General features: G+C 37.5%; 4 protein-coding genes, 1 long non-coding RNA gene and 1 other non-coding gene across 9 annotated transcripts; 3 read left to right on the top strand and 3 right to left on the bottom strand.

The window, feature by feature from the left end:
• Positions 1 to 2,808: 2,808 nt before the first annotated feature.
• On the bottom strand, positions 2,809 to 13,372 carry LOC103716424 (coatomer subunit epsilon-1-like). Its single transcript, XM_039132827.1, has 7 exons — positions 13,064 to 13,372; positions 12,909 to 12,992; positions 8,774 to 8,925; positions 5,224 to 5,359; positions 4,963 to 5,118; positions 4,744 to 4,823; positions 2,809 to 3,190 (listed from the first exon to the last, which is right to left on the bottom strand). Exons 1-7 carry the CDS (start codon positions 13,229 to 13,231, stop codon positions 3,097 to 3,099), a joined length of 870 nt encoding a protein of 289 aa, XP_038988755.1. The 5' UTR covers positions 13,232 to 13,372; the 3' UTR covers positions 2,809 to 3,096.
• A 3,928-nt stretch (positions 13,373 to 17,300) lies between these two features.
• Positions 17,301 to 44,656, top strand: LOC103716426 (T-complex protein 1 subunit epsilon). Its single transcript, XM_008804408.4, has 9 exons — positions 17,301 to 17,694; positions 18,810 to 19,128; positions 22,937 to 23,285; positions 23,701 to 23,833; positions 23,923 to 23,975; positions 38,544 to 38,646; positions 41,616 to 41,782; positions 41,862 to 41,975; positions 44,178 to 44,656. Exons 1-9 carry the CDS (start codon positions 17,496 to 17,498, stop codon positions 44,346 to 44,348), a joined length of 1,608 nt encoding a protein of 535 aa, XP_008802630.1. The 5' UTR covers positions 17,301 to 17,495; the 3' UTR covers positions 44,349 to 44,656.
• On the top strand, positions 19,140 to 22,292 carry LOC113463346. Its single transcript, XR_003387445.2, has 2 exons — positions 19,140 to 21,358; positions 21,588 to 22,292. It is a non-coding gene; the product is annotated as an uncharacterized LOC113463346 (long non-coding RNA).
• A 1,492-nt stretch (positions 44,657 to 46,148) lies between the features above and the next one.
• On the top strand, positions 46,149 to 55,205 carry LOC103716427 (AP2-like ethylene-responsive transcription factor SMOS1). 2 transcript variants are annotated; one of them, XM_008804410.3, is made up of 9 exons: positions 46,149 to 46,701; positions 47,523 to 47,599; positions 47,815 to 47,823; positions 47,932 to 48,020; positions 49,179 to 49,252; positions 49,331 to 49,381; positions 54,004 to 54,080; positions 54,185 to 54,753; positions 54,874 to 55,205. In XM_008804410.3, the coding sequence occupies exons 1-9, from the start codon at positions 46,460 to 46,462 to the stop codon at positions 54,922 to 54,924; spliced, it is 1,239 nt and encodes a 412-aa protein (XP_008802632.1). In that variant the 5' UTR covers positions 46,149 to 46,459; the 3' UTR covers positions 54,925 to 55,205. The 2 variants fall into 2 exon arrangements, with proteins under 2 accessions (XP_008802632.1, XP_008802631.1); XM_008804409.3 differs by having other exon boundaries at positions 46,151 to 46,701; positions 47,517 to 47,599.
• A 6,227-nt stretch (positions 55,206 to 61,432) lies between these two features.
• Positions 61,433 to 61,630, bottom strand: LOC113463348. The gene has a single exon (XR_003387449.2). It is a non-coding gene; the product is annotated as a U2 spliceosomal RNA (small nuclear RNA).
• Positions 61,631 to 80,956: 19,326 nt separating this feature from the next.
• Positions 80,957 to 112,653, bottom strand: LOC103716428 (villin-2). Of its 3 annotated transcripts, none has more exons than XM_039132829.1 (23): positions 112,508 to 112,653; positions 108,948 to 109,057; positions 108,690 to 108,789; positions 106,157 to 106,225; positions 105,833 to 106,069; positions 105,561 to 105,738; positions 105,337 to 105,469; positions 102,394 to 102,553; positions 102,159 to 102,315; positions 101,979 to 102,079; positions 101,713 to 101,871; positions 98,146 to 98,214; positions 98,001 to 98,069; positions 97,701 to 97,838; positions 94,594 to 94,722; positions 88,645 to 88,792; positions 88,473 to 88,510; positions 88,245 to 88,385; positions 88,045 to 88,170; positions 85,576 to 85,641; positions 82,553 to 82,817; positions 81,691 to 81,923; positions 80,957 to 81,505 (listed from the first exon to the last, which is right to left on the bottom strand). In XM_039132829.1, exons 2-23 carry the CDS (start codon positions 109,001 to 109,003, stop codon positions 81,392 to 81,394), a joined length of 2,886 nt encoding a protein of 961 aa, XP_038988757.1. In that variant the 5' UTR covers positions 109,004 to 109,057; positions 112,508 to 112,653; the 3' UTR covers positions 80,957 to 81,391. The 3 variants fall into 3 exon arrangements, with proteins under 3 accessions (XP_038988757.1, XP_008802634.2, XP_038988756.1); XM_008804412.4 differs by having other exon boundaries at positions 88,500 to 88,510; positions 108,948 to 109,115; XM_039132828.1 differs by having other exon boundaries at positions 108,948 to 109,115.
• Positions 112,654 to 118,898: the final 6,245 nt, after the last annotated feature.

Consider the following 118,898-nt stretch of genomic DNA (forward strand, 5'->3'; position numbering starts at 1 on the left):
AGGGCCCCTTTCTGGCGCGCCATTGTTCAGGTCGAGGTTTCCCCGACCTCAAACCTTAGCCCCCACCGAACTGGAACAGGAAAAGAAGACTGCATCTCCATAGAAGGTATTGTCCGCTTTGGAAAAGTGCGTACGTATCGCGTGACGCGTGTCGTGGGCAGCTTACTCCCCTCACGATTTTGCCCTTTAAAAGGCGCCTCCTGAGGGAAGGGTAATCGAGCCCTCCATTTAAGACACAGATCTTTTCGCTATTCAGTCGATGTGGGACTAAGTCCGAGACCCTTTATTCCCACAACAATAACTATTTTAGATAATCAACTTGGATTTGTACTTGAAAGTTTAACAATAGAGGTTATCCTTTTACTTAGATAATTGATGTAAAAATAGTAAAAAAAAAGAAGTCTATACATGTTCCTCATTGACTTCAAAAAAAAAAAAAAATTGATAAGGTACCAAGAAAAGTAATTTAGCAGACTTTAAATAGGAGAGTGTATGGAAACAATATATTAAAATAGCTAAGGACATGTACATTAGGGTATTAAAAATATTAGAAGTAGTATAAGAAGGGGAAGATCTAACATGACATGGATGAAGACTCAGAAAGGACATAAAGAAATTGGCAAATCAGGATCCATAAAGATGACCTAAATAGTTATAGGTTCGGGATCAAGCTATACCTAGTATAACTCTTGTAGAGCTATGACTTTTCCAAATTGGATTATGAAGGTCCCGAATCAACAATCCAAGCTATTGGATATGATTTAATAACTCTAATCCACTTATACGTGAAAAGTTATATGATTTGGAGACTACTAGCTGATGCATTAAGTGGCCCAAAAATTAGATAGTTTAAATAATATAAAATAATATATATTTTTGACCACTTGATGCCGTAGGCTAGGAGTCTCTAGATCATATAATTTTTGATATGTAAGCATTTTAAAAATAGTAGATCATGTTCAACAACTTAGATTTGATGTGACAATCTCATCGACCGATCTAAAAATACGAAAAAGTGCAACTCTGTAAGAGTTGCATTTTGTGTAACTCTTATAGAGTAACAACTTACAGCTTTCTAAATTGGAAGATGGAAGTTCCATATCGATAATCCAACCTGTTAGATAGAATCTACTAACTATAATATGTTTATACACCTAAAAATCATGACTTGAAGATATCTAGTTTATTCATCAAGTGGCTAAATATTTTTTGATTGACCACTTGAAGCAAAGCCAAGAGCCACTAAATCACATGATCTTTTGTATATAAGTAGATAGTGAATCACTTCCAACAACCCCGGACTACTAATTTGAGACTCATTGTCCAATCTAAAAATAAGGTGCAACCCTATATGAGTTGCACCAAATCAATAGGAAGAAGGGAGGCGGGTGGGGTTGGAAAGAGGCCGCAGGGGGAAGAGTTTCAAAAGTAATTGACTCTTCAAAGAAGGTTGGTTAGCTCGGTTCGGTTCGGATCAAGGAATGAATGATTCTCAGAAGCCATAGGAAAAGGCTAGGATCGGGCAAAGAATGATTTGATGAACCAGTAGCGAATCCAAGGGCTTTTGGTCTATAAATATCCAGAAGAGGATAAGGTAGTCTCAACTCCCAATTATGAAGCTGAGCTGGAATTGTTGAGAGATTTAGAACAAAGCAAGTTAGCAAGCTAGCTAGATAGCGCGAAGAACCAACGTTAGGCAAAAAAGCAAGCCTGCAGCCAATTCGAGAAAGGCTAGAGCAGAAGAGAAGATTTTTTACCTGTTGACCCTCTGATGCAGCTAACTATGACTCTATCCACACATGATACTTGAACCTGACCCTTATAAGTCAAGTTCAAGTTACACCTTAATTATAATAATAACATAATATACTATTAACTATATAATGTATTATTTTTTATATATGAATAATATTAAGATATATTATATATTATTTTGTAAATATAAATATTATTCAATATTATATTAAACACTAATTATTATATTATTTCAATCATATTGTTATATTTGAATATTATGATGAATTATTAGTTTCTGTTTTTACAGAATCTTTATTCAAATGAAAATAGCTTTCTAGCATGTCTTAAATAAAGTTTTTGCCCGAAAGCTTCGAACCGAAGCTTTTTCAGCAATAAACAACTTTGCCCCCAGCTTTTTCATCAGCTTTCCTGTACTGGATCACCAGAAGGATCATAGGGAATCTATGTTGAGTGCCCAAGGTTTCAAATGCCGATGACACCCAATTAGCATAAGCCCCAATAATCACCATAGTTGCTAAAAGAGTGGTAATATCCCCAGAGCTGATTTTGTTATTTCCAGAGCAATAAATATTAACTACCAAGGACATTCAAAGTGCTGCGTTGCTCTGTGTGTGTGTGTGTGTGTGTTGGGCGCCGTGTTCTGAAAACAAATAAATTAACTCTCGTAATATCTGACACTTCACAAACAATACGCAGTTCTAATGCCATGAGCTGAGATGGATAAAGATGGAATGAGGCAAAGTATTGTGCATAGAACCAACTGAAATTTAAGATGCCTTCACCAGATTCTTTCTCTAAATACGTTCGAGTATAAAATAACCTACCACTTCACAAACAATGGAGACCAAACCAACAACCAAACAGGACTTAAAGATGAAATTGCAGACCTTGCGCCTTAAACAACCAGCTGCTGTTAGCCTGTTTATAACTATGGTCATTATTGTTATATGGAGACACAACGAAGCTATTCCTCCCCATAAAAGTTCACATGGCAAGTGGTGTGCTTATCCATCTGGAGAGTTAACAACTGCGGCCAGCCTGCTGCCACAATGGAGAAAGAAATGCTGTTTATCCATTACCAGTGCAACTATTAGAGCATTATGATATCCGTATCATTGAACAAGAAGTTCTGATAACTAACAGGCTTTGGTTAGAGTATATTTCACCCAAATGGAGGAGCCAAAAGCGATGTTTTCAACAAATTCGTTGAGAAAATCATATTCCCCACACAAGACACTAACAAAAAAGTAACCCCTGAATCGTACACTGATATAGAATGATCAAAAAGAACAGAGATGAAATTATGTTCCACCAGCTAGAAACTGCAATATCAAGCGCTCATGCAATTGATTGAACAGCTCTCTCAAAGCTATCTTCAGCAGAAGAGGCACGCTGAACAAGCACATGATCAGGATGTGACAGCTTCAACTGGCTGCAGAAGCAAAAATAGCAACTAAATTCAGCAGCACTCAACTTCGGGTACATTAAGGTGGAGAATTTGCTTAAAATAAAAATATATAGTAAGAATGAGGATGTTACAGGCAATTATTCTTGGAGATCAGGCAAAGCAGTTAGGCCTCGCACTGGATGCCTAAAGGCGAAGCAGGCATTTAAAGCTACATGCAAACCATGGCAAATGCCCAAATGCCTATAGTGCATCTAGCATCATAGACAAGGCCAAAGAGAGCAACATCCGAAGCTCAGTTGAATGAGAGCTTTTCATATGTTCTGGTTTCATTGCAATATGATTTTCATTATTAATATTAGCATAAATATGAAAAATTTATCATTCTAAGCACTTACAGTACAATTACAACGGATTGGCAATTTGGTGTTGATTTGTATATAAATGGAAGTAACAGTAAGAAATTTAATCATGATGCTTTCTTGCAGCTCTTTTCCTGAACTATTCCTGTTTCCTAGAGCTTTATTTAATATCACAAAAAGAAGACCGGAGATTAGAGGTTAAAGATCAACAAAGTTACAAATTAGATGTAACATTATGGCTCTATTAAACAGGGAAAACATCTCATGTTCAAATCCAATTTATACAAAATTTGATCCACTGAAGGAGGCTATGGAAGAGATTCCTTGACATGACATAATATATCCTCTTGTTAGATACAATTCTTGGAAGATGTTTGGCAATTGCCCAGTTACAAGTACCTGGGTTCCACTAAATTCCAATGGTCTGCATATGCATGGGTAAAGTTCAAAGAAAAGGTTATGAAGTTCCGATCCTAAAGTAGACATCCACCAATGACAAGCAAGTCATGTTCAAACTTTAAAGATGGGAAGGAGAAAACTGAAAATATTTCCCATTCCAGATACCATACAACCAGTTTTTCATGGACATGATAACAAGAGTCAAATAAGAGTGCCTCAGAACGTGAAGGAAGAAGGTATAGTGACTCATGCATACAAGTAAAATCTCATCAATAAATACAAACATATGTATCAACATCTTATCAATTCATACAAAAATCATGCATGGCAAAGGCGCAAACTTTTTAGAATTTAACGAAAAGAAATTTCTTTTTGCTTGCTTTTGTTCTCATATCCATCATTTCTATGCTTTTTAGCATGTTTTAAGAGCTTGCCTTCTCCTTTACATTTCTATTTATTAAAAAATAAAATAAGCTTTGTGTATTCATTAGAGTCAGCAAACAAGGAGTGCCACAAATAAAAATAAAGGGTAAAAGCTCAAGAAGTTCTTAGATGAACATTTTTTCTGAAACCTGCAAGACTGGTTTGACTTCCCAAGTTTCATATCCAACTTAACACCTCAAGATTTCCAGTACAAGAGCAACATATGGTTGATTTCATGCTACTGAATGAAATTACGGTTCAGTAAAATCAAAGTAGGGATTCTTCCCAGCACATGACAATTTTGTACAATTATGTGTTTAGAAAAAGCAAACCGGAAATGCATGCCATTTTTAGATTTTTATATTCAATTTTTCATACAGCATTACACTCACGTACTTGAGGTATCGAGCTGCAGATTTGCCCAGGTGAAGACTGCATACAACTAGGTTGGCCAGTGTTTCTGCATCTTTGGCATCCTGCACAAACCATAGAACAGAATTTTTTGTTTCTAAGTCATAGTGCAGCATTGTCCTTTACAAGTCTCCGAAATAAAGACAATACATAAACAAAAGCAAGGATTGTATAAAAGCATAATATAGGATGTTAGAAGCTTACCTTGTTGAGTGATTCAAGCAATAGGGATTCAGCTTCGTCAAAGTGCCCCATGTGCATACAACAGACAGCCTTACCATTCAGAATCAAAGGAGTCATCTGGTTCTTCTCAGAGAAATCTTGGAAGATAAGATATGCCTCCTGCATCTTTGAACCACCCTGACATATCAAAGCAATAATATTAGGATCCATATTAAATAGCTAGGAATATCTCAACACAAACAGATATTCAAAAATAAATAAATAAAAATAAAGAAGGCTTACCACTGCCAGGTTTACCCATGCATTTGCAAGTTGTGTCAGTGTATGGTCTTCATCAATTTGTAGCATGATCTTCAGTTGTTTCTCTGCATAGTCTGACCTGTGCATCTTAAGGTATATTTGAACATTCAATGCATGCCTGGAACAAGAAGTTTGGTCAAATCATTATAGATTTAAGAGCTGTTTAGTGGCAGTCATTAGAATGCGTGGCATCGAAAAAATCAATAGTTGCCAGAGCCAATAATATCTTTTTTATGCTCTAGCACCTGTCAATATACTCATGGCATTTACATGCATTAGCATGCCTATTCGATATACATCATATTATTTCAAGTGCATCTATTGTTTGAAACATTTCTCACATCATGATCTGTACTTTTGTTTCTTCCACAAAAGCCAAGAGCATAACAGCATAGAAGTATTAGAAGTTAGAAAAGAAAACCACTTTGGAATATAAGTGTGAAGTTGCATACAGGACTAAAAGAAATAAATGAATGCACTAGGAAATAAGTGAAATTGTAGCATGAGCTGCCTCTCTATAAAATATGCAGAACTACTACTCTGTTTCCATTGATTTGAATGAGCTTGACAAAAATATAGAAACTAGAATCCAACAAACTGCTAATTCTTGGCAACATAAAAAATTAAGCAGCCCAAAAAAAAAGTTTGCAATCCATAAATTTGGGTATTGAAAGGAGGGGGAGGGGGTCTTAGCTAAACTGGTTTAACATGCTCAGGTGAATTCAGTCACAGAAATGGCGCTACTAATTGCAGAAAACATAGTTCTCCAAGGTTTCTAAGCAATGCTTCAAGGCAAATAATAAGTCAATGACTGGAGTTGCATGCAGGAAGCACTTGGATCTATCAAGTTTAGCTTAAAGGGCAAAGGCACATATTAGGTGATATATCATGCCTGGAACACAATGGCTTTGTTGGTTCTATCCTATCCATTATTCTTTTGTTTCATTCATTCATTAATTAACAAAAAGAATCAAATAATAAGGAAATCAATTAGATCAACCCACTGTTATCACTGTCAAAGAAACACATGAAGGATCAACTGTTACACAAGCACTGAGAATCAAATATTAGGTAAAAAAATTGGGACGTGAATTTCTTCATTTTATGACTACATATTCAATTATAACTTATCAAAGTTCAATATCTATGGTAATATCCAACATGGACCAGTATTGATCAATATGGACTCGTATATACCCTAAACAAGCCCTAGAACATCTAGCATAGTAGAGTACAGAATCCAGTCTGTTACCAACAGACAATAATCTTATTCCTTAGAATACATCATTCCATTCACATTATTGTTTGACCTAAGAACAAATCCCATGTTATTGCCTCCCACCAGTTGGTGAGCAAAGTAGGCAATCTAACAGTGTGAAGTTCCGGAACCTACATGTGATTGAAAATGAGTATATCTTTGGCAAGACCCAAGAAATGTATTGATTTGTCTTGACATGACTATTAGCTAAAACCCTGAAGTTGTGCCACCCAAGCCTAGGCCAGGAAATGGGCTCGGGCCGGGCTTCAGGCTAGGCCCGAAAGAGTTTAAACCAGGTTTGGGCTTCAATATAGAGCCTATTTGTTTTTTAGGCTAGGCTCGGGTTTGTCAATGGCCCAGCCCGAGCCCGAACAAGGCCCGAAATGGAGAACGAATTCAGGACCGAATCAATTTATTTTTGTATATTGTTATTTAAAAAGAATAATGAGAAAGTAAAGGACAAACTAAAATAGATTTAGCTAAGAATAATGTATCATGTATTATTTACTTATGTTATAGGAGAGAGCCCAATTTTTAACTAGCTCATTTACTTGTGAAGCAATATTATAAAATATTATATTTTAATTGAGTTTGGGCCGGACCTATTTTTGGCCCAAACGGGTAATTCAAGCCGGCCCAATCGGGTTCGGGCCGGGGCCAGGCTCGGGTCCGGCTCGGGCCTGAATTACCCAAAAATTTTCAAGCCTAAGCCCGGTCTGAAGCCTAAAAAAAAAATCGGGTCGGGTTCGGATAGGGGCATGGCTCGGCCCGGCCAGGCCTACTTTCAGCGCTACCCAAGCCCCACCAACAAAAGCAACAATAATTTAAGCTAACCACCATCATTTAAATGCATCGGCGGAAACATAATCTTAAAATATGTATATTTATTTAAATTAGTATCCTTGCTACATATCTTATACATAAAAGAGAATGTTAACTTGTTCTAGAATTACACAATGCATATTGATACTTAAAGTTATATTACATTAATGAAACAATTTGGTTATATTCATGTCTAGAAAAATTATTGAATCCACAATTATCCCTCTCTTTTCAATGGAAAATTAGTCCGATCACAAGATCTCAAATAGAGTTTTATCAGGTTTAGGATGGGCCTAAATCAGATTGCGCTTAGGCCAATCAAAGTTAGTTGTTGACCAAGATGGATTTGTATTTTTAGGCCCACAGTATATTCAGGGCGACATATGGAAAGTGATGACTTGCTCATTGTTTTTATGGTCTTATTATCGATTTAAAAAGAAAATAAAAAAGAAATGAGTAATCAGCTTCACCTGAACCCTACCTCGCAAGCCCTCCTCACAGTTCCCCTTCCCCTCCACTCTCCTCTCTTCCGTTCTCAATCTCCACTCAACTCCCTTCAACCTACCACCATCATGCTCAACCTTTCTGCTACATATGCTGGCCACAGGCATGGAGCACCATCTACCCTAACACATCTGCTACATGTCTAAATCCCCAACCCCAAGCTCTCAATTTGTCTCCCTGCTCCACCCTTAGTTTGTCTACTCACCTCGCCTATCTTCCCACTTCCACCACTACTTTATGCCCAATTTCCATATCCTGGATCCCAAGAAAATGTCATCCTTCTTTACTGTTGTGCACTGAATCTGACTGCATGCCTCTTGCACAGAATGTCCCCCTCTCCTCCCAACACACACCCAGAAAAAAAAAAAGAAGAAAGAGAGGTTGGGTCAAAATCTGGCCAAGACTGTCTTGGGCTTTGAGATTCAGGACAAAGCTTGGACAGTGCTCGAGCTACCTTTTCCTGACCAAACCCCTGCTTGTCATCAACCTTAACCTCAAGGTCGTACGATGCGTTCAAGATGTGTTAGTATGAAACCAAAAGACGTCCTTATGATCGTTATTTGTGAGGATCCAACAGTAATCCTAGTCTATTAAGGGCCTTTTTCAAGTGCTTTGTAAACCAATGGGGGTGTTGATTACTTAACATCCAAATAAAAGGTTGCACCAAATCAGATTGCGATGATAATAGTTATAAGTCCATCTTTCCTACATGAATAGTTTAATAAATAATATCTACTTTTCATGAATACAGTAATATTTAAAATTGTTAACAAAGAGATATCTAACTAGGATACTCAATAATTTTACCAGAATATAGCCAATAATTAATAATTCTCTTGCTGATAGGAATCATTGCAACTACATTGCCACATCCTAAATTTCAAAACTCCACTGCCATATATATCATATATAAGAAAATATCTTCTTGTAAAAGGGTTTGGGACTCACAATTCCATTGTTCCTCCAGAGTTGGTGTACTTAAGAGCCTCGATGTAGTTCTGTTCATGCATGTAAATGATCCCAGCAATCAGTCGAAGAGCATGGTTGTTTCCAATTGCTGCATCATTCAGCCACTCTTGGAGACTTGCAATTGCAGATTCCTTAAGAATAAAAGGCAACAAAAAAACCTTATGAGAATCAAAAATTGCCGAGAACAAGCACACAAGAAAGACCAAAAAGCAAAGGTGCGAACAAGCACACAAGCTATAATTCAAGTGTGTATAACTGTATATCATTATGCACATTAAATGCAATAAAGATACAAAGGTTAAAACCTTCAACAAAAATAAAGGAAAAAAAATGAAAAAAACAGCACAAAAATGTATGAATCACAAGACTGGACATTTACAAGCAGCAAAATTGTTTGCTTCCTGAGATCCCAAAAACATAAGAAATCAGCAAAAGCCTCCTACAAGCCTGTTGTCATGGTGTTTGCCATCAAATCTGCGCCCCCCCCCCCCCCCCCAAAAAAAAAAAAAAAAAAAAAAAATCCTAACGAAGTTAAATTGTTATTCCATTCTCTTAAAAAAGATTAAGAAGATTGATCCTCCTAGACACAGTGGATGTGTGTGTGTGAGAGAGAGAGCGAGAGAGAGAGAGAGAGAGAGAGATTGTGTTCATTAAAATAATTCTCACACTGACCCAATTTAGAGCACTCACCATTCCCCTCTCCAGATCTGAGTATTCCTATTTCCCTTAAGAAAGCCAATTTATCTCCCATCATATCAAATTACTTAAGTAACATTCAGAAGAGAAACTAAACATGCTTTAGATGTTCACCCACCTCGCATTTTTGCATTGTTTTTCAAAGGTAAACAGTTCATTAATAAAACAAATGAAAAGAAACCTACGATCTTGCTAGCAAAAATTGCCAAATAAATATCAATCAAAATTTAAATCTAGTACACAAGAAATCATGCAATCAGCATCATCCATGTCAAGCTAGATGAGCACATGAATGCAGACAAGCAAGGAAACTTTGATGAAAAGCCCTAAAATATAAACAAGATTTAGCACACATGGTAGAGTAAAACACAAGAAGAATGCCACCAATGTGGGCAAGAAACTAAACATGGGACATATGAAGATTGAAAAGTTTCCTAAAACTGAATTATTTATATGGACTACCAATCCTAGTTGATCAAGAAATCCACAGATAAACTAGAAGTAAATTCAGAACAATTAAAACCATCAACATAGGTTAGGACCTAGATAGTTGGGAGGCCTTGTCAACAAATCATTGAGCTGGTTTGCAAGCTTCTGCACAAGATGACAAGCAATTTCAGAATTCGTATTCTGAAAAATTGTTAGGTGGCATTGCAAGTCAAAAAAAGAACAATCACTATTATCTGCCTGCATAACATTCTTAAAATATCAAATTTTCAACCAAATAAAGTAGGGATGACAAATTACACCCTCTTATTGACAAACTGAGCAAATGGAAGAGATGCTAAAGTTGACTTACAGTATAGGCCTCCCAAGAGTTTCTAAGAAATCCTTATCCCATTATCTAGAAAATATCACAAGATGATAGTAAAATCAAAGGATTTTGAAATTCTTTAGTGATATTAGGTGGTGGATTTTGGTATCTGGTTGTTCATGCAGCTATAATTCAAATCATACTAGGGCAGCCTAGACCACCATACTTTGCAAAGCTGAAGAAAAAAATCTGCTAGATAAAGAAGGAGAAAAAACCCTTTTTGGATTTAGACCATTTTATTTTAGCTCTCAAGCCAAGAAAAATGATCAGAATTAAATGGATGATTAAATTGTTAAAGTCGAGAATAGACGAACAAATTTGGTGAAGATTGTTGTATTGTTGGTCAATGTGGTTTAGAAAGACAAGTTTTCATATGAGTTTCTCTATGAAGACCAGAATTTAAAGTTTTAACAAGAGTAAGAAATCAGTCTCTAAGTCTTTACAGGAGCCTAGTTCATTAATATGCCTTTTTTTTTTGGTTGGGGTGGGGGGGGGGGGGGGGGGGGGGGGGGGGGGGGGGGGGGGCATGAAATAAAAAACTAAGATCTATACATTTTAGCTAGAACCAATCAGAAACCATGGTCAATTTTGTAACTTACAGCCAAAACTAATTTAAGGGGTGGTCAAATATATATTAATCATGAGGGCACTGTTTATGATTCCTTCATTTCATTGAATACCATGAAGCATTTTTCTCAAGATTGCACTCAAATTTGGGAGTTTTATGAATATTTAAAAATATTGTCACTTTAGGTGAAAAAAATAAAACTTAGAGAAAAGTATGTCTTTTGGCACAAGTCTGGATACCCTAGATCTCAAATATCATAGGCATGTGATTCCTTATGTGCGAAATTTTCATCAAATGTTAAGAAGATATGCTACATATTAATTGATGTGGAACATGATTTTTTTTTTAGTTTTTTATTGAACGAACCCCTATTTGCATGAAACTACCAAACAATAAAACAAAATATACTCAGCAACAGAATATGTTCTAAAACAATATTCAATGGATTTTCTTGATCTGTTTTATAGTTTTCAGTTTATAAAATTAATTTGGAACTTTTTATATTTTTTAGCCAAAAACTGTCGCAATTAAAGCCAAAACTATAAATTAGACCCAAAAATCAAATCTTCTAAGGCCCATCCAAAACCAAAACCAAAAAAATCAAGTTATTAATCTTTGGCAACGTTTTACCAAAAAATATAACAATTGCCAGCACCACTTATTTTTTTCTTCTTATCTTTATTCAAAAGACAATATCAATCTATAACTAGTTCCTATGCTATATATGTTACATTTTTTCCATCTTATAAGTAAAAAGACCAACATTAATTAAGGAAACTGAGATTTTTAAAGATAAGGCATAAAAAGGGATATTCCACCTTTTTCCTGGCTAGAAAGAAATAAGATTTGATTGACGCATATTAACAAAAAGGGGAGTGGGAAAAGAAGTGACCACGTTTTTTAATAAGAATAAGGAATTTCTGCTATCATGTCCTAGTCTTCTGATTGTGTGTAGAGATAGAGAGAGAGTAGATTGATATTTCACCCTACCAAAAAACGTTAGATATTCATTTTCCAATAATATTAGAATTTGTTGAGATGATTTGCAGCTTCATTTTTGAACAAATATGCTATAAAGGCAATTCAATAATTTTAAGAAGCAAGCCCAAAATTTTTTTTTTTTTTTTTTGGTTTCAAGAATTGATGAAACCCCCCTGCTTAAGATTACTGTGACAGCATGCTCTTCAACAAGGACAAAGAAAGGAAAAGTAGAAACCTGGTGCTATTACATAAGAGGTAAGAAAATATATGTAAACTTAATGTTAGCTAAAGATAATCAAAAATCTGCCAAAGTTGGGCATTCTCTTCCTTGAGAGAGAAAGGGAAGTGACTTGAAACGTGTGGCAGGTGAATCCAAACCATTCTTTCCAGAATCAAGAGTGGGTATAGGAGTGATTCAGATGTAGGACTGGGGAAGCAGAGGACAACTCAGGAAATTTAGATTAGTGAAGAACTTGAAAAGCAGGTGCAAGAGCCAGGATCCAAAGAGCTTGAATAGTGAGTGTAGCACCATGGCAAAAGATTTCTGCCACTAAACTTGAAATAGGAGCAAGATACAGCTGAGAGATAATGCCTGAATAGATGAAGCCACAGATAATTTTGATAAGTGGGAAGCATCTAGGGAACTCTTGGGAGCCACTAGGTAATTTCTTAGTAGTGATTCTTTAATATTTTGCAATATTAATAAGTTTTCGTTAATCTCCCCAAGTCTTTATTTGTTCTCTTCAATTCTTTAATTCGCAACACATCTCACAAAGTGAGAAACAACCATTCTAATTGAAAGAACGAAATGCTGCAGTGAAACCTTCAACTGAAACATTCCCAAAAACTTTCCATCGTAATAATAATTCGACAGTGCCCCAGAAAAATATCTTGAACGAAAATTTCACATCAGATCACAAGAAAATACTAGAGATGAAGAAATCCATGAGAGATCAAAATAGTCATGGATTCAGACCTCCAGATCCGAACAAATTAAACCACGAGATCTGAAAAAAAAGTCCAACCAAATCGAGATCGGCTGCCAGGAAACCAACCTTGTCTCCGGCGAGGTAGAGGGCGAGAAGCTTGACGGCTTGGAGGGCAGTGGGGGCGGAGGAGTCGATCTCGTTGATGACGAGCTGCAGATGAAGGAGATCAGAGAGGGAAAGAGGAAGTGAGATCGAAGATCGGGAGGAGAGGGAGAGGGGACCTGGTAGGAGCCAAGGGCGATATAGGAGCGGTAGACGATGGAGTCGCGCTCGACGGCGTCGTCGGGGGAGAGGCCCGGGATGTCGCTCTTGTTGATGGCGTCCTGGTACGCCCCCAAGTAGAAGCTGTTCCGGAGATTGAAGAGGTGGTCGGGACCCGACGACGCCATTGCCGGCAATTCGAACCAACCAACGAACGAACAAACCACGGAGAGCGAGCGAGAGAGGGAGAGGAGGAAGAAGAAGAGGAGGGGGTCGAGAGATCTGGTTTTGGCGATCGCTTTCTGGGAACAAAACCCAAATTGGCGTTTTACCTGGCTTAGCCGACCGGATGTGCGTCTGATGAGAAAAAATAATATTAAAAAATTAGATATTTCTTATTTGTTTGTAATTCTTTTTAATTATTTCATATTTATATACTCCAGCAAATATAATAACTAAATATTTCCTTATCTGCATATAGTTGGTATTTCTAATTTTTTTCTAATTTATTTACTTTCACAAATTTGTTACTGTGGTATTTCCTCTTTGTTTACAACGTGAATTCTTTTTTTCTTGTTTCTTTATTATCATAAATGATGGTGAGAGAATAATATAGAGAGGATTTTTTTAGTATCATCTCGTTAAAAATGGCATGCTTGATTTTTTTTTCTTTATTTATTTGATTTTTTATTTCTATTATTTATTTTTATATTATATTTTCTTGGGTATGTCTTGTAACATTTTTTTTTTTTACTTTGCCTTATTCTTATGGAATCCAGGATTTATTTATTTATTTATTGCTATGGTTATAATTACATAAACTTTTCTTATTAGTCTAAAGTAAGAATTTTATGTTTTTCTTTATATATATATAATCATGATTCTCTAAATAATTTAGAAGAGTGGAAAGATATATTTTGCAAATAAAAAATGATAAACAAAATTTGCATGGAATATTCCTAGTATTGAAAATTCATATTTTTAGTATAGTAGAGATTGTTTAATGATAACTAGTATGCCTAAAAGATTTTACTAATAACTATTATTGTCCTGGTTACTTTGTTTAATAAGTTTGCCACATATATTCAAATTTTTATTTGGATGGGTGTATGATGCATTTCTTCTAGATTATTTTGATAAAATTTACACTAAGAAAATATCTAAACCTCAAAAAAAAAAAATCCATTGAAGTAAATATTGAAAGTAAACATGAAGTTGAGATAACAATGGTATGTTGTATTTTAGTTTGACTTTAATTCATATTTTAATTTGTTTATCTTATTTTATGTTAGATATTGTTGATAAATATGACTACTTACCATCATCTATATTTTGTTTTAAAGGACATATTATAAATCTACAATTAGGTTTAAAATACATTATTCTCCTAATGGTCTTTTACAAGCAGGTAAAGCTCTTTTTTGTAATTTGAAACAAAAATTCATGCTTGAACCATTCTAACAAATGGATCTATACTACTTGATTTTTGTAAATGAAAACTGTAAGTAATGCCTCGATGAAAAATAAGTCCAATATATAGATGATTTATTAGACAATGCTTTGGTATGTTTGTATGGAAAGGGGTTAATTAAAATATTTCAGAACTTTGGATTTTTAAATTCATATTAACCTTCTAGATCCTCACAAAAAAGTTAAAAGGTTCCTGCATTATGGTAGAAAAAAATAAAAACTTTCATGTTGTTATTTTTGGTGATTATGTAAATTATGAAACCAATATGACTAGAGATATAAACATAAGTGAGAAAGTAAATAAGTAAACAAAAAAGAGTAAGCAGTGGAGAAAGTAAACAAAAAGGTAGCAAGATAGTAAGGTTAGTAGATAAATTTAGAAATAAATAAAGAGAGTAATAATTTAATAAGGTTACTGAGTTAATAAACAAGGAAATTAGAAAAATATTAATAAAAAAGTAAATAAATAAACAATCAAATAAGTAGAAAGAATTGAGTAAGAAAGAAGAGTGAAAGAGAGAGAAAAAATATAAGGAATCTAGAAGATCTTGTAAATTGCTAGCACTAGAGAAGATTTTCCTTAGATTTGAAAAAAAACCAAAGCCCTAATAGTAAAGAGCCTCCCTCGTAGCTCTAATAAGGTAGATATTATTTTATTCATTTAATAGTGATTGTATAGAGTATTTGGATTTATAAGAGATGGGTGAGAGGATGGGTATCCAAAGGCTTTAGGGTTTGGAGACTTAGTTAAAGTTCTAATGTTACTAAAAACAAGGGTTAGGAAAGAGAAGAGAGCTAGAATTATTTTAAAAATTGGGATTTCAGCACATGAACCGTGTTTCTACAAATTATTTCAAATTTTATAAGTTCACAAATTCTTCCTTAACTTTAGAGTACCACCAACTATTATTTGTTGTCTTTTCTTTTTGCACGTTGAAATAATTTCAAATATTGAAACTCGTGGCTATGCTTAACACTGATTCTTCTTTTTTCTAAATAAATGAAGAAAAAAGAGTAAAAATATATTTTTGTTATCTTTTACTTAAAAACTTTATTTTTAAATAATTCTTTCACGAGAATATTGGCTTAAAAATCATCAAGGTACCAAAACCAAGATGGAAAGAAACCATCTTGAACAAGGAACATAAAACCTCATATAAAATAGATAGATATGAAAGTAATTGGCATGCAGTGGTGTTAAAATATATTCATCTAAAATATTCTTAAGGGAGCACTACTAGAGAAGTCAAGAAATAGAATTTTTAAAAATTTTATACTTAATCAGGTTAAAGGTGGAACTTGGTCGTAAGTCAAGCAATTGCACAAATTGATAATTCAAAAAATAAAAAATAGAAGTTCGAGTGCTATAGATTAGAGAGGGGCTCTTCCACATGCAAAATGTGGAAATAATTCTGCATCTTTAGAGACTTTAGTGGGAAGATTTATTTTGAAAAATATAATTTTTTTAATTAAAAAAGATAACAAAGCTTTAAGTTGGAGAAAGATGGTTCCATAACAAACTAGAGGATCGAAAAGTGCAAGAGGCAGTCTAGATGACTAGATGTTAGGATTTTCTATTATAATATATAAGCTAGCTCTGAAATATGACTCGCTTTCCATGTATGCATTGGAAAGTTGTTTTGGGTTAGAGTTTCAAACTCATAATGGAACATGAAAGATTACATGATAGCAAGTGAATCCAAAAGCTACAATTCTAACTTCCTTTAAAGATGGTATAAGACCATAAAATTATATAACCAATGAACAATTGGACTTAATTCTAATATCCAGGCAAGAAAAGTAATTTATACAAAGTATGCAACTATAAAAGAGTAAGATAAGCTATAAGTGGACTTCACATGTGATACACTCGATAGGATTGATTTTTCTTTTATTTTTTTCCAGGAGAGTCGGATTGAACATTTTAACTGGACCTAATTTCAATATTACCACTATATTATATTTGGTGTTTTAAATCTAATCGGAACTCATTAATGGATAGTTCAAAACCATAGATATATGGAGATTTAGGATAATCTAATTTCAATATGTTAGTGGCTTATGGGTAAAAATTTAAGCAGAGAGTGGTCATGCTAGCACTTTTAAAATTACAATATTGTTTACTAAAAAAAATAAATTGAAAATGGTGCAAGTCTAATTAGATCACATAACAATCATTGGATTATGATATATAGATCTTAGGTTCATGATAGTCACAAAGATAGAAGAGATTATTAAGTCGAGTATTTTTTATTTTTAGATAGTCTCATGAAACTGATCTAGAAATGTATTCCTTCCTGATAGTTTAGGTGAGCTTTAGATGCCAAGATTAATTAAATAAAAATTAAATATCACGATTTCTTTAGCATAAATATCTATGCTTCTATATATGGTGTGTGGGTATATATATACACACACTTAACTACATTTTGGAGGAACAAAATGTTGAAAATCCGGCAAAACAACAAAAGAGGTAAGGTCTTGCTCAGGTCTCTGGTACTAATCCAATAGATTTTACCAACTTGTGCAGTTGGCACTCTTTTATCTCTTCCCTATGAAATTTCATTCATCAAATAAAGAAATAACAATACTAAAAAACATAAAGGATATGAGCCAACCCCTTCATATGTTATCATATTTATTTGAAGTTTTGGAACAAAACCTTCAAGGCAGATGGAATTCGCAACCATCTCCTCCCGCGTGGATTGCACGTGCCGAACATGGTCCGCACGCTTGTTTGAGCCTGACTCCCAACGAGCCAGTCATCAAACCGAGTTCGACCCCGGTTCATTTGCTGCCCTAGATGGTATACAGTGGAAAGGCCCTGATAAAAGGTAGCAGCAACTCTCTCCTGTCTTCCGGAACCTACTAGTTCTTCTTGCTCGTTCGTCTTCCCCTTGCGGCGGTCGCGTGCTCCGCCTCGTGATCTGCTCTGCTGCTTCTTCGTTCTTCTGAGAAGGTTTAGGTTGAAGGAGGAGAAGAATGGCGTTGGCGTTCGACGAGTATGGGAGGCCTTTCATCATCATAAAGGACCAGGAGCAGAAGAGCCGGCTGAGAGGCTTGGAGGCCCAGAAGGCCAACATCTCGGCTGGGAAGGCTGTCGCTCGGATCCTCCGCACCTCCCTTGGCCCCAAGGGCATGGACAAGATGCTACAGAGCCCCGACGGCGATGTCACCATCAGTCAGTGCTCCGCCCGTTGCCTTCTCTCCGTTTGATTTCTTTTTGCATTTAGGGTTTGAAGAGTTTGGAAATAATGAAGGAAAGAAGTCGTTTTGTTTGTGTTTGATGCGTATCTAGCAGCAAAACGACTCTTTTTTCTTGTTTTTTTTTTATGTTGATGTGGATGGAGTTAGTGGGTTGTTAGTTAGGGTTTCAGGAGATTGGAGAGAATGAAGAAAATGCTTGTTCTTGTTGGTTTTTTATGGGTATTTAGTAGCAAAAAAGTTGTTCTTTTGAGGGTACTTTCAATCCCACCGTTCGTTATGGATGGATTCGGGGGTTGATGGAGGAGTTTGGAAAATAATAGTGGGTTTGATTGGTGCTGTCAAGAAGATATTGAGAGCGGGAGAGATGGCGGTTTTGGGTGTTTTGGACTGATCTGGTGTACGTGTAGGTTTCCAGCTCTAGTTAGGATTTGCATCGATGGTTAGTAAGGAGACGTGGTAATTGATAGATTTTGTGTGCCATTGATCTATACTTTTCTCCTGAAACATTTTTTTTTTTAAAGTTGAGATTCTGATATGAGGATTATTGGGATTTAAGGAAAACTTAGTGGATTTGGATGCTAATGTGGGGAAATGAGAGATGGAAATTGTGGGATGGGTGAGAAGATGGATTTCTGGTCATGGACTAATGTGACTTGCTAGGATTTTATCCATTTTTTTGGTATAAGATAGGATGGGAGATGTTGCAGTGCCTCTCTGAAACCTTCATGACATATGACAATCACGAAACTTGGAAAAAAATTTGGTTGGAATTCTATTTGTTCCTGTGAACTAGTGATGGACTTTCAAAAGTAATGTAATGCAGCCGGTGGTGGCTGTAATGATGATAACCTGTCATCTGAAGGTCGAGGGAGCAAATGATCACAAAGTAGGAGCGGCATTATAATTTGTATAGGAGAGTTCTTTCAAAACTTAAAACTAAACAGGACTAGATTGAAAGACCGTTTCATGATCCAATAGTTCCTTCCATTTAGATGGTTAATGGTTTTATGAGAAAATGATGTAATCCATAAATATCAGACTCATTCCAATTCCTGCACTTTGCTGAACGCTTTTTTGTTACGTGGACAGCAAATGATGGGGCAACAATCCTGGAGCAGATGGATGTTGATAACCAGATTGCAAAGTTGATGGTGGAATTGTCCCGGAGTCAGGACTACGAAATTGGTGATGGTACCACAGGGGTTGTTGTTATGGCTGGTGCGCTTTTAGAGCAGGCTGAGAAGCTTCTGGAACGTGGCATTCATCCTATTAGGATTGCAGAGGGCTATGAGATGGCCTCTAGGATAGCTGTGGAACATCTCGAGCATATATCCCAGAAATTTGAATTTAGTGCTAATAATATTGAGCCTTTGATGCAGACCTGCATGACCACATTGTCTTCGAAGATGTAAGCTCGATTAATTATTAGTTTTCTTTCATTTTTTTTAAGCTCAATTAGTTATTACTTTTTTTCTCTTTTTTTTAAGCAGAATGATTTACAGTTCTCTTCTTTTATTATGTTTTGTCTTGATTCTTTTCATATTCAATGAGTTTTGAGTTTACATTGTTGAATTTTGATACTTATGCATTGTATTGTACTATGAGTACCGTAAAATCTCTCTCTCTCTCTCTCTCTCTCTCTCTCTCTCTCTCTCTCTCTCTCTCTCTCTCTCTCTCTCGTGCACTGATTTTTGCTGCAGTCAGTCAGATGCTTATTGTTTGATTTGTTTTTCTTACTCAAGTTTCTCTCAGATCACAATGCCAAGGAAGTATATAATTGGGATAATGTGATCTTATGCCTGATGCATTTTCTGTGTTCTGCTTGTCCAGATCTTATATCTGATTCATTGATCATATAAAGAAATCATAGGGACTTGCAGTTATCTTCCTGTTCCACAAGTAGGATTTGATGACTAAAGCATGCATAGTGTCTTCGTAGAAAATAAAGAATTTGGGTCGTTATATTCTTATTATGGCAAACAATTTATATCTATTACAAAAAAGTATATGTTAAAGGAAGAAAAAGGGGCTTGACGATTCTTTCTATACCTTTTTTATACTGTAATGTGAAAAATGCAGTAGAGTAGTAGACTAGTACAAATAAATAAAAACAGGGGTAGTTTAGAGAAGATATAGATGTCTTAATTTAAGAGAATACAAAATTATTACATGGGTAGGGTAAGAGAGAAGTACAAAGGTGATGCATGGAAGAAAATTGAAAGGAGTGTTGGAGGGAATATTCCCTACCAAACTGAAATCCAATGCCATTCATAATCTTTTCTTATTCAAGTTAAAACACTAAACCAGGAATTCCTTTCACTGATGATTACAAGTCACATTATTATTATTATTATTTATTTATTTATTTATTTATTTTTTTGTGGGGGGGTAGATTTATCCACTTTGTGGTAGATATAAATTTGCACTCTGCATAATGATCTAATCATTGCTCATTTTTGAATATGATGAAAGCCAGAGATGAGCTTATTGCACTGACTTTGTGTCATGTATTATTACTAAACAGGATGAATGAATTTTAATTGCTTTTTATTTTGGAAACTCTGGGCATTGGCAAAGACGTATTTCCCTCGCTTCTGCCTACTAAGATTTCTCGTAGAAGTACAACCTATAAACATGAAATGAAGTAAAACTTGGTTGAAGATGTTAAAACTATATATGACGAGATCTGGACAACATACAACTTACATACACTAAAAATTAAGCGGGCAGATGCTTTGAATGTAATAATGCAAATGGCCTACATGGATATAGAAATGCTGAACCTAACTAATACGCCTGTCGTAAATTTAGATCTTAAATTTTGTTCGAACATACTCGGCACGGTTTAGCAGGCAAAAAACTGAAATAAATCAAAATTTTCGCATTGGCTTTGATGCAAATCAAGTTGCATTCATGTGGAGTTAAATCTATTCCTTCTGTATCAAAGTGAAACTGATTATATATTCGTATCATTAAATCCCATTCATATTTTGTACATTTCACAATATAGGTTCTTTATCCTAAATTCCTAATTATCATATTCTAATCCTTTCTATATAGGTGATTGAGTTTCAGTCTGGCTCTCTAGATAATTTTTTGTGCCTGAAGATGTGCATTCAGACACTTGAGCAATAGGCATGCAATTTTATGGTAGAATAATTTCAGTAGCACAGTATGTCCTTTGATTCCTCATTTAGTTGGCATGTAAATTTCAAAAGTTGGCTCAGAGTCTAAATACACTTGAACAACAGGCATCTATTCTACATCAGCACAATAATTTCAGTAGCTGAGTATGTATTTTGATTCCTTAGTTGACTTGGAAATTTATAAAGTTGGCTCAGAGTCTTAATATAGTTAGAAGCCAGTCTGCAATCTTAGTTGGTCAAGTGCAAGCAGCAATCAAAGATATGATTTTTCAAATATCATACATGATAATTGAGGTATAAAATAAGAACTATGAGTTAACTTAGTCGGCTCTTCAGTGCCTTTAGAACTATGCAAATCAGAATCTATTTGTGACTTTAACATTTTATTGAAGAGCTTTTAGAATTAAAAGAAAATTATGGTTCGTCATGTAGACCATATGATGATTCTGGCCAAGATTTATCTTGTTTATGGTTGTTTTTCTTATTTGTTTGGTATTCCAAAGGCCTCTAGGGTCCTAGGGTTACGTTGGAGTCCCAACATAGTTGAAATTTTAATTTTCAGTGCTCAGCTGGACTCAAGTTTCCAAGTTTTATCTTCTTTTTTTGTGGTGCAATGCCATTAAATTCCTTGGCATGACTCCAAAGTTGCCTTTCCAAGATACAATGCCTTGGGATCCTTGTGTGACTGGCATCCCAATTTCGAGCATAGGATGCCTAAGAGAAGACTTGTGAGATTCTAGTTTACTTGAGGGGAGGGACTTGTGTTACATATCTGGTTGCCCTTAGTCTAGTTATATACTCTTAAATTCGATAGATAAACCATGAAATAATAATTGGATTTTTGCATATATAAATATATCCTTGCAAATATAAGGTATTTTATAATTACCCCTCAAAAATCACTATTTGCATATATACCCCTCAATTCATACTGTTATATTTTTGGTTGAGAGTGTTAACATTGATTCTTTTTAAATATAAATTGACTCCATTACCTGTTTGCATTAATATCATTGAAAAAATTCAATATTCAACTTCCCTTTTGAAGAGTTGTTTTTACATGCATTTTTTAGGGTACTGATGCAAAATATAATGATTCTATGCTTGAAATAATTACGAATTAACACTGTCAGCCAAAAATATAATGATAAGTGACTGCTGCGAAAAACAGGATAAAATGAGGGTGTGTCTATATATATATAAATAGTAAATTTTAAGGGGTAAATGTGCAATATCCCATGCAGGGATATATATGCAAAAACCCCATTAGTGGATACGTTTTCTATCTCTTCAATTTTACTCTGCTGTATATAATTCATTTCTAGTGTGCTTCTGCAACAACCTTGAACATCACCAGTTGCATTTTCTTTAATCCAAAATTTGCATTCTTTTAGTGCTTATTGATTTTACTGGCAAACCTGGGCTTCACACTTTAAAAAACATGGACAGCATTTGCGAATCGTCAGCAGTGTGCTGCATCTCTTGATGTTGCTTTTGTCAAGTTGTTTAGTGGGAAAAATCTTTAGTCACTAGCAGTTTTGAGTCTCTACTTGCTTTTTTTCCTGCCATCCGATGCCTTCTCCGATCTGTTTTTCTCGGTGTTTTCTATTGAATTGAAATTGTCCTGTAGCATATTGTAAGTAAATGCATCTACTCATCCTCTACGCTCGAACACTGACATTTGAATATGGTACCTCTTCTTCACAGGTATTTTCAATCATATCTCTCATAGTTAGATTCAGTTTTATGATCTTTGGTATGCATTCACCTTAGGATATCTATGATATAAGGTTATCCTTGATGTAAGATTTCACAATTTTGGATTGAGATTTATCCATGTTTGTGAATTCACTGGTACTCTTAAAGCTTTTCCATTCTCAAAGCATATTGGATCTATAAAATTTGGGAGCATGTCATTTGCTTAAGGAGAAGGCCTCATTTTATATTAATATTTCAAAAGACAATTTCTACTTTGAGTAATAACATAATATGTAATTAATTGTTACAGTGCTTGTTCTGTCATTCTATGTTCATCTTGTGTGAGTAAAGTTCACTTTGGTCATGGTGCAGTGTTAATCGTTGCAAGCATATGCTGGCTGAGATTGCTATTAAGGCAGTTCTGGCAGTTGCAGATTTGGAAAGGAAAGATGTAAACCTTGATTTGATTAAGGTAGAAGGAAAGGTTGGAGGTAAATTGGAAGATACCGAGCTTGTCTATGGAATAACTGTTGACAAGGATATGAGCCATCCTCAGATGCCAAAGAGAATTGAAAATGCAAAAATTGCTATTCTTACTTGCCCGTTTGAGCCACCGAAGCCAAAGACAAAGCATAAGGTTGACATTGACACTGTGGAGAAATTTCAAACTTTACGTCAACAAGAGCAGAAGTACTTTGATGATATGGTTCAAAAATGCAAGGTAAATAAGCTGTATAGTATTTGCCCAATTTAATGTCTTGAACCAGCAGCTTTTGATTCTGGAATTGATCTAAGTAACCTTCAGAATCTTAATGTTGTGCCAGTAGTACAAGATTTGTCGTTCAAACTATATTGTTGTGTGGCCAATTGTAAGTATGATTACTTTATTCCACACTCAGTCAACCTGGTCTTGTGCCTTAATCTGTTAAGTTGTTTGCTTTTCCCCTTTCTACCTGCCTTCATTTTCGTTAAGAGATTTCAATTTTTTTTTAAATTTTAAATTCTTTCCATGGTCATTAATATGAGAAACAGTCTCTTAGCATCCTGACATATGAAAAGCTGAACCATTATGTATGTTTCTGCCCTTTAAAAGCAAAATCATTTTTATTCAGTTATTTTTGTTCTGACCCCTACAGGATGTTGGTGCAACCCTTGTTATTTGTCAATGGGGTTTTGATGATGAAGCAAACCATCTTTTGATGCATCGGAATTTGCCTGCTGTCAGATGGGTTGGTGGTGTTGAGTTGGAATTGATTGCCATTGCAACAGGTTTGCATTAATGTTTGGCTCTTCATCTGCAGTAAAGAGGTTGCAAAGACAGTATTTCAAGTTTACTAATGATCTAGCTGTTCCAACAGGTGGAAGAATAGTCCCTAGATTCCAAGAACTGACACCTGAAAAGCTAGGAAGGGTATGTTTTATTTTGAATTTTTGTTAGCATAAATGGTTTATAAATTTGCTTCTATCATATCTTGATCAGCTATAATTTGAAGCCCAAATTAACATTTTTTAAATAATCACGCTCTCTTGGTGTATGTGCCATTGATGAATGAAGTCATTGAAAGTGAATCCTATGTTCTTCGGTGTTAAGCATGCTGATTTTTTTTTTTTAAAAAACCATGGCTGAACCTGATCGGGTTGCCTACGTACCCCTTCATAAGGGGGATCAAGCCATACGTAGTTCTTTTTAAGTTTTAAAACGCAGCGGAAAAATCGAATCAAACAATTTAATTCATGCATGCTTACAAGATCAAATCTAGAAATCAGCACCTTAAGAACACATAGGATTATGCCGGAATCGTTTAAACAATTATGCTAAAACTTTCATGCATGATTAACTATCAGATCTGAAACTTAAGAACTCTATTCCGATTAATCTCCGAATATCCATTGAATGGATTTTGGAGATATCTCCGTGAGGAGCCCCAAAAGAGGGTAAAACCTCGGGGAATCAGATCTAGATCTTGACACCATAATAAAAGATTAATGTAGGATTAATACCTTTTATGATGGATGAAACTTGTGGATCTGATCCTCGACTTCGCAGCCACGCACACGAATGGCCTCTACGAGAAGTCCACGCGAAGTTCCTGAAGAGATCCAATCCTGCGGAAGTGCTAGCTTGCGCAGAATTTCTTGAGGCTGAAATTTGATCTTCCAAACGCTATCAACTTTTGATCCGCCTTCTTGGAAGAACTTGGAGGAAAGGTTTAAAGGGATTGAAGAGGACTTAGATCTGATCTAAAGACTCTTATCAGGGACCCCTAACACTAATGGCGCGATGGACTTAGAGGAGGAAGAAGTCAGCTAGATTGAATGCAGAATTTTTCCATGCATGAACTAGGGTTCCTCTCTTTTCTTTTTCCTTTTTTCTTCTTCTTTTTCTCTCTTTTTTCCTTCTTCTTTTTCTCTCTTTTTTCCTTGAATTCGACCACCAGATGATGGAGGTCCTTTTAATGTTGCTCTCCTACCTAACTTCATGCCAACCATCCCATATTTGTGGAGGATTTTGTGGGGTTTTGAATTTTGAATTCAAAATTCAAGTTCATGTGCCATTACATGATGAAGCTTGATCTAATCTAAACCATTCATCATGTTGCCACTTTTCTCTTTCAATTTCGAAATTCCCATGCCCCCAAACAGATTAGAGGGTCACGTGGTGATTTTGTGATGATTAAATTCGAAATTCAACCTTAATTAGAAGTGAGATAGAGATAAGGATGACATATGTCATGAAGAGAGAGAATTTGATCTTATCCAATTCTTTTCATGAATTTATCTCTCCATTTCGACCCATCTAATGATGAAAGAGGTCCCTGATGTTGCCAAGTGTCCCATGGCACCATTAAATAAATTAAATTAATTTTTAATCATATTAAAAATCAATTTATGGCGCCATGCATGGATATGTGACAAGTGGATTTCAAGATCCGAACAGTTTCAGATCAAACCCATTTAATTTAATTAAATCCTAACAATTAAAATGATCCAATTACCATGGGTTGAACCTAATCCAATTAGGTCAATCCCTAATTAAGCACAAATTTAATCTAATTTAATTTGGTCAACCTAAGTCCTCTTGATTCAGACCTAATCCAATCAGGTCAAAAATCCTGATTGAGCCCAGAATTGAATCTAATTCAATTTGGCTCATCCTTAGTCTAATTACTCAATCCAATTGAGTTCATTAGCAATCTAATTACTAATTAATCCTTCGATAATTATTTTAATTATTTTATAAGATAATTTGCCAATCGAATTGACCAAATTATCCCTGAATGATTCTTAATCATTCATCAGCCTTCTTGATCAATCAGGAATCTTCTATGCGTGTGACCTCATAGGTTCGAACCTAAGCCGGTAGTATAGGAACGACTTCCTACACTAATCGATGTGACCATCTAGCAATGGTACCCGACGTCCGAATAGGCCGAATATATGCGAAGCAAATATTCTGGAACCCTGAACTATGGTTACTGTATAATTCAATCCCTTTGACTCTTAATGCCAGGATGACTTAGAGCTCACTGTCAACCCTATAATTAGTACATCCATTATGTGATTAACTTTAGATATCCCGTGACTCCTCACTGGGATTACCCTGGCCAAGGTTTTGCTAAATTAATCACAAGACATTATTCCTGTTTCCAGGAGGGGTCAATTCCATCTTGACTCACAACTGACTATGCAAGTACTTGACTGCACCCAGTGACCTTCCGTCACTGAATTAGAAATTCAGGTAGTCCGGTACCAAAGTACAGTGAGTTGCTTGCTAGTCACAGGTTGCGGTCTCAGGTCAGAGGGCCAAACTTATACCCATATCCACTCGGAACATCTCTCGACAGTAGAGCGTTCCGAAATTGGTCACGTTCAGTGAAATGTACTTCTACACTTCACCTGTATGGCATACCAGTGTCTCCACACTCCTTGGTTAAGAGGACAACCAACGTATATGTCACACAACGACCTAATCTCGATAATGTTGTCGTCCTAGTAACAACATATTATTTGGTCGCGAACAAGTTTAAGGACTCAAAGATAAATCTTCCTTTATCATAACATAAGTCCTAAGGACTTCATCATATAAGAGTTCATTTGAAGATGAAATGATGAATAATGCCAAATAATACTTTATTAATTTGTCAATTTATTTACAAAATTCAATCATCAATATGCTGACGATTGACATTTAGGATACAATTCCCAACAACTCCCACTTAGCCTAAAGCCAATCGGCACAGTATCTAATACCCATCTTCGACTTGTGTTCGTTGAACTCTTTGATGCCGAGAACTTTGGTAAATGGGTCAGCCAGATTTTCTTTTGTGTCAATCTTCTGAAGATCAATATCACCTCGTTCTATAATCTCTCGAACCAGGTGATAGCGTCGCAGAATATGCTTGGTCCGCTGATGTGCTTTAGGTTCCTTTGCCTGAGCTATGGCTCCAGTGTTATCACAAAATATAGGAACTGGACCATCAATGGAAGGTGCCACTCCCAGCTCGGTGATGAACTTGCGCAACCATACGGCTTCCTTGGCTGCATCAGATGCTGCAATGTATTCTGCTTCACATGTAGAATCTGCCACTGTATGCTGCTTGGAACTCTTCCAGCAGATGGCCCCACCCTTAAGAGTGAAGATATATCCCGACACGCTCTTGCTATCATCTTGATCTGACTGAAAACTTGAATCGGTATATCCCTCAAGTTTTAAGTCAGAATCACCGTAGACAAGCCACTGATCTTTAGTATTTCTCAAATACTTAAGGATGGTTTTTACAACCTTCCAGTGGTTGCTACCTGGATCAGACTGGTATCTACTCACTACTCCTAATGAGTATGCCACGTCTGGTCTAGTACATGTCATGGCATACATTATAGATCCCACTGCCGAAGCATATGGAATTCTATCCATACTCTCTCTTTCTTGAGAGGTTGTCGGACAATCCCTTTTAGAGAGGTTAATTCCATGGCCCATTGGAAGATAGCCTTTCTTGGAATTAATCATACTGAACCTTTTCAGTAAGTATCAATGTATGTGGATTGGGATAATCTAAGCAATCTTCTAGATCTATCTCTATAGATCTTCATCCCTAGAATGTAAGATGCTTCTCCCAAATCCTTCATGGCAAATTGAGATGATAGCCAAACCTTTATTCCTTGTAATGCAGGAATGTCATTCCCGATTAAAAGAATGTCATCCACATACAAAACAAGAAATATAATAACTGAACTATTTGCCCATTTATAAATGCAAGGTTCCTCTTCATTCTTAATGAAGCCATATGATTTGATCACTTTATCAAATCGTATGTTCCAACTCCGTGAAGCTTGCTTTAATCCATAAATGGATTTTTGAAGCTTGCACACCTTAGACTCATCCGCAGATATAAAACCTTCAGGTTGCATCATATACACCTCCTCTTCTAAATCTCCATTTAGAAAAGCGGTTTTAACATCCATCTGCCAGATCTCATAATCTAAGTGTGCTGCTATCGCAAGCATAATCCGAATGGATTTGAGCATTGCCACAGGAGAAAACGTCTCGTCATAGTCAATACCATAACGTTGACGATATCCCTTGGCAACCAGACGGGCTTTATAGGTCTCTACTTTTCCGTCTGCGCCCCGTTTTCTTTTGAAAATCCACTTACACCCTATGGGTTTAATCCCTTCGGGTGGGTCAACTAATGTCCATACATCATTGACCTTCATGGATTCCATTTTGGATTGCATGGCTCCAAGCCATGCATCAGAGTCATGCCTCTGCATAGCATCCATATAGGTGATCGGATCCTCATCGTTTTCATCAAGTTCGACAGGATCCCCGTCCTGGACCAAGAAACCGTAGTATCTGTCCGGCTGACGTGGTACTCTACCTGATCGCCTTAATGGTGCATCTAAGATGGGTTCTGGATCTGATCTAATCAAATCCGACTCAACTAGTTCAGTAGATGGTGTCGGATCTTCTACATGTTGAACTTCCCTAAGCTCAACATTAGAGCTTTTAGTTCCTTCACTAAGGAATTCTTTCTCTAAGAAAACAGCTCTATTGCTTACGAATAACTTTTGTTCTTTAGCAAAGTAGAAGTAATATCCTTTAGTTTCTTTAGGATAACAAACAAAGAAACATTTGTCAGACTTGGGTTCAAGTTTGTCTGTCTTCAAACGTTTGACGTACGCTGGACACCCCCAAACCCTAAGGTGAGAGAGCATCGGCTTACGTCCAGTCCACATCTCATGTGGTGTTTTATTTACAGACTTACTTGGAACCTTATTTAGAATGTAGCAGGCTGACTCAAGAGCATATCCCCAAAAGGATATGGGCAGATCAGCAAACCCCATCATGGATCGAACCATGTCTAACAGAGTTCGATTTCTCCTTTCTGATACACCGTTATACTGTGGTGTACCAGGAGGAGTCCATTGGGAGAGAATCCCATTCTCTCCTAAATATGTCAAAAACTCATTGGAAAGATATTCGCCTCCTCGATCTGATCGAAGAGTTTTAATACTCTTTCCAGTTTGTTTTTCTACTTCATTACGATACAATTTGAACATTTCAAATGCTTCAGATTTATGTCTCATTAAATAGACATAACCATACCTAGAAAGGTCGTCTGTAAACGTAATGAAATATGAATACCCACCTCTAGCATCTGTGCTTATTGGCCCACATACATCAGAATGTACAAGGGTCAATAAATCACTGGCTCGTTCATCTTTTCCGGTAAAAGGTGATTTGGTCATCTTACCAAGAAGACATGACTCACAGGTTGTCAATGATTCACAATCATTAACATTGAGGATTCCCTCTTTACTTAACCTGTTCATCCTGTTCTTGTTAATATGACTTAGCCTATGATGCCAAAGGTAGACATCCGTGACTTTATCTATTCTAGGACGCTTACTTGACGTGTACATTACATTAACAGGTTGTGATAACAAGTAGATACCATTGCTCAATTGTCCATTCATTACAGTAACACCATTCATAATGATATCATAAGAATATTTCTTTATTGAAATTTCATAACCGTTCATGGCGAAAAGGCCTACGGAAATTACATTCAATAAGAATGTAGGACAATAGTGACAATCACTCAAGACAACTACATGAGAATTGAAAACAAGTTTGAGATTTCCTAAAGCTAGAACTGGAACAGATCTTCCATCTCCAACATTCAGGAATCTCTCACTGTTTTCAAATCTCTCATTGACCTGAAGTCCTTGCAACGAATTGCATATATTAAACGGACTTCCAGTATCTAATACCCAGGTCGAATTATCACATATAGAGAAATTACAAGGTGTTATCATATAAATACCTTGATCAGCAACTGATTGCCCTTTTCTCTTGCTTAGCCTGTTCGGGTCAAGTGAGGTAAGGTACTGAGGACAATTCCTCTTCCAATGCCCCTGCTTCTTACAATAGAAGCATTCTGCCTGACTTTGGTCATCCTTAATTCTTTTGGTCTGACTATGCTGAGTTTTCAGCTTTCTATACCAATTATTGAAGTTGGGACCAGTCAACTTGTCATTATCCAATAATGAGCGAAGTGACAAACTTGTGGCCATTTTTACATAAAAGGAAATTTGGCTATTAGTATATGAATTGACTAAATACAGTAGACTTGGACTTTAGTCTAAAGATACTCCCACTATTTTATACAAATTGGTAGCCTCTACCTCCAATTCGAAAAATTACTCCTAATTCTTTAGTGGGCACTAGAACCCAATAGATCGCATATAGGCCCGAGTGTGGCTCGGCTAACCCATATGCACCTATTGGTAGGTTCTAAACCAGTTGCTTCACCAAGCAACTTCTAGTGATAATTTTGCCCTAGGTTCTTCGGCAGGCGTGTGGCGCCTCCACCGAATACCCTAGTCAGGTCCAACCATTAAATGATAGGGTTAAGTCTAATCAACTAATAGACGACCAAGCCCGAGTGTGGCTCAGCTCACCTGACCGCCTATTGAAGGTACACTTAACTCATCATATATTGAATGACAATTCCAATGCTTGATAAGTACCAGGCGTGTCGCGCCTCCAATAATTATCAAAGCATTAGACCCATTATCACCCAACTTAATGGGAGGCTATGACCTAGTTATCCCCATAACCATTTCATTTTAAGGACCTAATAATTTTAGAGGATTTCTTAATTAGGATAGATAAGAAGATCCGGTTAGTCTAATTTCTCCCACTGACTTCACCAAATCAGATTAGACTCAAACCGGTTAAGGAGGCACCTAAATCAGTCAAACTGATTTTCCTTATAGGCATGGGCTAACTCGAATCATTAAGTGATCCAATCAAAATGTGATTGACCATGTCAGCCAGGTAAGTGAGATCGGTGGAAGGGATATGCCATTAACTCGGCAAAGACGAATCAGTGCGAGTAGCTCCCAATTAAAAACCACCGGTCAAAACTGCCAAACTTACCTTAGACACCGACTGGTTAATCAATTTCGATTTGATTACTCAAATGACTCGGGCTACACCTCTGAGCCTAAATCAAGTTCCATCTTGGTCTAATCAAAGACACGGACTTGATCCATCTACAACTATTGTAAATTGACCTAGAATTTTCTTGACCTAATCTAGTTACTACTTAATTAGATTTGATCAATTAATTCTATTTGTCCATGTATGATTCTATCCTTAGGTCTAACCCAATCCTAGGAACTTGATTCAAGCTAACCCATATGCCCAAATAATTATGCAATGTCAATTAATTGAGTTACAATTCTATTTCATAACACTTAATTCTCAATTAAGTTTAGACTTATGAAAGTTTTGATCATTGCATATTTCTTTTTAATTACATATTAATTACAATCTTTCAGTTCTTAAAACATATTTTCAGATCTGAGTTTTTGTAACTAATCACATGTAATCAGATTTAATTCATGTTTAAGTCATTATGTTTTATGTTCATGCATCACATATACACAACAACATGAATTAATTCAAACAACATACATCTTATGTATTTATTTTTTCATTTTTATTTTCAGATCTGATTTGTTCATTAAAATCAGAGATCATATAAATCATAAACTTTATTTAGATCTAATCTAAATAATATTATAATTTCAGATTTATTCATGTTACTAATCCTAACACAAACATGCATCATATGCATCCAAAATTTCAGATCTACTTAATCATGCATAATCAGCAATTAAATCAATCATAAAAAATACTTTAGATCTAATCTAAATATGTTAATGATTTCAGATTTAATTACAAGAATTAAAACATAAAAGTTTAAACATGAACCTGGCTCTGATACCACTGAAAGTGAATCCTAGGTTCTTCGGTGTTAAGCATGCTGATTTTTTTTTTTTAAAAAACCATGGCTGAACCTGATCGGGTTGCCTACGTATCCCTTCATAAGGGGGATCAAGCCATACGTAGTTCTTTTTAAGTTTTAAAACGCAGCGGAAAAATCGAATCAAACAATTTAATTCATGCATGCTTACAAGATCAAATCTAGAAATCAGCACCTTAAGAACACATAGGATTATGCCGGAATCGTTTAAACAATTATGCTAAAACTTTCATGCATGATTAACTATCAGATCTGAAACTTAAGAACTCTATTCCGATTAATCTCCGAATATCCATTGAATGGATTCTGGAGATATCTCCGTGAGGAGCCCCAAAAGAGGGTAAAACCTCGGGGAATCAGACCTAAATCTTGACACCATAATAAAAGATTAATGTAGGATTAATACCTTTTATGATGGATGAAACTTGTGGATCTGATCCTCGACTTCGCAGCCACGCACACGAATGGCCTCTACGAGAAGTCCACGCGAAGTTCCTGAAGAGATCCAATCCTGCGGAAGTGCTAGCTTGCGCAGAATTTCTTGAGGCTGAAATTTGATCTTCCAAACGCTATCAACTTTTGATCTGCCTTCTTGGAAGAACTTGGAGGAAAGGTTTAAAGGGATTGAAGAGGACTTAGATCGGATCTAAAGACTCTTATCAGGGACCCCTAACACTAATGGCGCGATGGACTTAGAGGAGGAAGAAGTCAGCTAGATTGAATGCAGAATTTTTCCATGCATGAACTAGGGTTCCTCTCTTTTCTTTTCCCTTTTTTCTTCTTCTTTTTCTCTCTTTTTCCTTCTTCTTTTTCTCTCTTTTTTCCTTGAATTCGACCACCAGATGATGGAGGTCCTTTTAATGTTGCTCTCCTACCTAACTTCATGCCAACCATCCCATATTTGTGGAGGATTTTGTGGGATTTTGAATTTTGAATTCAAAATTCAAGTTCATGTGCCATTACATGATGAAGCTTGATCTAATCTAAACCATTCATCATGTTGCCACTTTTCTCTTTCAATTTCGAAATTCCTATGCCCCCAAACAGATTAGAGGGTCACGTGGTGATTTTGTGATGATTAAATTCGAAATTCAACCTTAATTAGAAGTGAGATAGAGATAAGGATGACATATGTCATGAAGAGAGAGAATTTGATCTTATCCAATTCTTTTCATGAATTTATCTCTCCATTTCGACCCATCTAATGATGAAAGAGGTCCCTGATGTTGCCAAGTGTCCCATGGCACCATTAAATAAATTAAATTAATTTTTAATCATATTAAAAATCAATTTATGGCGCCATGCATGGATATGTGACAAGTGGATTTCAAGATCCGAACAGTTTCAGATCAAACCCATTTAATTTAATTAAATCCTAACAATTAGAATGATCCAATTACCATGGGTTGAACCTAATCCAATTAGGTCAATCCCTAATTAAGCACAAATTTAATCTAATTTAATTTGGTCAACCTAAGTCCTCTTGATTCAGACCTAATCCAATCAGGTCAAAAATCCTGATTGAGCCCAGAATTGAATCTAATTCAATTTGGCTCATCCTTAGTCTAATTACTCAATCCAATTGAGTTCATTAGCAATCTAATTACTAATTAATCCTTCGATAATTACTTTAATTATTTTATAAGATAATTTGCCAATCGAATTGACCAAATTATCCCTGAATGATTCTTAATCATTCATCAGCCTTCTTGATCAATCAAGAATCTTCTATGCGTGTGACCTCATAGGTTCGAACCTAAGCCGGTAGTATAGGAACGACTTCCTACACTAATCGATGTGACCATCTAGCAATGGTACCCGACGTCCGAATAGGCCGAATATATGCGAAGCAAATATTCTGGAACCCTGAACTATGGTTACTGTATAATTCAATCCCTTTGACTCTTAATGCCAGGATGACTTAGAGCTCACTGTCAACCCTATAATTAGTACATCCATTATGTGATTAACTTTAGATATCCCGTGACTCCTCACTGGGATTACCCTGGCCAAGGTTTTGCTAAATTAATCACAAGACATTATTCCTGTTTCCAGGAGGGGTCAATTCCATCTTGACTCACAACTGACTACGCAAGTACTTGACTGCACCCAGTGACCTTCCGTCACTGAATTAGAAATTCAGGTAGTCCGGTACCAAAGTACAGTGAGTTGCTTGCTAGTCACAGGTTGCGGTCTCAGGTCAGAGGGCCAAACTTATACCCATATCCACTCGGAACATCTCTCGACAGTAGAGCGTTCCGAAATTGGTCACGTTCAGTGAAATGTACTCCTACACTTCACCTGTATGGCATACCAGTGTCTCCACACTCCTTGGTTAAGAGGACAACCAACATATATGTCACACAACGACCTAATCTCGATAATGTTGTCGTCCTAGTAACAACATATTATTTGGTCGCGAACAAGTTTAAGGACTCAAAGATAAATCCTCCTTTATTATAACATAAGTCCTAAGGACTTCATCATATAAGAGTTCATTTGAAGATGAAATGATGAATAATGCCAAATAATACTTTATTAATTTGTCAATTTATTTACAAAATTCAATCATCAATATGCTGACGATTGACATTTAGGATACAATTCCCAACAGTCATTTGGTATTCACTAGGTGGCACCTTGGTGGAGAATTAAGTTGCTTCATGGAGAGTGAGGCAAAGTGGTATACTGAATTCTGGATAATATGTTGGTGGACAAGACTGACTTAACAGTTTAACCACAGAGTGCATGGATAAGACTCGGTTAAAGTGAGCAGGGCTCCAGCAATTTGATGACCTGAATATCGGACTTGTTTTATACTTTGTCTTTCTCATGCTATTGTGGTTTAGATATGTGTTCAAGCATATCTCAGGCCAAGTCGACGGTAATTGTATTGGCATTTTATTTGGAGCATTTTTGGATAAAGCAAATTGAACTAGAAAATTGTATTTTAAGTTTTTAAATAAGAAAATAAAAATATAGAAATGTGATTTTGTGGAGAGTCGATAAGTAATATAAGAGTACATGTTTGTGGTAATTTTAGTAAATGTCTATAATCTAAATTTTCTAACAATTGAGAATTTAGAAAACTGAAAAGTATTAATATGTACCCTTTAGATAAAGAATACCTTTAGGAAAAGTTGTGAATAATAACTCATTTTATAAAGTCATGGATAATGCTGTCCTACTCAGAGTCACAAGTTCAGCATTCAGGAACAATTCTGTAAGTTTAAAAACGTTGGAATTGGAAGAAGTCAAATTCAGGAAAAGTTTGGGAGAAATTCAGAGATTGAATACTTAATAAATAAATAAAATCGAGGCATAATTGTTTATGTATAAAATGATAAAGTTACAATTCTATCAATTTATACATTTGCATATCTTCAAGTATGTTGGATATTTTAAATTAGTATACTTAATCCAATCAGAAAAAGAGATTTTAACATGTAAAGGTTTAAGATTTTCAAATTCAAAAAAAAGTAGAGGGAGTTGAATGAGTGGAGAAGCTGAGAGAAAGGAATTTTAAAATCCTAAATCTTCTAAAATTTTAATATCATTGGGACATTGAGAAGTGGTGCCAATCTATTTTTTTTTCATTGAATCAAATTTTTTTGTGCAAACCTTAGCCACGTGTTTGTGGATATCTCTTTATTTTATGGTGTTTCCACTTCCTCAGTACTAGGTTCTCTTGCATCCTCCCATTGTTAATTTGTTTTTCATGCTTCCTTGAACTCACCACATCCACCTGTCAGTGAGCTGCAAATTTGCTTTGCAATGAAAGATAGCACAGAACAGTATATTATCTTGCGATTTATTTGCAAGATTCATGACTAACATAAACAGTTCGCGTTCTGTTCGTGAGCCACCGAATAATACACAGATTGGTTGACCCTCAGAGGGCGAATAATTCTTTTTTTTCTTTTTGAAAAAGTTGACAAATATTGTGATTGTGGTCCTATGAATGCTTATATTTTATATCTTCCTGATGAAACCAGCATGCTTTGCTTCAAAGCACGTGGTGATAAAATCAGTCTGTTTTTTGTTGAAGACTTGCGGAAATAGGCTAAAACACAGCTCTTTTGGTGCTCATTTCTATGTTTGGTAGGCCAAAACAATTAAAGCATTAGTTATGCTTGTATAGATAAACTCTATTATTACAATACATGTTTCTCCTTTTCTGCCTGAGTAGAAGTCTTGTGAGTCCACGAAATGGTATTGATGACATATTTCACCTTGATTAACTGTGATGCATACTCTATTATCAATAAACTGGGCTTGTTCTGTATGAGTTTTCATAGAAAAATCTATGCAAACAATTTATCAAGAGGAAAATAATGTGATTTTTGTGAAAAAAACATTCATGCAGAACCACCTGTAAAGTGGAACCAAAACTTTTTTTTTTATATATATATTTATTGTTATGCTCATTTTAAGTTCATTCTTACCTTTAGTTTTACAAATGGAGTTTATCACCTATAAAAACAGCTTAAATATTGGCCTGGGATTTACAGTATTGCTGTTTCTTTGCCATAGCAGTCCAGATTCTTTATTTACAAATAATTTTATATGGACACATACATTAGATACACAATGCACACATCTTGATCGCTATAGTGGGTTCAAATAGAATCCTATTAGTGGGATTCAATTTAGAAACCAACTAGTGGGAAAATAATGATAGAACTGAGTTAGTAATCTACATCATAACTGATGATCTCCCGCACTGAAAATTCCTGAACCTAAATAGTCATATGTTTTTGCTGTTTCTTATAAAGGGCTAGCATGTCAAAATGTTTCTGGGCCTTATAAATTGAAAATCCAAATTGTAGATCATCAACTGCACATATTAAAGTGCATAGGCCAAAATTAGCCAAGATGTTTCTAAGTTGTAATTCAAATTCAAATAGTTGCTTCATGCCTCTACGAGTGTCAGCTATGCACTAGTGTGAAGTATGTCAAAAAAATTGATTTTCAGACATTTTTAGATCATTAACTGCACATATTAAAGTGAATAGGAACCAAAATTAGCGAAGATGTTTCTAAGTTGTAATTCAAATTCAAATAGTTGCTTCATGCTTCTATGAGTGTCACCTAATGCACTAGTGCGAAGTCTGTCAAAAAAAATTTGATTTTCAAACATTTTAAAATTTTGTTAGTGATTCTTAATGACCGAGTCTTTAGTTTAGATTGCCCATCATTGGTTGCACTGATAGGATGTGGGCTTAAATCTTGCTGATAGAATGACATTTCACCATGACATGGTATGTGTTTCTATGCTTGTAAGCTATATAAGAGTTGCGTTATATTTACAGATATATGCATTCATTGTAACGCGAGACCCTAGTGTGTAATGAACAGCTCCTCTACAGTTATTATAAAGATAGTTGCTTCGATCAATGTTCTTTAGGAAAACAAAAATATTAGAATTATGCTTACAAATATTATTCACCTCAAACAAATAAGGTTTAATTCCCTTATCCCCAACATTTCATCAGTTGATAGCCTTTTATCAAATACTTCTGTCTTGAGTTGCATGCCTTGTATGTACAGAAAGCAAGTCTCATAGAAAGAGTGGAAGTTATTTTCAAGACAACATAGTATGCTATTTCTAACAGCATCTAAAAGTAGAAAATCTCGATACTCAACCTGAGATTCATGAGATACGATAGTAAAATTTTCAGATAAATCTGAGTTTCCCCAAGTTCTCAAATCATCAGACTTTTTATGAATTCATAATAAAGAACCAAAGTTCTCAACATATTACAACTTTTTTTTATCAGTTTAAGTTATTTCCCATCATCTTCTTTATACTGCTTTTTTTCCTTTCGAAGTTTTTTCCCATTTATAGATGTCTTTCTGTATTATCAGTAGTTGCTTATATTTTATTTTTCATATTACATGCGATCAACTTTTTATATTTTTGCTGTGAATCATCTTTTGCCATATATTCCTGTGAGGGGCAGCATCCAATGCAACTGCATTTTACGATGCATTTTCTCACAATTTTGCAACATGTCGTAGATCACTTTAGGTGCTGAAATGATAGTGTTAGATCTGAAGCAACCCATATCTAGATGCATGGGAACGACTAGAAGTCAGGTTGCTCTAGATGCATCCTTTTTAAGCTTTGCCAGTCAGACCTCCAACTTTTCCAAGATTTCTTTATCTTTTTGTTTTGATAAACTTGCTTACTTCTGCTTTCACTAGGCAGTGTTTCATCAGCTGCTTTGGGTTGTTTCCTCCAACTATTGGCAATTCATCACCACTAAGAGGGTTCTGAAGATGTTATATGCCAGTACCATTGAAAACTACCCCTTAACATACTTTTAACATGGATCATTTGGTAGATGAGTGACATTTTGAGGGACAATTATTGACCTTACTTTTAGACTCAGTAATTGGACCTGATTTCAACTTAAGAGTTAATATTCTTCCTGATATGAGCACGTTATCATGCAACTTGGTCTATAATGTGCTATTGGACATGGAATCCTTTATTGCATTTTACCATTACCTTGTCCATACGGATCTTCTGCTCCCTCTCTTGTATTCTCTCTTTAAATATTGTTAGTAGTCTTAGTTTATCACTGGCATGTGTATGATCCTGAGAGAATCATTTTCTACTTGTTGTGACTAACCAGGCTGGACTAGTTAGAGAAAAATCATTTGGAACTACGAAGGATCGGATGCTGTATATTGAGCAATGTGCAAACTCAAGGGCAGTAACAATATTCATTCGTGGTGGTATGTAAATATAGTCCATATCTGCCTTTTTTTAAATAGATTTGTAACTGTCCAATGTTGATTTGCCTTGTCATGTCAGATAATGCCCAAACATGCATTATTACTGGCTCATTGTGAGTCTTAGTTGGAATTTATCGATATGCATGGTTTTCTGTACTGTTTTTCTTTCCCTTAAATCATGGATAAATGAATTTATGATATTGGAACATTTATGGTAAGCAAATCTTTTTCCTAGGGCTGTCAATGGGCCAGGCTGGCCGAGTTCCCTGACAACTTGCCCTAAAAAAAACCAGGCCGAGCTGGACTTTAGCCTGAAAATGCAATTTGGTCAGTTTTTAGGAAGGTCAACTGGTTTTGGGCGATCACGGCCTAAGATTTTGGTCTAAAATGAATAAAGGCCTTGCTTGAACCCAACCGGCTTGAAAAAATTACACCGTATCGGGTTGGGCTCGGGCTTGGTATCTCTGGACCTGCTTCAGGCTGGCCCAATGTTCGGGTGTGAGGCTTAAACCCCAGGCCTGCTTTGGGCCCAACTGGTCCTATTGACAGCCCCAGTTTTTCCCCAACTCTAAATTATTCGGGCAGTTAGGGTTATGGACAAGTAACCAAATTCATAAAGTAACCAGCATAATTGAGGATCAGAGGATGAAATCACACCCCTAGCTTGCTAGCCAACAATTGGCTATTTCTTCCATGAGGCGCCGCACTCACTGTGAAGTTTCTTGAAATCTTGCATATACACCCGCTCTTTGGATGCTTTCTTGCTCTGTTGGTTATTGTCATAACTTTCTGATCTTGCACCTGAATCATCTCCTATGTCTGCTCTTGGTCCAAGTAAATGAATATCCATTGTGTAGGATTTTTGGACGCTAGAGTTGCATGATTATATGTAACTCACTATTCATGGTTATGAGTCATTTCACTGAAGCTCGTGATACCCCCTTAGTGAGCTCTTTACAACTCCTTATAATAGGAACCAAACTAACAGGTAAGTAGATGTAACTAGTAGCCATTGCTCTTGACAGCATGCCGCACATCAGCCTGACCAAATTCAAAACTTAACACCAATGGGGTCAACTTTTAACTACATTTGCAGTTGCAGCATTTAACATGATGGCAAGATTAGGACTAGTGTCTAGTTATGCATATTAAAATTCTAAAGTTGTCGTCAAGAAGTTGAGGTTGAAAATTGGAAAAAATATTCATTTTTTACTCAGATGTAAAGAGACAATTTTTCAGATTTTCATTGGGGATAACATGACTTTCCTTCAATGACGATACTGGTGCTGGCTTACAATTGTCATGTGATATATAAATTATAGCTAAGCTCCCACTCAAAAGACTTGCACCTTTTAATTTGTTTTGCTGGAGTTGAGATTTGTATATGGGTGCTTGTGTGTGTTGCAACTATTTCCTTTTTCCCTCCATTGTGTTATAGACCACCAGATACATGCATTGACATTGTCATATATGTATATGATATATTTATATATATGTTTGTATGTGTACAATGTTTGTCCAACATGCATGCATGTATGACGAATCACTTATGCCACACAGCTGTATCCATGTTGCCATGTGACACATTATTCTTTGACAATATTGTAAAAATTGGAAGAACATTATTCTCTTATGCAATCATTTGGAGTACCAGCGCAACACATTCCTTTGCACGATGAGGGGATGAGAGAGAATGTTTGTGCTCCCAAGCTAAAACTCATGGTTTGCTTGGTGATGGTACATAAGATCGGTTTGGAGTGCAACAAATAACCCAATAGATTTATATCATTGATTTCTTTTCTCTGTAATCTCCACAGTGAAGTCCATCCGACTTGATTGTTAGCTACAGCAGTAGCTCTTAAATCATTGTTAGGCATCAGTTCAGAAAATCCTGAACAAGCAGCATATTTGTTTACATCAAAGAAATTGTTTTTTTTCTGCCAAAACTATTTAAGAATGGGCTCTCTATTATCTAGTTTATGCTCCGAGGTTATTTTTGAATTTGATTCTTTGGATTATGATTTTGGCTGTGAAAATGGATGTAGTTCCCATGTGAAACCTTGTCAATTTGTCATCTTCCCTACTCTAGACCTTTTTCCAGGTCTGTAGAAATTTCAACGGTTACTTCTTGATTATATACTTTTAGTCACAAGCATAAGGTTGATCTCCCTACTTGAATTGACCGTTTAGGTTCTCTGACAAAGCTTTCCCTTGTGTAAAATTTCCTTGGCCTAGAATTAAGCTCCAGTCCTTAGAGGGTTGACTTTAGGTTGGCAGCTCTACTAGATTTTTTACTGAGCATTTTCAAATTTGTGGTGGTACAATACTGGCCCCTTTTATGTGGGAAAACTGGAAAAGACTTTGAAGATGATGTTCATGTCAATTGCACATGCCCAAGAAGTAGCTTGTACGGCATCTTGTCAAGTTTTTTATGTACATGCATGCATGCAAGCTTATGTATGTGTGTATAGATATGTCCAAGCTTTAGTCTGATGATGTACATATGACTAACATGAACTTGTTTAGCTTGATGCTGTTCTCAGGTAGTTTGGAGACTACATGCAAGGCCTGTAGCTCAATTGAGCCAGCCCGGTGTGTAGAACTTCGAATGACATAATCCATCTAACACTTTGTTATAATATATGTTTGTGTGAGTACATGTGCCTGGTGCATGTTTATCTATGTGAACCACAGAAATGATTCTGGAGAATAGGTACTTCTTTTGTAGAAAAGGGGGGTCGGGGTGGGGTGTCTGTACAGGCACACCTGCATGTGCTGGTATACCTGGAAAAATTTTGAGTAATGCCTGCATCTGTCAATGGATTCTGAGATTCTGCTCCAAACATATGTTTCTGATCCACTTAATTATTGTCTTAGAAATTAATCCATGGACTTGTTGCTGTCAAGCAAGATAAACTTGAGCAAAAATTGCAGCTAATTTATGCATATTTTCAATTGTGATTGAATAGGTAACAAAATGGTGATAGAGGAAACTAAGCGTAGTCTCCATGACGCGCTATGTGTGGCAAGGAATCTGATTCGTAACAATTCCATTGTTTATGGGGGTGGTTCAGCTGAGATATCTTGCTCAATTGCTGTTGAAGCTGCTGCAGATAAATACCCTGGAGTTGAGCAGGTAAATAGTTTCTGGGCTTTTCAAATATTTATTGATACATGTTGAACTAAGCTTCACCTTTTTCCTTCCATATGTTCAGTATGCTATCAGGTCATTTGCTGAAGCTTTAGATTCTATACCAATGGCTCTGGCAGAGAACAGTGGTCTCCAACCTATTGATACTCTGACTGCAGTCAAATCTCAGCAAGTCAAGGTTTGTTGTTAAATTAGCTTTTTGAACTAGTTTCATTACTGTATGTGAGTATTGAATGTTTAGATTCTCTATGCTTTATTAAAAGGGTGTGCTCTGTTGTGCGATCCTTGTTTCTCATAATTTATCAACTCATTATGTTTTAGCTAGAAACCCATGATTCAGGTGTTTTCGTACTTTTGATTCCATGCATGTTTCTAATTCTAGGGTAGGAGGTACTATACTGGGACGGGTCATTTTTTCATTGTATATATCATTGAATATGGTGTGATTATGGTCAGTCATGTAATCCTTTTTTATCCTTTTTTTTAAAACTAAAGGTAGCCTAGAAAAAAATCCAGCAGAAAACAAGGAGGGAAAAATAAAGACTTTGAAAAGATTGTGTGCACATTAAGAATTACCTCGTTTTATCATGCTGTCACTATTATGATCCACTTTCTAAAATTAGTACATTTTTTTTTCAGAATGCTAACACTTCTTTATGAACTATCTAATTTTCCACAGTTTAACAGCATATTAAGTATTTATACATTAATGGTATTACTAAGGACCAAGTCTCAGAATCTTAAATTTACTATCATTTGAGATGCAGACCTCCTCATCTTCATCGTCATGACCCTATCATAGCTTCTGTTTTTCCCTTTTGATATTCATCCTCATGACCTGTCCAAGCTTCTGTATATCCCTTTAAAAGTGCATCTGAGAGTTACAGTGAAAATCCATTTCATAAACTTTTGTCTGGTTGTTTTGGATGTATCTGTATTATTTTGTATTTAGCAATATGAATGATAAATGTGTGAGTAATTCCTTGAGTGAAGTCAATGATTTTGTTTCAGAAAACATTGATACCTGATTTTGATACAACCTGGACATATGTTGGATACTTAATTTTAAATATTTTTTTTATTGTTTAAAAAAGGTTCTGAAATACTTTCTATATATATGCTTCGGAATTTGGATACTTCAAGGATGCCTAGGCGAATGAGGGTTGGTATTTTTTTTTCTTTTTTTTAATGAATGTCGACATTTTAATAATGATGGTTTATTTTAGAGTTTGTGATGATGTTATTATATGGATTATGGTCTAATGGGAGTCCGTTTATATTGATGTCATTATATGTAGTATGAGCTATCATGTTGCAATAACCCATTATGTTTCATGTATTCTTTTTCACATATATTTGATGCGAGTATTGTTTTTTGCCAGTTTTGTAGTATTTTTTTTAAAAGATTTGTTATATCGATGTATCTATTTCATGTCGCACCTATATCCGTGACTGCCTATCCTTCATAGATTTTGCTGAAGTCCAAGAAGGGACGTATACCATCTCATTTCACTTTGATTTGGATTTGTTTCAGACAATTCAAAGTATCTTTTAATAATTAAGGGGGTGTATGAATGCTCTGTTTTGAATGCGCAAGGCTAAGATGGCTGTAGTAAGTGTACTGTAACAGCCGAAGGCCTCTCCCAGAAAAGATAGCCGGAGGTGTTATTTGGGTTTCATGGCTCCTTATAAGAAGCCAAGGTTTCTCTAGTGCACAATCAATGTAGGATTAAACACATGCCTGCCTAGTTCCTTATATGCTCCTCTTGTTTGACTAGCTAGGCTAGGGGTCTAATCACATATCCAATCACAATTACGAGGCGCTTGTGGTCAATGCTACAATATCCTCTAGTCCTTATGGGTTATGGATTTGGTCTGCTTTTATACTGTAGCAACCGAGACCCTCATTGAAAAGGACTATCCATAAGGTACTATTTGGGTTCCTTAGCTCCATATGATTATCCAAGATCTTCTAGTGCAGAATTGATGTGAGACTAAAGGCACTCCTGCATAGGTCCCCACAAGAACTATACCACAAAATTGAGTGATGAGATTTGTTGGGCATTAGTTTTTAATCGGAGTGTGCAGAGGCTACTTTACAATCCCTTCTAGGGATTTCAAGTCTGGTGTTTTTCATTCTTTCAGATTTCTTCCTCTCTTTTATATTGACATGCTATCCCTCTATAGCAACCGGGGCATCGAAATACTCCCTAGAACCCTTTGTTAACAGCTTTCTTTTCATGCATTTTATAGGTTTTCATAGTAATTAACTCTATCAACAGGATCCAGTTGTCTTATTTTGCGTAGCTTTTGGATCAGTGCATTATGGCTTGCAGAGTTGTATGCGGTTTTCTTAAGCTTTTTTGAATGGTTTCTGCAGGAGAACAATCCATATTGTGGCATAGATTGTAATGATGTTGGGACGAATAACATGCAGCAACAGAATGTATTTGAGACGCTGATAGGCAAACAGCAGCAGATCTTGCTGGCGACACAGGTGGTGAAAATGATTTTGAAAATTGATGACGTGATCGCCCCGTCCGACTACTGATTGTATTTGAGAGGGCAAAATTATGCTTTCATGAGAATCCGATGAGCTAGTGGACAAGAAACTTTACTGTTGTTCCATGAATTTGGTGTCGGAAACTGAATTGATTTTGTCTTGGGTGCAAGTTTTGTTGGAAGGTTATGATTTGTTGCTTGACTTGTAACTTTGTGGGCCATCCTGGAAAAGAAACAACTTATATTGTGTTCCTTGGATACTTCATGGGTACAATTTTTCAATGTCCATTTCTGAATTTAAAAACTTTCATATTCAGACATTGATTCCATAATTGAAAAGTTTTCAATGTTTGGATGGCTGGTAAAGGTCGAGTAGCATCGCCATCGATTGTTAAATTTTTGCCATCATGTAGCTGATGTAGGCATGACCTATGATCATGGCTGGTAACCTCATGCCCATTGTGTTTCCAGCATTTGAACTGTTAGTCTAATTTATGAGCAGTGCCCTTTTTGTTGGAAAGGGTGGGATGGACTGCGGAGTTAGCCCATTCCAATCTGCATCTGGAATTTTTTTTTCTTTTTTTGGTACAGCGGTTCACATCTTGTAGGTGTGGATGCGGCCAATAAAATCAGAAAATAATAATAGATTTTTTTTCTTCACCTGTATGCTTTCTAGGTATGCATAAGTTAATATCCATTGCTTTCCAAACCAAAGTGTGGACTTCAAACCTATTGCTTTGCCTGTTGACCACTTCACGATTGTAAGACTACGTTATGATTGTTTTATTTGAGGGACGCTGTATGGTTTTAGAGCACATCAGCACCATTTCAGCCAACAAGCTAAACCCCTAAGAAGTTGGACAAGAGCAACATATAAAGTTCTCCTATGTGTACCAAAAAAAAAAGCCACACCAATAGGAATCTTGGAAGTAACATTCTAGTTACAGCAAACATTGCACTTCTCACCTGAGCGATAGATTATGGCCGCTGGCTTTCTAATAAAAAGAATATAAGAATATGCGTGACATATACAGAATATAATTACCACATTTTAGTTTGTATCATGTGGCGACATGCAGATGAGCATCAGGTGGATCCAATTGCCCTTGTGAATAACGGCATTCTAGACCCATGAGAATCAGAATTCGTTCCACGGCCATGTTAAAAAAAAAAAAAAAAAGTTCCTTTTGCATTAATACTCTTCTAAAAGTTTAAATTTATGTGAATACTTTTAAAAAATTTATAGTTATTTCTATACCATCATAAAATATTGTTTTTATACATATACCTCTAATATAACGGTTCTTCTAGCACCGTTAATTAAAATCATATTTATTTTAATTAAAAATAAAATAAAAATTTGAAATTATATTTTTTTTGTCTTCCATCGCGATCGTCTTATAAATGTATCTTTTTGTACATCTACTTATTAAAGATATTTTAGTCATTTTAATTTAAAACCGTTAATTTTTTAACGACATTAGATGACATGGTATATATGCAAAAATAAGGATAAAAAAAAATAGAATAGCAAAACAAGTATTTTACAAAGATATACACGTAAATATCAATTTTGAAAAAATATTTATATAAAATTTGATATTTAGGAGGTTATTTATTTAAATTATATATATATATATATATAGGGGATTGATAACCTATTCTCTGTTATGGTAGGTTATCAATCTACCTATTTTTTGTTAGACAAAAAATATCTTACTTTTTATAACTTTTAAAAATATTTTATATTTTTTTATAATTCCACGTTAGCTCATCCTCTCAACCCTATATATATCTTCCTGCCAAAAATATTCCAACGTGGGAAGTCTTGGAAGTTTCCTCACCAAATTCTAGACCGTGCAAGTCCTTGGATCCCCCAAGATCTAAGCCTGTCTGAAAGTAATGAGTCAGCAACTGTTCCGGCCTTGGATTCCCACTTCCCCTCCCCCGATGCAGTCCACGTGAGTCTGCCGCGTGGCTCCCCACCCCCACCGTCCCTTTGCTCGCGAGTTTTCTAGCGGGCGGTCCGTCCGTTTTGAAATCCCAGCAAAAGCACCGGAAGTCGACTTCCCACATCGCCGTATTTGAAATGATTCCTCTCTAAGAAATCCACCGAAAAAAAAAACACCCATTTCGTTCAGTCCTCTGAACTCGCTTCTCATGGCGGCGGCTTCGTCGTCCTCGGCCGACCCCGGGCTAACGAAGGCGGAGGCCGCGGTGGGGGGAGGCGGGGAGGGGTCGTCGGAGGGGAGGCGGGCGGCGGCGGTGGGAAGCGACCATCTGAGCTTTGGGGGGCTGAAGAAGGCGAGGAAGGAGAGGGTGTGCACCGCCAAGGAGCGGATCAGCCGGATGCCGCCCTGCGCCGCCGGCAAGCGGAGCTCCATCTACAGAGGAGTCACCCGGTAATAATCCAAACGAGTAAAACTTCCATCTTCTTATTGTGCTTGAACCGAATGAATCCAGTTCTTTCTCTGAAATGGTTCAAGAGATGGTGCGAAGGTCGTATGTTTTTGTGCTTCCGATCCCCGTTCCATAACGTGTTTGATCGAATGCTTCGGAACGAGAAATGGAAATGATTGCGTACTGTCATTTATCAGTCCTGTTAGATTTGCATTTGTTGATTTGATCCTAAACTACACAGCTTGGAAAGTGAGATAAGAATGATTATGGAAAGGTGCCTGAAATCACACAATGGAATAACAAGAGTATGAAACACCAAACTTTTTGGCCTCCGAGCTGCTATAATGAATCAGATAATTTAAAAGAACCATTTCAGAGATTTCGATTACATAGTGATAATTAGTTAAGGAATTACTGAATGTTTATCATGCAGGGTAGCGTATATTACGTTACCACTTTCTTTTATGTGAGTTCTTAGACGTTTTAGTCTATTCCCCAAGTTTCCTGCTGTTATTTGATTTCAATTGTCCTATTCTCTTGCAAGTTATTCAGTAGTTGTATTGCGGCGACTTGGGCTTTCTGTTTTTAATTGGTTAATTTGCAAGCTGACATTGACATAATACTAGTTCTTGTTTGTGTCTTTTATAATAAATTAACCTTGTAAAGTACTGATTTTTGAGGATTATAGCTATTAGATACTCATTATTCGTTGTCTTTATGATGGAACCACGTCTGATTTTTGCACCTTCATATCTCCTTTCATTTGTACTACCTAGATTTTAACTGCTAGCTGGATGTTCTCTGTTTCAAATGATAGGCACAGATGGACAGGTCGATATGAGGCTCACCTTTGGGATAAAAGCACCTGGAACCAAAACCAAAATAAGAAAGGAAAACAAGGTAACTGTAAAAAAATTTACATTCTAAACCTGATGTATGACATGGAATACTTTGATTAGTCTTTGAGGACTATGGGCATATTGCAGTGAAAAAAATCATGTCTATAAGGCAATATGGAATCTTCACTTTCTTTTTTATTTATAATAACTTAAAGTTCTAACTTAACCTTTCCTGATTTGCATGGAACTTGGTTGGTGCACAAACTGTTTATTCAGTATACTTAGGTATGTGAACAAATTTTTTATAGTCGGTATTTATTGTGGTTGTTTATTATTAGCTTAATTTGGAAGTTCTTCTAAATTTACATGTTTTATCATGCTGATGCAATACAGGTGCATATGATGACGAGGAGGCTGCTGCTAGAGCTTATGATCTTGCTGCTCTGAAATATTGGGGTGCTGGGACGCTCATTAACTTCCCTGTGAGATATATAAATCTGTACTTTTGGTCATTATTTGTGGCTTTAGTTAGTGAAAATCTTGACCAATTGTGGCCACGTGGCATCACAAGTGTACTCAGAAATATGCAGTTTGGTTTTCTTTATAGATAATAGCAAGTGTCTCTAGTACTGTACTTGAATAATTTGAATGCTTATATCTAACATTAAAATATTGTGTATCTTGCTTGTGCTGGTCAGGGACTGCCAGATTGGCATAGCATGCAAGACACACTATACATTGTCTATCACTAGCATGCATCTCCACAGAAAGATACAACTAAATATGTAACCAGCATGCCTAAATATGCTAGGAAAACCTCTTCTGTATCTAGCTAGTTCTAATTGTTTTTAGTGGAAACTAGACAAGTTTTGAACACTTAAATTGATTCTTATCCCATATAAAATGATTCTAGCATAATAACTGATAGTAAAAGCCTGTGTTTTTGTTGTATAAACAAGCCCTAAACATGTGAATTACACTATATAAAGAATTCCAACCAACAAGATATATGAACTAGCATTTTTCAAATCAAATAGTCAGGAAGGTAAAAACTTTAAAAAACCATGTGATTGCTAAAAATAACTACAGTATTCCTGAATAGTGCAATCAATCAACATATGATACTCCAGAAGTTTTGTACGAGAACTAGTTGTATTATTATGTATCTGCTTTTACTGTAATATGTTACATTATTGCATCATTATATGGATCAGTTCTGTTGATGCATTATATGCATGCCTTGGGTCATTCTGGCTCTTACAATGTTTTGGTACAAATTGTGCAAAATGTTATTCATTTAAAATACTTCAAACTGTGGTTTAGATTAATTGAATGAGTAGTTCATGGTTTTCAAATTTTAGGAAGTGGTTTAAAGGATTCTGTTTAATGCATGCTTGAGATCACAAAAGAACTTTGCATATATACATATATACGGTTCTACTTTTAAGTAACAATTGGGTTTTAAATGCTTGGTTGCCTGTAACAAGAAAAGATTACATGGTTTTGTATTTAATGACTTATAATGGGTAGTTCTAAGGCTCTTGAGTCTTGACATGTAAACCTGTAATTACGAGGCAAAGTCATTAAATATTTTATCATGTATCCACGGATGCACATTATCCTTTTTATTTCATATGCAGGTTAGTGATTATGCAAGAGATCTTGAAGAAATGCAGATGGTTTCAAAGGAAGAATATCTTGTGTCTCTTAGAAGGTATGCATCTATACTGGAAGCACGAGTGCTCTTTTTCTTTTGCTGTTATCATTGATGTAAAATGGTCAATTGCTGCAGAAAAAGCAGTGCTTTCTCACGAGGGTTTCCTAAATATCGCGGACTTTCCAGGTATGTAATGTTAATGTATATTATACATGTTCACTGTTTCTGCCTAAAAAAGCCTATATTATTCCCCTCAGCCTATCATTGCAATCCAATGATTTGTCCGGTGGACATCTCCTGCATGCATATTGGTCATTGTAGGGTGAAATTTCATTTCCATAGCTTAGGCTGCTATTAGATGACAATGGGGTGTAGGAACATATGTTGGTTTTCTTATCAAGCAGCTGACAAGTGGTCTCTCTGACATAACCTATTATGACCCTAGTATTGCACAAGGAATCTCAATTCTGTTTTACGCTTTTCCTTAACATTGTCAAATTTAGGTAGAAATAAAAAAGAAAAAAAGAAAATAAAAACTATATTTCTGCAATGTCAATTTAGAGTGACAACAAAAATGGTTTCGTTTTCTGCATTCTTCTAGGGCATCAATTTGTTGAGGACTATAAGATTGAGGCATCAATTTGTTGAGGGTTATAAGATTGATTTATAGTTATGAAACAAGAATTAAAGCTATATGAAACAGAATGCCTAGCCTTATGTTACACCCTATGTAATATGTATTATGAAATTTATTTAGCTAAAAACTCTTCTCAGATATATCTTGTACAGTACTATTCATGATAATCAGGTGTCATTCTATCATTTGGTGATGGATTCTGAAGAGAATTTCTCATCAAAATTTGTTTATTAAATGCTAAACTATGGTGGTAGAAGATGTGCTGGATCCTCAGAAATTTGTAATTTAATTATATCTCTCAAAATTAAGGTCTCTGAATGGCTCCAATCCAATGTTAGGATGCTTTCAAGGGAGAATCTCTTGAAAAGAGATATCCCAGTCAATCCTACTTGTGTGTTGTGTGGGTTGCAAATGGAACATGGAACCATGTTTTTCTCTGTTGCAGATTGATAGGACCACTCTGGAAAAAGCTTATGGTTGTGTTTACATGAAGTTTCAGTGACCAAGTTTGAATGTCTTCTGGTCCATCTGGAGGAACACTGAATTACATTCCAATAGGAAGCATTCAGAACAATCCAACGCGAACACTCTTCTTGTGTATCTGACGGAGAGAAACACTAAAATGTTCAATCATAATTTCAAATTGGCTGAGGATGTTTGTAGATCGACATGGTTTCTATTCTCATCATGGGTCTGACAACGTATTCCGGGCCCTGCATCAGAGACCTTTGGTGGGTGTGTTCCGACTGTTGGCTTAATCTGTAATCTTTCTATCCCCCACTTAGGTCCCCACTTGGAAGCTCTCTTCTGTCTGCCTTTCGATGTACCAGCTTCATTTATTTCATGAACTGGTGATGAGTACCTCATCTTTTCCATCGTAAGCTAAGGCATTTCAACTATAAGTTGGCAATTTGAAAAGATGAGATGGAGATGAGGAAATAACAACTTCTAGGAAATGATGGTCAACAACTTGTACTGTTTGCTGCAGTCCTTTGCCTATTCAGAAGACTGTAGCCTGGTTTTGTCTCCTCAAAAGATGTATTAGGACTTCAATAAGAACTCCCAAATCAACTAGGTGTCCCTGAAGTGTAAATTGTAGTGATGGCTTGAGCATTGCATGATAATTAGCTTGAAACAAAAGTGAGCAATTATGTATGCTTCATATGTCCCCAGGAAACAGCAGGGTCAATTGAAAATGTTTAGAAGGCTACAAATGAATTATTAGTTAATCTCATATCTATCAATTGGCAGTCTGCTATATACTGAAAATTTACATTAAGGTTGAAAAGTGCAAAAAATGCAGTGTCATGCAGGCAGTATAATTAGACAAGCAATAAAACATTAGCAGACAATGGTGTAATGAGGGAGCATCTTGTCAGACAACTTATGCACCGAACTGAGAGATCTGCAATTAATATTGCTGGCTCTGAGCTCAGGAATGATGGTAGGAGGCTAACAATCAATAGTTTCAGGAGGTAGCTATCATCAGTTTTAGTGATCCATGTTGTGCGTAATAGAGGTGAAGATGACACTAATACTAGTTAAGCAAGAAAGAATGCTGCAAATAATAGTTTTTTCTTCAGAATGGTAGATGTGCACAAGACCTAAATCCAAGATCCGCAATCTCGGTACCGGATACCATATCGGTACCTTATTGGTTCGGTAGAGTATGGTACGGTACGATACACTTCTGTACCGAATTAGCTTTCTAACCATTTTCTCAATTTTTATCTTGGTACACCTCGGTACGGATCGGTACGCACTTTGGTATGGATTGGTACGCACCTCGGTACGCTTCGATACAGGTCGGTACGGAGTGGTACGTCTCGGTACGGGTAGTATAGGGCTTGTAGCGACTTAAAGTTAAATTTCATACTAGTTTTCTTTTAGGATGGTATGGTATACCCTGTACCGGGCGGTACAGCAGACCATGTCTAAATCTACCTTAAACTCTAGTGAAATTAATGTTAAGGACCATCAATGGTCAATTTAACTGTTACTGAAGTAATTGTTCATTATTTAAATACTAACTCACTCACGTTCTTAACAAATAGCATGATTTACATAGAATATAAGAATAACACACTTGATTGTGGACTAGTTGGGTTGCATGCAATAATAGAAAGAGAATGGTAACTGAATCAAACCAATCATAAGGCCACCTAACTGGTCTTGATTGGCACATCTAACAACACCTGGATGATGGGTTTATTCATGATAATTTCATAAGCGTTGTATGTTATAAATAATAAAGTTAAATGTGGAGGCATCAACATGATAGTTTGGAAAATGACCCATAATAATCATGCATATGTGAAAAGTATGACCTTGTTGATGGGACTGATTGCCGAGGAGGCCTTGATGAGTCTATTTAAGGTAAATACACTTGGCTACAAGGCATCAGACACACATCACTAACTATTACATTAACTAGTGACACAGTTTTTGAAGATAAGTTGGATAGCTTAATTAAATTCAAAAGTTTTGCTCCTTGAATAATGGAACAAAAATCTTGTCTTTTATGCCAATACCTTGCTACTATATCAACTGGGTTATAGTAAAACTTTGTTGGGAAAAAGTCAGACAGTTCCATAAAAGATTTTCTTACAAAGTTTGGAGGCTTTGCTCTCTCAAAGATGGGGAGGAATTTGCTCTGTCTTACAGTGAGTTATTCCTTGCACATCCTTTAAAAGAGTAGCAGGAGAAATAACATATCCAAGAGTAGCTATCTAGAGAGGAACGATCAAAAACAAAGAGATATTGACTGAAAAAAAATGATAAAAAGAACCATATTGTACTTCCAAAATCTAATTGTTGAATCCCCTAGGAAGCTGGTTAACAAGGATTAAACTGATAATAAAAAAAGACCTTGAAGGAAATCATTTTCTATTTGAAGTTTTTTTTAATATTTTTCATATCTCACCCCAAAATACGGTTTGAGGCACCATTTCAAAATAGGCCCTCTTGAACTCAAGGATCGCCGAACCGGTACCGGTAGGCATACCGGTCGGCCACCAAATCGGTTCGGATCGGTTCAAACCGGTACCACTGGTTCGGCCTCCAAAGTCCAAAAAAATTTGATCGGGCCGGTACGGGCCAGTATGGGCCGGTTCGGACCAGTACGGGTAGGTACCGTTTTCCACCGCTGTACTGGACCGGTCCGGTACGGGCCGGTTCAGCATACCATGCTTCAACTATTAGCTGTAAATACTTCAACAACTCCAAAAACTAAAGCAGGAATTATCCAGAAGATGTTCAACTAATCCATCAGACAATTCTAAATTTTTGAGGAATATCACATCAGATTGCTTGAATCTGTGTTGAAGGGATAGAAATAATTGAGGGGAGCACCTAAGCTGACATGATTGAAAGTTGTGAGTAGATACAAAATATATGGGAATCGCCTTGGTGGTTATGAATATAGTTACACTTCAGGCAACAGTATCTTGCAGCAGGAACTTGCATACTACTTGTTCTTTTGATGATGTCAATTTACTTCTTAGATTTTATTTTGTATACCAATTTTGTATACCAATTTTTGGCAGCATTTGAGTAAATATATACTTGTCTACATGCACATCTGCAGGTACACAGTGATTTTGAAGATAACAAAACCTTAGCTCAACCATAAGCTGAGCACAACAAATTTCATGATTTTATCTTCTTTTCAATGCTGACTTATATGCATATATAATTGCATATGTGGATAGAGTTATAATGCTCCTACTGGAGCAATTTTGTAAGTTGCTTCTACTAGAAAATGACAAATATACCTCCATATATTGCACTTAGATATCTTTCTATGCATGGGAGTATGTTTGTCGCTTGGCTTATGACACAGGTGCACTAAATAGTGAAGCAATCATTGTGGCAGCTGAGGCCAAATGACAAAATATCCCCATGCATATAAAACTATCTAATGCAATACAAGGGGTAAATTTGTCATTTGCTGCTCCAGTGGAAGTATTATAACTTTAGCCTATAGACATATAGGTACATTCATACAGATGCATGTGTACATTCACACAATTTCTTCTATTATTTGTTGTACTTCATGAAAGATCTACTCCTTTAGCAGCTCATCCTTTGTATTATTAGACCTTCATGTTGTGCATTTTGTCTTGCAAATAATAAATTCTTTCAATTCGTTTACTCACTGTTTTATTCACAGGCAAGCTCAAAGTACACGATGGGATGCATCGCTTGGACAGATGATTGGAAATGAATATTGCAACAACTTGAATTGCAGTAAGTCTGCAAATGGTGCATCTTTCATTTAGATTTAACAGGTTTTTTTTAGAAACAAACAACCTTCAGTCTTTTAGATGATATCTAGATTACTTCCTTGTAAGGTACAAGTAGGGATCCGGCTACAGAGGGGAAATATGCTGGTGGCTTTGGCATGGAGAGAAAAATTGATCTCACAAGTTATATCAGGTGGTGGGTTCCCAAGAAAACACGTCAGTCAGAATCAACCTCCAATGCAGATGTCAGTAGAGAACTCAGAACTCTAGAGTGCTCGGTACAACCCACTGAGCCATACCAGCTTCCTTCTCTTGGCCTTGCTCGTAAAGGAAAGCCTCATGCACAAGGTCTGTCTGCATGCAGTATCTTATCCAAGTCGGAAGCCTTCAAGAATTTTCTAGAGAGGTCATCAAAGACATCAGAACCGAAGGATGATACTTCTAACAAGGAAATGGACCATGGGAAGGTGGAACCTCTCTTATTTCCCGGTGGCGGGCTTGATAGATCTGGAGTCACCTTAGGCTTGAGTGAATTGGTTGTCCAAAGAACTCCATACTCATCTTCTCCTCTTCTCTCTGCACCATTGAGGACCAGTTGGAACTCTGTTGATCCAGTTCCTGATCCTGTTTTCTGGACAAGTCTTGTTTCACCATCTGAACAATCGCTGACAACAACGGTTCTGACTCTGCCTGCAACTTCTTGTCCTTAAGATACCTAGTGAAAGTTGACTATTTTCCATTACCATATATGCAACTAACTTTTTTTTTTTTTTGTCCTTTTTATTTACTTAATGCAGTTTAGAAAGAATGATATAAGTTCTTCATATTCATATCAATGCACGGATTGAGGCATACAAGGAACTGTTGCAGACACTGGACTTGCTTTTCAAGGTTTGGCATCATCAGAGTATCTTACCTTGTTTCCAGGATACATATCAGCTGTAATGTACATTAACTGACAATGCATTTGTGGTGTATTGGTAGCATGTATAATTTTAAGAAAACGACACATTTTGTATACCAATTCGTTACGTATGAACGTTTTGAGGTGTTCTGGTAGAAATTACAGTCTGCCTGTTTATAAAACCTGATAGTCTCAAAGAAATAAACTGCTGGGAAAATATAGTCAGTTAAAATTCTCATTGGGTCCGAGTTTGGCTGGGTAGAAAGTAGTTGATATTTTTGGTGAATTCAGTTAATGAAATGATACAGGTTTTTGCTGCTGATAATGCCCTTGATACCACATATATGAAGCCCTGGTCCTCATGAAGTACCTCTCTCGTCCCAAAAGTTATCCAAAGAATTTGCTGTTCACATCACTAGAGTAGATTTCCACTGCCTGTTGTTCCATCCCTGCACTTCAAGAGGTTAAAGCCTGATGGAGAATTTGCTGAAATATCTATTTTATTTTTATATATGCACAAGCAGGCCTCTCTCTCTCTCTCTCTCTCTCTCTCTCTCTCTCTTTTCCCTCGAGAATTGAAATATACTAGGCTTTATACCCCTACGCTCAAACAAATACAAAGTGATCTCAATCAATGCATAGTGGATGTACACAAATACAAGCTGAAGCATTCGAAAAGAACTTGTAAGTACCTGAGTGTAGGGTTGTAATCGTCTCTGCCAAGGGTGAAAATGCTTTGTTTTTGGGAAAAAGAAAGAAAAGAAAAAGAAAAGATGGCTAGTTGTTTTGCAAATATGAAGATGAAGCGGAATTCTTTCAAATTTCCAAGCATGCTGAGAGCAGAGGTTTTCCAGAGCCATTTCACTAGACAAATTATCGAAGGGCTGTAACCGAGAGCTATGGAACCGGAACCAACCTATAGGTCAAGACTGGGTGCAAACATAAACTTGCAAAAAAATTTCAGGTCTGAGTCTGGGGTCTAGCAAAAGGATGGCTGACCCAAATCTCCTTCACCCAATCATATTATTATATTAGGGCTCACTTCTTGAGGGCTGTAGCCCTTTTAACTCAACCTTGACTTCACTTTAGGGTGCACCGTAAAACTTGGTCATAGTCCAATACAATTAACTATTTCCATAGTGTAGTATAATTGCCACTGGTCAACCATTTTCTTCTCGTCTCTGCCAACGAGCGCCCCCCGTTAAAAGCCTATGGCTAACTTCTATAGATCTCCTCCACTTTACCATTTGTGGTAAATTAGAAAAATAATTTGCTTCTTGTCATTGCAAGTATCCTGCATCCTTCCTTGAAGATGATAAAGAGTAATTATTGCAACTATGTACACACAAATAATTTTCTTTGCCATTGGATAAAGAGTAATTATTACATGCTATAATGATTTGAAAATAACATAACAATTCCAGAATAACTAATAAATACAAAGTTGAAAAAAAATGTTTGTTGAATAAAGAATATTTTCTTGAATGTTTGGAAAATTTGAATTCAGAAAATCCAATTGCCCATGCTTTTTCCTTCTGTGTCATTTTCAAAATAGCAGTCAATAATAGTATATAATTAGTACTTGTTATTTTATCAAGCATATAATTGGCTCGGGAAAAAGAGTGGTGGCTTTAATCCCAGTAGCCAATATAGTTTTAGAACTAGAGGTTTTATCGGGGAAACAATTTTTATTTTTATGAATAATCTATCATATGAGGAGGGTGCTAGCTTGCGAACAGGTAGAGTCTTTGTTTTTGATACAGCAGACATGGATTCCATTTCCTTCTCCACTATATTTCTGTGTTCGCGATAATCCGTGGAGGAATATGTTTAGCCTAGCATCGGGTGCATTAGACAACACCAAAGGTCTCTAAATTAATTCTAAGTAGATTTTTTTTGGATAAAGTTCTGGATCTAATAGCCTATGTAGACTAAAATTTGATGCTCATCGCTGTCAACCCATAGCCTATATATTATATAATATATAATATATTATATTACCACGACCAACTCATAGGTACAAAGGGGGTGTTTGGTATGGAATGATCGTCCCAGAATTAAAAGTGATGTGGATGGAAGTGATGAGATCACAACGTTTGGTTATACTAATGACGGTAATTCTAAATCACCTCCATATAATTAACAATTAATAATATATTTACTGTTTATTGATACACTTACTAACTTCCATAAAATTCTATTGCATGGGCCAAATACAAATCAGAACCTCTGGACTAATGACAACAAAAATCTATCTTAATTGCATATAATCCAAATTTTGTATCCCATAAACAATAAAAGGGGTATAAAATTTAGTTTCAGATTTGGCAGGGGTGCGCCAGGCCCGTGCAGCAGTGCAACGCATGGGCGACGCGCGAGAGCCCCAGCAGCAAGCCACCGTGGTGGGCTCTCCCCCAAGAAGGTTGTGAGTTTTCCGGAGCCCATTCCTCCCGTTTTATATACCAACCTCCGTCTTACACTTCTCTCGGCGTCCGATGTGGGACTAAAAAGCTAAAACTGCTGACTCTTCCCTTCACCTTCGTCCTCGACTTCTCACTCTCCTCCAATGGCAATTTCTGAGCTCCGGCGAGCCCGACGGCGGTGACATCAGCGGTGGCGGAGGAAGGGGAGGAGCAAAGGAACGAAACTCCGAACCAGTGAGGTACTCCGACGCCCAAAACTCTTCTCCCGGATCGTGGTCAGCCAATCCAATCCATGGCCAAATTGGGCGATCTCAAAGGAGCATTCGCGTGGTTGGACAAGATGGAGAAGAAAGATCAGATAAAGCCTGATATTTTTAGCTATAATGTGTTGATCTTTGGGCTGCCAAAGGAGCGGCGAGACTATAACACTACGATGGGCACTGGAAAAAAAAAGCTGGGAATTTAGATGCTGCTTTTGGGTTCGCAACCAAGTGTTGGAAATCTTAAGACAAGGATTCAGATCATTGAGTCTATTCACTTAAACAATCTATTCAAAAATCATATATGTTGTTGGAATTTGGACCCGGGGGCGACCACTGGGCTGGGAAGGAGGAGCTCCGGGAAAGCTTGGCAAACGGCGGCGATCCGGCGATGTGCGGCGTCCTCCGGGAGACCTGCAAGAAGCCAGTAGCCGGGTTTTTCCGGCGCCAGCCCTCCGATGCTTAAGTCAGAGAGATGGCCCAAAGATATGCCAGAGAGGAGCGCGAGTCAGAGAGTCCGGAAAAATCCCCCTTTCCCCCCTCAGGAATTCCCTATTTATAGGGGGAATGGGTTTACCTATGATGGGACAGAGCAAAAGCACTGCCGTATTATTGGACGTACAGTGGAAGTTAATGCTCGATCGTGTAAATCAATGCTGTCCTCGTAGGAGATCAGGCCGAAGTCTTTGAATTACTACGGAACTATGTTGTCGTTTATGGCCAAACAGGTTTGCCGTGTGGAGCTAAGCAATCGTAGACAACAGGAGCCATGCGCCTTAATTGTTGAGTGAGCCACATGCCAGCAGAGGTCACATGCATTGATTGTTGAGTGAACTAGGCATTTGGAGAGGCCATACGCTTTAATTATTGCGTAAGCTGAATGTCTGGAGAGACCATTCGTATCGATTGTTGGCAAGGACACGGCACGATTCGTGGGAGAACACGATAATGGTGATCTACCGCTCGGATGCCTCCTGCTCGGAGGGAGGCTTGATTGCCTCCTGCTCGGAGGGATGCTCGGTTGCCTCCTGCTCGGAGGCTTGGTTGCCTCCTGCTCGGAGGGATGCTCGGTTGCCTCCTGCTCGGAGGCTTGATTGCCTCCTGCTCGGAGGGATGCTCGGTTGCCTCCTGCTCGGAGGGATGCTTGGTTGCCTCCTTCTCGGACCCAACCTTTTTTCCCCCAACAATATATTTTAATAATCTCTGCTTTATACATGGTACCAATATCAGATACACATTTTTGTTATTTTAGTATGCTAAAATATATTACAAAATATTTCAATTGAGAATCTCTCTTGTTGATCATAATTTATTTATGTTAAAATATATACATATTAAAAATTAATTTATATTAATGCTTAGTTCATAGCAAACCATGGTCCATATCATTTTAACCATTTATTTTTGTACTCATTTGATACTGTTATTGCCGGATCCGGAACAAGGTTCGAGTGTAGCTCAGACAACCTTGAGGTCGGCTGGAGATGAGCCGAGCAGGCAGTTTGAGATGTCAGGCGTCAGTTTCCTCTCGGGATAGCCTACAGAAAGTCCGCTTATCGGAAAGTTTCTGACAGAGGACCCTTCGATGCCAAGTCAGAGAGAAAGGTAATAATATGGAAGGAAGAAAATTTCAGCAGAGTGTGGCATTGATATCGTGCAAAGCGTCATGTTGCGCACTTGAGGTCCTACAATGATTCGGTTCAATATAGTACGGTTCGGTACGATACACTTCTGTACCAAATTATTTTTTAACTATTTTTTCAATTTTTATCTCGATATGCCTCAATACGGACCGGTTCACATCTCGGTACGTCTTGATATAGATCAGTACAGAATGGTACACAACTTGTACCGACTTGAAGTTAAATTTCATACCGATTTTTCTCCCGTACAGTATGGTACAACCCGTACTTGGCAGTACGACCGATCATGCCCAAATCTACTTTAAGCTTTAATAAAATAAATGTTAAGAACCATCAATGATCAATTTAACTGTTAATGAAGTAATTGTTCATTATTTAAAAACTAGCCCACTCATGTCCTTAAGAAATAGCATTATTTACAAAGAATATAAGAATAACACACTTGATTGTAGACAAGATGGGTTGCATGCAGTAATAGAAAGAGAACGGTTACCGAATCAAACCAATCATAAGGGCACCAAACTGGTCTTGATTGACACATCTAACAAACACCTGGATAATGGGTTTCTTCATGATAATTTCATAAGCCTTGTATGTTATAAATAATAAAGTTAAATGCGGAGGCATCAACATGATAATAGAAAAAGACCCATAATAATCATGCATATGTGAAAAGTTTGACCTTGTTGATGGGACTGATTGCCGAGGAGGCCTTGATGAGTCTATTTAAGGTCAATACACTTGGCTACAAGGCATCAGACATGCATCACTAGCTATTACAATTACTAGTAACACATTTATTTTTATTATTATTATTTTTTTTTTTGCTTAAACGGGTTCTTCAGATAACGCTTGTCCGAATACACCCAAGAACATCAAAATACAGAATCTCACGTATGGCAGCTCCCGCTCTCTTGCCCACAGGGCGTAACCCGAGTGGTGTGCCGTGTATGCAGCCACCCAATCAGCCGCCTCGTTGGCCTCCCTAATACATGCTTGGCCTCAAAGGCCGCACCATCCCTTACCATCATCCTAATATCCCGAATCAGAGGATGGCCAGTGCTCTCACGCCGAATCCACCCAATGACTGTGGTCGAATCGCCCTCCAAGATGATCGAGCTAGCCCGCAGTACCTGCCGCGCATGGCGAAGGCCGGCCCAGGCAGCTCGCAACTCTGCTTCTGGAACTGATATGTCGAACAGTCGGCAACCGCCCGCTGCCACTACCCTAGAGTGAGGGTCACGTATGACGAAGCCTGCCCCGCCTCGTGTACCTCCATCCAGCACTGATCCGTCAAAGTTAACCTTGAGGAGACTCGGGGGTGGGGGCTCCCAGGTGAAGAACACCGTCCGAGGAGCTGCCTGAGCAGAGAGGGAACCCCAGGTATCCTGAGCTATCAAGGTCGTGTCTGAAGGGCTGGTGGGTCTGGACTCCATCGCTAGTACTCGAGCAAACTCCGCAACAAACCTCGGCGACGTCCTGCGCTCACCGAAAGTGCGAGCGTTGCTTGCCAGCCAGATCTGATGGGCGGTGCAAGTCGCTCGGATGGCCTCCTGACATGTCCGGGGACTGGCCAGCCACTATCGTATCATCTGTAGGAAAAGTCTCCTCTCCCGCCACGCCTCCTCCGAGATACCCGTCCACTGCCATGTCAACCTCGCCCAAGTGCACCCGAATAGTACATGGTCCACTGACTCGTCTGCACCGCAAGCCCCACACTCCGCAGGGATCTCCAAACCACGTCGGCTCAACACTGCTTTCGTCGGGAGGCGATCTCACATCACAGTTTTTGAAGATAAGTTGGATAGCTTAATACTGTGACCAACTCATGCAAGGGTGGGCCGAATTTTCAGGCTCTGTCTGCCTGGCCAGGCCCAAAGCCCGTCACCAAAGCCCAAGCCTGTTTTGGACGCTCCGGGACAAAAGGATTACCATATATTTAACAATTAATAATGAATTTATTGTATATTGATACACGTACTAATTGTCATAAAATTCTCTTTGCATGGGCCTAATACAAACGGGGCCCGTGGACTATTGACAATAAGACTATCTTAATTGCATATAATCAAAATTTTGTATCACCTAAACATTAAAAGGAGAATAAAACTTAGTTTCAGATTTGGTAGGGGTGCGCCAGGCCCATGTAGCAGTGCAACGCATAGGCGACGCGCGAGGACCCCAGCGGCAAGCCACTGTGGTGGGCCCTCCCCCCCCAAGAAATTAATTTAATATCATGGTGGGCCGATGGCCCACGTATCAGATATTAAACCGATAAGAACAGATACTACACTTGATCTTAGCCAAAAGGCCGAGAAAGGTATGAGTTTTCTGATGCCCATTCCTCCCCTTTTATATACCAACCTCCGTCTGACACTTCTCTCGGCGTCCGATGTGGGACTAAATTGCTAAAACTGCTGACTCTTCCCTTTACCTTCGTCCTCGACTTCTCACTCTCCTCCAATGGCAATTTCTGAGCTCCGGCGAGCCCGACGGCGGTGACAGCAGTGGTGTAGGAGGAAGGAGAGGAGCAGAGGAACCAAACTCCGAACCAGTGAGGTACTCCGACGCCCAAAACTCTTTTCCCGGATCGTGGCCATCCAATCCAATCCATGGTCAAATTGGGCGATCTCAAAGGGGCATTCGCGTGGTTGGACAAGACGAAGAAGAAAGATAGCCTGATACTTCTAGCTATAGTGTGTTGATCTTTGGGCAGCCAAAGGAGCGGCGTGAGTATAACACTGTGATGGGCACCGAAAAAAATTTTAAAAAAAAGCTGGGAATTTAGATGCTGCTTTTGGGATTTTAGACGAGAATTCAGATCATTGAGCCTGTGCTGCTAAAACTATCTATTCAAAAATCGTATATTTTAGTAATCTCGTACCATTATAGAGATGCACATGTTTATTATTTTAGTATGCTTAAATATATTACAAAATATTGAAATTGAGAATCTCCCTCGTTGATCATAATCTATATATATTAATATATATATATATATATTAAAAATTAATTTATATTAATGCTTAGTTCATAGCAAATTATAGTCCATATTATTTTAACTATTTATTTTTGCACTCATTTGATACTGTTGCCACCAATTTGATCTAAGAGCGAAACGTAGTTCGGACGACTCTGAGGTTGGCTAGAGATAAGCTGAGCAAACTGGTTGAGATGTCGAGCGTTGGTCTTCTCTGGGGACAACCTGCAGAAAGTCCACTTGCCTGAGAGTTTCTAGCAGGAGACCCTTCAATGCCTAAGTCAAAGTAAAGAGGCAATAATATAGAAGAATGAAAATTTAAGCATAGTGTGATTCTGATATCATATAGTGTATTATGTTGCGTACTTGAGGTCCCCCAAATTGCCCCTTTAGATAGAAGAGTCGGATTTGTCGTTACTTGGGTCGGCATGCACTAATGGTTAGATGGTGGCTAGTATTTCAGTCTTGGCATGGGCAGCATAAGGTACTGACCCGTGCACCGAATACAGAGCTGTTGCAACGGCTAGTCGTTGTCAAGACGACTGATTACTAGAACTGTCAGTTCTTGTCGTCATGCATCGATAGGCTCCTCGATCAGAGGCAAAGTTGCTCACCTTAGTCAATTGGTTCCTCGTTTGGGGTCAAAGTCACATGCCTCGATTTGTACCGAGATTATCGAGGTCAGTCTCGTCCGAGGTTGAGGTATTTAATATTTTTTCCATCAGATACGTAGAGTAGCTGAAATAGCTATTAATCTAGACTATTATACCCTGGCACAATAGTGAACAGTAGCTGGCACTGAAGTGCCAGTTACTGAAACACGTTCGAGAAGAAGGAAGGAGAGAGGAGTGGATGAAGAAGATGATGAGATTACATTTCATGCTTTCATATCAACAAGAGGAGGTGAGACAGAGGTTTTATAACTCTCCTGGGAACATTCTGGATGGGAGTTTGTTTGAGGTTTGTTAGGGAGAAACAGAACGCATGTGCTTGGACCTCCTTAGTGAATCTGGAAGGAATTCAGAGAGAGCTAACATCCCCCTGCAAGATGATGGTGAGGTAATCAGCATCAGCTTGGTGCAGAGAGCACGGTGACGGCGAGTTGAGAGAGCCTTGGTAAATATGTCGGCTGGCTGATCGTCGGAAGCTATATGAGCCGTGCAGAGCTCGCCGGAGTGGATTTTCTCCCTTACAAAGTGATAGTCTACTTCAATATGTTTAGTCCTAGCATGGAATACAGGATTGGATGCCAAGGCCAACGCTGATATATTGTCACAGTGTAAGGGAGTTGATGCAGAAGGTGGTATTTGGAGCTCGGATAGCAAACGACGAAGCCATATGATTTCCGATGCAGTGACTGCTAGAGCTCTGTATTCAGCTTCGGTGGAGGATCTGGCGACCGTGGGTTGCTTCTTTGCATACCATGAAATTAAGTTGGGACCAAGGTAGATGCAGTATCCTGTAGTGGATCGCCGGTCATTGAAATCCCCTGCCCAGTCTGAGTCGGAGAAGGCAGAGAGCTGAAGAGAGCCAGGTTTGAAGAAGAGACTGAGATCAGCAGTGCCTTTGATGTAGCGAAGTACCCGCTTGAGAAGCTGAAAGTGTATCTCCAGTGGCTTATGCATGAATTGGCAAAGATAGTTTACTGCAAAGGAAAGGTTCGGTCTGGTAATAGTCAGATATTGTAGAGACCCAGTGAGACATCTGTAATGTGTAGGGTCTGAGTATAGATCCGAGCCGTTGGGAAAGACAGGTTGTTTCAAAGGAAGGGGTGATGCCACTGGTTTGCAATCCTGCATGCCTGCCTTATGAAGAAGTTTCAGGGCATAGGACTTTTGGTTGAGTGTAACTCCATGGGTAGAGAATGTAGCCTGAATGCCTAGGAAATGAGATAATTGGCCCAGGTCTTTCATCTGGAAATGACCTTGTAGTTGAAGAAACAAGTTTGTCATGGCCTGGGGACAGTCTCCTGTGAGCAAGATGTCGTCCACATAGATGAGAATATATATTGAAGCATTGTCTTGATGGGAGAAGAATAGAGACGGGTCAGCAACACTGGATTTGAAGCCATGTTGTAAGAGGAAATTGGAGAAAGTGGCAAACCATTGCCAGGGACTCTGTTTGAGACCGTAGATGGCTTTCCGAAGCAGGCAGACGTGGTCTGGGTGCTGAGGATCGCTGAAGCCTTGTGGTTGCTCCATGTAGACCAACTCCTCTAGTTTCCCATGAAGAAACGCATTAGAAACATCTAGTTGTCGGACCTGCCAGTGTTTGGTAACTGCTAGAGCAAGGAGGAGCCTGATGGTTTGGAATTTGGCGACTGGGCTGAATGTCTCAGTATAGTCGATGCCAAATTGTTGTTTGAATCCCTGGACGACTAATCTGGCTTTGTATCGAGCTAAGGATCCGTCTGAGTTCCTCTTGATTCTATATGTCCATCGGCATCCGAGAACCTGTTGAGAGGAAGGCCGAGGTACCAGATCCCAGGTGTGCTGATTGAGCAAGGCGTCGAACTCTGTGGACATGGCTTTTCTCCACTGCATATCCGTGGCTGCCTTTGTGTAACATGTTGGTTCAGAGGGTTTTGGTGAGGTGCTGAGGAGTGAGAATATTCGTTTGGGTCTGAGGGAACCAGTTTGCTGTCTGGTGATCATGTGGTGGCGAGCGGGTGGTGGAGATGTGTTATTTTTGGATGAAGAGGAGACTAGAGCATCTGGTTGTGGTGACACAGTAGAAGTGGAGACGAGAGGTTCTGGCTGTGGTGAATGTGGAGGAGAGGAAATGGGAATGATGTGTGAATTGCTGGGTAGTAAGGAGGGTGGTACAAGGCAGGGAAAGGGCAGAAGAGGAGGCTGTGCTGAAGTAGTGGATCGAGAGGAAGAGTGAGGAAAGTTAGTTTCATCAAAGCGGACGTGCCTGGAGATGAGGACTTTTCCCGTAGCTGGGTTATAACACCTGTAGGCCTTGTGGTTTGGGGAATAACCAATGAAGATGCAAGGGGTGGAACGAGGAGATAGCTTGCTATGGGATTGAGGAAGTAGCCAGGGATAGCATTGACAACCAAATGTTCGGAGGAAGTTGTAGTCTGGAGGTTGTTTGTAAAGTACTTCGAATGGAGATTGAAAATGGAGAGTCGGTGTAGGCAACCTGTTGATTAGATACGTTGCTGTGAGCAGGGCATCAATCCAGAACGTTGTGGGTAGAGAGGAATGAATGAGAATGCTGCGAGTGACTTCAAGTAAGTGTCTGTGTTTTTGCTCGGCTATTCCGTTTTGCTCTGGGGTATACGGTGCTGAGAATTGATGAACGATGCCAAGAGAGGAGAAGAGTGAGTGGAATCGATTATTAGCAAATTCACCCCCGCCGTCAGAGCGAAAACGTTTAATGGAGTGACTGAATTGTCGTTCAACAAGGAATTTGAAATGTAAAAATTTATCAAATACATCAGATTTGCGAGCTAGAGGATATACCCACGAGTAACGTGTAAAATCATCTACAAACAACACATAGAAGCGAATGGTATTATCGGAGCTTGGAGGGGAAGGACCCCAGACGTCGGAGTGGATGAGTTCTAGTGGTGACTTTGTAGTTCTTGAGTGTGAATTGAAGGGAAGACGACTGCTTTTGGCCATGCAGCAGGGCTCACAGAGAGAAGAGTGGTTAGTTGACTGACGAAGGCGGAGGTTGCTGGAGAGATGTTGCAGCACCTTGTTGGCCGGGTGACCCAGACGAAGGTGCCAGATTGAAGAAGGGAAGGATGTAGATGCTGTATAGGCTGTAGGAGATGACTGGACGAAGGTGAAAGGAATTTTGTAGAGACTATCAGAGCATCGTCCCTGGAATAGAGTTTTGTTGGAGTACTTGTCCTTGATCATACAACCAGAGGAGTCAAAGATGAGGATGCAGTTATGATCCAAAGCTAGTTTGTGGACGGAAAGAAGGTTATTTGATATGTGTGGGGTATGTAGTAACGTAGGGAGGTGAAATGTGTGTAAGGGAGTATAAAGGATACCTGAACCTGTATGAGTAATATCCGTGGAAGAGCCATCTCCTAGGATAACCTTGTCTGAGCCAGAGTAGGAACTTGGCTGATGAATTAATGATGAATCTGGTGTCATATGTAATGAAGCTCCGCTGTCAATAATCCAATCACCAGAAGAAGATTCGGTAGTGGAATGAGCGAGGTGAGCTTGTGGACGGTTGAATGGGCGTGGGTTGCCTTGATAGCTGGGATCCATGCGAAACCAGCAGCGAGCTGCTGAATGCCCCAGCTTGTGACAGATCTGGCATTCGATGAGAGATGTGGAATCCCTGCTGTGAGAGGATGGAGACCAGCCGCCTTGTCTTGAGCGACCACGTCCCCGAGATGTGGAGAAGAAACGGCCACGACCGCGTCCTCTGGTTGCCATTAAAGCAAATGAATTATCGAAGGCAGAGTGTTGCTTTTCTTTGGAGTTCATGATGAAATCCTCACTACAGAGGAGAGCATATAGTTCATCAAGAGTGATTGAGGAAGAACGAATTCGAATGGCAGTGGCGAAGGAGTCATAGCAGGTTGGTAAGCCGTTGAGTATGTAGAGAATAATATCCTCTGCTTCTGGGTTAGCTCCAGCAGCTGCCAGAGCATCAACCTTTGATCGGACTTCGTTGAGGTATTGTTGCATTGACAAATTGTTTTTCCGAATATTGTGTAGCTCATTCTTTAGCTGGATAATGTGTGTCTGAGTGGCTGAATTCAGACGATTTTCAAGAGTCCTCCAGATCTGGTGACAGTGTTCTAAGTTGACCACAAAAGGAAGAAGAGGAGAAATAGTAGAGTACAGCGCAGTGGATAAAAATTGGTCTGTAAACAACCAATTTTCGAATTCCTCTGAATCATTGGAGGACACTGAGGGTGCTGTATTGTCTAGAAAGTTAAGAAAACCACTCGCCTTGAAGACACGAGTGATTTGTGAGCGCCAGGTAAGGTAGTTCTCAGCTCTGAGCTGAGTTGGAACCAAGGATTGAATCCTGGTAATGAGAAATTTCAGATTTGGGGAGATAGCAGAGTTGGAGAAACTTCTGTGGGCTTCATTGGATTTGTTTGTTGATCCAGGAGACGCCATGGCTTCGTCGTCGAGAGGAGGTAAGATCACTTCAAGGATAATTGAGTCGGATGACATGAACTGTGAGCGAGAGAAAGGTCGTCAGGAACCCACTAACGCACAGGGAGGATTCCTGCTCTGATACCATGAAATAGCTATTAATCTAGACTATTATACCCCGGCACAATAGTGAACAGTAGCTGGCACTGAAGTGCCAGTTACTGAAACACGTTCGAGAAGAAGGAAGGAGAGAGGAGTGGATGAAGAAGATGATGAGATTACATTTCATGCTTTCATATCAACAAGAGGAGGTGAGACAGAGGTTTTATAACTCTCCTGGGAACATTCTGGATGGGAGTTTGTTTGAGGTTTGTTAGGGAGAAACAGAACGCATGTGCTTGGACCTTCTTAGTGAATCTGGAAGGAATTCAGAGAGAGCTAACAGTAGCGACCACTAAAATATGTAATTTATGGTTTTTAAATATTTTTAATGGTGTAGATCTTGATAAATAATATGAATCTTATTTAGATCCCCCCCCCAACGCCCGAGAAGAGTATAATCCATCTCTCTCAATATAAATATATTAGTATACTGAAAGCTATTCATATCTATATCTATATAATGCATAAGTTAGAAAACATCAAAATATATTGTTTTTCATTTCTAAGAATTTTAGTGGTATAGGTCATAATCAATAGTATGAATCTTCAATTTTGATGATTCATTATTAATTTTAAAATTGAAAAAAGTAGATTGGAGTATATTTCATCTTATACACGTGCGTATTAACAAATTGACACATACAATGCATGTTAGAGAAAGATATAGATATAGTAAATAAAAAAGATAAATAAATTAAAAATAAACATTCTAAAATAGAAAGTTAGAATAATGAAAAACTAAAATAAAAATTATGAAATAGAAATATGAGACATGAAGCATAAAATAAAAACAAAGACAAAAAAGAGAATTAAAGATATATACAAAATAACACAACAAATGTGAATAAAAATCAAATTTCAAGATCAAATATAAGTAAAATAGAAAATACAAATAAAAATATAAAGTCAACAAAAAATAATAAATCAAAATTAAAAATGTTGCCCAGTAGATACAACCCAAGAGGGGGGGTGAATTGGGTCTTTTAAAACTTTTATGCTACTTCTAAAACTTTTTGATTAACTATGCTAAGTTGTATAGATACACAGTGAAAGTTAAACTTAGCAAGGTTTTGATGTATAGACTTCGACTTGATTAAATATGCTTGCAACTAAAAGATGTGCGGATAAGAATTAAGCAAGCAATTTATCTAAGTAAGTAAGTGTGTTAGTTAGACAATAACTAGAGGCATTACAAACACAAAGGACATATAGTGGTTCGGTGCACCCCAGCACCTACATCCACTCCCCAAGACCTCTTGGAAATTTCACTATAATCCTACCGATTACAGCCGGTTGTTTTACAAGCTCACAACCCAACTTGTTGTTTTACGAGCGCACAACGAACTCGGTCGATTTTCCCAGGCTCACCGACTAGAACCACTCCGATTGTTTTCCCGGGCTCACAATCAAACCCTTACACGTTGGTTTTACCCTCGGCTCACCAACAAACCTTAACCCCGTTGGTTTTCCCTTTGGTTCACCAACAAACCTTAATCCCGTTGGTTTTCCCTTTGGCTCACCAACAAACCTTACACCGTTGGTTTTGCCTTTGGCTCACCAACAAACCTTTAACCCCTTGATTCAATCCCTTGATTGAATCAAGTTACAAGATATTAAAACAAAGAATAAAAACAAATCAAAGCTTCTTAAACAAGCAGATATGACAATATAAACAAATAGAGTAAAGAGAAGCCCTCAAACGAGTTTTGAAGATGGAGGAGCTCGGCTTCTTCTTTACTTGATCCTCCTCTGATTTGGCATGAAGTAGAGGATCCCCGAGGCAGCACACGGATGGAGAGGAAGCTTTCGGATTCACTAGGATGCTCTTCTTCTCTCTATTTCGTTTTGGATGGCCCTTTTGTGCTTATGGGAGATTTCCTTTGTAATCTCTTTGAGATCTCTTTCCTAGATGATCTCTCCCACTTCCATGCATTCTTCCCTAGCTCTCTTCTTGTTTTTATAGCTTTAGATGGAGTGGAAACAAGAATATAGCCGTTAGAGACAAAAATAGAGCCGTTGGAACCAGTCTGCAGCTCCTGACAATATGACCGTTGGGTTTGGAGTCGACTCGCGCGATCAGGAGTCGGCTCGGCTGTAGCAGGAGTCGACTCGAGCTTTTCCGGAGTCGACTCGGCAACTGTTCCAAGTTTGAATTAAAGTTGCCGTCTTGACTGGGAGTCGACTCGACTTAACCCGGAGTCGACTCGCCAACTTCTGGCGCTGACCTGGCAATTTTGGAGTCGGCTCATCCTCTGTAGTCCGTGGATCCAAATTTGAATTTTGTCCACTCGAGTCGACTCGACTGTCCTGGGAGTCGACTCGAATCTCAGAGTCCGAACTCCCGATTCTCTGTCTTTTGGCTCATCCAGTCTTGGAGTCGACTCGAACTTCCTTGGAGTCGACTCGGCTCTCAGTTTCCGAAAGTTGGTCTTCTGCCATCTTAGTGTAGCGCTGCCTTGGAGTCGACTCGAGCTGTCTGGGAGTCGACTCGAATCTCAGAGTCGGAAAACTGATCCTCTGTATTTTGGAGCCGCGCTGCCTTGGAGTCGACTCGACTTGTCTTGGAGTCGACTCGCCTCTCAGAGACGAAAATACCGTCTTCTGTCTTGGGGTTGTTCTGTCTTTGGAGTCGACTCGGACTTTGTGGGAGTCGACTCGAATCTCAGTGTCCAAAAACTGCTTCTCTGAGTTTTCCCTTGTGTACCACTGAGAGTCGACTCTCGCTTTCTTTGGAGTCGACTCGGCAACCATTGGAGTCGACTCGAATTCCTCAGGAGTCGACTCGAAGACTATTCTTTTGAATTTTCCTTTGAGTTTGCTCCTCCAATTTGAATCTTTTGAACTTTAAAGTTGGGCCAATGAATTGTAGCTTTCTTCTAACTTTTCTTGAGTGCTTTTGGAGGCCTTCTTGTGTTCTTCCAACTTGCTATGTTCCTTGCAAAATAAATATCTTTCTTCTTGCAACATAAACATTAGTATCTATACTTCAAGGTGTTGTGATCATCAAAATCAATCTATGAATCAATCTTTGGGTCATCAATCTCCCCCTTTTTGATGATGACAAAACTTGGAGTATATGCAATATAAAAGATATTGTTTTCTAGAAGTAATACATAGCAAAGTTGCATGAAGTAGACAACATGTATATTTAAAACAAAACATACTTCATGATAATGCTTTAGATTTAATCAGCTTAACACAATCAATATATTTCAGTTCAAGCTGATTATCACAAAGCATTATAAGCATATACTTAGATATTTCTCCCCCTTTTTGACAACATCAAAAAGATAGTGAAACATTAAGTACAAAGATCAGAGCAGAACACATCGAGTGTGAATTCAAGAGATTTTCTAATTTGATACCACAGATAGTTTTCTAATCAAGTGTAGGTGGAATCTTCCTTAGGTTATGAGTGGAAATCTAACCTCTCTTTAATAATAAGTGTGAAAGCTTGTTCATTTAAGATCTTGTGCCCAATCTATTAAGTATTTTATCAACATGAGAGCAATTTAATTAATTTTCAGAGTAAAAGATCAAAACTTATATATTTGGAAAAACATATCATCATGTTGGATCATTAATTCTTAATGACTTCAAAGTTCTTTTATGATAATAAGAGCATTGGGGCACAAATACCAAAATATGAGTTTATGCAATTTTTGATACATCTTTGAGCTCTTTTAAAGACTTTCTTTTATTCCTTTAGAAAATAAGCACAATTTGATACATAAAATTAAAACTCATTAGTGAGGTTCAAAATAGATTTTCTAAGAGATACTCAAGAAAATTTAATACATTGTTCTCCCCCTGTTTTATTAAATTAGAGGCTCTTAAGATTTGTAATTTGGTTCATGAGTGATGCATAAGATATACTAACCAAATAACACGCCTCAAGGTGTATCATAAAGATTTTCAGATTTAAATTTCAGATGATACATATTGGAGAGTATTAGGATCATTTTTCATTTTGTATTCTTCCTCTCTCCTTTAGTTATAGATATACGCGATTAAGTTCCGTGAGACCTCTCCTTCTGAAATTTTCTTTCTCCCCCTCTATTGATCATTCCATTTAAGAGTTTAGAATTTGAAGATAATGTTCAATAAAATTGTCAATCTCAAAAATATATTTTCTATAAGTTTCAGCTCATTCAAGGTTTGAGATAAGACAGCCTTTATAGAACTCATCTCAAGGTATAAACTCATTATATAATTAAAGCAAGTCGTGCAATATAAGGAGGTTCATTAAAAACAATCCATAAAAAAGATACTGAATATCTGAAGCTCCCCCTCAAAAGATGCATTCTTCTTTAATCATTCTTTTCTATTGTTGAATTTCAGATTTTAATGATAAACGTGAATAAGACTGAAATTCTATGATATCGAGAATGTAGAGTAATCTAGTATTATTCAAAATTTGTGGCAATTACTCTTTCTAATCCTTCAAGAACAAGTTATGCTTTCTCTTAATCTTAGAGAAAATGTATAGAAATATTAAACAGAAAATGATTCATTTTAAGCTCAGTTTCTTTCAAAAGCATTTACATTTTCTTTCTCTTAGAATCATTTGAGTGAGCTGAAATATTTCTAGCTTTAAGATCATTCACTCTATATATATTCTGATGGAAGTCTTGAAGAATGTAGGAGAGAAAAACATATAGATGATCATTGAGGTATATAGATTTATAGAACTCAATTACTTAATCACAGTTTTTCAGCAATGTATACATGAAACACAATAAATCCCTTTTTAATATCAAAATAAAATTATATATTTAGAAATTTTTGTTTGCAATCAAGATCATCGAAAGACACATCATTTGGACCAATATTGGTACACTGTAAGGATAAGAAATGATATGTTTCAGATGCGTATCGGGTCAAACAATCAAGGCATCAGAATTAATTCTGTTTTTCTTAAATTAAGATTTTATTTAGAAATCATATTGAGTTTAAGCTTTTATACAAAATCAGATTCTGAATTTCATAAAGATTTTCAATAGAGGCTTTTAAAGTCATAATTTGAGATATGGATCTTCCACATTGTAGCTCATCTTAAATCATTATGATTGAAGACACATATTTCACACATATAAGAGGATATTCAGAATATTTGTATTTATGTTTAGCACATTATATACCAAAGTTAAGAAAGTTGAAGGATAGAACAAACTCAGTTCATTTTGCCTAAATAGAAATATCCTTCTCTTCTCCTTTTTACAAATTTATTCACCTTTCAGATTTTAACGATGATTGTGAATGACAAATCTGAAATTTCTTTTTAATAATAAAAAATTTTATATAGTATTCCAAATATTCAATCAAATTATCCAAGCATGAAGCATTGTAAAACATTGAGAACCCATAATTTAAAACATCATGTCACATGCAAAATATATTATGTGTTAAGTCATGCATTAAAATATTAAGAACAAGCATGTCAAGGATCAAAATCAATTCTTTTCAAATAAACTCCCCTTATTTAAACATTATCTTGCACTGATTTCATCCTTATGGTGTGTTTCCAAGTGACTAATAATTAGACTTGATTCTTCTTATATATTTTCATTTACTTTGTCTTTTATTTTTATTTTCTTATGCTCTATACTCTATTTGCTCCCTATCCGGTGGAGTTGGGAAGGGGCACGAGGTACTACCACTAGCCTCCCTCTTGTGCCGTCCCTAATATGCCCTACACCGAATAGTTGGGTCAAATAGTGCCGGGTACTACCACTAGCCTCCCCATTGGCACCATCCCTATGATGAGCAATATAGAAAGGTTAAAATGTTCACTCCAAACTCTCCCTGTTTGAGTGTAATTAATTATAGATTTTATCCCTTCCAAGTGTGCCGAATATATTATGCTTGTTTTGCTTTTCCTTAAGATTGAAGTACTTGCCTTTGCTCAGATTTTTCATCTCTTGAATAATATTCATTTTCTTTTCTTTATCTTTCTTTCTTTTTGTTATTCTCAAGTAATTTACATGAAAGAGCAGAATAAAGAATTAATCTTGTGTATCATATATATGTATATCATGCAAACAACATTTTTATTATGCTCATGGATTCATAACTTCTCACAAGTTATTTTACATCAAACTTTTAAGCATATACTTGTGTATTTCATGGTTATGATATAGGCAAAGAAATCATTTAGTTTAGGCAAACCATGAAACAATTTCTAAGAGCATAAGTCAATCAATATGTATAGAGCCATGATATCAAAAGTTAATAATTAAAGAACTTAATCATGCCATAATAAGACTTAAGTTGTTGACTTTGCTCAAGAAGTATCTAGAATTACCAATCCATTCTGCATTCTTCAGTCAAATACCTACTAGATTTCTTATGTATGAACCTTTGGCTGAAGAAGGTCCTCTCTCTTGTTTGCAAGTGAATGTTTATTGTATCTTACATGGAGATATCCTTCAAGTTGAGATCTCTCATTTTCTTGCTCAAGGATCCTGCATTATTAACAAACTCCTTTTCTTTCTTGAAAGAAAGTCATTGGTTTCTTCAAGATACAAAACATTCATCCAACATATTTTTTTTTTAACTAGATGACTCAATATAAGATATGACAATAGTTGCATGTTGAGTCACTTTACTCAAGAGATTGCCTAAATATAAGCAAGCACATATCATTTGAACTAAAGAGATAGATTCATTAACCAAGATAGTTTAAGTCAATTTAGTTTAGATTCTATTTGCTTAAGATAATTATCAATAAGATATGTTAACTATGTTTTAATCAATTTATCTTAAACATTTGTTTCTATCAAAATTCAGATTATGATTTATTTGTTATCAATAAAATATGATTAATTAAAGTTAGATTGAAGTCTTGCACAAGGTCACATAATGAGCATACAATCTGGTCTACTAGCTGTATGATAAAATAATTATTCTATCATGCTTCAATACAGCTTTAACACAATAGATCTACTTTGCTCATCCTTTTCAAATTCTACAAGATGGGGTCATAGATATACCTTCTTCATGCCAATCTTCTATAAGAGTTTTCTTGTGGACTAACGTTGGTCAATGAAGATCCCCTTTCCTGTTTGTCTTAATTTGGAGTTTGAGAGAAGATGTTAATTCATTCATCATATTTCAAACTCACTTTGCAATATAACTCTTCATTAGTAGAACCAAAAATGATGTCATCAATGCATACTTTGAGCAAATAAGATATCACAAATTCATCTTTTTGATGCATAGATTTATCACTATTACTTTCTATCAAAAAGGTTGCTTAAGCTTTTATATATCATGCTTTTGATGCTTGTTCTAAATCACATATTGCTTTATCATATATGTAATGTGTATTTTTAAATATGGTGGTTATTTTTCATAGATCTCCTTTTTAATGAAGTAACCACATAGGAGTGACTTCTACTCATTTATTTGACAGAATATAAAGCTCATGAAGCAAGCACATGATAATGATGATCTTTACTTCTAATCATGCAGGAATCTTTATCAAGATCTATTTCCTCTTTTCTTGATTTAGTCTTTTAGTAATCATCAATTTTCTTCATTAAGTGCATATGTAAAAGATTAACCATATAATTTGATTTTAGTATTTTGATAATAAATCATTAGTCTCATAAAGAATAAAATGAATTGATACTTCTACAACTAGAATTTTTCATGAATGTTCTATATGCATTGCTTGATGAATGATATCCAAGGATAGAAGCATCTTTATCAGATTTGGCATTATTTTCATAATAACATGTACGACTGAAAAATATGAAAGATATGCAATGGTTCATTTTCCATTTTTCAGAAGATCAAAATTTTCATCAAAAATAGAAATCATATGTATGACAAGCAGTGATGATAGTCTTTTAAAAATTATTTAAGTAGATGACTATCATACATAATTGTCTTTTTCATTTCTTCAAGAATTTTATTAACCCCTTTTTACTTATGATGTCCATGGAGCTGAAATAATTGAATTTAATACTATTTTCTGTATAACCTTAATCTGGATTTTGGTTTTCAACACTGTGCCATGATCTTCACAGTTTGGAAACCTTTTTCATTTGAAACGCTTCTACAAGATTTAGTAAATACAGAAAAATACTTCAGTTTTATTCTCCAAGAACAAGTCCAATGTAAGCTTTTGAAGACTTAGAGATAGAAACAACATCTTTAGATTTAGAAATGATTTTTGTTTGTTTCCTTAGTTAGCATGCATAGCAAAACTTTGACCTTTAAGTAGATAATCTAAGCAAACCTATGGCAAGGTCTTTTGAGATTAATTACATACTAGCATGAGTTGATTCTATGTGCCAAGGATGGTTTCTTTAATCTTGGTATTCAAAAGCATACCAAGTACACATTATCATATTGATGATCAATAAAAAATAATGCCATGGACTAAAATTCTTAATCAAGCATATAGAGGGTTCATAGAGTTATTTTTAATGAATTAATTAATCATTTAGCAACTTATCCAATAGTGAGTGGAGCATACAAAAAGAAGTGATTTGAATATATTTTCTTTTCATACCCAAAAAGACAAATATCACTTATATCACAAAAATGATTAATACTTTCAAGTTATGTTTTAATCAACTAATAAAGTAATTTCAATACGAGAAGATGTAAGAATTACTTATTTCATCCTTTCTTTCATTTAAATCATTCTTTTTAATTACATTTTAAATTCAATTCTTTAACACATGTCTAGAGCACCCATTGTTTAGATAACATCTTTCATTAGAACCTTGGATAGCTAGACATGCTTGCTGAAAGAATAATCATATTTTCAACTTAGAAACCCAAGCTCTTTTGGGTCCTTGTAGGTTAGCTATAATTGTTCCTTTTGGAACCCATATTCTCTTAATAGCTATTTTGTCCATGAATTTACAGATTTTAGGATTACAAGGGATGTATTTCTGTATCCTCTTGTTGAATTTAACAAACTTAGATCGAACATGAGTAGTAGGAAAACTTTTAATTTTCTGTTTCTCCCTTTTTGGTTCATCAAATTTGTAATGTATAGATTTAGGAACAACAGAAGAGATTTTACTTAGCTTTTGTTTATGAGAATCTGTTTTAGAGTAATTAAAAACTGTTTTAACAAACATATTCTTAAAAGGTTTTTGGGTGTACCAAGGTTGATATCCTAATGTAACTTTATCAAATTCAGCTCCTTGATCATTTATCATTAGGTTCAATTTTTCAGAGCTGAGGGTAAATCGTTCAACAACAGGTTTTAATCTGTCAACTTCTTTAGTTAATCTTCTGTTATCTTCTGAAAGTAACTCATTGTTTTTCTTAAGTTTATCATGACTTTCAGTGAGAAGTTGATCTCTTTGATTTAGTTCTTGATTTTCTTTAATTAAGATTTCAGTTTTACTGGTTAGTTTCAGTTTTTCATCTATTAGAATTTGATTTTCAATCTTCAAGTTTTTGTTCTTACAAATAAGTTTCTTATATTCTAAATACAAATCAGAAAAGGCATCATGGAGTTCATCAAATGTAAAATTGCTTTCAGTTTCAGCATGTACCTCTTGTGCCACCAAGCATGGATTTTCAATATGATACTGCTCTCCTTCTACACATGATGTTTCAGATTTGTTAGTGCATTCATATTTGTCTTCAAGCATATTCCATATTTCTTTAGCAGTCATGCAAGAAGATATGCAATTAAACTCATTCCTATCTAATGCACAATATAAAAGGTTCATGGCATCAGCATTCAATTGTGCTAAATCCTTTTCATTAAAAGTTTGAGAGAGTGTGTGAAGATCATTTATTATGATTTTCCATAAATAATAGTTTTGTGATTGAATGAAGATGCGCATGCGTATTTTCCAATGTGGGTAGTTTATACCATTAAACAGTGGAGGTGTATCAATTGATTGTCCTTCTCCTAGAAAACTATCTATTTGAGTTGTCATGATCTTTGGCTCTAGTCGGTTAAGACTACAAATAATATTTGAGCACCTGCTCTGATACCACTTGTTGCCCAGTAGATACAACCCAAGAGGGGGGGTGAATTGGGTCTTTTAAAACTTTTATGCTACTTCTAAAACTTTTTGATTAACTATGCTAAGTTGTATAGATACACAGTGAAAGTTAAACTTAGCAAGGTTTTGATGTATAGACTTCGACTTGATTAAATATGCTTGCAACTAAAAGATGTGCGGATAAGAATTAAGCAAGCAATTTATCTAAGTAAGTAAGTGTGTTAGTTAGACAATAACTAGAGGCATTACAAACACAAAGGACATATAGTGGTTCGGTGCACCCCAGCACCTACATCCACTCCCCAAGACCTCTTGGAAATTTCACTATAATCCTACCGATTACAGCCGGTTGTTTTACAAGCTCACAACCCAACTTGTTGTTTTACGAGCGCACAACGAACTCGGTCGATTTTCCCAGGCTCACCGACTAGAACCACTCCGATTGTTTTCCCGGGCTCACAATCAAACCCTTACACGTTGGTTTTACCCTCGGCTCACCAACAAACCTTAACCCCGTTGGTTTTCCCTTTGGTTCACCAACAAACCTTAATCCCGTTGGTTTTCCCTTTGGCTCACCAACAAACCTTACACCGTTGGTTTTGCCTTTGGCTCACCAACAAACCTTTAACCCCTTGATTCAATCCCTTGATTGAATCAAGTTACAAGATATTAAAACAAAGAATAAAAACAAATCAAAGCTTCTTAAACAAGCAGATATGACAATATAAACAAATAGAGTAAAGAGAAGCCCTCAAACGAGTTTTGAAGATGGAGGAGCTCGGCTTCTTCTTTACTTGATCCTCCTCTGATTTGGCATGAAGTAGAGGATCCCCGAGGCAGCACACGGATGGAGAGGAAGCTTTCGGATTCACTAGGATGCTCTTCTTCTCTCTATTTCGTTTTGGATGGCCCTTTTGTGCTTATGGGAGATTTCCTTTGTAATCTCTTTGAGATCTCTTTCCTAGATGATCTCTCCCACTTCCATGCATTCTTCCCTAGCTCTCTTCTTGTTTTTATAGCTTTAGATGGAGTGGAAACAAGAATATAGCCGTTAGAGACAAAAATAGAGCCGTTGGAACCAGTCTGCAGCTCCTGACAATATGACCGTTGGGTTTGGAGTCGACTCGCGCGATCAGGAGTCGGCTCGGCTGTAGCAGGAGTCGACTCGAGCTTTTCCGGAGTCGACTCGGCAACTGTTCCAAGTTTGAATTAAAGTTGCCGTCTTGACTGGGAGTCGACTCGACTTAACCCGGAGTCGACTCGCCAACTTCTGGCGCTGACCTGGCAATTTTGGAGTCGGCTCATCCTCTGTAGTCCGTGGATCCAAATTTGAATTTTGTCCACTCGAGTCGACTCGACTGTCCTGGGAGTCGACTCGAATCTCAGAGTCCGAACTCCCGATTCTCTGTCTTTTGGCTCATCCAGTCTTGGAGTCGACTCGAACTTCCTTGGAGTCGACTCGGCTCTCAGTTTCCGAAAGTTGGTCTTCTGCCATCTTAGTGTAGCGCTGCCTTGGAGTCGACTCGAGCTGTCTGGGAGTCGACTCGAATCTCAGAGTCGGAAAACTGATCCTCTGTATTTTGGAGCCGCGCTGCCTTGGAGTCGACTCGACTTGTCTTGGAGTCGACTCGCCTCTCAGAGACGAAAATACCGTCTTCTGTCTTGGGGTTGTTCTGTCTTTGGAGTCGACTCGGACTTTGTGGGAGTCGACTCGAATCTCAGTGTCCAAAAACTGCTTCTCTGAGTTTTCCCTTGTGTACCACTGAGAGTCGACTCTCGCTTTCTTTGGAGTCGACTCGGCAACCATTGGAGTCGACTCGAATTCCTCAGGAGTCGACTCGAAGACTATTCTTTTGAATTTTCCTTTGAGTTTGCTCCTCCAATTTGAATCTTTTGAACTTTAAAGTTGGGCCAATGAATTGTAGCTTTCTTCTAACTTTTCTTGAGTGCTTTTGGAGGCCTTCTTGTGTTCTTCCAACTTGCTATGTTCCTTGCAAAATAAATATCTTTCTTCTTGCAACATAAACATTAGTATCTATACTTCAAGGTGTTGTGATCATCAAAATCAATCTATGAATCAATCTTTGGGTCATCAAAAAAGAAAATAAAAATAGTAAATTTAACTATTAGTTTTTTTCAAAAAAAATTACAATAATGTGCCACCGCCAAGATTTGAATCTTGGACCTCTTCTAAGAGCAAGTCCTTATAAGAGAGGGGGCCGACAAGGCCAAGTCTTGCTGGCCCTAAAGCCTTATATAGTATGAAGCTTTTGCGAAAAAGAAAAGAATTGTAGTTCCAATTCCCTTCCATCTTTTATTAAAACCGGGGAAAAGATATCATTTTGAAGAAAGTAAACTTGTCTAGTTTACTAAACCGTAACTTGTTAAACTAAATCTTTATAAGTTATAGTAATTCAAAAATTTTATTTATTTATAGTAATTCAACAAATTATAATATATAGAAGATTTTAATAGCCAAACTTTTATTATACATTAAGCAACGAATTTTAATGATGGCCAATCATATTAATACTGGTGTCATTAATGTTTTGTTGGATATCAAGTAAAAAACTTTAATTATGGTTAAGCATATTAATATAAATGTTATTAATACCAACATCCACGTGATGAATAGAAAATTTTGCACAAGCTAAACCTCCATCATATATATATATATATATATATATATATATATATATATATATATATATATATATATATATATATATATATATATATACATATATATTTTGATTACTTACACCAATTAATGGCTATTTCGATGTGTTTATACATTTCTAAAACTATATCTTGTTGAAAAGCATTCATCTCATTTCCATGGGATGCATGCTAACCATTGCTACTTCTGCACTGGACCTGTTCCAACAGCTCAGTACAGAAGAATGAAGAAAATAACAATATTTTCTATCTAATTTTATTTGCTACAGCACATCATATCTACCAATATAAATTTGCAATTTTAAGTCCAATCACATTCATATTCTGGGTAAAAAGATAGGTAAAACACATAAAAATATCTTAATTTGAGATCATAAAATTAAGCGAAGGCGGTATTTGAACCAAGGCTCTTGCATCAACACCAAGAGGTTTCATCGGCTTAGCAAACTTGCACCCTCCAACCAGTCAATTCGCCACACTCAAAGCCTACTTAAATCTATTTCTGAGAAGATGGTGAGCAGTTCACCAACCCCTACGAGGCAGGAAGGATTCAAAGATAGGTTAATTGTGCCAGTTGACACCCACAAGGCCTACTAAAAGCTTCAGTACTCATGGGAGGGTATTTCTTTGCAAACATAACATGAGGCTTCTAAATCAGCTACCATTTCCATTTCACCAAGTATGGTCCACTTTCAGATTATATCAAGAGACATTTGAGGCAGAGAAGAGTTGTAATGCAACAGTTTAAGGCTCACAACAGATATTGAAGATTACATGCAATAAGAATATAAATCAATGGTCTGTTTTACAACTTGATACAGTACAACCCCCTTTTTTTTCCAATATATTAAATATATATGATAATCAATTACAGATAGTCCATATGTATCAAACCCAAAATGTTTACCTATGGACCATTATCGTAACAAACCAAGCAAACTAGGGAGACACCTGAGCAGCCAAATAAAAATGCTCATGTACAAATAAAAAAATACCTACTATGTTGCAAAATCACCCAGCAGGCAAGCATTAGTTATCAACAAACAGCAAGCGACACCAAGCGACACCAAAAAAGGATACCACTGCATATCTCAACCCAAATAAAAGAGAGGTTGAAAAACAAGGAGGAAAAATGTCAAGGCAAATATGAACTAAGACAATTTGGATGAGGTGGCCTATCTTGATTGCACACGCTTAGAAAAGATCCACCTTTCTTTTCTGCATATCCTGCTTCCACTTGGGCTGCCGATAAAATGCCTCTTTAGTCATACCAAGAACAGTCTGGAACTCAGCATCAGATAAGTAGGCCTACGCAAGCAGACAAGAAAGAGATAAATGAAAAATAACAGCAGATTAAGATGCATCTGTATGAACATGGATTAGCAGAAGTTATTCGACCATATCTTTCATTAATCAAATTTTTAACTTCTTGTGTTCCATTTGAAGCAAAAATTGCATCTTCCAAAGTAAATGAGTTTTTTCACACATGGTACCTCTCTTCTTTTATAGTCAATGCCCCTTATAGGATTGCTAGACTTGGCTTTCAATCTTTCATAATTGAATGTGCTTTGACCTCCATCTTCATCCATCTTCAAATCTTGTATTACCTCAGAATCTGCTCCATTACTCTCTGTTATGGATCTATCTCCCTCTACAGCTTCCTTCTCTGTTGAAATTTCTTCAGGATTCCTGACCTCGGTGCTAGCACTTTTGGTCTTCACAGTATCTGCAGTAAGTAAAAATGCTTACATCTCAAAGACAATTAAATAAGAAATCATGATGAGGATCTTCTTTTTTTCCCCCCTTTGTATGCGTGTACATGCATAGCCTAAGATGAGCAAGATAAATGCAGAAAGAATTGAGATGGTTTCTTTGATCTTAATGGTTTAAAAAAGACAACAAGCTAAACAGTCTTCCAAAACCAGGACTACGGCTTGCCAGAATTTCTTGGAACTCTTCAAAAGCAGTCAGAATATTCTCACAAATTCATCATATGCATTTCTTCACATAAAAATTTCATGCAAAATACCTTTCCTCATACAAGATATGATTTTTTCGTTTTTGACAAAGTTCATACAAGATATACAATATCTTCCAGAATATTAACTACCCAATGATGAGTTATTGTAGAGTAAAATATGGTTGGATAACTTAGCTACGCATTCCACTGAGTAGTGCAGAAAAAAATTGGCATGGCTATTAAAAAGAGAAGCTGTATGGCTTTAAACTTGCTGAAAATCTTAAGGAATAACAATTACTTTGGGGATATTTTGCAAACAAACAAGAAGAAACAAACCAAAATTATATACTACTTAGACAGCATCACATTGTGGTATAAAGAAATGGTCATTCTACCAGAAGCAGTCGTATCTGGGCCTGGGGAAGGGCTTCTGCTGATTCGAGCTGGAGAAGTGTCAGATCTTTTCCTTTGCTCAGCAGTTAGAACGGAAGATAGTGCAGCAACCGCAGCTGCTCTTTGTGATCCTTGGCCTGATCGGGATGGTTTTGGAGCACCAGTTTTGGTTTTGGAAGATGGGTTAAATGCAGAAGATAGAGCGGCTAATGCTGATGCCCTTTGAGTGGGTCCACTATGATTTGAATTGTTGGACTTATCATTAGACTGCAGAAAATTATAAATGAGGATTATGATAAATCTAGACAAACCAATGCTTACTCCTCCCTAGGTCCCAGAATATTACATCACATGCAATAGCTAACTCTTCCATTTGTATATAGTGTACATATTACAGAAATGCAGTAACAAATCAATACTTACAGTTTTAATATATCAAGTGAGAACTGCTATGTATTAGTAGATGATAATTCAAATTTGCATTGATTAACAAAACACAAAAAGACTATTATGTCTTGTTTGGCGATAGGATGTCATATCTCTACTGATTTTGTTTCTAGTTCAAATAAAGTTACAAATGTTAAAAAGGCACTGATATTCCACAAGATTTAACCCATTCACAGTAGATATTAATAAAAAAATTATAAAAATCCTTATATTATCTAATATGAGGGAAAGCCTTGCAAAACGGCAAGGTTGCTTAATTGTGATTTGGGTTTTTCACAAGTTCAAAATACGGAACACGTGGGGGTAAGGCTGCATTCATCTAACCACCCCCAGACCTTGTAGTTGTGGGAGCCTCGTGCACTAGGCTACCATTTTTTCGTATTATCTTACATTTCTAGTAAAAATTGTAATATTTGGATTGACATTATCAAAACAAAAAAATTTGCAAAACGAAATATCGAAATGTGCTATATTTTGGCTTCATATGTTTCATGGACCATGGTGCGTTATCACCTAAGAAACAAATTATAAAATATAAATGCTTGCTTTTATATCATGATAGAAAGCAGGCTTGCTCCAATGCTAATAACAAACAACATTTCTAAGACGACCACAGCTCAGCTAACTTCAGATATATTTTGCTAGGTTCCTTGCAACAAATTCAAATAGACAAGTTGAAGACCAAGACTCCTACTTTTCGCCACTAGTAGATGTCATATGCATTTTTGACTGTAGTCTCCCTTTTTGCTGTGCCTCGATCTAATGCATTGTTTTAAAAATCAGCCGCCACAGCAGTTTTGGCCGAAACTGCTATGTTAAATATCACAACAGAGCAATATGACACTTAGGTATGAAGTACCTGATATATCATGCTAAAACCTACTATAATGACTGCTATGCTACGAGTTCAAGCAACAATTTATTCCACAATGGAATAGACCGGTTTTTAATTGACTGACTCGAAAATCTCTAATTCTAATGCTTAAAGAGAGGATCTCCTAGAAGTGGCAGAGAATTGATAATTGAGATAGCCAATCATTAATTTGTTATTTGACTTTTCTGTCCAAACTCCAGTTGGAGTCCAATATCTATCGATGATGATGTTTTATATGGCGAATTATGTTATATGATTATGGACATCATTCTTCTATGGTTGATATTATGTGTTTATGGACATTATTATCTTCAGAGTAATGTTATTATGTTTGGTGGATGTTGATATTTGTCATTAAATTATGGACCTTTACATTAATATGGATGTTGACATGATGTTATGCTATTAGGAGAATTATGTCCTATAGCTTTGCCCTTGATTTTTTTTTATTTTATTTACTGCATGAAGTTGATATAAAACATTATTTTTTGATATTTAATAGGAAAAAGTTTTGATATATTTTAGCGGCCTGCTTTAGTCACATAACACCAGCTATCTGCTATCTGCTATGAACCCTCCTACCCTCGTGGTTACTATGAAACCTCTATATTTTAAGACATTGGTCTAATCTCTTTGTAGATTGTGACCAGGTTGTGCAAGTATCGTAATGCTCATATATTGTAGGGTTGTGGATATAAATTCTAGAGAAATAAGATTCAAAAGAACAAGACAACCAAAAACAGTAAAAGTACGAGTAAAAATACAAGACAACCTAATATGGTTCGTCATCCGGCACTTACCACCCTCGTACTGAGCTAACCATACCATAGCAATGACGAACTGAGACTTGGTATGCTGAATCAACCCCCATATCAGATATACCGATACTGTACTAGTGTGGGACCGGTGCAGGATCCATTACCGAGACGGCGAATCTTGATCTATTTGGTTTATGAACTTATTAAGCAGCCAAGATGGGCTAATAGTAATGGAGCGAAAAAATAGTAGTTAAGGCCCACAAAGCATATATTGAGATTCATGTGAAATTCAATATATGAAGCTCCGTTAACCTATCGAACATGTAAGTGGGTCTTAACTACTGTTTTTTTCTACATTACAATTAGCCTATCTTGGCCGCTTAATAAAGTTCATAGGCATTTATTTGTAGCTGAAGTACTAGCATCTAGTGATTCTTTGAAACCAAATAGACGATAAAAATTTTCAGTTGAAGTAAAAATGGCAAAGCAATCAAACCTTAGGGTCTGGTTGCATAAAAAAGACACTGGAAAACTAATGCTCTTGGGAAAAATGAATTTCCAGCTGTTTGGGCAGTGGAGATTAACATTATATGGAATAGGGTTTTCCAAATTTGGCTAAACTAAACAACCAGAGAACTAGATTTTTCCTTTTCTAGAAAAACATCATTTTTCCTTTTTCTTTTCCAAAGACTTCCAAACAACCCAACAGACAGTAAAACTGGAACAACTGAATAGCACTGTCTAGGTAGATGATAGGTCAACAAATTTGATTATTGATATTATCATTTCTGCCGGTTGTTAGGCAAACCTAGTACATTTTACTTCGTGCAAATTTATAAGTTTTTGCCTCAACTAAATGGCAGAGGTAAATCAAGATGACCGAGAACATTGTCGCGAGACTTTATGAACATTCTAAAGCAAGAAATGTTGTCAAGAAATTATTTACCTCTGAAGCCTGAACAGCTGTCCCAACAAGAAGGGAAAGCTTCTTCTGAAAAGAATTTCCTTGAGCCTGTTTAACATGAAAACATTCTTAAGTGATGAAAGCATGCAATAAATGCAATCTGCATCAGAAAGTAACAAACAAGAAACTAGAGCTATCCTCATAGGCAGACAGAGAAGTAATCATAAAGCTTGCTAAGCAAAGCTATATAATACAACTACACTTCTAAATATATACAGAAAATCAAGTTAGCAAAATGGGGAAAGCTAAAGAATATAACTGAAAAAGGCATTCACAGTTTGTTGTATATGATGTACGAGTAAGATATCATGTGTAAATGCACATGCATATGCATACATACCAAGATACTTATTGTAGTGCATAATTACAATGACCAATTAAACTGTGTATTGAGCTTGAGGCCCCAAACATTGCCTGACTTTAACATACTTATTATCCAACACAGACGCAAATAGGGCACACAAAACTGATACAGCAGTATCCCAACATGATTTCCTAATATAATTCTGAATCTCCAACTCGTGATCTACCCCATGCCATAAGAAATGTAAGTTTGGTGCATAAAAAATCAATCACAAAAAAAGCTAGCAGGTAACCCTCCAAAATCACCATACAGTGCTAAATTATTTGATAAGCTGAAAATCAATATAAACTTGTATTAATAAACATGGTAATTGATCCCCCATAAAAATTCATCCACCCTGGTGAAAACATGGGTGACTTATAACAAAGCAAGATCTCAAACTTCTTTAAATTCATTCTTTGGTAATTAGGACACCATGTCACTTTAAATTCATTCTTTGGTAATTAGGACACCATGTCACCTTTACCCTAAACTTTCATCATGGCCACATAATGTTTCACGCATAAGATATACTCTTGTTTCTTTAGATCCAACACCATAAAGGAATGCCTTCAAATGTCATGCTAGCTCGAAATCCCAGTTTCTTAAAGGTAAGCTTATATGTGATACCCCTTATCTATGGTTTTAAAAGAGCAACAGAGCAGAGCATCTCGATAATGATGATGATCTAAAACTCATGCACCATATAATTATCTGCACTGCATGTCACATTAGTAAATGACCACATACCAGCCATCTCACATAATTAAATGGCTCCATGCAATCTTTGTTGCTCAATAGTACAATGACAAGAAATTTATGCACACAGTGCTCCACAGAAAATTTTTTATTTATAAAAGACTATCACTTCCACACTAGAGCATCTAAAGAATTTTGATTCGCAGAACTCCAAATTATCTTGCCAAATAAGAGGGTTTTTCTACAATAATGTGTCTTCATAATGGAACTTACTGTTTCGCTCGATTTGTTTCCATTGAGAGAGAGAGAGAGAGAGAGAGAGAGAGAATACTATTAAAACAAAGAGTGTACATGTCAATTTCCTCCCATGATATCACACAAGGGAGAACTAGTTCTGGCTGGGTTTGGGTGCCCCCAATCTGTACCCAAAACTCATTAAGGATTGGGTCCAAGCATTGATCCAACCTTACCCCTCAGGAATCAGGTCAGTTCTGGGTCCAGGTACATAAACTTTCACAAGACTCATCAGCTTTAACAGTCAGGTAAGGCTATGGTCCCGATCAAGCACCATAAACTATTTGATGTTAGTTCATTCATTTAGTGACCACATTCTTTGCCCATCAATTAGTCTCTATTATGTCATAAAACATGGGAGATGAGCACCTGGTGTAAGCATTATCAGCAACAGGAGACACAAAGACCAGAGTACATAAGGATTTGGAGAACCAACGTCCTTAATGTCCTATAACAATTTCAATAGTCATAGAAAAGAACAAATGCTAGGTATATAAGACAAACTAGTAGCAAATCCATCATATAGAGGTCTGGGTCTGGTCCAGGTTGGGTTGGGGTCACCAAACTTAGACACATAGTTATCATGTCAAAGACCTGAAGTGGGGTGGATCAATGTCAAATTTATACTTATATACCTAGACCTGGATCCAAAATCATTTATGGGTCTATTATTGAAGACATATTTGACTCATAAGTCTACAAGCCAGGATAAGTCCAGGTCAGGTGGGGGTTACATGGAAGTCTCACATGCAGGTGGCTCAATTACCTCCCTAGTGATTATGAGCTTTAAAAAATACTAGAAAATTAATGGCAACGACAATGATCTTTACACGTTCTAGCAATAAAATGCTGAAGATACTAAATTGCATAAGAAACAAAAATTTGAAAATCATGTCTCACTGCCGTTACAAAATCTTGATTTACACCTGTTTGGCAACTCTATTTACTTATTGAGTGGTTTCTAAAGATTCTTTTCTAGTTTCTTGTTCCCCATCAGAACAAGTTTTATGTGATATATATTTATATGAACTCACTCAATCCAAATTAATTATCAAGAGCTAAAAATCAATGTATCAGATAACTTGCATAGCAAAGTTCAGAAACCTCTGACATACCATTGCCTTTGGACCATCCCATGAGAAGTATGTCGTAAAGAAACATGGTTCATTCCCTTCTGTGACTTTATAAAGTGGTAAATCTGGGGATAACCCTTCTAGGGATGCTGCAAGCTCTATGTATTTCTGAAAAAATCTGATAAATTAGAACATTACAGAAGAATATAAAAGCAGTAAAATAAAGATTTCAACAACCATACATGTCCTATATCAAATGCCTTCTGTTTCTCCTTGGAATCCACAGACTGACCAACCCAAACAAAGACCTCAGCTTGGGTGTCAAGTATCAATATATCCTCGGTCAGTAAATCATCTTGAGAGAAATTGTAAACCTCAGTAACCTGCAAGAGGGAAGGAGAGGTGGTATAAACGTATGTAAGGAGATGAGAAGACATTGTAAATACAAAAGTTCAAACATCAAATATTACAAAGTAATGGAGAATAAGTGAGCACACCTCTAATTTTCCTGCAGAGTCATCATAGAGCACAAACAAACATGAAGACATCATATTCAGGCAAAAAACCCAGAATTGTTATGGATTATAATAGAAAGTAAAAGGAAACAAGTAATGGCAAATAAAATTTCGAAATTCAACTAACCTTCATTAAATGAAAAGGTGTACAAGTGGGGATCTCTAATGATATCTTGTGTAAGCTTCTTGGTTGTAAAATTTTGCTTTCCACCAAGAGCAAACCAGAAAGCAGAACTCTCAGTTCCCTCCTTGACATGCTTCAGTACAACACCTGGCTGCAGGATTGAGAAATCAGCTCGTAAGTTGATTGATTGAGAGAGAGAGAGAGAGGCAAAATCATGCTTGTTGACTTAGGATCAGTATCACTGCTCTCGCTTCCTCATTCATTCATATAAAGATATTTACCTTTTGTGATGATAACTGGAAATATTATTCAAGAAACAATAGTTTAAGCTTAGAAGCAAGCACATTAATGAAAATACATAACCTAGGTGCTGTGTAGGGGAACCAGCTGAAAACATGAAGACCATGTTTCTCATTGTTGTTAAAATCCTATACTCCCAGAGTGAGTCATTTTTGTTAAAAGAGAAAATTTTGTTAAAGCTCAACTAAGAGCATTTAGCAATTACACAAAAGTTAAAAAACTATAAAAGAGAAATAAGCATCTTTTTCATGTTTAAATCAAGCATATACTTAGAGTGTGTTCAAATTGATGTCTGCCTGCTTGTGGGAAACTCACATTTCTCAATATGCAGTAAATGTAAAAGTGGGCTAGATAAACCTGGCTTTAACTTGAATTTCATCAGACTTCGATCCAAACTCTATCCTATTTTTCTTTCTAGAATTTAGGTCTCTAGGCTGAAAGTTAGACATAAAGAATAAACTTCAAAGCAAGGTCGGCCGAACCAGACCGAACTGTCTGGTTCGGCATTCGGTTTGGTTCGGCTCGTATCGAGCCGGCCCAATGGGTAGGGCTGTCAACGGGCCAAGCTGCTCGAGCTCGGCTCGGGCCCGGATCGGTAGAAGCTCGGCTCGAGCTCGGCTCGTTAGTCAAACGAGCCCGAGCCCGAGCCCAAAATGAGGCCCGTTTAAATCCGAGTCCGAGCCCGAGCAGCTCACGAGCCCAAATGAGGGCTCAGTCCAATTAACAATTTAATTGGGTCCCAATTAAACTTGTACTCAACCCAATTAAATTTTATTAGGCTTAATCAATTTAAATCCCAATCTGATTGAACCCAGTTAGATTTAGATCAGATCCAACCTGAACTAACCCAAATCCATTTAATTTCTTTAAATCAAATTGGATTGGTTCGGGTTCGGACTCAACCCATTAACCCGAACCAACCCTTTAACCATTCCCTCCTCCTCCTCTTTCTTTTCCTTTTCTTTTTTCCCTTTCTTCTCGGTTTCTCCTGAATCTTCCCAACCCCACCTCCGGCTCCACCCCCGCCTCCACGGGCCACGGCTCCATTCTCCTCGCCCCAAGCCCGAAGCTGATGCCCCCCTCCCCGACATCCCCTCCGACGACGCCGACGCCGTACACCCGATCTCAGCTCTCCGAGAAGCTCCGCCGCCTCCACAAGAAGTTCTGCATCATCTTCGGCCAGGCACCCTTCCTACGCCTCCTCTCCCTTCTCTGCCCCCGATGCCGCCGCCTTCGGCGAGGAAGGCACCAAGTGCCGCCGCCCCAATCCCGCGCCCCATCCAGCAGTTCCTGCGCCGAGGCTCCCCCTATACCCCAGATTTCAGTCTCTCCCCCGTGGCCGAGCCTGCGGCGCTCGCGGCCGTGCCCGTGGCCGACGCCTGTGCCGACGGTGCTCGCGGCCGTGCCCGTGGCCGACGCCTGTGCCGATGGTGCTCGCGGCCGCCCCCTTCTTTCTTTTCTTCTTCTTCTTTTCTTTCTTTCTCTCTTTCTTTCTTTCCTTCGTTCTTCTCTCCTCCGACGAACTCCTCTGACGAACCGACGATGGGGATGGGGATGGGGATGGGGTGGGGATGGGGCGGGCTCGGGCTCGGGCTCGGGCAAACGAGCCTTACGAGCTCAAGCCCGAGCCCGAGCCCAATACAGGGCTCGGTACCGAGCCCGAGCCCAAGCCTGAAATTTTACGAAACGAGCCGAGCCGAGACTGCGGAGGCTCGAGCTCGGCTCGTTAACAACCCTACCAATGGGGGATCAGGTCGGTTTAGCTATTAAATTCGGGACCCGTTCCGAACCGGCCGAAAATGGCCGGAACCAAACCGAACCGACCAGAACCAATTGTGAACCGGCTGGAACCATTTGAAATCGGCCAATTCCATTAGAACTCGGTGCAAACCAGCGAACCATTCGGTTCGCATCGAGTTGGGCCAGTTCGGAACTGGCCCCCCTCCCCCTTTCCCTTTTTTGTTGTAAGAAGATGTTGGGAAGGCCCGAGAAACTTCTCGGGCCTTCCCAACGTTTATTCTCTTCTCTAAATGTCTCTCCCTTCCCCCCACGACAAGAATTTCTCGGGCCTTCCCAACGTTTATTCTCTTCTCTAAATGTCTCTCCCTTCCCCCCACGACAAGAATCACACCGACTCAGCACAATTGAAGAAAGATCTAAGCCTAAATAAGGTATGCTTCCTCTTCCCCATCTCATTCTCTCTATTTTTTGGGAGCTCCAAAAAATAGCTCAAAATTTGCAAAATAAGAAGATATCATGCCAAAATTTTTGATTTTGGCTTGATTTTATGATATGTTGTAAATGTATGAATGATCTACTTGATGACAACAAAAATTTTTATTTTCGGATTATATATATATATTAAAAATTAAAAATATATTTTTAGATTAAAAAATAAAAATAAAATAAAATTCAAAACTACAACACTGTTTAGTTAGACGAGTGGATTGATGTGCCTTCTAACTATTTTAATGATCCGGATATCTATGAGAAGCATCGCCATTTGACGAGATTTAAAATATCGGTATGTATGTTGTACTTTAAATATATGTAATTGATTGTATTATTTTATATTTTTTTACTCACTAGTTGATTTTAGGATATTTCATGCTGCTTCTTATAGTATGCAACATCTCACTAGTTATTTTATATTTTGTATCACTTTAAAACAACAAGATGCATCATTTGGTTAAATCGAGATCATAAAAACATCAAAAAATATCAAAAAACATCAATCTATCAGCTGGGAACCGGGTTTTGGGGATGAAGCGGCTAGTTCAGGGCTCCATTTGCTAGCTTCACGGATAATTTCATTACCTTCACGAGCAAGATCACGTCCCTCATTACGAGCTTGTATACACGCTTCTAAAGCCACCCGATTAGCTACTGCACCGGGTGCATTGAGTTTTCTAGGTTTTTTTTGGTATTCCTTCTCGAGCTTCTATTTCTTCCGTTAAGGGAGATTCGGAAAAAGATGGAATAGGAAGACGTGTTTCCAGAACGAACAAGATACGGGTGGAGATAGACTTTAAATTATTGAAAAAGTTGAAAAAGAATGATTACCAATTAATTAAACTCGAAAAACTCAAAAAAAAAAGGGTGCAACAGTTCCGAACCGACATGCCCAAGCATGCCGTGTATTGGTATGGTACCGAATTGGTACCGTACTGACCCACTAGCCGACTAGTATGGATTCCAGTATCGGTTTGGTGGATTTTGCTTCAAAGTTTAACCAAACTGTACTGTACGCGATCAAAATTCAGCCAAATTCTACTAGAATCAACAGATCCAATCCAACATCTGCAACAATGATTGAAGTATCGTGTGCCAGTGGCATATAAGCCTGACACTAGCATGGCACTATTTTGCTATACTTATTGTGTCAATGCTTGGAAGAAACAGCAGCATGTCAAGTACTGGCATGCAGTTGATATTGTGTCAGTGCCATGCACCAACTAGGCACTGGCAAGATATATATATGTCATCTCATGCCACACCGACCAATACTTAAATCCATGGTCAATATATAAACCATGTAATTGAACAAGTGGATTCTTAAGTCTCAAACAGAGTCAGGTAAGTCTAGCATGTAGAAGGCACTACTTAAATGGACAACTGTGGACCTTTATTTCTAACAATGTCACTCAGACATTGCCCTTTTAGCAAGTGCTTGTCAGGCATTAAGGCGTATAGTTTTGTAGGTTTTGTTGGTCAAGTTTTTTATGGCCCTTTTGATGGGGCCCCTTCAGGATGTTTGGCACGGTCCTTGCCAGGCCTAAGGATGTGATTTGCTTCTATTGAAAGGAACACATAGGAAACGATTCTCTATAGAGGACTTCTACAGAGGCAAGGACCATGTCAAACATCCTGAAGGGGCCCCCTCGAAAGGGTCAACAAACAAAACCTACAAAACTATATGAAGATGGCAAAATGTCAACCAACTTTGTAGCATCTCTCTCTCTCTCTCTCTCTGAGAAAACCAACCATAGGATTAAAATCATCCCAGCACTTGGAATAATAGAATTCTCTCTATGCTTCCCTGCACCCAAGAAGGCATCCTATAATCAAGAGAAAGGCAACTCTTTCTCCTACGACTACCAAAAATTGTCACAGTAGTGAATTTCCTCGGACGTGTGGCAAGAAGATGAATTCGAATTTCCAGAAATACTCAGACCGTTTACAATAGATTTTGAAATAGATAGGATAATAAAGAGATACTAAATGAATACTAACATTAAGCTCTCTACAATTAAAAGAAACAACAAGCATAATGAGATCTAACAAGATTGACTATTCCAGAAAACAGGTTTCTTAAGTTCTTTACAAGGTCATGGAATCAGCATGCTCCTCTATGTCTTACTGCAATTTTAGATTAAATTTCGTGGAAATGCTGACATCTCACCAAGGAATGTGGAACCGTCCCGAAAGATGGTTTTGCCAGTTCCGAGCCATACCGATGGCTTACCAGTATAGTTCCGGCTTTGAAACTGGTTCGCTGCTAGAGCCGGAGAAGAAAAAGAGAAAGAGAGAGCAAGCGGGGGAGGGAGGGAGAACAAGGGGCCGCGGACGCCTGCGGAAGGCCATGAGGGGGGGGGGGCGGAGGCCGCAATCACGGCCGCAGAAAAAATTTGAAAATTTTTAAGTGAAGTCAGTAAGCGCTCCTCCCTCCCTTCCCCGCTCGCTCTCTCTCTCTTCTCCTTCGGCTCGGCTGGTTTTCTCTCTCGGTACGGGCTCGGTATTGAACCGGACCGGGCACCGACCGGTATAGCACCCAGTACCGGTTCGTTAATCCTTGTATCCCACTTTCCAGAAAAAAAAGAAAGAAATTAAATTAAAAAAGATGAGCATCCACATGGACACACATCAAACCTATGACCTCACACTTGCAGTAGCGGAGCTGCAATAACTTGTGTTAAATTTCTATCATCTACCCATTTATGTTTCCTTCCTCATCCGCAATCAAGGTCATATATCTTTTACAGCCAAATACAGAGGTAGACATCAATGCATGGTATCATCCTTTATTAACTGCTCTGACCTCTGGATATTTTCCACCAGATTTTCTCAAAATTCAATCCCAATAAAGATATTCGGATATAACCATTCTCCAAAAATACATACTATGATTTCCTAGTGATACATATTTAAGAATAAGTAATTAAAAGGCTGGTTCACAACTGTTAAGCCTGATATCTTGTTGACCATTTTCCGATCAACTTAAGCTTTTGGGATCAATTGGTTATTCAATATGGTACCAAAGCTCGGGCCTGCTGGAGGTCACGAGTTTGAATCCTCTCCAGACCAATTATTTATTTAATTAACCCAGTTGTTTTGCTTGACTCCTTTCAGTGATGTATTTGCTATATTGACCCATTTTAATTATTGTGGTTCACACGTGAGAAGGGGGGGGGGGGGGGGGGGGGGGCTTGTTAGGCTCAATATACATTGTTGGCCCTTTCCCTATCAGCCTAAGCTTTTTGTTTTAGTTGGTTCGTTAACAGCAACCATCTAAGAATTGACCAATAGAATGGTTGTGATTCTATTTATTAAATGGAAGAAAATCTACTACAACTTGATTGGGCACTAGAACAATGAAAGAAAAACATAGAGTGTACATCGAGATTTCGTAAACAGAGAAGAGGATACATGTACCTTCAAAAATTCTGCAACTTTTGCAGCCCACTGCTGCTGTTCAAAGGTAGTGGAATTTCCATGCCATGTAAATAGTGAATTCCCAGATTGCAACAAGAAACAATCAGTGGAACTTAAGGATTTTGACACCTAAAAGATGAAAAAAGTATGTCATTGAAAAAAAACAATCTATATCTAAGTAATCATTAATTGGTCAATGTTCCAAGCCAAATTGAAATATCTAAAAAATACAGTAGTAAAATAACAACATCAAAAAATAATAACTTTGCTCAAATGAATCTAATATGCTGACAAGATTTCTCCAAGAAAATTCAAGCATACAAAATGAGTCCTAAGACAAATAGGTTAATTCGTAATTTAATTGAATAAATCACTGCTTTGCGCAAAGGGCGAAGCATAGATAATCTGAAAAATGTGGGCCAAGCAAAAATACTAACAAATGCCTGTATCACTGCAAGCACATATACCCTAAATGCCCTTCTTTAACTTAGGAAACAATGATATCATTATCAATATCTTTAACGTACTAAAGAATAAAACATGCTACTGGACAAACAAACTATATGGCCATAATTCTTGTTTAAATATTAAAAATCTGAATGATCAAGTTAGGGTGAGTTCTAGAATCATATATTGAAACTCATAAAACAAACATGAAATATTGGGAATCATAATTTTCCAAATTATGCAATTACTGATCTAGTCAAAGATGGTAAGCTACCAACAACCACAAGGAAAATGTCATAAAAACGTTGAAGCACTCATGATTAAGGATTAAGTACTGTGTAACGTATTAGTGCAATATGCACATCATGCTATGTTGTGCCAATAGATGGCATGCCCCCACACTACAGATATGCAAGTTTGTAAAAATATTCACAATAAAACAAAAAAAAAATTCAACTTTTCTCTTAATAAAAACCAATTATAATTTCACTTACTCGTGTATATACATCAACTTTGCAAATAAATCTGGTTTCTAAATAGAAACAGCATCATAGATCACCCTATCTTTCCATGTTGATTGTTATTTGATATGCTTATAACTTGTTTTAAGTAATTTGTCTTACAAATAAACATATCACAACTTTCATTACATGTTAACACAAAAAGGTTCAAATCCATAATGAAATTTTGGAGAAAACATATGTATTCTCATATGCCAGTAGTACCAGTTAGGTATCTTTCCATGAATTCCATGTGCTACACAAAATTGTGAACGGCATCTGCTACCCACAGGGGATGATCATGTACATGTACATGGGATGTGTATTAGAGTTTGATGATATGCATACACACCAAACCATATGTAAGAATGTTAAGATAATAAACATGTAATGCACATTTACATGAAAGCCACATACTTGACCCATTACTAATTATTATCGACAAAGCTTCTCATCAAGGTCGGCAGAACCGTCCCGAACTGCCCAGTTCGGGGCATCCCGAGCCATACCGGTCAGGAACCGAGATGGTTCCGGCAATAAAAACGAGACCGGTGTCGAAGAGAGGGACAAGATGAAGAAAAAAGAGGAAAAGAGAGAGAGAGAGAGAGGGGGAGGGAGAGGGAGAGGAAGAAGAGAGGAACGTCGAGGCCAGCCGGCAGAGGCCAGAGAATCGCCGCGCGGAGGAGTGAGCTGCGAAAGAGGGGTTTGCTCCGGTCCCCTATTTCGAACGAAATAGGGCTTCTTTTATTTTTAGAGATTTTAAGTAAAAGTCAGCAAACGCATTGCTGACTTTTGCTTAAAAACCTCAAAAATAAAAGGGCCCCCTTCGACCCTTGTTTTGAATGAAACAGGAGACCAAAGGGAGCCCTTCTTCTGCGGCTCTCCGGCCTCTGCCTCCTCCGCGTGGCGGCTCTTCGACCCTCCACTAGCTCTCCACTGGCCTCCCCTTTCTCTCTCTTTTTCTGTCTCATTCTCCCTCTCCCCCGCCTCTTCTATTGTGTCGGTACAAGCCCGGCAAGGCACGGCGCGAGCCTATACCGACTCGTCCCGCTGGATAATCGGTACGGTACCCGATACCGGTTCCGCTAACCCTGCTTCTTATCATCTCGAAATTCTCAATCACTAGGATGTTTTTAATAGTTTCAATGCCCCTACATTTTTTTTAAGACTTAGACTTATAGTGCCTCTTGTGGCATACTCTCTCTAATTGTCATGCTTTGAGATCAAAGATTTAAAAGATGATTCAATTATTCATAATAAAACCCAAAAAGACAGAGAAAGATAGGTACATTAATTTCCAATTTTGGTCCAAATTTGAATGATGTTTTCTTTTGTTATTGCATCTTTAAATTGGGGCTTCAAAACTTTAAAAGAACCAAAAACCACAAGGAAAGACCTTGAGACTATCTTGAAAAGAAACATAACTTTTGGAAAAAGCAGCACAAAGCATATATCCCTAATTATTAACCTATGTCCTGCACACTGTAGCAATATTGAACACTATAAACCAATATGTAGCTATCGGGAGAAGCATAAAGCACCCACACTGTAGGTAGTTAGTGTACTGGGTTTGCGCCCTCATACAGGGACACTAATGCATTCCCAGTGTAATGTAGAGGTTTGCACCCTAGCAACAGAGCGTGGCAGCCTAGCGCAAAAGATAAGTAAAAGGTAACATAAAGCAAGATTTTTCTTTTTTTTTAATGAAGTATTTTCTTAACAATTTATAATCAGTGCAACAACTTATGTTGTTACCATTTCATTAGTCTGAGAACATCTAATATTCACCAATAGATCTACAGGACTGCCTACATCTAAGATACATCCAGCATGAAACACTCAAGAAAATCGATATTTCTACATGCATATAACTCTTTAATGTTCTTTATGTCTTTATTTTGTACAGGTTAAATAGTTAATCATTCAACTATTGCCTATTTGCCTGTTGGGCATCCTTTTTCCATAAGTTTTACTAATTTAGGGATGCTTATCCACATGGTAAATGTATCCTTTCTGAAAAAATTGGTGCTCGATACCCTTTGTTATTAGCAGCTGAAGAAGACAACTTGCAAAGGAACCAGCTCAATACAAAGACTGCTATTCAGATAAAGTGCAAGGTTTGATAGAATATATTAATGAATAAGATTCATAAAAGCATACCGCATCAACTTGAACTGCTTTATTGTTATGGACTGATGTACCAGATACTCGAATCAGTGCAATGCCATCTGAGGTATAAGTTTCATCATTCAAGTTCTTCTCTGCTATGAATTTTTTGTAACCAGAGCTGATTCCACCCTGCAAATAATCAGTAATATTCAATATGCCAGTCAAGTGATGCTCTTTAGAGCAATGCAATCAAGGAGGGACCTATCAAAGCCTAATTCATTTATTAGAAGCTGTTCTGTTAGTTTCTTTCTACTAAGGCTCAAAAGCACATAGAAAAATAACAAACATTACCTTCAAAACAATCATGGGCTGAAAGAGTGCAATAAATTGAGGTGGCTCTTTGCCTTCAATAATGCGACCCTGCAGGAGCCATAAGTTAATGATGCTCTATCTTCTTTTCCCATATGTTTGAAAAATTAAATAGAGACTCCAATACCTGAACTGGTCTTCCTTTCAAAGAGTTCCACATTGTATTAGCTAACCGAGTAGACATCATTTGATCATTCTGAAAAAGAAAAAAAACATTATCATATAAATATGGTCCGAGGATTGACTAAACCAAACCATTAGTTCCAGTCTAATCTAAATGGGTTCTCCATTAGCGGTCAAGGTAAACTCCATTAATTAATGAGAACACTAAGCTCTCTGCTCGACATCAATCCTTTAAACTGGTAGAAAGAACTAGATAATTTACTTACAGAATTGGAGATCATGCAACAGTCTAGCAACCCTCCAAGATTTTCCACATTTTCAAAGAAAGTATGGATCAATGTTTTAAATCCTGATACCGAGGCCTATCTTAGTATGGTTCCGGGTCAGTAAGGGATTGTAATGGACTGAAATGATCATTAACAATAAGAATGAAAAGGAAATAATGTGCTGCAGGAAAAAGCAAGGCCATCCCAAGTATCAGGCCACAACCGTCCTAGTTCATCCCAGCCCGCTTTAGCCAGTTCTAATTACTAAGTTTCACCGTCTCAGTATCGCACCCCATACCGATACTGTCCTATTACAATGTTGGTATGCGGTACGATACGAGACGGCGATGTGTATTGAGTGTCGGTACAGTATAAGACTGCATATTGGTTTGATATCGATATAGTATGGTACACTCAGTACAGTACGGTACCGATAGGTATGGCAAACCTTGCTAATCAATTTTGGCCTGATTTTGGTAGCTTTGACCGAAACCAACCCAAACTACCATTTTTACTTTTTTATGTTTAATAAGTTAATATTGTCAATGTTTTCTAAAATTGACTATAATTTTGAATACTACTGAATTATCAAAGGCTCATTTATTTTATTAAGATAATAAAGTAAAATGTTTTCTTATTTATGTAAGTTTTTCCTTACTTAGATGGGTTACTTAATTGAGTAGAACGAAATATGCTTAGGTGGACTTTTTGTTGCTCAGTTGAGTTATTGAACATGGAAATAAAATAAAATATATCTAAATGGGCTTTTCCTTGCTTAGATAAATTACTAAAAAAGTTACAAAATGATATATGTATTGAGAAAGGCCTAGTATAATACAAAAACAAAGGTAGATATGAGGGATCAACAAAAAATACAGAAAAGTTTAGGTAATTTGCAAAGGTTAAGGAAAAGTGTAGACAACACTATATATATATATATACACATATATAATGGGTGGAAAGTTTAGAACAAGGTCTATCGAACAGGTACGGGGGCTTGTACAGGCCAGCGATCGATTTGGTACGGTATGAGTCCGCACTGTGCCATGCCGGGGCTACCGACATTGGGAGAGGAAGGAGAGAGAGAAAGAGAGAGGGAGGGAGGGAGAGGAAGAGGGATAGGGAAAAAGGGGGAGAGAGGAGGGGGGCTTATTAGCGAAGGCGAAAAGGCCATGAGGAGGGAGGTGAAGACAGTGAACCTTTCGATGAGCACGATCTCCATCCACGGCACCTTAGGGCAACAAACGCCACCAGAGAGAATTTCTAAGGTTTCACTCCCATTCTTCTTGGCTTTAAGGTTTAGTAGAGGAAAAGGTGACGAGGGGAGAAAGAAAGGGGGGAAGCGTCGAAGATAGGGGAGTGAGCGGCATCTGACGGTGAAGTGAACGAGAGCCTTTGAGCTCTTGAACCATCGAACGTGGGGAGGGAGACTTATAATTGAACCAACCCGACCCGCTAAACTGTTCCAACTTGGGTTCAGCTTGGTACGAGCCAAACTGCCCGATTCAGGACGGTTTGGCGATTATTGATTTAGAACAGTATATCAAGCTTCATTACAGTTTGGTTTTAGCCTCAAATTACACAAACTACAATCTTAAATAACTCAAAACGTTATATAATAATACGAAATAATGTACCTTATTTTTTTCGAGTTTTTTTTGCTGAAATTTAGACCAAAGCCGAATCTTTACTAAGAGACCAAGACAAAAATTGGAACCAAGTTTTAAAGCGTTATTGGGTACCACTATCTCATTGAAACAGTATAGCACCAATAGGATTGTGCTGCTACTGTTGGGACTTGAATCCTTCGTTTAGACATACAGGTGAAAGGACGTGGCTGGACAAGGCAAGTTTATTTACTTGGTGACACAATTTAAGAGCCACATCAAGAACAACACATGGTGAACATAGTTCGTTGCAACATTCATTGGACATTAAGAGCAAAGAGTGCCGAATAATAATGAAGACTACAAATACAACTAAAACAATGTTAGCATTGAAAGATAACTAGTTTTAAAAAAAAAACAGTATCAAATCATGAAGATTTAGAAGTAGGAAAGCACAGCTATTTATATATAATGAAGGGGAAAGGTTCTTCAGGAAAAAGTTCCTTAATGGATTGAATAAACATTAATCACTATCATGAAGAAAGAGATCCTAAAAGGTTTGATTTGGTGTGGCCCTCTCAAAATTGAATTTTGGACAGGTCCATATATTTTTTGGTCACTCATTTTCAAACAATTGTTAGAAGATTATGCATGGAATGCAACATCAGTGCTAGGAAGTACAAATGCTTCTTAGGAAAACAATATTGCGTCGTGCACTAAAAATTTGTAATTGGTTTCTGAATGAGTGGAAGCAGGTTAAACATAGAAAAGAAACATCAATGTTTGAGATCATGTATGCTCCTTCAAATTAATGCACTTCAGTGTACTTATCTACAACCATTTTTTATGAACTTGGATACAAGGTAGGAAGTTATTCATGAGAGAACTGGAGATGTTAGGGAAGTGAATACTACATGAAGGAATTTTGTTATTTAAGGCAAGGTTAAGGAGGGGAATTTGGAATCAAGTTTAATTAAATTTAGCATTCTTAACAAATATATTTCGGAAACTGCTGGAAGAGGTAAAGAAGGGTAGCTAAGGATGGTCAAATATAAACTTGTTTAGTTTCATATGGTTGCTCTGTTATGAGGTGGGTCAAAAAAAATCAACCATGTGATCTGTGATGAATGGTCCCTTTGGGTTGGGCCATGAGTAAAACTAGGGATAGCCAAGAAAGTAATCAAGAGGATTAGTGATGCAGAGAAGTGAACTTGATCACACCTTTTGTTTGTATTGTTACCTTTAGCCTCTTGATAAACTAAGCATGTCTCAATCTTTCTTATTCGAAAATGCTCATGATCAGGTCGTAGCTGCCATTGGTAGTGGTACATTTGGAAATAGCAAGAGATCAAGATTATGAAACAAAAAACATATGTATTATAAAATCAAATATATATGTAAAGAGGAAGTTTTCAGACACAAAATTGCATATATAACTTTAAAGTTAATTATGATATTTTTCCTTTTACAGAATTCAAGAAGGTGCACCGCACAGCAACATGGTTCAACTCACGGGCAATCTCTGTGTGTATGCGTGTGTGTGTGTGAGAGAGAGAGAGAAGTGTACATGCAATATTAACTAGAAAACTGAAATTTATCATATTTTAATTATTCCTTTAACGATTAAACAGACCTAATGCCAGTGGTCTTTTCTTTTCTATTTTTGTCAGCATATAAATTTTGAATATTATCATTTACCTGAACACTGTCCTTTCCCATCCAACAAGATAAGAAATATTCCTCTTTCTTTTCACCAGAATGATATGTATAAAGCACAATATAACAGTCTCCACTGTAGAATTTACCGATCTCTTCCTTTGGAACTGGGGTCTTTGCACTTCCATTGATACGCCAAACCTGAAATATATGCATGTTTTAATTTTACTGAAAAGAGAACTTCAGCCAAATTACCTACAAATATAATTTAGCTGCATATGTAGTTTCTCTAATGTTTTAAAACAAACCTCAAGTTTTCCACCACTCTCAAGCAAAGGAGGGACTTCCTCATTTATAGGAGAGTTTTTGGAGATTCCCTTAACATCAACCCCTTGTTGCTTTAGCAAAGCTATCAAAAAACACAAAATTAGCATAATTAACACAAAAAAACACAAAAGTTCTTCTCATATATGAGAATTAACTCCTACCTGCCACTTTTCCTCTTCCGTCCTCTCCGCCAGAATTTCCTGTTCCTGTACCCACTGGCCATAATTCAAACTTGGACTTAAACGAATGTGGTTCATGACCTTGAATAATCTGACTTATGCGTGTCGCCTTTGATCTATTTTCATTAGCAATAAATTCCTGAAAAAGAATTTCTGTAAGGAAAAATACCTACTCAAGAGTATGGTGACCACTAGAATACAGAAATCTAGAACCTACCTCAGCAGCTTTGCTGGCAGCTTTTCTGTCCTCCACTTGTGTCACCCGACCAACCCAGACAAATATCTCGGATCCACAATCCAGTAAATAACATTTATTGTTTTCCAACAGTGCTTTAGAAAGAGTGTCTTCTTCCAACTTCAACTGACCATCGTCGATACTACAAAACAAAGAAATGTTTGTAAGCCTTGATTTATTGGTAGAAGCAACTACTTACAATAACCGAATAAACTAAAACTATATTCCAATGAAAATGATGCAACCAGAAACTTCTGAACATACACTAGGTCACTATATTGATCTTTAACGTCTGGTACTTCTCTTTCTAGCATATTACTGGAAACATTTTGCCTTCTAGAACTCACAAAAGACAAAAGATAAATAACAATAATTTTTTGAACATCAGCAAAAAGAAAAGACAAATGACCAATAGCATAATACAGATAATGTCGAAAATTACAAGAAGAGTCCACCCTTCTACAAATTAAAACCTGTTCAACAAACCCCATCCTCATCCACATTTTCAATTCCCTTTTGTTCCACCAAATTACACCAAAATGGGACTTCAAAAATTCCACACTAGAGAGAAAGGGAAAGAACAAGCCACAAGAGATGGAAAACATAGAGGCTTGCAATGGGACACTCATGTTTTGAAAGATATTAAGCTTCAAATAAGGAGTTTGCAATTAAAGAAAAGCTCATTACAGAACTTCTAACCTAAAATTTGATAGGAAAATTAATTATATCATAATTGGAGGTTGTAATGGTTACTTTGTGTTCATCACTAGTATAACAGAAGCTGAAAAGGTTAACTTAAAACTATGAACAAATTCAAACATTAAAGATTACATCCTACCTATTCATGCAATGTTAAAGAGAACATATGACTGTCAATAGAACCATTAGGGTTGCAAGTGGGTTTAGCTTGTTTCAGGTCAAGCTTGACTCACATCCAATCTAAACTTGCCTATTTCACTTGGATCTGGATAAGCTTGAGTCTCTCTTCAGTCCAAGTCCAAATGATGTTTAGGATTAAAGGACAATCTCAAAATTTGAACTAGTTTTTGTTGGATTAAATCCATCCACTCAAATTCAATTGGGGAGGGTCCAATCTAATTCTGCAAGGTTCACATGTTACCCAGTTGGAGGTTGTGTCTAATTTGGACCCCATAATTGATCCAAATTGGGCAATAGGTCAGGTGGTCTTTGGTTTAGGTTGCAGTCTGCACAACCTGTACCCCTATGAAAGAAGAAAGAAGATAAAGGTCAAAATTTCTAAAATCTTGCAAAAAATTAAACTTGACAAGCAAGATTATTTTTTTTTGCTCAAAGATTTTATATAAAATGTTAACTGGAACATAGGATCTCCTGATGCTTGGTTGCTTCATATGGAGAGACCCGTAAAGTTAGTACAGTTCAATAAAATGAACTTTATAAACAAGACGGATCAAAAAAATTTAATAAGAGCAGCAATAAACCACTATTTTTGAGTTTGTTGAGACATAAGTGCCATGTAACTTGCAGGATTAAAGAAGCCAAGAACTAGATTAATTTTTATTAATTCAGCATTCAAACACCAGATAGTGGGGCTTTCTCAATCGGAGGAATTAATGAGCCAAACTAGTTTGGCTTGCTGTCATGATAGTAAAATTGTTTGGAGGGATGGCTTTTCTCATTCTTTATTTACAGAAAGTACAAGCCAAAGGAGAGAATTTGGAATTTAGAGTTGAATTTACAACGAAAATTAAAGGTAAATCCATTCTTTTTAAGGAAAAGTGACTAGAATGTTTATACAAAATAGATTGATAGGACCGAGTTATACTAAATCAGTACCTGAATGACCAATTCGGCACGATACGGGTTTGTATTGTGTCGTTAGAGGGTGTACTAACACAGGAGAGTGAAGAGGGAGGGGAAGCAGGAGAAGGAGAAAGAAAGAGAGAGAGAGAGAGACTTAGAGAGGGAGGGAGGGAGAGAGGGAGGAAGGGAGGAAGGGAGAGGGAGGTGGAGAGAGAGTGCTCGAAAGCCCTCGTCATTGTCATTGGGGGGGGGGGAGGGGGAGGGGAGAGAGGGAGGAAGGAAGGGGAGGGCCAAGGGAAATCCTAGCAGAGTGAGAGAGAGAGGGGGGGGGGAGAGAGGGAGAAGGGGGGAACACATACCAGTGATGCTGGTGGGTGGAGGGCAAGCAGCGTCAAGGGTTGCTAGCACGGGGGGGAAGGAGAGGAGGCAAGGCCGTGAATCAAACATTAGGCCAATGGGTGAGGGTGACTTTTATACCAACCGAATGGATATGTCAAATCGTGCTGATAGCCGACTAGTCTGATTCAGTACGCTCGGAACCGGCCAGTTCAGTATGGTTCAGCAAACCAAAGACATAACCAACAGGTCACATGGTTTAGTGCTGCAAGTTATCCTGCCAACTTTCAGCTTTTCTGGATGTTGACTACAAGGGGCTTAACATTATTTCTGGTCCCGGTTGCACACTTGAACCAGTTGTTTGTTAAAACATTGGTAGGAAAAGCACAAATAGAATGATTTCGCAGGATGTTAAAGATACTTTATAATCATTATCTAAAAATTACTGTCCTCAAAGAATGTTGTTTATAAACTTTAGTTAACCAAAAATTTGGGACATCGAGAATGAGATAAGATTCACTCTTAGATGTAAGTGTACATGAGAATTTCTTATTGATATCCAACTGCTGTTGATTGACGTACAGGGCAACTTCAGATAGTTGTGTTGGAGATGTAATCCTAGTGCTTATAGGTGGTATAACAAAAAATAAAGTACATAAAGTTTTATAACAATATTATTCGTAATTATATCAAGTTAATATTGACCCATAATCCTGGGCCAGGGGGGCGGGGGGTGATGCACCAGGTATAGTAGTTAGTAGTTATCCCGTAAGTTCACTATTGTAAATAGCATAAACAAAAGAATACCTATAAAGCTTTGCCGGAGTGGCTTCTGGAACAACATCATCTTCACTAATAGTCTTTTTGCCAATTGGTGCAAAGCCACCAAAGAGGACCCAGAATTCACCAGAATCTGACTCCGCTACAAGCTTTCCATCATCTGAAATTGCCAATGCAAATCTAATAAACAAAAACAAGTGACAGAGGTGCAATCACATGCATGGAGAAAGATATTAATAAAGTGCTCTCACCTATAATTGCAACATCACATTTTCCTTCATGATACTTATCCTTCAAATGTTGTATTACTTCTAATGCTTTAGCTCTTTCTTGAATATTGGAGTTAGCACCGTTGAATTGATAAATTTTCTTTATGGTGTCCAGGATAAATACATCATCGTGATTCAATGAAGAGCGAGCAAAGGGAACCTACATAACCAAACAACTGAAGTCACCATTTCCATATGTCACAGCAATTGAGACATTGGAGTCCTACAAAAGCTCTTGGAGAAAATTTTAGAACCTGCTTCATTCTAACAACTCGTTTTCCTCTGCAAATGTATAGTCGTGTTTCAAACTTCTCCTCTTCAGGCTTTTTGAACCCAGAGGCAAAACCTCCCTCCAAAGGAATAATGCATGGTTTGAAGTATGACAGAAACTTATCAGATTCATAGCCTTGAAGTTCCCTATGTTGAACTGCACGGCCTCCAAGGACTGCATCAAGTTCCACTGTCTTAATTGCTGCAGTTCCAGCTTCATCCTAGATCATTCATAAGTTAAATCAATAAAGTGATTTGCACAAGTATCCATTAACATTTAACTGTATCAAGAAATTTAAATAGCATACTTGGCTTGTATCTTGTCCAATCCAAAAGTGAATGTCATATAGATAGGCACCACCTTTTCCAGGAGTTGTCTGCAATTAGCGACTTTCATGAGCAAGAACACAAACAGCAGGTAAATACAGGAAGGCATCAAATTGTGTGCATGGTCTCTTCAGAGGTGCGTAAAGAGACTGGACATAGCACATGGTACTTTGATGTAGAAGCAAAGTAGCAATATGCAAAACAGTTACTTCCTTTCTAATTGGAAATGCCCCTCTCTGGCAACAAAGAATGATAACCACGGCAAAACAAAAGTCACAGCACCAAAAGACTCCACCAGATTTATATTGACTTGTGAATGTTATTCTGCTTAATCAGAGAGATTGATAGGCGTCATCATAATAAAGAGAACAGCTATGAAACTAGAATTTCTAAAGAGACCATTTTAAAGATTGCTATAATGAAAGAAATACATGGCATATTTCCAGCAAAGTAGATTCCACATACAAGTCCAATAGATGATGATGAATCAAACTGAAGCAGAGGGACAAATTCAGAATTGTAATTAAAACATATAACAGCAATGCCTTGCTATGAGAATTTAGAGTAGGGATATACTATTATCCTTGCATTGTAAATTATGCCTTGATTTTCTTCTTCTTTGATAGATGTCAAAAAACCAGCTATTTCTCACTATGATTCTACTGGAGCTCACAGAATAATTGGCATGTACAGAATGATGTTTACAACAGTACTTCTACAAGATTTAATGTGTCGACTCATCTATATCTGTTGGCTTTCTATCTAAATGACCAAACAATCACAAGCTGTTTGTTTCCTTATTAACTGCAAAGTGCCATGACAGCTTGCACAGCTACATTAATGTTCCTTGAACTCTTGATGCTGATCCCGTCCACACCATCCGCACCCAAACCCCACCCAATAACAGGATGAAAACCCCTTCCAAGCTAGCACATGGTTCTTACTGCTTTTCATTATAAAATTATGCTTTGATTTTGTCCTTCGTTTTCAATGTCCAAAAACCAGCTATTTCGGACTATGATCCCATTGGAGTTCACAGAATGATTGACATGTAGAGAATGATATTTACCACAGTATATCTACAAGAACAAATGTGTCAACTCAGTTATCTGTTGGTTCTCTAACTAAATAACTGAGCAATCAAAGACTACCACAAGTTGTCTGTTTCCATATTCCAAAGCATGACCACAGCTTGCATAGCTACAATAATTTTCCTTGAATAGTTGAACTCTGGATGCTGATTCCCTCCCCCATTACCAATCCAGACCCCCCCAAAAAGAAAGGGTGAGAACCCTTCCAAGCTAGCATATGGTTCTTATTGCTTTTCATTCGTCATTCGTCATCACCACAACCAAGTTCTTCATGATTCAAAGCGAGTAGCTACGAGCAGAAGAACTGAATTAGATACAGAATTAGACAAAGAAGCAAGAGGTGCTCAAGTTTCGTCCACCTCCAAATTGAAGGTCATTCTTCTTCCAAGTGACAATGCTGCTAATAAAACTTTTGATTGCCTAAAAAGCATATGGCTCCCACTTCCCAGAATAGTGCTCTCACAGCTGCCATCCTATGTCAACTGATCTACCTCTACGTTCACCATCCAACGTCCATCAAGTTATGCACAATATTTTTGGTTCAACACCATCTTAAGCCATAACAAGATGCACCTCAAATATCCCACCAGTGAACCAGTAGTTTATATATTGACATAAATCAAATCAAAATGATTAGATTTAAAAATAGAATCCAGTTGATGATAACAATAATGTTGGACAAGGAAAGAAATGAAGAGATCAGGATGATTCATGTTGCAATTGAAGGTGATGTGTTGCCTGACTACACAAAAAAATCAGGAAAAACTAACTTTCGTAAATTCTCATTCATAGCTCAGGGATGAAAAAGAACAGGAAGATGAGTTGCTATTAAGCTTAATGGTTGGTTAACATAATCCCAATCCTTTCCTGATGGGACGTGATCTTGTTCTCACAAAATCTCTTAAAAGGAAAGAAAACTACAGTTGCAGTGGCCATCACTTAAAAGTGGAAGAAGTTAAACAAAAGAACAACATTAAGTAGGCTGGCAACATGTTTCCAAGATACAATAAAATATACTCATCAATTCATCACTTCTGTCCTCTTATTTCTTGCCATTGTTCTTTTTCACTTGGCTGACCATTTTCTAGGAAAAAGTAATGCACCATCTTTTTCTATGTAGTGGCCACTTTACCCCCTGCTGTTACCCCCTTTACCAGAGTAGGGCTTGACATCTTAGTCATCACTCTGAAAGAATGAATGACTTGTGGACAGTCAGCCAAACATGCTCGTTAAGTTAGGTAAGTTGAAAGAGTTGCATGTCCACAATAGTTAGCAGCTACCATCTCCCAGATGACCCCAGCACTCCGATTGCCTAATACTTGTAGAGGGGGGAGGGGGGGGGGATAAAGACTCGCGCAACAAGAAAAGAAGAGAAAGAAAGAGAGAATTACAAAACAAATTTAGAAAGAATGAATTTGTTTACCTGTAAAACTATGTAGGAATCTCCTGAGTAGAATTTGCCATAATCTGATTTTGCCAAAGGAACTGGCTGAAAGTTCTCAATCCGCCAGATTTCTGTTCCTCTATGTGATGTTAAGTACATGAAAAGATAGAAAAGAAGACAAAAAGGAATAATATGTGCAGGACATTTACACTAGAAGAATTTATCTAGAAAAGAAAAATCACCAATTTGCAAATAAAATCCTGATTTTGCATGAATCAACAATTATACCAAGGATACACTCTTTGGCCAACTCCTTGAAAGGCAGGATCCGAATTTTTCACAGAATTAGACATTGTGCAAAACCTTGTTTTCTACCCTTTTGCAATAACCACGATAATTGAAGGTGCCTTCACAATATTAAGAAGTCATGCCAAGGATACCAGAAGCAAACAAAGATACCTTTTGCTGACAAAACATAAACAATAATCATCAAACATATACTGGGGATTTAATCCACAATATAACATGATCAACAAAATCCAATTTTTTTTGAAATATTAATAAACATGATCATGAAAAAAATAATTAAGAAAGTAAAAACCATTCATACAATAATTTTACCGAACCGGATAGGCTACATACAGTATGGAATAAGTGACCAAAAATACTTGGGCGGTGCCATGTAGAAAACCACAGAAAATAAAGCCATAGATAAGCATTGTTCATATTCATGCCAAGTGAAATGTGCAAAGCTTTTTATCAGGTGGATAGTTTTGGATGTAGCTTCCTTGACATTGTTAATAGGGTTCAACGGCCCAGGTTTACCAAAAAAAGAAATTGAAAACAAAATCTAGTGACAAGTGAAAAGATATTGTGAAAAACTAGAGACGAGCTAAAAACAATCATTCAAAAAAAATGTTAAAATTAACCATTTTGTGAAAATCTGAAGAACCCAGAAGGCAAAAAGCAGCTCATGAAGTTGAAAAGAAATCTACCGTAAGTCCAATACTGCAAGCAATAAAGCTTGACACGTTCGATAAGAAGCAATAAGATGGAAGCAACCATAATGTGGAACCGTAGATCAACAGCACTCAACCAAGTGGATCCAATGATATTTAGAACATAAACACATGTTGCTTAAAGTTTCATATATTTGTGATAACTTTACATTAAAAACATGGTGACAGATAACTTTATATTTAAAACATAAGGAAAACTCGCTCAAAGTGCCCACAAAATCTTTAAGGATGCTACACTAAGTGTCCAACACTTAAAACTAAGAGTCCTATATAACTAAATATTAAAAACATAAGGACACTTTACTCAAAATGCCCAAAAAACCTTTAGGACACTACACTAAGTGTCCAACATTTAAAACTAACAAGCTCTTGTATGACATTCCAAAAAAAATGCCAAGTATCAGACACTTCTTGCCAACATCAGCAGGACACTTCCATGTGGAGTGTTCAACCGTTTTTGTTCTGTCGTGCCATGCTCAAGTTTCCAGAAGTGCCAAAACATCTAGACAGCTTGAAAATGAAGTGTCTAGGTAACATAGATTTTCTAATAACTAATCTGCACTTTTGGAAAATTTTCCCCATTTTCCTAAAACCCTAGCAGTGTAGAAGAACCCTCCAGATTAGCAAACATCCATATTGATGACATATATTCTATTTCACTTTCTTTGAACTGCAATTAATATGGCTTGATATCCTGCTCAACGTATAAATCTATCTACTTCACCACCAACCATCTAGTAATCATCTAAAGCACCAATTTTATTTCCAGCATAAGGCCACTTACAGATCGTATCAGGCTATCAACTGATCGGGCTCAAGCAAAGTGGAACAGGAATTTGAGAGGAAGAAAGGAAAATAAGAAGAATGTGGAGAGATAATCAGGAGAAGAACAATGAAAAAAACGAAAATATGGAATCTAATGCAAAATGAACAGCTTTTTTATGTAAAAATTCACCAGCTTTACTTGAACTTCAAAAACACTCTCTCATAAAATCGATATAGAAACCCAAAGCCAACAGATAAAATCCCTTCCAATTCAAACTTCAAAGTGTTGAATAAATTTTAGCTTCTGCTGTTAGAATAAAACTTTACACAGTTTAAAAATATCCGTAATATATCATAAGATACTCATTGAATCTTATTCCTAATCAAAGTTTTCCAAATTAAAATTTAGCAATCAATGTTATGATCATGTATTAGGAATCAGATAATTGTTTGTACTTTCTAGCCATGTCACTTCCCATTTTTCATCATGTTCGTTGTTGTCTGCTGGTTGGATCTAATAGTGGCTGCTTTTATGCTGCTTAAAAATGTAATGACAGAATAATCGCTCTGAAAGCATGAGACAGTCCTCAAGCAGAAACTAAAGAAAAAATCCTGCAAAAAGAAGCCAACAGGTTTTATATCATCTTCGCAACTCAAGTTCTCACAACTCACAAGTACAACTATAGACACCCCAAACATGTCCATCATTCAGCATTCCTGTACTTCAAAATTTACTTGTGTTTTATTCCAGTACACTACCTAATGGCTAAATCCCAAACCCTCAAAGCAATGAACTGTCTAATTTCAGTTGGTAACCCAAAGATCTGGAATCCAATTTTAGTGAAGACATTTATAATGGTTCTTAATTCATTTGCTTCTCAATATGGCAGATCTCCATCTGTTATGTACATGAAAAAAAGATAAATGGGCCCGTAGCCTTTCTGTCAAATAATATAAGCATTTTTCTCACTTAGAGTTAGATGGCTTGGAAAAATTTGTGGGAACATATCCATTAATTGATAAACGCCATTAAAACTGATAGTTGAAAGTGTCGCATGATCTTAGTGGATCTCTTTTTTTTTTGGGTGAAGTATTGCTGCACTCAGATACATTGTCTACTTCTACCCAAACCAACCCTATTTATCCAGATACTTAGCTCCTTCGCCATCCTAGCTAAGTTACAAGATATTATTGGTGTACTTTCTAGAATCTGAATAAAAAATTGCCTGCTACCATAACTGCAGATTGACTAAGCGTTCAAGATATCGACAGTACGTTTTCTTTTACTTCACATAATGATTTCCATTGTACTCCCTAATGCCTTTGGATTAGTTTACTAGCAAGCCCTGAAAGAAAAACGAAATATAGAGGAAAACTGAAAGAATAAGGTATCGCTTTATTGTGGAAGACGTTCTAATTATATAAGGCTGCAACTGGAATCAGAAAGTTGTAAATTTAAAACCACCAGAGTGATCCAAAAATTTAGGAGCATGGCCCTAAGACACACCAAGACATAGCCAAAAAAGAGAGATGACAGGCAATAGACAAAAAACCAAACTAATCGAATCCTAAGAAACCACCCTATAAGGAAAACAGATTGAATGGATCTCTTCCCTGTTTGATACTGGATCATCTGTAGACGATGCACAGAAACTAAAAAGCTCCTTTTAGTTCTTTCAAAATAAATCATCTTGCCCTTGCAACAGTTCTGTTGTCAGATCAGCAAATCTTTCACCCACCAAGCGCCATCAACAAGCAGCATCGATCAAACACTACAATGCATGGCATTTTATAATTCCACAGCAGATCCCGTTTACAACCAGCACAACACACAAAAGCTTTTTAAAACAAATCCATCCACCAAAGAAATGATAGACAAACAAAAGAACCATCCATTTAATCAACAAGCAGATCGATCAAACAAATAAGAGCAGTCAAAAACTCTAAAAGGCCAGCATCTTTGATACTATCACACCATCAGATCGATCAAAAACAAGATGATCGGGCACCAGAAATGAATTCAATGCAATCCTTCACCCAAAACAAACGAGAGGAAGAGAGACTGAACAGTACCTCAAAAGAAGATCTGGAGGAGAGATGGGAAAGAAATGGAAGCCAAGGCGAGGGGGGGACGGCAAAAGGTCGGATACTTAAAGCGAATGATTACTCGCTCTCGCTCTCTCTCTCTCTCTCTCTCTCTCTTGCTCTTCCGGCTTTTTTTTTTTTTTTTTTTACCTCCCTCTCCCCCCCTCCCTCTCTCTCTCCTAAAGTTCGAAACTCGCTTGGGGGGCAAAGATCCGATGGAAAAAATGCTTGGGGCCCAAAGCTGCTACCCAACCAATCCAATGCCACGTGGCAATATATAATTGAAAATTGCGACCCTAATGCATTTAATCTCCCAATCCACTGTTTCCACATGGCATGGACATATGTGGTGGTTGGGACGAGCAGCATAAGCGTCGTACCGACCACGCCGACCGGCCGACCGGTAGATTCCACGCCTTCCAGCTGCGACAGCTAGATTTCCACTTCAGCTTCGAGTACCAAACTTAATACTTGGCGGATCGTGACCGCTCGTTGTCATTCTAGACGGACAGATTTGATCCGACCAGACTTGCTGTTTGGGATCCAACAGCAGAACAAGAGTGCCCATTTTGTCCTTTTTTTTAATTCCCTCTCTTTAAAAAATATGGACTCCATCTTGTTAAATTATTAAAAGAAGAAAGTACGTGACATGAACTAATTGGCACGCTATTAGTAGTTTATAATCTGTATAAATGAATAATCCGGGAAGGAATTCCATCATTCATTTAATCAAAATCGTGTGGACCTGAGAGAAAAAAAAAAAAAAAATATATATATATATATATATATATATATATATATTCTTAGCTTGGCGTGCGAAAAAAATATTGGACTCCGATTAGCTCTTCCGAGCTGGCTTGGAAGGCTTTTGCCGCTAGGATGGGTCAGGTGTTCCGCCCATGGATCACCGTTCACTCGGAGGCTGTCAGTGATCGGACGATAGAGATTTGGTATCGCGGTGAGTATGGGAAGGAAGGCTTGACGGGTCCTTCCCCTTTTGAAGCTTTTGGAAGGGAATCCGAAACAAGCCACGTGCCGGCAGGTGTCATGGACGCACGGGCTCACACCCTCCTTGTGAGTTGTGAAAGGCTGGGGGCGGGGCAGGGGAAATGATTTTGCTTCAGGTAAGTGGCTGGATTTGCGTTCTCAATCTACTGTTACATATCTCACTGGATTTATGTGAAAAGCCGTACAAACATATATTTAGTCTCACAATGATTATTCGTTAGGTAGATCTTTGGTACTTATACAGGATCAAGGAACCCAAATAATACCTTTCGACTAACCATTTTGGATAAGGTCGTGAATTGTTACAATGGGTATCAGAGCGGACCTCACCCATAATTTATGTGGACTAGGGGACACTACAGCACGGATCTATTAGAGCTAACCACAGGCCGATCATGGTGTTTGTGATTAGATATGAATAGATTTGAACCTTTAGTCTGACGACGACGTCAGGGCTATTTAGTTCTACATCGGTTATTCATTGGATATATCTTGGACACTTATATAGAATCAAAGAACCCAAATAATACCTTTCGGCTAGCCATTTTGGATGAGGTTCTGGGTTGTTACAATTTGTATCTTATTATTGTCTACTATTGCTAGTCATTTCTATTAAACTAATGTGTGATGGCTTTCAAGATGTGGTGCAACAAGTCTGGAAGTGCGAAGGGAGTCACTATGTTGTTGCATAACACTAGAAAAGCTATCACAAAATGGAAGTAGGTCATCTATTTTGCCAAGGATGGCAGCTTAATAATCAGATTTATGAATTTCAAATGGAAGAAGCACAACAACTTCATGCTCTGCTACGTGCTTATCAGAAGAATTTCTTTTTACAAGAGATCTTTTAGCGACAAAAATCTCATACCGCGTGGTTGAGAGAGAGCGATGTAAATACAAAATTTTTCCATAGAACTACTATGTTGTGTGGGTGGAAAAATAGAATATATATATTGAGAAATGATTAAGAGGGCCATATTGATGATCCTAACACTATTTTGTCTTTGCTTTTGCATTATTTTCAATTATGATAGGGCAGTTGACCAGCATGCGCAAGATGTAGATCTCTACCTGTTATACCTTCTACTGTATCAGCTAAGCAAAATGAAGTACTTATTACGGTTGTTTCAGTAGTATGCTCTTACTTCATCTTTCCCTTAAAAAGGCTCACATCCTCGATAAGGCAGCAGGTCTAGATGGATTTCCAAACTTCTCTTCCAACATGTGTAGCACCTAATTGAAATGGAGGTGATTGCTATTTCTAAGTGATTTTTTCACTATGGTTTCTCACTAGATTCTTGGAAAAGAACATAAATTACCTTAATTCCTAAACAATCTAATCCCGAAGGGGTGAAAGATTATCGACCTATCAGCCTTTGCAGCACCATGTATGGCAAAGATTCTAGTCAACAGATTGAAGTCAATTATAACTCTATTGGTTTCAGCTGAACAAGGGGCTTTTGTTGAGGGTTGGAATATTCATGATAACATTTTATTAGCTCAGAAAATTATACACTCTTCAAGGAGGGCCTCTTCCCTCTAGGAGCTTGATCATGCTAAAGCTAGATATAGAAAAAGCATATCATCATATTCATTGGCCTTTCTTATTTAAGATACTATAGCACCACGGATTTGATGAAAGATTCATTAAGTGGGTATGGACTTATATTTAGGGATGGCAATTTATGACTCGACCTGTCAACATGACTTGCGAATGACCCATTTTAAGCAGTTTGGATTTGACATAAACGGATTTAAGTCGTAAATGGATCAATCTGTCTAAACCTATTTATTAAATGGGTTGGGTTTAGTTTTAAATTTTTGACCCGTTCAACCTATTTCGACCTGTTTAATAATTGAGTTAGGTTATGACCCAACCCATTTAACCTATTTAACCTATTTCTAACCTATTAACCTGACCTGCTTAACTTGTATAAATCAATTTAATCTGTCTAACCCTTTTAACCTGTTTAATAAATCGGTTATATGGCTCGAGTCAGGTTACCAGTTTAATAAACATATCGAATTCAGAGGCCACTGTTAGAGATGCAATTGTGCTGACCTCTATTCTACATGCTTATTATTCTACATCAGGACAGGTTATTAATTATTCTAAGTCCCAGATCATGTTTAGTCCCAACATGCCATCAGCCACTAAGCAGCACATATGTAGCCTCTTACATATACCACAAAGGAAGAGAGTTTGGAAATATTTGAGGGTTCCTATGTCAGGTATGACTTATAGTGGTGCAGATTTCACTTTCTTAGTGGACAAGGTGACATATAAGATTGCAAGTTGGAAACAAAAGGCTTTATCAATGGCAGGTAGAGCAAGCTTGCTCCTATCTGCTTTCCCATCGGTTCCATTATATTCGAAGTTATGCGTCCCTATTCCATTAGCTTTACCATTCAAACTTGAAAAGGAATTTCGGGCATTTTGGTGGGGACATCCTGCTGACCATAGGCGTCTTCCTTTGATTTCTTGAGATCATGTGTGTGCATGCCTAAGGATCAAGGTGGTCTTGAGCTCTCTTCTCTTTTATTGCATCACCAAGCTTGTTTATGTGAGCTAGCCTTGGTAGTACTACATCCATCGTCTTTATGGGCTCAAGTGGTTTACGCTAAATATCATTTTAATGGATCATGAGATTCTTATATCAAACTCAAGCATTGCTCACCAATTTGGGGAAAAATTTCTTCTTGTGGAACTAAACACACGTCCGTACGGATCCTTATATATAAAAAAAATAATAAGGAGTGCAAGATCTACTTACCTTTTTGCCTTAGACTGTTAGGCGACTCCGCTCGACCTATTTGAGATATTAATATCAAAATTAATTTCTAATAAATATCTTAAATAAAATAATTCGAGAAGACTTGACCAGACATACAGTGGTTTTGCATGGGTAAGGTCTAGACAATTCGCTCAATGAATCGGACTTAATCAGGGCCAAGAATAATCAACGTGGTTCATCAAAGAAGGTTTCAAGGACATTCAACAGGGTCAACATGATCGGTCCAGTAGGTGGCTTAGGCACTGAGGCAATTGAAGGCCTTTTTCCAAGGGTCAACTCGGGTTCGTATATCTGGTCGATAGGATCCGATACCAGGTTTCATAGATATTTTAAAGAGAGAAATGAGAGAGAGGAAAGAGTAAAAAATAGAGACGAGGGAAGAATCCTTCTTTCTGTCTCTCTTCTTCCTTCTCTCTCGCCGATAACAGGAGGTAGCAGCGGTGGCCTAGCTGCCTACTCGACGGCAGCCTTAGGTGGCCACAACCCCAGCAAAACATGGTAGCCGACGGTGGCTAATCATGGTGGAAGATGACCGAAATAGGGATGCTCTGTTTTAGATGAAGTTTCAGCGATTGCCAACTCAAATCTAAGGAAATGAAGGCCCAAAACATTAAGAAAGAAAGAGGAGGAGATGAAGAACATATTCCTAGGTTTGGTAAGTGTTGCCTAAGATGACAACCCAAGAGGGGGGGGGGGGGGGGTGAATTAGGTTTTCTTAAATTTACTTCTCTTAAAGATTTTCTTATGAATGAGCAATTAATGCCTAAGTCAAGTTTACGTTACTCAATAATGAAATAACAAAGCAAGAGTCACAAAATCAATCACAGCACAAACACAAGGATATATAGTGGTTCGGTGCACCCCAAAGCACCTATGTCCACCATTCCCCAAGCGACCTCTTAGGAATTCACTATAATCCCTCAGATTACAGTTGGATTGTTTTCCGGGATCACCAATTAAACCTAACGTTGGTTTTACGGGCTCACCAACAACCTACACCGTTGGTTTTACGGGGTCACCAACAAACCTTACAATGAATAATAGAAAAGAAGGTTAAAGCTCCTAAATGAGCAAATATAATAAATATGCACAAAAAAAGAGAGCAGAAAATAATTATCGCTTTGTAGATTGCTCTTTTCTTCTTTCCCAAGGTTGCTTCACTCTTCAATGAATTGGTTGAGCTCTTGAAGGCACTTGAATTCTGCTCAACATACTTCTTTTGGGTTTGAACTTGAAGCAATAACCTTAACTCTCTTGGATTTCCTCTTTCTCTTGAATGCACACTTAGATTCCCACCAAGATTCCTTCCTTTGATGAATAGTAGCTCTTAAATACTTCTCCAACCTATAAAGATGACTTCCTAGCCATTAGAATGGAGAAACTAGCCGTTTATAGCCGTTAGAGACTTAAAAAATAATTCTGCAGAACTAGCTGTTGGGCTGTCATCCGTGCTGGGGTTGACCCAAGCTTTTCTAGGGTTGGCTCAAGTCATTGTTCATTAATCTGGGGTTGGCTCAAGTTTTTTTCTGGGGTCGGCCCCTGCTACAGTGGGGTCAGCCCTCTCAGAAAATCCAGAAGCTTGTTTTTCTGACTTTTCAAGCTGGGGTCGACTCATGCTTTCTTGGGATCGGCTCCACTGGGGTCGGCTCAAGGTTTCCTGGGGTCGGCTCCACCTGGGGTCGGCTCAAGAAGACTTGGGGTCGGCCCTCTCAGTAATTTCCAAAAAGCTGTATTTTCAGAAGGCTGAAGCTGGGGTCGGCCCAAGTATTGTGCCTGTTTTTCTGGGGTTGACCTGAGCTCTGTGCCAAGCATGCCAAAGTGTGCCAAATATATCAGATTGTGCCAGAGTCGACTCCAATTCTTCGGGGGTCGACTCTAACTCTGATTTTCTGCATCTTAAGGTTAGTTTAGCACATAAGACCAATAAAAATATTACAATTGATTTTAAATACTTGGCACATAAAAATTTTCATCTTTTTGACTAGTAAAAAGACAGAATTGCCCCTTAACAATGAAACTTCACTCTTATCTTTGTCAAATCGAGATTTAGGTTTTTTCTCAAGTTTTTCTTATAAATTTATCCTTAGATGAATTCTTGAGAGTTGTTTTAAATGCACAAGAAGAGTGTATCAAGAATGTATTGAGTATATATCGCTTCTTTCTTCCTTGAATGTTTATATAGTTAATCAATTTAGTTAATGACATTAGCACCTCCATATAGCCTCAATGGCTTTGTAAGCATCAAAATAACACTAGAATCCTCAGTAAGGCTTTTCGGCGACTTTTTTTGATGGAAACCGAAAAAAGAATTTCGAGAAGAAAGCTTGAAATAGTAAGAAATCTAGCCCTATTCTTTGATGGATCTGAAAGGGGATGGAGAATCTTAAATAGGCAAAAATTCGAGCTTTTTAGTGTTCGGATTAGCTTGAAACTCCGCTATTCCGATTGCGATCGCGATCAGAATTGGGAAGGAAGGAGACTCTCAACCGGAGTCCTCATCTCCCAATTTGTCACATGCAGCACACATGGATGATTGGGCTGGCCACTTCGGGCCGGCCCACAGGCCCAAGTTATGT

This window comes from Phoenix dactylifera, chromosome 13 (genome assembly GCF_009389715.1).
Source record: "Phoenix dactylifera cultivar Barhee BC4 chromosome 13, palm_55x_up_171113_PBpolish2nd_filt_p, whole genome shotgun sequence".
Taxonomy (NCBI): domain Eukaryota; kingdom Viridiplantae; phylum Streptophyta; class Magnoliopsida; order Arecales; family Arecaceae; genus Phoenix; species Phoenix dactylifera.

What these genes read in the sequence shown, in the direction of transcription:
- LOC103716426 (XM_008804408.4), top strand. Translation starts at nt 17,496, where the DNA reads ATGGCGTTGGCGTTCGACGAGTATGGGAGGCCTTTCATCATCATAAAG. An exon ending in ATTGATTGCCATTGCAACAG is followed by an intron (nt 23,834 to 23,922) that starts GTTTGCATTAAT and finishes CTGTTCCAACAG; the next exon opens with GTGGAAGAATAGTCCCTAGA. An exon ending in AACAATATTCATTCGTGGTG is followed by an intron (nt 38,647 to 41,615) that starts GTATGTAAATAT and finishes GTGATTGAATAG; the next exon opens with GTAACAAAATGGTGATAGAG.
- LOC103716427 (XM_008804409.3), top strand. Translation starts at nt 46,460, where the DNA reads ATGGCGGCGGCTTCGTCGTCCTCGGCCGACCCCGGGCTAACGAAGGCG. An exon ending in GGACGCTCATTAACTTCCCT is followed by an intron (nt 48,021 to 49,178) that starts GTGAGATATATA and finishes TTTCATATGCAG; the next exon opens with GTTAGTGATTATGCAAGAGA. An exon ending in TTGCAACAACTTGAATTGCA is followed by an intron (nt 54,081 to 54,184) that starts GTAAGTCTGCAA and finishes CTTCCTTGTAAG; the next exon opens with GTACAAGTAGGGATCCGGCT.
- LOC103716428 (XM_039132829.1), bottom strand. Translation starts at nt 109,003, where the DNA reads ATGTCTAATTCTGTGAAAAATTCGGATCCTGCCTTTCAAGGAGTTGGC. An exon ending in ACTCCGGCAAAGCTTTATAG is followed by an intron (nt 102,554 to 105,336) that starts GTATTCTTTTGT and finishes TTTGTTTTGTAG; the next exon opens with TATCGACGATGGTCAGTTGA. An exon ending in CAGCTGTTCAGGCTTCAGAG is followed by an intron (nt 82,818 to 85,575) that starts GTAAATAATTTC and finishes AATTTTCTGCAG; the next exon opens with TCTAATGATAAGTCCAACAA.
- LOC103716424 (XM_039132827.1), bottom strand. Translation starts at nt 13,231, where the DNA reads ATGGCGTCGTCGGGTCCCGACCACCTCTTCAATCTCCGGAACAGCTTC. An exon ending in TCTACCTCGCCGGAGACAAG is followed by an intron (nt 8,926 to 12,908) that starts GTTGGTTTCCTG and finishes TTTATTCTTAAG; the next exon opens with GAATCTGCAATTGCAAGTCT. An exon ending in TCTGCAGCTCGATACCTCAA is followed by an intron (nt 3,191 to 4,743) that starts GTACGTGAGTGT and finishes TTGCTTCTGCAG; the next exon opens with CCAGTTGAAGCTGTCACATC.